Source organism: Mustela lutreola, chromosome 1 (assembly GCF_030435805.1).
Source record: "Mustela lutreola isolate mMusLut2 chromosome 1, mMusLut2.pri, whole genome shotgun sequence".
NCBI classification, from domain to species: domain Eukaryota; kingdom Metazoa; phylum Chordata; class Mammalia; order Carnivora; family Mustelidae; genus Mustela; species Mustela lutreola.
In genome coordinates this window covers 229,905,911-230,013,818 of record NC_081290.1, presented here as the reverse complement: position 1 = coordinate 230,013,818, position 107,908 = coordinate 229,905,911, and the positions used below count along the sequence as shown (strand labels likewise).

Here is a 107,908-nt window from a genome sequence, read left to right as displayed (position 1 = left end):
GAAACCCAGTTAAAGGTGAATTTCAGATGAACAACAAACAATGTTTCAATATAAATGTATCTGGTGTGGGGCACCTGGGTGGCTCAGTCATTAAGCATCTGCCTGCAGCTCAGATCATGATCCCAGGTCCTCGAATCTAGACCCACATTGGGCTCCCTGCTCATCCAGGAGTCTGCTTCTCCCTCTCCCTCTGCCACTCCCCTTGCTTGTGTTCCCTCTCTCGCTGTGTCTCTCTGTCAAATGAACAAATAAATCTTTAAAATAAAAAAATAAAAATAAAAAATAAATGTCTGGTGCAATCATTGCAATAAAAATCTTTCATGGTTTATTTGAAATTCACCTTTAAGCAGGAGTCCTGTGTTTTAACTGCCAGCCCCACGAGGTAGGTCCCCTTGTCTCCTCCACCGCTTGGGGCTCCTGGGAGATGACTTGTCAAACTAGCTTTCATCAGAAGCCCCTGGAGGGCTGGTTAAAACAGATTTCTAGGCCCCACCCCTAGGGTTTCTGATTCTTAGGTCTGGGGTGGAGTCCAAGAATTTGCATTCCCCCCCCCCCTTTTTAAAGTATGCTTTATGCCCCACATAGGGTTTGAACTCAAGACCCTGATATCAAGAGTCACATGCTCCACGGAGTGAGCCAGTCAGGTGCCCCAGAATTTTCATTTCTAACAACTTCCAATGTGATGCTGGTGCTGTGGTCCTGAGGCCATATTCTTCTTCCTATTTTTTTTTAAAGGTTTTATTTGTTTATTAGAGAGACACAGAGAGAGCAAGAGCAGCAGGGGGAGGGGCAGAGGCAGAGGAAGAAGCAGACTTCCCGATGGGCTAGCCGCTGGGCTGGATCCCGGGATCCCAGGATCCCAGGATCCCAAGATCATCCCGAGATCATGATGTGAGCCCAAGGCAGACGCCCAACAGACTGAACCACCCAAGCGCCCCCTGGCGGCACATTTCGAAAACCACTGTTCTAGGAGCCAGTCCATTAACCTCGTGAGGTACATAAATAGGACACAGAAAAGCGCAGTGATCCAAAAGGGCCACCAGAGGGCAGAAGTGCCCACTAGTCAGGCCTCAGGCCTCCCGCTCTCTGGAGGCGGAGCTTTTACAGCTTTGTTGAACACTTGCTCCATGCCTGACCCTGTCCAGAGCCCTTGCTAGGACAAAAACATGGGTCAGATTCAGTGCCTACCTTTGAGGAGCTTAGGGTCTGGAGAAGGAGACAGAATTGGTGCTGAGATGGTGGGAAGCACGGAGTGGAATGGGGAGGTTATGGGAGCCCAGAGGAAACTGGGGGTAGTCAGGGCAGGCTTCCTGGAGGAGCTTGTCTCCTGAACCATGAGTAGAAGTCACCCAGGTCGGGAGAAGAGAAGGAAGGGCTTCTGGGCTTAGGAACCCACAAATGGAAGGGCACACTGGCTGGAAGATATTTGGTGTGCTCACCGGATAGTGCAGGAGCAGGGAAGAGAATTTGTGGGTGAATACCTAGTGAGTCTGGCAGCTACGTAGCTGGTTTCAGGGAGCTTCTGGAGGGTTTTAACTAGGTATGCTAGCGTCACCCCCTGAAATGGTGTGGAGCAGGGGTTAGAAGTAGAGAGACTGGTGAGGAAGCTGGTGCAATGGTCCAGGGAAGAGGTGATCAGATGAAGCAAGAATGGCAACAGTCCCTCATTCATTCATCCATCCATTCATTCATTCAATACATTTATGGAAGAACTTCTCTGAGCCAAGCCCTGGGCTTGGTGCTGGGCCTTGGTGTGTTCAAAACAGAGAGTGTCTGGCCTTCTCAGAGCTTCCGTTCTAACAGGAAAGACCACCATCCAACAGCCAGTGGCCCAGGGAGGCAGCTGTGGTCCCTGTGGGACAGTACGAGGGATGCTAAGGAAACCAACTGTACAGGCAGAGGTAGGGGGTGGGAGGTATATCCTAGGAGAGCCCCTGACCTAGAGATCACAGATGCCTCATTCAGCCAGACCCTGGAGCCCGCCCTGCCACAGTCCAGAGCTAACAGTGTGGCCATTGAAGGCCGCTGCCTCTGCTAGAGGCCTAGCCTTTCCTGCCCCCCTCCTCCCTTAGCCACACAACCCTGGCCTTCAGCAGGGAAGAAAAAGCAGAATTATGTGCAAGTACCAGGGGCTGGGCCTACTCCTTGACCAGAATCAGTGTAGCCTCCAGCTCTAGGTGGCTGCCCAGGCAGGCCCCTTCTTCAAATACCCAGGGTTCTCAGCATGTGAATGGCTGGCCAGCAAGAAGTCGGGGGATGGAGGAGATGACCGTAAGTGCCCAGGGACTGCTCCATAGGGGTTGTCCTGGATGCTTAGGGTTCCTGGAGCACAACACACTCGTCTGCAGAGGTGGGACTGACCTCATGGATCAAGTTGACTAAAATCAAGCAAATTGGAACAAGACTTTCTAGAAGGGTGGCCTTCTTGCTATTCTGAGAACATGCCTAGCCTTGAAGCCTTTGCACACACAGTTCCCTCTGCTTGGAGGGCTTGCTGCCCTCTCCTCGAAGGCCTTCACAGGGTTGGCCTCTGTGTTAGGCAGAACAATGGTCCCCCAAAGATGTCTGGGTCCTAATTTTGGATATGTTCATTTACATGGTAAGGGTGAGTCGATTACAGATCTTAGATAGGGAGATTACCCTGGTGGGCCAACACAACCACATGGGTCCCTGTAGGAGGGAGGTGGGCGTTCAAGTCAGAGAAAGAGGTGTGATAACACAACAGGAAGCAGAGAGAGGGGGAGATAGAATGCTGCTGCGCTGTTGCCTTTGCAGAGGGAGAAAGAAGAATGGAGGGACAGAGGGACAGAGGGTCTAAGGCATGAGGGGGAGGGGAGAGGGTCCTAAGCATCCGTGTGGGAGCAGACACAAAACTTTCAGCACAAAACTGGACCATGTACTTTCCCATTTACAGGGCAACGTTTTTTTCTTTTGTCCCTCAGAACAACCTGGAAGAGGGGCTGTTGAAAGGAACCCTTGTTCTCATTTCCCAGAGAGGGCACTAAGGCTCTGGACAGCGATTGCAAGACAGGGAGACCTCCAGGTGTCTCTCTTGCAAGGACTCTGTGGCTCACCAGCCTCCCCCCCAAGCCCCCAGCCTTGCTAAAACTCCTCACAGGCTGGTTCTGCTAGCCGGCTTCTGACCACTGCCCTTCGGCTCCCTCTACCCCAGCTGCCCTTCCTCAACTTCTAGTCAGAGTGGGACTGGGGGAGGCCAGGAGGCACTCAGCTGGCTGCTGCAAATTCAAAGGGGCATCAGAGGAGCGGTGGGTGGCTCAGTTGTTGAGCTTCTGCCTTCAGCCCAGGTCATGATCCCAGGGTCCTGAGAATCGAGCCTCACATCGAGCTCCGCCTGCTTGTATTCCCTCTCTCACTGTTTCTCTCTGCCAAATAAATAAAGAAAATCTTTCAAAAAATAAATAAATAAAAATAAAAGGAGCATCAAAAACTTCAGTAATCAAGAGAAAAAACATTTGCAATATTAATAACAATTTTTGTAAAAAAAAAAAATCAAAGTTAATGCAAAAAGAAATGTTTATTTTTTCCTCTTTGGGCTCAGGCTCCAATATAGCTGGACACAGGACTGTTTTACTCTTCTTGCCCAGGACGGGTTACATGATGTGTGGGGCCCCTTCCTCAAAAATTGTTTGGAATTTCATGATGGCAACAGAAGAACAGTGTGGGGACCCTGGAGACTACACGGGTTGTATGCCCATGAAGTTGGGTTGGTTCTGGCTTTATTTAAAATTTTGATATTTTGTTCATCATGGATTTTTGTGTGTGTGTTGATTTTGATTTTTGAAAATATTACTTACCTTGATTACTGTGGGTTTGGGTGTTGTCATCAGTTGTGCACCTGAGGTGATTACCTCGCTTTCCTCACCCTCCCAAGCCTTCTGAGCTTACTGTGAGTGCCTTCTCAACCCCAGGCAGTCTCCTCCGGGAAGTCTTCCTTGCCCTTTATTGCTGCATGGGGCTAGGTACTTTTGGGTTCTAATACCCACTCCCTGTTTCCCTCTGTCATATCTCTGAGCATCCCATGTGAGGCTCATTGCTTAAGGACAGAAAGTGTCCTTAAGATTTGGGCAACTCTGAGTTCCGGTCATCAGTGATGTCAGCCAGCCTCAGCCTCCTGATGCCCTCAGGTACGACCCAAGTTGTTAGAGTTGACAAAACTCCAGACAGCAGGGAAACCTGGCTTCAAATCCAGGCTCTATCATTCTTGGACTGTTTGAGGCTCAGTTTCCCCATCTGTAAAGTGGGAATTAAAAAGGCCTACCTTACAGCGGGGTTATGGGACTTAACAGAGAAGGCACACAGTAGGCATCATAAATAACATTTCCTTTTCCTCTGTGCCTGGTGTGGGGACTCAGACTAGTCAGCTCTGCTCCTGATGAACCCCCTTCCCGCTCCAGCCCGCAGTCTCCAAGTCCTTTTCCATAACTGTCTGTCCCAGCTAAAGAGATGGCGAAACAGGCTCAGAGGGACGAGGGATTTGCCCGAAGTCACGTACAGAATCAGAGGCTGAACACAGTTGGAAACCCAAGACCCGATGCTCAGACTGGGCTCCGCAGGTGCGCAGCTCCTCCCCTCCTCCTCTTCCCCCTCCTCTCCCTTCTCCCCTCCCCCTTCCCCTCCTCCCTATCTGGCCTCAAAAACGCTGAGCTGGAGAGGGACGGCGGAGCTGGCGCCTCGTTCGCGGCACCTCCCCCAGCCAGCACCCCCACGCACTCGCACCCAGCTGAGGGCTCTGGGTGCTTCCATGAAAGGCGTGTTTCCCTCGTGAGTCATAGCAGACGCACCACAGACAGCCTTGGAGCCTGGCTGGGCTGCAGTCCCAGAGCTCTGGCCTCTCCCCCGGCCCTCCTAAGAGCAGGTCCCCGCTCCCCGCTGGAACCTCTGCGCCGCGGCCTGCACAGCTGCATCCCTTCAGCGGGGCCGGCAACCATAGGTCCACGTTGCATCAGCGCGGCGTGTCTCTGCGCCGGTTCCCGCCCGCCAGCCAATGGGGTCGGGCCGAGTGTACAGATCCCGGCTCGGACGCACCCCACCCGCCATGGAATGGGGCAGCCCGATCCTCCCTTGGCATTCCCAGCGAGGGAGGAGGGGACCAGGGCACGATTTCTCCACTGCATCCTGCAAGGCTTTCTTCCCTCTACCTCCCTCCCCAACCCCCCCCACCCCCACCCCGTCCCCCTTTCAGGGTGGCCCGGCCAGCTCCACTCTGATCCTCCTTCCTGACGGTGGCAGGGGAGCCCCCTCTGCCTGGAGTGGCCCTGTTTCTCCCTGGGCTCAGTTCTTCTCTCGCTCTGGACCGGCCCTCACCTACTTCCCATCCCGTGATGTCGGGTACTCCCAAATCGTCCTCTCCAGCCTGGCCTTCTCTCTTGAGCCCCATAATAATGGATGCTACAGCCTCCCAGATTCTTCAAGCTACAGACAACACCTAACCTCCAGAGTCCGTCTCAGGAAGGGGACCATGGGCAACCCATTCCCCCAGGCTGCAGGCCCCAGAGCCCTCCTTCCTCCTGCTCCTGGCCCCTCCATGCTCAGTCTGCCACCAGGACCCCTCCAGTCCTATGAGTCCTGCCCCGGTGAATGCATTACAGTCCTCGCTTGGGACTGTTGTGACATTCTCCTCCTGGCCTCTGTCACTCTCCACGCAGCAGGCAGAGAACTACTTTAAAAACACCTCTTTCTCTCTCTCAAATAAATGAATAAATAAAATCTTAAAAAAAGAAAAAAAGGGTGTGAGTGCCTGGGTAGCTCAGTTTGTTAAGCACCTGACTCTTGGTTTTGGCTCAGGTCACAATCTCAGGGTCCTGAGATTGAGCCCTGGGGTTCGCTCCTGGCTCAACCAGTCTGTTTGTTCCTCTACTCCTCCCCACATATATATTTTAAATATTTAAAATATTTATTTAAAATAAATAAATATTTAAAACATTTAAATAAATAAATAAATAAATAAATATTTTATTTATTTATTTAAATAAATAAAATCTTTAAAAACACCAACGTGACCTTGTCCATTCCCTGCTAAATTGTCTTCAGGAGGAAGCTCCAAGTTCCCTGTCCCCGAGCTCCTGGGACAACCCTGGCTGGCCATCATCTTCTGCAGCTTTACCCACACATACTCCCAACGCCTCACATAGTGACCTTTGTCGGGACCTTCTCTGCCTGCCTTGGCGGCTTCCCATGAAGTACTATTGGGATCTAGCTCATTTTAGCCTGAGGCCTAAAGCCAGCAGGCTTGGAGTGGTGGGGGTGGAAAATGCCAGGCCTAGCCAGAAGAGCTCCAGCTCCGGCCTTCCACCCTCCCATCCTCCCCAGAGCTGCAGTGAGGGGCCCTGAGCTGACTGGCCATTGGCATGCACTTCCCCGGCCCCCCACTCGGATGTGGTCTACAGGTCCGCCTTGACTTCCCACTGGATGTTTCTTCCCTATTCACTTTACTGATTTTTAGAAACTGACTATAGAAATGATATATGCTATTGAAAATTTTCAGAGAAGCAGAGAGAAGAAAATAGAAATAATGTATATTTTCATCTCCAAAGATAAACAGTATTAAACCATTTAAGAGTATTTTCTTCTGGTCTTTTTCTAGGAGTTTTATACACATTTCTTTATATTTTTTATTAACACATATTTATTGAAAAAAAATAAAACAACTTCAGGGATGTCTGCCCGGCTCAGTCAGTAGAACATGGGATTCTTGGTGTCAGGGTCGTAAGTTCGAGCCCCACATTGGATATGGACATTACTTTAAAAAATAAAATTTTAAAAAATAAAAAAATAAGTAATAAGACAATGTTGAGCAGCAGAAATGTTTTGAAAATTCAGTGGAAATAATCTAGTACCAAGAGTGGACTTCTCGGGGTAACGTGAACATACTTCCACACATCTGTCCCTCTGTACAGAGTTTTCATAAACATGCTGTTTTATAAGCTGCTCTATTTTTTAATCCACCAAATCCTTTGAGCTGTCTTTCTCTGCTTGAGGATTAAAACAGTTTCCCCCCATTATGATGGCTGCCAAGAGTCCATCCCATATGGACACTGTCTCCAATTTTTGGCCCTTACACACAGAGGCTGTAATGAGCATCTTTGTATATGTTCCTAGGCTCATATTTTCAAAAATAATTTCCTTAGGCTAAATTCAAAAAAAGCTGATCCCCCCCCCAAAAGAACAGAAATAATTTAAAAATTTAAAAATGTGTGAATACATAATGCATTTGTATACAGCTGACCCTTGAACAACACAGAGGCTAGGGGTGCTGAACCCCTTCACAGTCAAAAATTCCACATATGGGACGCCTGGGTGGCTCAGTTGGTTGGGCAGCTGCCTTCGGCTCAGGTCATGATCCCAGCGTCCTGGGATCAAGTCCCACATCGGGCTCCTTGCTTGGCAGGGAGCCTGCTTCTCCCTCTGACCCTGCCTGCCACTCTGTCTGCCTGTGCTCGCTCTCGTTCTCTCTCTCTCTGACAAATAAATAAAATAAATAAAATATTTAAAAAAAAATTCCACATATAACTTTGGACTCCCTCAAAACTTAACTATTAATAGCCTATTGTTGATCAGATGCCTTACTGATAACATAAAGTCAGTTAACACATATTTTGGATGTTATTTGTATTATATACTGTATTCTTACCATAAAGTAAGCTAGAGAAAAGAAAATGTTTTTAAGAAAATCATAAGGAGGAGAAATTCACTTACAGTATTGTACAGTATTTATATATTTTAAAAAAATCTGCATATAAGTGGACTCACAAAGTTCAAACCAGAGCTGTTCTGGGTCAGCTCTGGGTCAGTCCAAACATATGTGTCACCCCTCCCTTTCCCCCTTCCCTCCAGTCCTTCCCCTGCAGGGAAGAATGGTACAAGCTTCTCACCCCCCTGCAGGGGATGCTGTGTGGGGGTCTGAAAGACATCATTGTAACTTATACATTCTCCTTCATTTCCCTCTTCCATGTCAGTATCAGGACATAAAGAACTTCCTACTTACTGTTTTTCCCAGCTTCTGGGTATTCCCATTCCCATTCCCTACCAACAGAGGTATTATGCCCAGTTTTTGCTATTAAAGCAAAGTTGCAGGGAATTATTCAGTAACATGTCTTGAAAGCTCCTGGTGCAAAGTGCCTTCTAGAAAGGCTAGGCCCATTTATTCTCCTTGCAGAACACTTCCTCTTATTTAAAATGAAATCTCTCAGATCCTTCTAGATCCTGCTCATACCCCCATGTTACACATGAGGAAACTGACACACAGGGAGGTGCAGTGACTTTCCAAGGTCACTCAATGAGTAGTGGCACCCAGATCTTCTGACTCCCAGGCTGGGTTCTTCCTCCTTGGCTGGGCTGCCATCCTCTGCCTGTGCTTCCCCAGGGCAGTCGCCATGACACTCACAGCCATTTGGGATCCTCATGTGTACGTGCAAGGGCAGGTGTGAGTGAACCAACAGGACAGGGCTCAGAGGACAGAGCAGGAGTGGCCAGGTAGGACTGGACTAGGCAATGAAGAGGAGAGCGGAGTGGGAACTCATCCGGAGTTCTCAAAGTGCTCTCCAATTCTTTGTTTCATCTGTGCTTCTCATTATCTTTGAGATGATCGTTCCTAGGTCAAGGGGGATTGGGGGCGTGGTGGTTCTAGATCATGGGCATGAGGCTAAAATGTAGCAGACCTCCAAGCCAGGACTTTTTGGACTCGTAACACTGGGGAGGCTGCCCTGGGCTGAACCAGATTAGACCTGGGCGGGGGGAAGGCGGGGGGTGGGTGGTCAGGACTCGGGGGTCCCTTTTCTGAGTGTCAGAGATAGACGGTGAAACAGGGAGGGCAGCCCTGTGGCTGAGCTGGGCATCACTATTATGACAGCTGTGGGTGTCACCTGGGGAGAGGAAAAGAGCTGGGTGCTAGTTGACGGGGTGGAAGAGGGAGCAGGGGAAGGGAAAGGCCAGAGTGTATTTAACAAGTATCTACTACCATACCAGCCCTCTTGGCCTGGCCTTGCAGGCAGCTGGAGCCATTTCCATGGGGCTGCCAGAGGAGGCCTAGGAGGAGGAGGCTGGGTGCAGGGAGAGAGCTACCAATCCACCCAAAAGAGAATGTACTCCCCCAGTCCCTAAAGCTGAGTTGTTTTTTGTTTTTGTTTTTTTTAAAGATTTTATTTATTTATTTGACAGACAGAGATCACAAGTAGGCAGAGAGGCAGGCAGAGAGAGAGGAAGGGAAGCAGGCTCCCTGTGGGGCTCCATCTCAGGACCCTGGGATTATGACCTGAGCCAAAGACAGAGGCTTTAACCCACTGAGCCACCCAGGTATCCCTAAAGCTGAGTTTTTAAAAAGAGCATTTTCCCTTGCTCTGACCCTTAGAAGGCAGAACATCTCTGCCTCGGGGCCCCAAGGACCTGCACTTGCAAACTGGCATGCCTGATGCACAGGGATGAGGGGAAGAAGGGGCTTGGACTTTCTCCAAGGGACTGTTGGAAGCCACTGGAGAGCTGGTGCAATGGAGGGAGCCCAGGCTGGGGTCAGGAGCCCTGTCCCTATGCTCTGTACCTAGCTCATTCCATTTCCAGTGGGAATTGTGTCTTAGCCTCATAGTGTTTGGGGCACCCCACCCATGATAGATGCTCAAGAAAGGCCTGCAGATTTTTTAAAAGAAGATTTTTATTTATTTATTTGAGAGAGGGTGAGCAAAAGAGAGAGACCACTCAAGGGGGCCAGGGGGCGGTGGGGAAGAGAAGGAGAAGCAGACTCCCTGCTCATCAGAGGGCAATGTGGGGCTTGATCCCTTAACCCTGAGATCCCGACCTGAGCCAAAGGCAGCCGCTTAACTGACTGAGCCACCCAGGTGGCCCCGACCTGCAGGTTCTGAGGTGAAGGCAGGGTGAACATCCACAAGGAGTGGGGAGTGGGCTGGCAAGGAGTCCCAGCCTCTCATTTTACAAATGGAAACTCAGAGAGGGCAGTGACTTCCTCGGTACTTTACAGCTAGTAAAGGGTAAAGAGATGAGAGTGGGACCCTGACTTCCTGGCGGTGCCCCCTCTCCCACCCTGCCCCCAGTCCATACACAGGGGCTCCCACAAGGCAAGCTTGCTCCGCGGTGCATTGTGTTGCTAGAGAATACTCAGCCACGTGTGTAGGTGGATTGCATGAAGGGGCCACAGCGGGTGGACAGACACATGTGCATCTGCAGTGTCACATGTCTGTGGGCGTGTCTCCTGGGTGTCGCGTCAGGCGTGTGAGTGAAGGCACTGGATGGCCCCTGTGATTTCCCTCCGCAGCAAAGGACTGCGGAGCTGTGGGGGTGAAGTGGGCGGGCTCTTGGAGGAGGAGGGGAGAGTCCCCGTGCCCGCCCAGCCCCAGCCCCACTCAGGCCTCCCACCCTCCTACGTGGCAGCCAGCTTATGGGACAGCCCTTTTGGTGGGAAGGCCCCACACGCCACGGGGAGCATCAGAGATCGCAGAAATTGTGTTTCCCTGACTCATGCTTTGGGCTGCGAGCAAATTCTTGGCTTCCGGGCAGCATCTCAAAGAACTGCATGTGATTGCACAGGCTCCCTGAGGAAGACGGCCCACCGTGGTCTGGTTAGCAGAGCTTTTCTTGGCCCGTTTTAACCCATGTAAAAAGGAGAAAGGGATTAGACTTCTTTCCAATTAGTGTCATATGATTAAAAGTGAGATACTGTTTAGGTGCCCAGCACGACCAGCCAGAGCAAAGTGACCCATAAATGCCATTTCTTTCCCTACCTTCCCTTGGACAAACTGACCTAGTTCAAATCCCTGGGCTGAATACAGCTCGCTCTATGTCCTTAAACATGCCACTGGGCCTCCCTGAGCCTCAGTTTCCTCAGGTTTAAAACAGCAACATTCTGGGGTGTCTGGTGGGTTAGTGGTTAAACATCCAACTCTTGATCTCAGCTCAAGTCTTGATCTCAGGCTCGGGAGTTCAAACCCCACACTGGGCTCCATGCTGGGTGTGGAGTCTACTTGAAAATATGATGGTGACATTCTTACTTAGTCTGAAAATATTAAATAGGGGTATGTTGAGCACTTAAATGATATGTTAGTTTTCGCCCTACGGTTCTAAGGGCAAGGACTGCATTAGTCTAGCCACTGGAGCCAGAGAAAGCTGTTTCTGTAATCCCTGGCCGAATGGGGCCTGCCTATCCGGCTGGATCAATCAGAAGGTGGTTTGGGGGTAAGAGAGCTGGGGATCCCGCGCCTGGACTCTGGCCTAGCTCTACCTCAAATCTGCCAGCCCAGCTCTACCTTGGACCTGCCCTGTGACCTTGGGCAACTTTCCACGCCTCTCAGGGATGGGATGGGGGTGAAGGGCAGGAAGAGCTCCTTCAGGGAGTCAAGGCACTGGAGGGAAATCCAGACCTGAAATGCTGGAGAGCCTCACTGTAATTCAGGCTTTCCTCCCTCCAAAGAGAGTGCTTTTTCCAGAAGGTGCAGCCTGGGAGTGTGGGGGAAGGGCCACAGCCAGGCCTGGGCTGGGCTCAGAGCTAAGAATAATGTGGCAAAGGCTCTCAACATTTTTTTTTGCTGATCTTGGAAATTTAAAGGAGCCTTGGTCTTTCCTCGGGGAGGCGGTGCTTGGAGCCCCACAGACTCAAGCAGCAACTTCCCACCACTTGCTCTCTGACTGCACTTACCAAGTTCCTCTTCTGGGCCTGCGCTGTGCTGGGTACTGGGGACTCCTAATGAGAAGAAGGCCTGGGTCTCCAGTGACACTCAGTGACACTGTAGGGTGATGATACAGAAATAATGCCATAGCGAAGGCTTCTGGCTCAGTTTGAGCTACAGTAGCCATCTACTTCAGACCTAGCCTTCTCCTTAGGTCTCCGCTTCTCTCTCTGTTAACGGAGGGCATTTGTCCTTTCTACTCTGACCTTAGGATTCTAGGTTTATCCAGCAGCAGAGGATTGACCCTTCCCCATTGACCCTTCCCCATCAGAGCCAGCACTGAGAATCATAGCATTCAGCTCACCCTGGAAGTGTTGGTGAGGCCTCAGAGAGTTAAAAAATGGAAGAGTGTGGAGGAAAGGAAGTCTCTTGGGATTTGGACCCACTGGAAACCAAGACCTTTCCTTTATTCCACCAGTTTTGTGGACTCTTAGTTCAGGGACTGATCACCCTGTGAGCACCAAGCTGTGCATGGGGGTGGGGTAGAGGGCAGGGTATGGCCTGTGACCTGGCAGGCTTCCTTGGATAACAAGGACTTACCCTTAAAAGTGTTCCACAGGGGTGCCTGGGTGGCTCAGTGGGTTAAGGCCTCTGCCTTCGGCTTGGGTCATGATCCCGGGGTCCTGGGATTGAGCCCTGCATGGGGGGGGGGGGGGTCCTCTGCTCGGCGGGAGCCTGTTTCCTCCTCTCTCTGCTTGCCTCTTTCCACCTACTTGTGATCTCTGTCTGTCAAACAAATAAATAAAATCTAAAAAAAAAAAAAAAAAGCGTTCCACAGTTGAGGCAGGAAGAGGCACGTAGAAACCAGTACAGCCACTCCAAGGAGATGGACACCACACCGAGGAGGAACAATTTTGTTTAGTAATCGAACCTATCCTAAGAAAGGTTAGCTGCGTCTGTGGGGCTTGAACTCCCTGTTCTAGGAGAGGCTGTGCACTTGCCTTTGGGATACCGCAGAAGCTCCTGCCAGGGGCCACATACAGGAACCCATGACCTCTGAGATGCCTTGCGGCTCTGAGATCCTACTCCTTTTCTTCTCTGACTCTGAGAGTTAACACTCTCAGACTCTGACTCTGAGAGTTAACACTCTAAGATTCTCTAGATGGATTCAAAGATTTTATGGGGACTCAAGTAAGATATTACCTTCTATGATGGTCACTTGTCCTCTATGAGGTCACAAGTCCTCTCTGATTCTTTGACCCTGACTCAAAGAGTCTGAAGCTCTTGGAACCTAAGATTTCCCACAGTCCTTTTCCTCAAGCTCTGAGCAGCAGCGCCTAACCCAGACTTTGTAGTTAGTCACCACCGGAAAGGGAAAGGGCCCTTCCCCCACCCCTGCTGCTGGGGACCCAGATGATTCACCTCAGCGGCTGAGATTCATTGGCTCCCCAAGATCCAAGGATGCACCTGGAACACAGAAGACACTCAGCCCAGCTGAATGATTGGTTGAACGAATGAATGAATGAAGTGTCTCTCTGTCCTGTCTCTCTGCCCTGCCCTGTCCTCTCTATACTGGGCTCATCTGTTAGCCATCATTGCACTCCTGAGAGGTAGTGGGATGTCCTAAATAATCTTCTGCGGAGTTCCCTACTAACGTGCGCATTACCAGCTCACACTGTACATCCTTGACCACAGGGCTTTATCCTGTTCTCAGATGCGGCTTCAGCACCTAGCACAGACCTGAATACCTAGCTTAGCTCAGGGCTCAAGGGACTATCAGTTGTGGGAGGGGTGGGGTGAGAGGGTTTGATAATGAGCCCTGGAGCCCTGGGAGGGGGCAGGGATAACCGAGGAGAGCGGGAGACAGACAGGGAAGCGAGGGGCGGGGGCGTTAGGCAAGGAATGACAGCCGCACATTTCACAGCCAAAGAAGGAACTTGGCCCAGAAAAGGCAAGTAACTTGCTTAGAATCATACAACGTATTCCTTAGTGGACAGTCAAGGAGGTTCTCCTTCCTGTGCACTTGTCTAGACCCGGCCAAACCACGACGTTCACGGAGTCTCCGCCTCTGTCAGAACTTCCCAGAGTTAGGGTCAGGTATTGGGCCCGTTAGGATCCCTTTTGGGCAGGGCGGTCGCTGAGGTCGAGCTGTTCAGGATAAGCTGCGGATGGAGAAAGATAACGGTCTCTCATTTCTGACCACCTCCTCTAAGACAAAGGCGGGGGACCCTGATTGAGGAGGGTTGTATCTGGGGACCTAATTAAGTTTCCGTTCTAAAACGGGGGAGTGGATCGCCTCGGGGCAGAGCCCCTGCCAGGGAAAGGGCTGCCGGAAGGGTGTGTGACGGGGGTGAGCTGGCATGTGGGGAGGAGGGAGCGCCTCTCCTGGGAGCTGGACCCAGGAGCTCAGTGTCCCATCCAGCTCAGCGATTCGAACGACTGCCCTCCCCCCGCTCCCCATCTCCAGGACCTCGAAAGTCCGGAGTCTCCGCCGAACCAGAGGTCACCCGCACCCTGTGCAGGTCGTGCAGGTCTCAGCGCCCAGCCTCTCTGCGGGGGTTCCTCGAGCCCCGCCCGGTGTGGGGGGCAGTAGGACCCAGGGGCCGGGTGAAAGCCCGCAGAGGGAGGGGCGGGAGCCGGGGCGGTCTGGGGGAGGTCTTTGGCTTTTTGTGGCGGAGCCGGGGCGCCCTCCGGAAGCTTTTCCAACTTTCCAGAAGTTTCTCGGGACGGGCGGGAGGAGGGGAACGCCATATATAGACCTGGGGAGCCGGGAGCGGCGGAGAGTGGAATCGGTCCGCGGCTCGAGTGGGTCTCTAGTCCGGGGCCAGCCCGCCCGGCCCAGGTGAGGGCGGGGGGCCGGCGAGCATGCAGCCGGCGCCTTGGGGGGGGGGGGTGCTCCGGAGAGTGAGAGGGGGTGGGAGGCCCTCGGGGAGGGGTTGGGGGCCAACGCAGAGCCCCCGAACTGGAGGCCCTGGCACCCTGGGAGCTGCTGGAGCGTTTGGGATCCGGAGCCCGGGGGTAGATGGTGATGGCCGAGTGAGCCTGTAGGGGTAGGGCGGGGCGGGGAGTCGGAGCAAAGTGAGGCTGGGGCAAAGTGAGGAGTTCTACAGAAGTATGGGGCAGGGGTTGCGATGGCAGAGAGGAAACAGTGGGCCTGGGAGCCAGGATGCTGGTACTCGCCTCTGTGCGGGAACCAGAAGGGAGAAGATGGGGTCTGGGGCCCTTTCCAGCTGGGGTAGGAGGCCAAGCCAGCTTTACGGTTAATGGTGCCTCCACCTCCGGGGCTGAGGCCCAGGGGTCATTAGGGGTGGGTGGACCAGCTCCTGACGGGCTTGTTGGGGGTGGAGGGGGGCCTCCTGAAGGTTGGAAAGGAGGTGAAATAGTCTAGGCTCTTCTCAGGGGGGTGTGTGTGTGTCTTGGGTTCCCCACAGTTTGTGAGGGGTCACCAAAGGTTGCTCCTTTTCTGATCTGCAGCCTGCATCGGTAGATTTGGCACCTAAAGAAAGAACTTGACCAGCACCTTCTCCCCCACCTCCTTCCAGAACGGGGTGGGGGGAGGAAACAGCTGGGTCCCTATTCCCCCACCCAGGAGGGAAAGGTTAGCTGACTAGAAGGCACTCTTAACTCTGTCCACCTCCTGGTTCTGGGGGTAACTGCAGGGTTAAGGGTACTACTTCCAGAGGCCAGGGTTCCCTGCCCCCAGCCCAGGGACATTCCTGAGGTGGCTGGAGTGGAGAAAGAATGAAACCACTTTCAGTAGGGCCAGGAGGCCCGGCCCCTCCTCTTCCCGTTTCCGTCCAGCATGTCCCTCTGGGCTATAGGGCCCGGATGGAGGCCGGAGGAAAATTAGGGGGCCTTGGTTCCCTGGAAGTCTCTGGCTGGTACCACACCCTCCTGTCCTCAGATGGTTCATCTGCCCATCCCCCCTTCCTGAGGCCTCCGGATCTGATCCACTCCTTTTGTCTCTGGTCGCTGGGATTCCCAGAAGAATTTTTTTTTAACTCGCTGTGTAACAGGATACCACATCCTGGCTTCCTCAGGGGGCTCTGTGGGTGCTTCTGGGAGGAAGGAGCCCTGAGCTAGGAGGCCTGACCCCCACTGATCCTGTGGGACCTGGGGTGCCTCCCTGCCCCCTTTCTGGCCTCAGTTGCTCCCACTGCCCAGTGAGGTGGACAGCCTCCAAGGTCCCTGTGGATCTGGGACTGGGTTAAACCTTTTTTTGTGCTGCGGGAGAGTCCCATTTTGGGGCTTAGGCCTTACAGGGCCCTCCGTCACCAGCACCCACCCCAGCTCTGCCCTATCCCACCCTCCTCATTCTTCTGTTTTCTTTCAGAATGAAAAAGGCAGGCATTGACCTCCCTCTGAGGCAGTTTCAAGGTACTTTAGACTCCCTCAATTGTTTGAGATCCTCTCTTGTGGACCCCCTGAAAATTTGCTACCCTTCCCCTCTTAGAGAAGCCCGGAATCCAGTCTCAGCCGAGTCTGGCTATGGGTACAGCCCTTGGCTCCTGTCCTTTGTGGGACTGTAAATTGTCTAACCATGGCCTCGGGCCTGGGATTTCTCTGTGGCAACGTGGGCTGGGCTCCTGGGCTGCGGGAAGCTGGCTTGCTTGCCATGACTTGTCTTCCTCTGCCGTGACTGCTGCTGGATTAACAAGGCAGCCCTCTACACAGCCACGGATCTCCCTGCAGAGCCAGATGTGCCTACTCATAGCCAAGGCCAGGGAGCCCCTGGAGCACCCCTTGGGTCCTGAACCTAGGCCTCCTGCTTCCCAAGCTGGAAGCCCCCCTCTGCTGGCGGATGCAGATAATTCCGTTTCCAGCCTGCCACGTCACCTAGAGCCAGAGTGGGAGCAGGAGCAGGAGCAGGAGCGCAGCTCTGTGGCTGCCTGAGGAATCCCAAACTAGTCATTTGGCGCTTTCTTGGAAGGCCCCTCCCAGTCCTTTGAGGTCCTAGTTGGCTGTGGGTGGGGGCTGTCAAGATGGTGTCTGCCACGTGGCGGAGCTGTGAGCTGGGCTCCTTGACTTTCTTCTAATGAGTTGCTCGTGGCCTCTGCCCAGGTTCTGTGCTCTGGCATCACAGCTGTATGAACTAGTGTTGGCTTTTTTATAGAGTGGCCATATGTTTGTTGTCTTGGTATAATCATCAGTAGTGCTTCATTTCATTTTCTTAGGTGTCCTTGTTTGTGCAATAATCCTATGGTCATTCTGCTTTTGAGGCTCCAGGCTTGGTGGGGAAGGAGCTAGGGCTGGGAGGAAGGCGGCCTGGGCCCTGGGATAGATGATCTCCCCAGTCTGGACTCTCGGTAGGGTACAGGTCTCTCTGTGCCTTGCCTCCCTCCACCCCATCCCTCTCCCATGCATTTTTTGCTTTCCCTTTACACCGTACCTTCAAAGAGCTGGCAGCTGGACCTGCCCTGGTTCATAGGGTAGCTATAGTGTGGAGTCTTCCCAGAAACCCGGGGCTCCTACAGACAGGCCTGCAGGATCTGTCCTGAGGGTCCTGAGGGTCTTCCACCAGGATTCCGAATTTGCACTTTCCGGACAGCCACCAGATGGGATCTGCCAGAGCAGTGGGGTCCCAGCCTCCACTAGAGTTCTTCCTACCCTTCCCTTTGCCCTGTCATCTCTTCTGTCCTGCATGAAAGTAGGGGGGATGTATCCCATGTAGAGAGACTGTCCTGGTTGGAGGCCCCAGAGAGGCGAGTGAGGCTGGTTTTAGGGGCCACTGCTACCACTGTGGTTTGAGAGGGGTCTTGCCCACCCTGAAGCCATAGAGCAGAGGGCCTGGGTAGCAGTGACTGTCAGATGGGAAGGCAGAATGGAACCTGAGGTAGACCCAGCTTCCTGCAAACACACATCTGGCCAGCCTCTGGTGAAGGGGAGGGGGTGTCATTGCTCCACTGAGCTGTGACCTACCCCTCCTCCAGTATCCTTCCTCTCAGGAAACCTACCTCGCACTCAGCTTGTGCCTAGGCCTTCACGCCAGGGACCATGGAGAGCTGGGCAGTCCTGTTCCTGCTAGGACACAGGCCTTGGGCATGGAGACCTAGACCCCGACAGCGTGGAAAATGGGGACCAGGGCTGAGCAAGGAGGTGACATGCAAGGGCACCGTGGGGCGAGAGAGTGGAGCATCTGGGCTTCCCCACTTAATGAGTGAGCTAACCAGTGACTCATTAACATCCCAGGGCAGAAGGAAAGGCATGGGGGGAGGAGCAGGCCTTCGTCTGTCCCAACAGGACATCCTTTGCCCAGGCACCTGTGTTTCATGCAGACCCTCAGTCGATCTGCCACTTTTTGCCACTGGGAGAAGGGCCCTGGGGTGGTGTGAGATCAGAGCTAATCTTTATGCAAACTGAGGACCCTGAGTCTGGCCGAGTGGCCCTGGTTTCTGTTCATTCAGGAATAGCTGAGGCCTATTGTATGCTAGGCGCTGGAGATACACAGGGAAACCAGACTGGCCAGATTTCCTGTCTTCCTGGAGGTCACAGTCTAGTTAGGCATGGAGGTAGTGCATAATGAATGCCTAAGACTGAGTGTTGTCAGTACAGCCTTAGAAATCAATTGGGAGGAGGTGGTGGCTTGCTAGAAACGCTGTTTTGGATGAGGAGCTCAGAGAGTGGGCCTCAGAGAGTGGGCCGAGTAAGACCTCAGATCTGGGCAGCTCTGAGTTAGGGCTGGTTTCCTCAGAACTTGGGGCTTTCTTGCTCCCATCTGCAGGGGACTTGGTGGCTGCCTGAAAGCTGGGGATGGTCATCAGGGAGGAATACCCTGGGTTTCAGGCCCACCCTCTCTGCAGCCCTCACAGGTCCTTCGTGGTGCATACCATCCGCCTCCCAGCCATGCGCTTCCTCCTGCTTACCAGCACTTGCTGCCTCCTGGCCATGGCCCTGGCCGCCGAGGTGAAGAAGCCGGCAGCCCCAGGCACGGCAGAGAAGCTGAGCCCCAAAGCGGCCACACTGGCTGAGCGCAGTGCCGGCCTGGCCTTCAGCCTGTACCAGGCCATGGCCAAGGACCAGGCGGTGGAGAACATCCTGCTGTCGCCTGTGGTGGTGGCCTCGTCCCTGGGGCTCGTGTCGCTGGGGGGCAAGGCTGCCACGGCGTCCCAGGCCAAGGCGGTGCTGAGTGCAGAGCAGCTGCGTGATGAGGAGGTGCACGCGGGCCTGGGCGAGCTGCTGCGAGCCTTCAGCAACAGCACGGCGCGCAACGTGACCTGGAAGCTGGGCAGCCGCCTGTATGGGCCCAGCTCGGTGAGCTTCGCGGAGGACTTCGTGCGCAGCAGCAAGCAGCACTACAACTGCGAGCACTCCAAGATCAACTTCCGCGACAAGCGCAGCGCCCTGCAGTCCATCAATGAGTGGGCTGCGCAGACTACCGATGGCAAGCTGCCTGAGGTCACCAAGGACGTGGAGCGGACTGATGGCGCGCTGCTGGTCAACGCCATGTTCTTCAAGCGTGAGTCTGGGCAGGGGTGGTGGCTGCAGCTCTGCAGGGGCCGCCTAAATGCCTGACAGGTGCCAAGTGGAGGGCGGAGGTGGGTAGTGGCTGAGCTGGGGGTCCTCCTCCGGAAGGTATTCTCCATCATATGGAAACAGCCAGGCCCTGACTGTAGAGACCCATAGCTTCTGGCAGTGTCCTAGGGCCAGCACCCCAGTCCCCCAAAGTGGGGGAAGCATGTACTCCAGGGTGTGGGTGCTCAGAGGGGAACGGGACTGCTGCTGAGCCCCAAAGACTGGAACGAAGGCGTGTTTCCCAAGCCGGGGCCTGTTTCTGACCCTGTTCTGCCTCCCACTACAGCGCACTGGGACGAGAAGTTCCACCACAAGATGGTGGACAACCGAGGCTTCATGGTGACCCGCTCGTATACTGTTGGGGTTACGATGATGCACCGCACAGGTGGGTGCCTGGTCAAGTAGGGGGCCCAGCTGGGGGTGTGAGGGTGCCTGAGGCCTGGCCCGCCCAGCGGCCTCCCTGCTGTTCCCTCAGGACTCTACAACTACTACGACGACGAGAAGGAGAAGCTGCAGATGGTGGAGATGCCCCTGGCCCACAAGCTGTCCAGCCTCCTCATCCTCATGCCGCACCACGTGGAGCCCCTGGAGCGCCTGGAGAAGCTTCTGACCAAGGAGCAGCTGAAGATCTGGATGGGGAAGATGCAGAAGAAAGCTGTTGCCATCTCCTTGCCCAAGGGGGTGGTAGAGGTGACCCATGACCTGCAGGTGAGGGGTGGCTCCGCTTGGGGGCTGCAGGGCCTGCAGGAGAGGGGTGCTTGGGGTGCCCATTTGTCTGCTCAGCAGGGCTGTCCTGAGCCTCTGGATGCCCAGGCAGGACTGGGCGCTGCTGGGGAAGGAGGCACAGAACCTGTCCTTGGGAACTTGATGATGATCTCAGTAGCTAAATATAATGGGGCGCCTGCTGTATACAGAGTACTTTATATATATTAAACTTTTCATGCTCAAAACAGCTTCATCAGGTAGGGCTATTAAGCTCCTTACAAATGAGGAATTGGAGGCTCAGGAAGGTTAAACAGCTTCTCCAGAGTCACACAGATGGTGGCTTAGGCGGCTGGTGCCAGGCCGTGCCCTCAGAGAGTCTGAGGTGCCCCCAGTGACGGCCTGTTCAAGCCCACCTCAGACGCAGCAGTAAGACTAACAATGGCTGCGAGCTGTGTGGCACTAGCCATGACCGGAACCCAAAGCCACGTCCTCAACAGTCTTTTCCCCTTGTGACCACCCTGGGTGGTGGCCCATGGCTCCGAGAGAAGCCGGGACTCGCTGAGGTCACATTGGCTAGTCAGTGGTGGAGCTGTAGTTAGTTCTCAATGTGAAAACTCAGAGTGGCCTTGTCTGTCCAGAGAGACTTCTTTATGTACTCAAAAGAGGAAGCTTTTATCTCATTCCTGCCTTGGATGCCAGAAAGGGTTCCTTGGCAAGCTTCTCCCTCACAGGATTGATTCAGAGTCACTGCTGATGCAGTGGACAGAAAGCTTGAGACAAAATGGGGCACTTGTGAGACTGTACTGTGGATTGAGCTGCACTTTCCAGACACGGGCCATCCCTGTGTCCTGAGCCTGTCCTAGGCCCTTCCCAGCTCCTCCTGTAGTCACTGCTACCTGACTCTATTGTCCCCCTTTCTCTCATGTGTCTTCTTAGCATCCTGAGTGGACACACCTGTCCAGCGGGTACACAGAGTTGGGAAATGGGAAGGGTGTAACTTGTATAGGGTCACTGGGACTGGAATCGCTGGCTGGGCCTGGAACACCTGCCTCAGGACTCCTGACCCTCAGGACCCCAGGTCAGGTGCCCATTTGGTCCTGCCAGCGAAGTGGGCTGTTCCAAGGCTGCCAGGGACTCAGATGGCAGCCCTCCATGGCTGTGATTTCCTCGCTGAGAGCCAGGGAGGATGTGGGACCGGGGCCCTGCTCTGGGAGAGCTCTGAGTCGGGGGCCAGAGACAGGCCCAGGCACTGAAACAGAGCGAGGCTGGGGTGCTGAGTCGCAGGGAGGCAGGGCTGCAGTTTCGGGGAGAGGGAGGGCTTCCTGGAAGATGGGGTGGTGAAAGCTCCTTACCGGGCTGCGTATCGGCCATTGAGACACCGTTGTGGGCGCTGATGGTTCAGTGAGGCTCTTGGAAAGGGAGACGGCTGGAACCTGCTAGGGGGTGAGGCTACAGTGCAAACACAGTTCACGTGTGAAAGAGCTTGTACTTGGCTTCCAGGGCCTCTGCAGAGCCATGGAAGGTGTGTGTGTTGGGGGTTGGGGTGTGCATGTTTGTGGGGCTGTGTTTTCTTTCTATGGAAATATATTAAAAATAGAACAGCATAATGAGCTCTCCTGTATCCATCATCCTGCTTCAACCCTCATTAACTCATAACCAATAAGGATTCACCCAAACACACCCATTCCTCCCTGGTCAGATTATTTTGAAGCAAGTCCCAGGCATCTGTCACTCTGGACAGGCTTTAACTCCCAGGGTTAGCTATCCTTAGATTAGTCTTCCTCATGTTTGAGTGTGCCAAGAGTTACCTAGACATTTTATTGAAGGTTCCTGGGTCCAGCCCTGGAGACTGTGAGATAGTGGCTATGGAAGGGAGTGGGTCAGGAAATGTATGTTTCCTATAAGCTCCTGGGTGCTGCCCACAGTGGCGTCCACAACCCCTGCTTTGAGAAGCACTGATCCGGATTGCTTGGCAGGACCAGGGATAAATTCTTCCCTTTTCCCAACCTCAGTTTCCTCATCTTCGAAGTGGTGATTAGAAGGTTTTGGAGGGTTGTCATGAGAGTGATGAGGCCATGGTTCAGAGGGCCCATGTCATGACCAGCACACAGAAAAGGACCAGGAGGGGAACAGACAGCATAGGAGGTGATGGGTGGTATGGGCGGAGGGTGAGGGTCTAGGAGCCTTGCCCAATGTGACCTCACCTGGTACCTCCCTTCTCCCACAGAAACACCTGGCTGGACTGGGTCTGACTGAGGCCATTGACAAGAACAAGGCAGACCTGTCACGCATGTCAGGCAAGAAGGACCTGTACCTGGCCAGCGTGTTCCACGCTACCGCCTTCGAGTGGGACACAGAGGGCAACCCCTTTGACCAGGACATCTATGGGCGTGAGGAGCTGCGCAGTCCCAAGCTCTTCTACGCTGACCACCCCTTCATCTTCCTGGTTCGAGACACCCAGACCGGCTCCCTGCTGTTCATTGGGCGCCTGGTCCGGCCCAAAGGTGACAAGATGCGAGATGAGCTGTAGGGCCCCAGGGATGGCAGGAGGTAGCCCAAGGCTCCTGAGACACATGGGTGCTATGGGGGGTAGCTGAGGTACCGACCTTGGATGTGCCATGGGGTGGGGGTGGGAAAACAGAGCAGGTTTCCTGGGTGTCTAAGCAGATCTTCCCAGGCAGAATTGACTGTCTGGATGTGGGCCCCCAGATACCATGATGCTGAGCCCGGACACCCCACATTCTGTGGGCCCTGGGGCAGTTGGCGTGTCCTGCCTTCAGCATCCTGGGATTAAGCCTGCCTCAATCAGTGTTCATATTTATAGCCAAGTGCTTTCTCATCTGTGAGACGGAATCGAGCTAGGGGGCTTCAGCCCAGCCCTGTGGAATGGGGACCCTCTTTTCCTGACCCTACCATCACCTCAGCCCTCTCTCCAGCTCTATTCCAGTCCACTCCCAATTCCCCTCTAAAATAATGAGGTGCTGCAGCCCTGGGATAAGCACCCCCATGATGGCCCTGGCCCCAGAGAGAGGGCTCAGGAACCTGCTCATGGTGGGGGGCACTCATGGGCAGACTCTGATCAGGCATCATGGGGATGAACTTTTTTTTTTCTCCTTTTGTAGATGTTCAAAGGTGGGGAGGGCAGGGGGGAAATGAGCCTTTGTTGTTGTCAAACCAAGAATTTATTTGTACAATTTCTTTTTCAATAAAACTTTTCCAGTGAAATTTTGTTGGAGGTTGGAGGGTGATTGGATTTGAGATTCCCAGGTCATTCTTCCCAGAGGACAAGGGCTCCTTCTGTGGAGCTAGGGCCCATCTCAGGCCCTGAAATGCCAGCAGATAACCGCAGGGCCGGTGCACCCTGACTGGGGAAATTGTCTTGCCTCTGGCTTTACTGGAGAGGTGGCTGCGGGGCAGGAATGGTAGTGCTGGAGCCCAGGGCGTTCCAGACTTGAACACTTGATATAATTTTATCCAAACCTCTTAGCAGCTTAGATAGGTAGGAATTACCCCTGTGTTAGTGGTGGGATGACTGAGGCTGAAGGAGATAACCTGCAGAGACCCCCAGCACAGCCAGGGGGCTGAGCTGGAATTGCTTCTAGTACTTTGGCTAGCTCCCGCTCCGTGCCACCTAGGAAGGGCAAGAGGGGACCTGGCCAGATTCTAAAGGTGTGTAGCCTGCTTACGGTCTATGTATGTCGTCCCGCTTATTCCCCACAATAGCCCAGTTAGGCGGGAGTGATCATCCTAATGATCATCCTAACCCTACAAGCACAGCTCAGGGATGCGCAGAGACTAGACAAGGACTCCAGGACCCAGAGTTCAGCCTGCAGCAGCTCCCTCACCAGCTGGGAGCTTGCAGGAAAGGAAATCAGGCCTTCGGATGGGGGAGCGGCAACCCCCTGACACAAAGGGGGCCCTGAGGCCATTTGTTGCCATCTGGGCACATCCCGGGGGGTGGTGAGAAGTCTGTGCTCCCGCCTCACAGTGAAGAGTGGAGTTGCTGGCATGGAGGGTGGCAGGTAGGTGGCAGAGGGGGACAGGTCAAGGGCAGGCTGGGGCCGAATGCCAGGACAGTGCCTCCAGTGGCCCATCCAGGCCCTGTGTGAGCTTTCCAACGGAGGCCATTGGAGGGAGGTCCTGTCATTCTCACCATGCTGGTTGTTAAAGTCGCCGAGAGAGGACTGCTCAATTGTGAGGGTCTTGAGTGTTGGGCAGGTGTGGGGAGATGGGGATTAACTTTCTCCTGAGTGTGGACTATGGGTCTGGCCCTGCTGTGGGTGATCTCATTAATTCTACAGAGTTTCCCTAAGGGGTAGCCACTACTGTCCCATGTTACAGATGAGAAGACTGGCTCAGAGAGGTGAAGTGGCCAGCCCAAGGCCACCCAGCAGGTCAACGACAAGGCCTGGCCTCTATGGAAACACAAGCCTCCTGGTTGTGGAGGAGAAAAGTGGTGGACAGGCATGACTTCCACACTCCACAGTCACCAACAGGATTCCCTGAACCCCAAGGATCCCTGTGATCCTACACCTATGGAAGAGGAAACAGACCCCAGCTGAGACCTCCTTGAGAGCAGGCCCTGGTCTGCCTGTGTCCTGCCGCATCCTAGACCTTGCACAAGGCCTGGTACAGGGGAGGTGACTAACAGATGCTCACTCAAAGGACGTGGCCCAGCAGATGCCCTGGTGCTTGGCGGCTGAGGCATCAGAGCCTGACAGATCTGACCTGTGGTCCTGCGACCTGGCTTTTCCCTGGCACGGTGGCCTCAGGATTCTGAGAGGAGGAAGTCAGGAGCTAAGGCCCTGGGGCCTGGCCTCATATCACCTCCTTCACATTCTGTCAGTCAAAGCAAGTCGTAAGGTGCCCAGATCCCAGGGGTGAGGCACACGTTCCACCTCTTGACTACAGGAGCAGTAAAAGCTGGGTGTGCTTGCAGGCTACCTGCCAGAGGCAGGCGTTCTCATGGCCCACTCACTCCCCTTGTCTCCAGTCCCACGGCTGGAGTTCCATGCTCACCTGCCTCTGGGGGCTGGCCCTGGAGTCAAGTCTAGAAGGAGGACGTGTGCACACCCAAAGCATTGCAGGACTTTGCTAATTCCCATTAGCACAAAATCTGGAAAACATAGGTGGGAACGTTTTCTGTGGGTGCTAGTCCATGGAGGCAGAAATATCATTTCATCAGCCTAAATTAACTAATTAATCAATCGATTAATTCCATTCATACTTAACCAACTGAGCCACCCAGGCATTCCTGATTTTATTTGTAATATAGGATACATTTACCTGAGGTCCTAGATTCAGTGTTCCAGTTTGGGCAATGAGGGCTGGTTTTCATTGTTGACTTAGCTTGTTGGCTGAACCCCAGATTTAATTGGGACCTGTGCTTTATTGATGCTGAAACGCCAGGAATTTCTTGCTTTAAAATAGAGGAAGGGGCACCTGGGTGGCTCAGTGGGTTAAGCCTCTGCCTTTGGCTCAGGTCATGATTTCAGGGTTCTGGGATCGAGTGCCGCATCAGGCTCTCTGCTCAGCAGGGATTCTGCTTCCCCTCTCTCTCTGCCTGCTGCCCTGCCTACTTGTGATCTCTCTCTCTGTCAAATAAATAAATAAATAAAATCTTAAAAAAAAAAAATAGAGGAAGGAACCCAAAGACTAAGGGAGGGAGGAAAGCTGAGGTGGGTTTACCAGGTGTGACCCACTCACATAGCCCCTAGCCAAGCTCCACACTCCTGAGTTCCTATTACGGAGCCTGTAGGAAACTCCCTTCAGCAAGATGCTAGGAACTATGTTAGCAAGGGGAGTGTCTTTAAACACGATGTGCTGCTTGTTCTCTGGAAGCTAAGGATGCTGGCGGAGCATGCTGCCACAGAAAGGGGCTCCATGATTTCAGTGGAAATGTCGGGGCCCCGGGGAGCAGAGCACACGCAGCAGCACTTGGCCTTCTGGAACATCAGAAGTCAGGCAGTGATCGGAAGGGTCTAACTTACCCTAATTTACGTATCTTCAGCAGAGGTTAATTGTTCAGAGGCCAAATAGGACCAAAGGGACCAAACAGGCTGTTTCTAAGTCCTTCATCTGTAGAACAGAAGCAACAAAACAGTAAACAGACAGACACTTACCTTTCGGGCTATGGGAGCCTGACTGGAGCCACTATGAGAGAGAGCTTCAGTTCTCCCCAACCACCAAATCTTTCCCGGGCCATTTGCCAGAGAACTGTGCTCTGTGAAGGGAAAATAGCCTTTTCAGGGGTGAGCAGACGTTGAGTCTATGTAATGCTAATCTCTGAGGACACAGAGAAGCACTGTGCAGGGGCTCAAGTGGACCGAGCGGTCACTGGAGTTTAGACCCAAGTCCAGGCTCACGGCACCCAGTGAGACGCTGGACCTGTCCTGGAATTATTCTCTTAGTTTCAGGGTTAACAATAGAAATTTATAGGTGGGGGGCGCCTGGGTGGCTCATTGGTTAAAGCCTCTGCCTTTGGCTCAGATCATGATCTCGGGGTCCTGGGATTGAGCCCTGCATCGGGCTCTCTGCTCAGCAGGGAGCCTGCTTCCTCCTCTCTCTCTGCCTGCTTCTCTGCCTACTTGTGATCTCTGTTGAATAAATAAATAAAATCTTAAAAAAAAAAAAAAGAAATTTATAGGTGGAATTCACGCATGACTCTCCAGGCCTATGAATAAGGGCCATTCTCCTAGAAAAGGGACGAGTGAAAACTCCTGGAATGTCTGTTTCCTTCTCACCAATCAATAGCTTGAAACAATGGTTCGACTCCAGGAGAATCACAGAAATTTGTGCCGTCATCAAAGACTCCAAAGTGGCAGGGATGGTGTCTGTACTGTGTCCTTTAACTTGCCGGCATGGTCTGTGCAGAAGGCATGGGGCTCAGAGAGTGACAGGGAGCCATCAGTGGCTTGCTCAGATGAGGATTCCAGTTGTAGCTGCTATTCGAGGTGTGGATTTTATGTGCGTGTGTTTGTGTGAGCAAATGTACATATTTTTTGTCACTTGATGTGAAACTTTCTGAAGCTAATTTTTTTCTCTTCCTCTATGGAGAACACCAGAAGCAGTCTTCTTTCTCTTGGCAGAGACAGCAGGATAGCTCTCTCCTCTCATCTTGAAACCCATCGAGTTGCTGGTTCTCAGCTATGATTTAATCTTTGGGGATTTTGATTGTCCTCCCAAATGACAGGATAGCATCCTTGCCTGCTCCATCGACTATAGCATGTTCCTAGGACTTGGAGAGTAGAAAGTAGCAGGTGCTTCAGATGCACTGATGAGGCACAGATGTGCTGAGAATGGGAGATAAATCCCATAAGAACATAAATCCTGCCCCCCGAGTGAAGTTTCTGGGTGTTCTGTGGTCAGGGTTAGTGTTAACAACTCTCCATAGAAACAGAATTAGTAGAAGATACAGACATATGTGATACAGATATAGATATAAATGTCTGTAGATAGATATAGATATAAAGAGATTTACTGTAAGGAATTGGTTCACATAATTTTGGAGCTGAGAAGCCCCAAGGTCAGCAGTTGGCAAGCCAGAGATCTAGGAGAGTCAATGATAATAGTTCCAGTCCAAGTTCGAAGGCCTGAGAAGCAAGTGAGTAGACGGTGTAAATTCTAGTCTGAAGGCAGAAGACCAATGTCTTCGCTTGAAGACAATCAGGCAGAGAGCACATTCTCCCTTACTCAGCCTTTTGTGCTAAGCCAGCCTTCAACGGATTAGGTGAGGCCCACCTGCCCTGGGGAGAAAGTCTGCTTTGCTCAGGCCACAGATTGAATTGTTAATCTCATCCTTCACAGACACACACCCAGAAAAATGCACTACCAAGTCACCTGGCACCCTGTGACCTAGTCAAGTGGACACATAAAATTAACCATCATATCCCGCGAAGGGAAAGAAAGAAAGTACCCTTGTTGGGCTTCTGTGTGTGTGGGAGGCAATCTCTACCACGATTTGGTGAGCCGCTCTGAGTTTACTGAGTTGCCTGTAAGCTGCTTCCAGAGCAGGAGAAGACTTCTGGGTGGTCCAGGCGGAAGGGAAGGCAGCTCTTCCAGGAGCTTCGATGACCCCAAAGGGATTCTGGTTATCTGCGGCCAATGAGGGTGGTGTTTGATCCCTGATAGAAGAACCGTCTAGGATTTAGGAGCAAATCCAGGCTCTCCTTGGTGAGCAATTTTCTTCCTTTCGAGAAAGAGCTCTTGGCTTGTTGCTGGGCCTACCTGAGAATGGTCCCAATGGGTGGGAGGCCAGGTAATTATTTATTACCAATAAAGTAATTGATGACTGTCATCCACAGTCATCGCTTTTCTCAGAATACTTGAGGTGTGTGGGCTCAGGGATCGCTCTCTGGGGTGTCAGTCAGCATCAGGGTGAAAATATACTCTGTTTCTCTCCCTTTTCCTCCTTCATTTCCTAGAATCAGGCTCCTGTTTCTTCCACTCCAGAGATTCTGTGCCAAGCTCGCCAGTGATCTCTTTACTGCAAGTGCAATGGGAATTAAAAAAAAATCATTTTGAAATAGGAAAAATTTTAAGCATACATGAAAGTTGAGAAAACAGTATAATGAACTTCATCACAAAACTTCAACATGTACTGACTTCTTACCCATTTGGTTCAGTGGACACTTCTTAACCCATATGGGAGGGAAGCACTCATGGTCTCAGATCCTGTAGGCCCCTTCTCCCCTGATGCTTTCCTGGAGGCGACATTCTTTTCTAATTTTCCTCTGACCTCTCTGCTGCTTGGCAGGCTCCCCTCAGGGGCTCCTTCCTCTCCTGTCCCTTAAATGCTGGTGTTTCCCAAGGCTCTGTCTTAGACCCTCCTCCTCTCACTTTCCACACTCTGCCTGAGTAAACACACCCTCTCTTGTGGCCTCACATATCTTTCCAGGGCTGGGGAGACCCAAATTTCAATGAGGTCCCCATCTCTGCCTTTATTCCAGAGCCCCGTCCAAGGCTGAGACCCCTACATCCAGGATTCTCCTAGACACCCCTCCCCAACTGTCCCACAGGTGTCTCCCATTCAACATGTACCAAACGGAGTCCACCCTCCTGCCCCAGTCTGCGGTCAGTTGCCTGGATTCCTGGATATCCACTCAACACACACTGGATGTGTAAGAAAAAGTGGAAGATTTGGAATCAGCAAAGAAATCGCTGCTATAAAAAAAAAAAAAAAAAAAAAAAAGGGACAATAACAAGTGTTGACAAGACTGTGGAGGAATTGGAGCTCTCCTCCATTGCTGGTGGGAGTGTGAGATGCCCCCCAAGAATTAGGTCTAAGCCCGTTGAGGATGTTAAAGTGGCCTGCTTGAGGAGGAGAGGGGGTTCAAGTGTAGGTGTTTGGGGGCATCTGGGTGGCTCAGTCAGTGAAGTGTCTGCTTTGGCTCAGGTCATTGGGTCTCAAGGTTCTGGGATTGAGCCTCACATTGGGCACCGGGCTCAACAGGGAGTCTGCTTCTCCCTCTGCCTCTGTCCCTCCCCTCCTTGTGTGTGCAGGCAGGCATGCTCTCTCTCTCTCAAATTAAAAAAAAAAAAAAAAAAGTGTAGGTTCTTTGATGGGTGAGGAGGTAGAGTGGCCTGACTTGGGGAAGGAGGTGGGTGTGTGTACAAAGGGCAGGGAGCTGGCGAGCTGGATCGTGGGGCCTCTGGGGGATGGGTTACAGGGGTCCCGGGAGAAATGGCATAAATACCACTCAGTTTAGGCAGGCTTTGGGAGCTCCCAGCCAAGCATGGTATTGGGGCCTGGGGCCACCAGTGTCTGCCTGGCTGAGGCTGGGAGTAGCTGCAGCGGTAACCAGTGTGTCTTCCTCTCTGGATGGCCTGAGCCGCCTGGGTTTGTGACTGGCCCCAGGGAGGGGGGCAGCCTCCTGGTAACTGACTAATAAGAGTAGAGGTTCTGCCAACCCTGGCAGTGAGAGGAGGGGACTCCAACTAGATTTCGTTTGATTTATCAGAGTAAAGAAAAGCACATTTCTTGTGCCCTGAGTACTGTGACGTAATTCCCATGCAGAATTACAAATTGGGATAATTGTGAGGTATAAAGGGGATGGCCAGAAAGAAAGAGGACAGATTCCCTATTTACTTAGCAGGTAGAGTGGGCATGTCGTAGTGTTGGATTAGAAGTGGAGGGCTGGAAATTGGTGCAAAAACAAAAAACAAAACAAAACCCCCAAACAAAACAAACCCGCGAACATTTCCAGGTTTCTGAGAACTGGGTCCCTCAGGGTTCATTCCCCATCCTTTTCCTCTAGATGGCCCATGCTGCCCGAGACAAAGACTACCAAAGGTACCGCCCCAGTGCCCCCCGCCCCCTGTGGCCTACCGTGGATCCACACGCATCGTGTCCTTGTCCCCCACTGTGTGGTAAGGTGTCTCCACTGCGTTGCCAGCAGGCAGACAACACACTGGGGCAGGATCCCTGGTAGGAAAGTTCCAGCCAGGTTCAGGGGCCCTTGAACTGAGTTTGGGCATCTTTGGACCCGAGTCTCGGATGTGGGCTCAGACGCAGGCCGACCTGGGCTTGGCACTGGCCTGGAACGGGAGCCTCCCCTTGCAGAGAGCTCCCCAACCTGTCCCATCCCTCCTGGCCTCCTCAGTGGGCGCCCAAACCCTTTGGTGGTGCTCTGTGTCTGTGCCTGTGGAGGGTTAGGCAGAGGGTCCTTTCACCGGCATCTGGGCTTGACCTGGGAGGGAGGAGGACGGGTGGAGGTGCCAGGTGCCGGGGAGCGGGCCAGGACATGGCTGCAGCTGAGAAGGATCAGGCCGGGAATGGAGTCTGCTTCTGAGAGTTCATTATCCTGCCTCTTCCGGCCCCAGCCCTGGACAGGAGGCCTTGGCCCTCACCTCCTTCACTGGGCCCTCTTCCTATGCAGTGGAGAGCTGGTCTATGGGGCCTAGGCCGGCAGCTCAGCCCTGGGCTGGAGGCTTCCCCCCAGCCCAGCCTGCACGATCTCTAATAGTTGTTGGGAGGGCTTTACAAGTGTGGAAACTGAGGTGGTTGGCACGGGGCTGGAGCCCAGGTCAGCCTGCTCCCCAGCTGAAGCTGCTTAACCAGCCGCCACAGCTGGGTCCTCATCTGCCCTCTCTCAGCCCTTGACTCTGGGCATTAAGGCCTGGCACCGAAGGTCCCTGGTTTCTTCTTACAGCTTGGGGCCAGCCTTCTCAGCTTTCTTTGTGCATTTCTTGTCCTACCTTTTAAAAGTCTCCAGAGCTTTGAACTGGGCCCACTTCTCTTTCGTTGGGACCCTGTCACTGGGAAAGCTTTAACCTCCCGCACGTGGAGCTGACTCCCAGAGAGCCCCCCCCAACCTGCCCCCCCCCTCCCGACCTCCTGGACGCCTGCCCCTGGAGGTTCCACGTCTCTGAGATGGCCCCATCACTGGCCTGGCCCATGGGGGTGTGTGAGTTACAGGACTGGGTGTGTGGGTCAGAGGGAGAACTGAAAGGAGGAAGGTTTCCACGCACAACACTCCTTTCACATCAGTGTGGCCTTTCTCTTCTGCAGGGCCCTGACTCTAAGAACTAGTATGGCAGCAAGCTCTGTGTGGGGCCAGGAAAAAACCTGTGTGTGTGTGAGAGAGAGAGAGAAAGAGAGAGAGAGAGAGGAGAGAGGTTTCTGGGAGCAGAAAACCCTGGTGCTGTTGGGAGTGGGCCGAGGAGGCTGTCTTGGGCCAACTGCTCAAAAAACTATTTGGAAGTCATCAGTACTTTCTGTGATGGTTTCTCTCTTAACAACCCAGCCGAGCTCCTTTAAAAGGAACCCCTTTAGAAAGAGACCTTTAAAGGGGGTTAGTGTCCATAATGGGTCTTAAAGGCCCTAAAGGGATAGGAGTGCTCCTTGGGAGCTGGTTTTAGTGGCTTTTGGTGGGGGCAACAGTGGAGTTTCCCCCACTATCTTTGGGCTGTCTTGGCCCCTACAGTGGTGTCTTCACAGGACCCATCTCTGACCAAGGTGGAGCTTTGGCCCTAGATGTGCCCCGGTGTTCTTCCCCAGTCTGCCTCCCTCCCTCAGGACCTCAGATTCTTCCTGGACCTGGTTTTTTGCCACAGAGCCCTGCCATACCCCTTGGTTAAGCTCTCATGCAAATCGGGTTCCTTTCACTTAAGGACTTCCAGAAAGGGCTTACCTTGTACCCACACCACATGAGACCCCAGGCTGTCTGTACTCCATGGCCTCTTTCTCCCAGAAGCCTTCCTGGCTCCCCCCACCAAGAATTCCCTCTTCACTGTCCTCTCAAAACCACGCCTCTAGTTGTGTCCTTGGGCCTCATCCCACACCACCTTTTATTCTCATGAGACTGAGACTTCTTTACCCCTGTGACTTTAATGCCCAACACCGAGCAAGACAAAGTGGATGTTAAGCAAAAGTCCGTTGTGTGTGTAAATGAATGAGGGACCTCAGGATTGTTCTGGAAGCCTTAGCTGGGTTGTCCTGGACATTGAATGGGGATTAGCAGACGCTAAGTTCTACCCTCATGAGTGTCCTGGGACTCCCGATCAGAGGCCTCTGGGGGTGCCTGGGCGGCTCAGCCAGTTAAGTGTCTGTGTTTGGCTCAGGTTATGATCCCAGGGTCCTGAAATTGAGACCCACATCGGGCTCCCTGCTCAGCAGGGAGGCTCTTCTCTTTCTCCCTCTGCCTGCTGCTCCCCCTGCTCATGCGCGCTCTCTCTCTCTCTCTCTCTCTCTCTCTCTCTCGCTGTCAAATAAAATCTTTAAAGAAACAAAGAAAAAAAGAAACATGACCTCTGGGGGCGCCTGGGTGGCTCAGTGGGTTTAGATTTAAGTCTCTGCCTTCAACTCAGGTCATGATCTCAGGGTCCTGAGATCGAGGCCCGCATCGGGCTCTCTCTGCTCAGCGGGGAGCCTGCTTCCTCCTCTCTCTCTGCCTGCCTCTCTGCCAACTTGTGATCTCTGTCTGTCAAATAAATAAATAAATAAATAAATCTTAAAAAAGAAAGAAAGAAAGATGACCTCTGGATGAGCTTTAGGACTGAACCCTTGGCTAACAACTGTCATCCAGAATTACCCTGGGCCAGCTGGGTCCCTGTTCCTCTTTCCTTTTTAGGCTTCAACTCTGACCAATCTAGGACTCAGCCTACTGTGGTTTGGAACCTGTTCCTCAGCTTTCATGGGACCCAACCTGTGAAATGATAGAAAATATTGGTCTCTGTCCCTGGTTCCTGGCAGAGTTCCTAAAACTCTTCCTAGGTGATAGGAACCTCCTAGGTGATAAGACTTTCTTTTGCTGTAACAAGGCAACTCTTGGTGGTCTCCTGGATAGCTTCAGGATGGGTGCTGGGCACTAGAAAGACCAAGCCATGGTTAGAAGCTTGGAACTTTCAGCCCTACCCCTATCCTCTGGAAAGCGGACAGGGTCTGGATATTGGGTTAATAATGTGTCGTGTCTACATGATGAAGCCTTCCAAAACCCCCACTCCCCAAAATATGGGGTTTGAAGAACTTCTGGGTTGCTGGAGGTACTGAGAGGGTGGTGTGCCTGGTGAGGGCTTCATGCACCTTCCCCATGCCTTACTCAATACACATCTTCCGTCTGGATGTACATCTGTATCCTTTATCCTTTAATGGTAAACCAGTACACCTAAGTAAGTGTTACCCTGAGTTCTATGCGACATTCTAGCAAATTATGGAACCCAGGTAAGGGGTTGTGGAAATCCCAACTTATAGCCCACAGTCAGAAGTATAAGTAATAACCTGGGACTTGCCATTGGCATCTGAAATGTGGGTATGGGGACAGTGTTGTGGGACCTAGCCCTCAAAACCTGGGGGTCTGGAACCAGATAAATGATGTCAGAAGTGAGTCAAATGGCAGGACACCAGCTGGTGTCAGATGATTGTTCCACATGTGGTGTCAGAAAGGAAGTGCTGTGGGAGTGTGAGAGTGAAGAAGAAACATGGATTTGTCCTGTCCCACATCCTCGTGATGGGGTCCCCTCCCCAATCTCCTAGCTTCTCTCACCCCTTCCCATCTTATGCTGTCTACTCGCAGGAGCTGGGATTTCTCAGAGTCCTGCATGCCCAATTTTAAATGTTCATGGTGTATGTGAGCACATGTTTGTGTGTGCACATGTACACACACACACACACACACACTCAAGGAGAGCCCAAGAGAAACACTGCTGAGCCAGAGGGAGAAGTTTTATTAGATTCCAGCAAGACTATATGGTACATGTTTCATGCAGATTAAATATGTGTCTTCGCCGCCCCTGGGAGGGAGCACTTCCACGGCCAGCTCCTTCCTTGGCATGTCAAGGGGTGAGTGTCAGGGGGAACTCTCAATATATTCTGCGTGGGGGACGGTTGGGATCATGACTGGGGGTGGAGGTGAGACAGTGGGCAGCTGGTGGCCCCTGGGACCTTGAGTCTTCAGAGGCTCGGGAACCACAGGACCTTGGTCTTTGGCTGGTGGTGGCATCAGAAGGTCTTGGTCTTTCAGAGGCACCGGAATTATAGGAACTTGACTCTTCACAGGCTCAGGGACCCCAGGACCTTGATTCTTTGGAGGCTCTGGGACCACGGGACCTTGATCCTTGACTGGTGCTGGGACCACAGGACCTTGATTCTTTGTCTGTCCTGCAAGCACAGGCTCGAGATCCTTCGGAAGCTCTGGGACTGCTCCGCCTTGATCCTTGACTGGCTCCGGCAACACTAGAGCTTGGTTCTTCACAGGCCCAGAGGGCATGGGACCTTCATTCTTTACAGGTGCTCTGACTGTAGCACTTTGACCCTTCAGCTGCTCTGAAACGGTAGGACCTTGATCCTTGACAGGTGCTGGGACGGTGGGACCTTGAGCCACAGACTCAGGGACCATGGAGCTTTGATCCTTGACAGATGCCAGTACCATGGGACTTTGCTCCTTAACTGTTCCTGGAACCATAGGACTTTGATTCTTTGGAGGCACGGGGACCAAGGAAGCTTGGTCCTTCACTGGCGCTGAGATCACAGAACCTTCATTCTTTAAAGGCTTGGGGGCCACATGATCTTGATCCTTAACTGGTATGGGGACCATGGGACCCACATCCTTCAGAGGTGCCAAGACCACAGGAGCTTGACCCTTCAGAGGCTCTGGGGCCGTGGGGCCTTGATCCTTCGGACGCTCTTGGATCACAGGACCTTGATCTTTCAGAGGCCCTGGGCCCGCAGGACTTTGATCCTTGTCTGGCTCTGTGGCTGTAGGACCTCGATTCTTACGTGAATCACTGGCGAGTTCGACCTGGCTCCTGCGGGGGTAGAGAGAGGTAGTTACTGTGAGGGCCCAAGCTCAGGCCAAGGAGTAGGCAGAGCACAGATTGCCTGATAAGTCTTGGCCTAGTGGAGCCTGGGGAGGGCAGCTCTTGCTGGAGAGCTGAGAGGAAAATCTGGTTTGCATGTTCTTAGAACAGAACATGGGGAGGAGTGAGGGGTAGGCTCAGGAATCAGTCATTCAATGTGCTTGCCAATTGATTATAACCTGCGCGTGGCACAGAGGGTGGTCCCCAGGTGACAAGGGCAGTACCAGAGCTGGACTCAGAGTCCTCCTGTGGGCTGGGTGTCGCAGCAGCCCATCTACCCCACTGTCCACCCAGGCTGCTCCTCCTGCCTCCGTGGTAGCTGGGCCCTCCTGCAAGCCTGTCTGCTCAGATGGCCCCATAGGCCAGCGCACTGTCTTCTCAGGGCCTTCCAAGGCTCTGTCCCCTCCCCAGATCCCTTGCTAAGGGTAACTGTGGAGAGGAACAATAAAGAGGTCAGGGGAATGTCCCTCTGAGCACTGTCCCTGCCAGGGGGAAAGTATTTTATCATGAACATTGTTTAGAATCGCTTTCATAAGGTGATAAAAAAAAAAAAAAGCAGACTGGCTTTCGATAGGTTTTATCAGTGCATTTAAATTCTCTATCTACATTGTGCCTCATTGTTGCCCACGCCATTGCCATTGCCCCCACCTTGGGCAGGTGACTGGCTGGGGCTCCCCATTGAGGCAGTGAGGAGGCCCTGCTCCCCTTGCTCTGTCCCTGCTTCTGGCTCCCTCCACCATCCCTGGGCCCTTGCCCTCACTTACTCCAAGGCTCTGCTACCGAGTCCAAGCCTCCCACCAGGATTCACTGCAGACCCCCACCTCATCCTTGGCCTGTCCACAGAGAATAGGTGACATCACTGACACCAAGGGCAAACCTTGCCACATTCAGAGCCCACCAGTCTAGCTGAGAATACACACTCATTCCTGCAGGCCAGGCTGAAATTCGCCACTCAGGAACGGCCACTCAGCCGGTGTCACCGACCCTCATACACCTCCAGCACAGTCCACTTTCCAGATTGCTTCTTCTCAGAGCCCATTTCAGCACCCCAGTCACCCCATGAAGCCACATGGATGTTATCACCCTCACTTTTCAGATGAAGAAACTGAGGTCCCGAGAGAGGAAGTGGGGTGGAAAGTGAGGGACCTGCATGGACTCTAGAGTCTGGGTCTTTCCACTCCCGGGGCCTGCGCTCTGTCCCCTTGCGTTGCTCACTGGCAGGACACGGACTCAGCGTCCCTGGCTGGCATGAAACGGGGAACAGCCCCACAACATGGGCAAAATGCACTTCCCTGCATGTTGGAGGCCGGGGCTCCCGTGCCATGCCCCACGTCTGTTCAATGGGCCTCTCGGCCACCTGGGGGCTAACCCCGAATTTGCTTGGATGAATAACTCTAGCTTGCTTTCGCTAGGAACCTGTTTCCTTAGTAAGTATCCTTCCTTATTCATGGGAAGGTTTAGAATGAAGATAGAAATGATAAAATCAAATCTATAATATTACCCTTTTTAGGGATTAAGTTAAGGAAAAGTCTGTGTAGATTTATTTTTGAAAATACTTGTGATGTTTAAAATAATTTGGCATATCAGAATGTCTAAGAGATGAGCTTTGTGATTCCAATATAAAATGCATATTGGGGGTACCTGGGTGGCTCAGTGGGTTAAGCCTCTGCCTTCGGCTCAGGTCATGATCTCAGAGTCTTGGGATCGAGCCCCGCATCGGGCTTTCTGCTCAGCAAGAAGCCTGCTTACCCCCTGTCTCTTCCTGCCTCTCTGCCTACTTGTGATCTCTCTCTCTGTCAAATAAATAAATAAAATCTTTTTAAAAATGTATAATGGAATAATTAATTCAAATTTGTGATTTTTAAGTTGAAAGGTATTAGACAATTTTATAAATTTTGAAAACAACAATGGAACTTTTATGATAACCTAATAATTATATTTTTAAGCTTACTTTATTGTAAATTACTAATAATTTAAGTTATTTAGCAGAACTGAATTACTTAGGTTTTAAAATCCTCCTTAAAGGAGATTGTTGAATTTTATTAGATTTTAAAGTGTTACTTTTATAAATTAAACATTCATTTTTAAAAACCAAAGCAGCTGGGGCGTCTGGGTGGCTCAGTGGATTAAAGCTTCTGCCTTCAGCTCAGGTCATGATCCCAGAGTCCTGGGATCGCCCCCGCCATCCCATCGGGCTCTCTGCTCAGCAGGGAACCTGCTTCCCTTCCTCTCTCTCTGCCTGCCTTTCTGCCTACTTGTGATCTCTGTCTTTCAAATAAATAAATAAAATCTTAAAAACAAAACAAAACACAAAAAACCAAAGCAGCTTTGGGGCACCTGACTGGCTCAGTTGGTGGAGTGTGTGACTCTTGATCTCAGGGTTGTGAGTTCGAGCCTCACACTGGGTGTAGAGATTACTTAAAATAAAATCTTAAAAACAAACCAAAAACACACACAAAAAAACAACCCAAAGCAGCCTCAGCTGGTTTTCCTATGAACAGACCCACCCTCAAAGGCAACATAAAACTCACATTGACCCTGACTGGCCATCACTTGGTTCCACGGTGCTCTGCCAGTCTCCCCATCTGTAAAAACGCCCCATCATGCCCAGTAAGGCTGGCAGAAGCCACATGCACAGTGCCTTCTGTGTGAGGGAGATGAAGCCGGGTGCTGAGTGGAGATGGGCTGCATTCAGCCCCACTCAGCCCACGGGCCAGCTGTCCTTGGGCATGGCCTAACCCGCACAACCACATCTGCGGCCCCCAGCCAGCTGCGGATTGTCTCCTTCCTGCCCGCGTACCTGCCCGTAAACTAGAATAACCCTTTGGGTTTATCTTGGCTTCTGTGCTGTGTATTGCCGGCCAGATCTCGGGCCATTACTCAACTACTATAGACCTCAGTTTCCCCCGCTGTGAAATGGGGAGAATAATACAAATGCAGGAACTGTTACAACAGAGGATCGGATGATCCTGTTGGACAGGGATATGAAATCACGATTCTTGACATTTACAGATTACAACACACGGTGACCTCCATTCCCATTAGATGCAGTGACAGCTTCCCAGATGCTCACATACTCCTTACTGCAGCCCACCCCAGACCCTCACGGCAGCCCCTGATGAAGGCAGGGAGAGGGGCGGCCAGCGCTGCACACTCACCCTAGGCTGCTACCCTCTGTCTAGCCCCTGCTGCTTTATCCACCCCCAGTACTTTATTGCTTTGCTCCTGCTGCCTGGATGGCCCCTTTCACCCACTTTGCTCTGCCTATCCTTGGCAGTTCCGCTTGCTCAGACCCCATCATCTCCTCACAAGGTCCTGGTGGCATCTTCCCAAATGAGCTTTTCCTCACTGTACCACTTTACAGTCTCTCCCACACTCACATGTGCCTCCATTAATGTAACTGCCCCGCTCCAGCCCGGTTTGACCATGAGCCCATCTTCCCCCCGGCCTGCAACCCCAGGGCCCAGCACAGTGCTGGCAACAAAGAAGATCAAATGGAAAGAGTTACAGATCATCGTTGCTGAGACCTGCTTCATCATCTATCCCATGGTCCCGGGCAGAACCCCAGGGTCCTCCCTTCTGTCTCCCTCTTCCTTAAAATCTTCACACTATCCATCAGGAACCACCCATTCCAGCTCCTAACACTTCTCTCTGGAATATTCCCACGTCTTTCCCTTCCTCCCTGCCACCTCCCAAGCTGTGCCATCATCTCCGTGGACCCCTGTCACAGCCTCTCACTGGTAGCCTCTTCTATCCAATCCATTCTTCAAACAGAAATCAGAATGACCTTTCCAAAAAGCACCCTCTTCCTTCCCTGCTTACAACTCTTCAAGGCTTTCTGCACTCAGAATAAAGAGTAAAGCCTGTTGCATGGTCCCACGTAGCTGACCAGCCTGCTCCCACCGCCTTCCCGGCTCTAGGTCCCCTCCAGCCTCTCAGGACTTTGCTCTCTTCCTCAGTATGTCCTGCTTCTTTCCATTTCTGGCTTTGCACATGCTGTTGTCTCCTGGAACATTCTCTTGCTCCCTCTTGCCTTGGTTAATGTGTACTCATCTTCCATCTCTCAGCCCAGTGGAGCACTTTCCCAGGGAAGACTTCCCTGACCCCACTGATGAAACCCGGTCACCTGCTGCACGCTCTCCTAGTCCCTGACCCTCCCCTACCCCTTAACACAGCTCATTACTTGCATTCTTCTGGATTAATGTTTTCCCTACAGGACTGAAGCATTCAGAGGGCAGGACCAAGCTGCCTTTGCCTATCACTGTATTGTCTGTACCTAAAACAAAGGGAAGGACCCAAGTAAGTACTTGTTGAGTGAATGAATAAATGAAATGAGACCTTTCTGTGCCAGGCTTTGTCCTATTTGCAAAATTTAATGTTCCAAGTTCACATGAGACATCCTAAGTCTTAGGAACTTAATTTTCTGCCCTTCTTCCTGTTACTATGGAGACAGGCAATGCCTCCTGGGTACACACACACTGGCCTTGGATGCAATTTTATCAGAGTCTGGAAGCAGGATTATTGAGCCCTGCCCAAGACTATCTGGAGAAAGGGCCTCCTTCCCTCCAGCTGGTTCCTACCCTTGCACACAATTCTAATTCCATCATCCACCCCTGTGGTTGTTTTCTTTCTTTTTCCCTTTAGACTATCTCCTGATGCACCATCAAAGCAGCCCAGAGCTGGGGCAGTGGTCCTGTAGGAGCGCCCTGTTCAGAAATCACGGACTTATGTCCGCGTCCATGAGTCCCCTTCCTCCACAGCTTGGAAAAGTCCTGGGGAAGAAAGAAACACTTATTGCCTGAGCAGGAACCATGTGCCAGGCTCAGGGCCAGGTGCTTTAACAAAGATCATTTCTTAGAATGTAAAGAGCAGGGGCGCCTGGGTGGCTCAGTGGGTTAAGGCCTCTGCTTTCAGCTTGGGTCATGATCTCAGGGTTCTGGGATCGAGCCCCGCATCGGGCTCACTGCTCAGCTGGGAGCCTGCTTCCTCCTCTCTCTCTGCCTGCCTCTATGCCTACTTGTGATCTCTGTCAAATAAATAAATAAATAAAATCTTTAAAAAAAAAAAAAAGTATGTAAAGAGCAGCCTGTTTGGGGAGAAAGGGCACGGCCTGGGCTAGGGGCCAGAAGAGCTGGGTTTGAATGCTGACCCAACACCTTTCTAGCCCGTGCGATGTCATGACGGGCATGCCAGTCTCTGTACCTCAGTACCCATCATCTATACAATGGGGATTGCAGTGCTCACCATTTAGGGAGGATTAGTGTCTGTGAACACTCATGGCATGATCCTGGAATACGGGTGATGGTTCGCAGATGTTAGTTCCAAAAAGGGACTGTGATCTACTCCAGTTGTGTTACTCTGCAGATAGGAGACTGACCCAGAGTGGGCAGGTGATTCTCCAATAATCACACAGCCAATGGCTAGCAGGTCCAGGACGAAAACACGGGCCTCTCAACCAATGTCTTAGTGGGAGGGAGGCGATGGAGCAAACTCACTTGAAGCAAAGATATGCAGGAGGGGCTGAGTCAGGACCCAGGCCGACTGCCCCTCAGGGGCTCTGGCAGAAGGTTAGGGAGACGGTGGACTGGCTTTAACTCTCCTCCTGTCTGTTCCCATAAGCTTGGCACTGTGCTAGGGGCACAGGAGTAAATGACCCTGGGGCCTGTAAGGAGACCCCGTGCAGAGCTGGGGACGGACCCGTAAACACACTGTGCCCACTGTAAAGCCAGCATCCCAGCAGCCCCGGCCCGAAGCCTTCATCAGCCTGTGTCTCTTAACCAGAGAGGCGCAAAGGTCCCTTTGCTAGGGAAGTCCTCCCTCCCTGCTCTATGAAAGCACAACCCCTCCTGAGCCAAATCAAAGGTGACCAGGGCTTGAAGGACAGACCCGAGTCATCAAACCCGGTTTCTGTGGGCTCCAGTCCTTCCCATTCCTGCCCCATCCCGGTCCCTCGGGTGTTGCCCTTTCAGAGGCAGCTGTGCTGCCTGCTCCTGGCCAGCCTTGCGGATATCTGGAAGGAGGAGCTGTTGTGTCCCCCTTCCTGGATTCCCTGGGCAGCAGACACCTGACCACAGCTCAGATGTTTGGTTTCCAGAGTCCTCACTGTCCCGACTGCTCTCCTCACAACGCATCTAGGTTGGCTCCCCACCCCTTGGCCAGTGTCACCCCCAGAGCTGACGGTGAGGTCTGCAGGCATCTCACAGCACCTCTGGAGTTGGCAGCTCTGTCCCTTGAGCTCTGGGCTTCTTCTCAGCCACGTCGGCGCTGCTGCCCATCACCACTCCCCAGCCGTCTGTAATCCCCTCTCCTCCTCAGCAAGTAGAGATTTAGTTCCAGACCCCCTTCATCCGTGAAACCCTCCACCTACAGCGGTCAGTCCTCCTTCTCCTGTGTTCCCACAGAGCTCTCCAGACGGGGGCGAGACCGCGGTCTGCCTCACCTATCCCTCCCTCCCTCTCTCCTCCCCTCCTTCCTTCCATGAAAATTTAGCAAGTGCCTACTATGTGCTGAGTCACTGAACAGAGCGGAGAAGCAGAGAGCTCTGGCATGGGGTGGGGACGCAGTAGGAGAGAGACGTTGTAAACATAACTCACACAAGATCCAACTCCAGCAGCCGCCGTTACCTGACGCACAGATCCTGTCCTCTTTTAAACTTTGTTTGCCCCTTTGTGTCCTTCCAAATGTAACCTTTCCTGATGAGGCACACTGTATTCTCACAGCAGCTGTGTGGGCCAGGCAGGTGGGAAGGGTGCTGGGGTCTCACCCAAACCCCCAATTTTCCAGCTGCAGGTGGAAATGAGGCTCAGAAAGGGGAAGCGAGTGGCCTAAGTTCACAGAGCGAGTTTGTGGCGATATCAAAACTTGAACCAGGGAGAACGGACTTCCGTTAAGCTCTTTGCTCTCTACCACCATATCCCTGGGGGATGGGACCTCAACTAGAGAGATTCCAAATTCCTCCGCAGAGGTCTGGACCGGGTCCGCCTTGAGATGACCCTGACTTGTTCTGCCTGGTACAGGAGGCTGGTGCCACTGACCTCTGCAGGTCCCCAGCTCTAAGATCCCAACTGCATCTCCTGAAAAACTTGCCCCTCTGGGGGTCAGGCCCCCAGCAACCAGGCCCCCTTCACTTCGGCCCTTCCTGCATTCGCTACACGACGACGCCCCTAGGCTTCCCACCTGGTATTCAGCAGACCCTGCAAAGAAGACAGTCCCAGACATCAGCAGCATCCTGGTCTGAGAGCACCCACTACGCCCATACCTGTAAGCCCTGTACAGCTGCTGCTTGGTCTGCCAGCCTACAGCCTCCCTCATCCAGAGTGCACCCAGATGTGGCACATCAGCACAGGGGAAATAGCTGGGACCACAGCTAGGAAAAATGCGGCCACCACAAGGCTTCATTCTGGTGGGAGCGGGGGGTTGTGGGGCAGAAGGTGGGTAGGGGTACTGACTGTGCGGATCAAACAGCAACAAACCTTCACCTGACTCATTTCCCACAGATGAGAAGAGTACATAGAGTCCTCGAAGGATTTGGAGCAGGGACAGGACAGGACGAAGAGGCCACTGTTTTAGGAGGAGGGACAACTTCTTTACAATGGAAATCCTAGAGGTGATCCCTCTTTGCAGGAAAAAGAGTGGGTTTCTACTGACCCAAATTTGGATTCAAATCCTGGCCCACTTCTTACAAGTTGTGTGACTTTGCCATTTAATCACTAAGTCTTGATTTCCTTATCTGTAAAGACCTCTAAACTCTCCAGCCTTATGTGAGGGTTTAGTGAGGATGAGGGCGCCAAGGTCAGATAAATGCTCTCTCCCTTCCCCAGGGCCGGGCCAGCTCTGCATTTTACCAGCATGCAACCACAGACCAGGGCAGATTCCTGGCTCCAGCCACCACTCCAGGCTCCCTGCAGCAGACGTGTTCTTGTGAAGCACCGAGAGAGGGGCACACTAGGTTTTCTGCCCTGTGTTGTCGCTGTTTTCCCTTTTGCTGTTAAAATAGCTTTTCTAGATAGAACCTGCTAAGAAAAACTAAATAGACTCCCCGTTGTATAATAAGAATTTCCAAAACGTAGTCTTTGGTTGTTTTAACGCCAAGAAGGCAAAGGCAAAGGCAGCGTGGACTGTCTCAATGGCCTGCCAAAGAGCTGATAATCCAGCTAATGACCCTTTTAAGAAAAAAAAAAATGTGAAGTGCTGAACTAAGGCAACCAGACAGTAGAGGCTCAGTTCTGGTCTAGCTCTGTGCTCCTGGGAACTTGCAAATCAATTTTGGTCCTTTCTTCCTACCCCACCTAAAGCGAAGGGTGGGATCTTGAGCAATTAATCAAAATTAGTTTCATGTGTCCAGACGGGCTCGGTTAAAACAAAAGTGTAATTGCGGAAATGGAATCTGAACCTGGTGATTACAGGGTGTGCATGGAGAGAGAGGAGGGGCCGGAGAAGGGCTGCGGGAGGGAGGGCAGCAAGACCCAGCACTGGGTGGGCTCCGTCTCAGGCTGTGTGACAGAGGGAGTGGATTTAACCACATGTGGTTCCAGCCACCACTCTGTGGCAACCTGGGGTGGGTCAGCAGGGAGGTCAGCAAAACCATCCACAGAATAAACTGTTGACAAGGGCGTTTCACTTTGCAGTTGATGTTGGGTTTTCCCACGGACCCTCATTGGGCCCTTGTAACAGAGAGCCCTGTGGATCAGAAGTGGTATCTCTGGCCATTAGAGTCCTTAGCAGCTGCTGTCCTAAACTCTAGAATCAAAAGATTCAAATAATACTACTTCCCTATGTCCCTTGCTGACCTAACTCCTACTTTCTGGATTTGGGAACCAAACAGATTGGGAGAGTGATAGATACTTGTATTACTGTTATCTCTTTAGGGGTCAGAAAGATTAAGAGACTCAGCCAAGGTCACACAGCTAGTGAAGAGTAGAGCTTGGATTTAAAACCAGGCCTGTTGGCTCTAATTCCCCTGCCTTCTACCCAAGAGATATCCCCTGGGGGATGTCTCTCTGCCATCATGAAGTTAGGTGATCTGCACTGGGCAAGGGGTGGGATTAGCCAACCTCATAAGATTACCCTATAACGAAGAGTCTATGATTTTTTGAAGTCAGGCCCCCTTTGAAAAAAGTGGCTACGCAAAGAACAGGGGCAGGCTGGCCATTGTAGAACCAGCCGTTGGCTGTTCTGTGATCTGTGCCGTGCCCTCTCTTGAAACCACCCCTTTCCCATGCGCAGAGACAGTTACTAGTTAGTAGGCAGAATAAAGCTTTGCCGTGGCGCCGTGGTGAACATGGAGGCAGATGGCGAATATCGTCACTCATTCGCTCACTCTTTATTCATTCAACAGACGATTAAGCAGACATTCTCCCAGGTAGACATTGGACCAGCCACTAGGGCTATAAAGGTGAACAGAGGATCCGGTCCTGGTCCCTGGGGGAGCACAGTCTAGCGGGGGGACACGCACACGAGCAGGTGGCACAGTCTATGTGATGAGTTTTGTGATGAAGACACACACAGGGAACATCTTACCCAGCCTGGGAGGTGCGGGAAGGGCTTCCCGGAGTGGTCGCCTGAGCAGAGTCTCGAAGGATGAGTTAGCCAGGTGGAGAAGCAGGAGGAGGGCATTCGGAGCAGGTGGGGCGGCGTGGGGAAAGGCATGGAGGTGAGAAGCAGCATGGTGTGCTGGGGGAACAAGAAGCTTCTGTGGGCCACAAGGAGCCCACGGATGGTTGAAGGCAGGGGGTGACATGGTCAGATTTGCATGTTCTAAAGATCCCTCTGGCAGCTTAAACCAGTAGCAGTGGCAGGAATTTATTTACCGTGGCATCTGAGGCTCCCTCGGCCCCGGATAAGATGTCTGGGTTGGGATAGTTACACATAATGTCAGGTTAATGAGTGATTGGGGACCATTTATATGAGGACAAGGGACAGAGAGTTGAGCTCAGTTCTACTGTTTGAAGTAAAAAGTGCAAAATGGTGGTCTCTGATCCAGTGCCTCAGGAAATGGACGCCAGCTTTTTCTTGGTATCTCCAGTCCCAAATAGATTCCTTATGAATGAAGAATCTGTTGGATCCTTCTGGGTTCAATAACCACGCATTTTAGCTACCCAGTCAGTTAATCTAGTACCCAAAGGAGAAAGCCTGTATATTTGGCTGAGACCGTTGAGTCAGGATGTTCGAGCCAGTTGTGTGTGGAGACCTGATCAAATTCTTAGTTCCCCCCCATTTGTATTTGGAGCCCATGATTTAAAGAAGATCCTGGGTAAACCTACTGGTGGGCCTGCTGTTGGCTGACCAGACTGTGGCCCGGTGAGTTGTGGGTGTAGTTTTAGTTAAGAGCTTGTCTGAAGCCTGACTCACCTCAGGCCAACCCCGGCCTTCCTCACATGAGGGAGGGAAGCATTACGGGCTGCCTAGCAGAAGACCCAGGCTCCAGGCAGGTTCCCTCCCGTCAGAGCTTCCCTTCTCTGTCTGTTCCCTGGGGCACCCACCCACTCCACGTGGGAGGGCTCAATGGAATGGCACAGAAGAAATGCTTTGTGGGCAGTCAATAAATGTAAACTGTTAAAATGTTATTGCTTAGGTTTGTGGACTCAAGGTGACTCAATAGCTAGAATTCTTTAAAAGCCTTCTTCTCAGAGTGTTTGCCTCAGTCAGACTCAGGTTGTCTGAGGTGACCTAAAGTGAACTATGAGAAAGATTGTAAACATGGGCATTTCAAGCAGTGTGAAGGAAAGGAGGGAGGCCTGCAATGACCTGTATTTAGTGGCCATTGTGGGTGACCTATAGCCAGCATGTCATTTCACCCTCGGTCTTCTCCTCTGAGGTGAGGGTCAGTGTCTCCATCTTCAGAGGAGGACAGCAAGGCTGACAGCACTTAGGAATGACACAGGTTTGCACAGCTGGCAGCAGTGCCGTCCAGGAACATTGTAAACACCTTGTAGGCTGCCAGTGCTAACCGGTTCTCATGATAATGCATGTGACGGTGCTGGCTCTGTTATTACAGATAGTCTGGGATGGTCTAGTGTTCTGAGCATCTGGGCAGCAGAGGGTGGTGCGATGGAGGAGGTTTGGGAATGTGCCTGCTTCTGTAAGAGGGGAGGCTAAGAAAGGTTTCATTCCAGTCCTTCGAGACAGTTGCCTCTCCTCTCTCAGTGGGCTCAGGTGAGCCTGGGGTAGGGTCCCCGCCTTAACTGTAGATGGTTCACAGGCTACATGCTGACAGAAACTTCTATACCTGTGGTCTTGAAAATGTAAGCTGCTTTAAGACATTTTCGCAGTAAAAGGATCTTGAAACCACAATGACACAGTAAGGGGGGTTTTTAGCCTTTGTGAAGTGGGACTTAACACTCCCCAAATCTAGGAGAAAAAGGTTATAAATTTTTTAAACCCTAGCAGAAAACAAAAACAAAAACAAACCAAACCAGGGAATGAATTCATAAGAACATGCAAACTGTAAGGAAGAATGATAATATGCTTATAACTAATTTAACCATAATGACCTATTTTAAAACTTGAGGGCTGGTTTTAATTTTGTTAGCTGTTTGGGGAGGCGACACTGGTAATGAGTTATAGATCTGCCTCCTGGGCTTGGGGCAGCATTGGTTAGCGTGGAGACACTGCGGCTCAGGGTGAGGCCTGAGGGCTGGTCACACAGATGAAGCTGGCAAGGCTCTCTCCCCACCTTCCTGCCTCCTCCCTTGCCGGGGCCTTGCCCCCGCTCGGAGTACATCTCACCTTCTCTTATCATCAGTGTTCTCATATATGAGTATTTCTGTGGGTCTTTTCCCTTCTCTGTCTCTGTTGCTACCTCTTTGTTTTTTTCCTGTCTTTTTACTTCTCTCCATCCGTGGTTTTGATCAAAACAACTTTTGGAGCACCTGGGTGGCTCAGTGGGTTAAGCCCCTGCCTTCAGCTCAGGTCATGATCTCAGGGTTCTGGGATCGAGCCCTGCATCGGGCTCTCTGCTCAGCAGGGAGACTGCTTCCTTCTCTCTTTCTGCCTGCCTCTCTGCTTACTTGTGATCTCTATCTGTCAAATAAATATATAAAATCTTAAAAAAAAAACAAACAATTTTTAAGTGGTCACGCAAGAGTTGAATAATAGACCCTTATGTATTTGCAGAATTTTGTGTTCTCTGCCTTATACAAAAACAGGCAGGTGGGTGGAATGTTTCCTATTCATCTGGAAAACAAATATAGAGTGGGTTTTCATATATACGATCCTTGATTGATTCCCACCATTGCTTCTCCCCCAAACCCAGAAACTGGGGACCAGCAGTAGAATAAAAGTCCCAGCCTAGAGCTCCTAGCCTAAAGCAAGAGAGGACCTGTGGTTGTTGCCTGATATGTAGGTAAGGGCAAGAAGCATGATGGCAGGGAGCATGCGAAGGTCGGGGGGGTGGAGAGTGAAATCTGGGTGTATGGAATGGAGATCCCAGTTAGTAACCACCCACTCACATGGTACGACTTTCCATGATGGTCTCTGCCACTTTTTGGCCCTTGCCTTGACCCTCCCTGAGTGAACTGCTCCCTCAGGACCTGAGCTCACCTGGTGTCGGACCCCTCCACACCTTTGCTCTTGCAGCTCCTTCTGTCTGGCACGCCTGGGCCACCCCAGACTCTGGTCACCTGGTCATCACCTGCTCATCCATTGAAGTTCTCCCTGATCCATGGAACCAGCTAGAACAGGCTCCTCCTTCATGACCCACAGTGACCAGAGGTGAGGTCTCAGTCCTCCTGGTTCCCTAGTGCCCAGAACGGTGCCTGGCACATAATAGGTATTCAATCAACACATGTTAGTAAAAGGAAGAAAAATCCCATTCCAAAAGTCTATCCTCTCTTATCTCCCAGGTTAGCAGAAGGTTATCCAAGCGGTTAAACCTGGCCCTAGCTCTGATGTTCCCTACCAGGTTTGCTCTCCTGCTTGAAGGCCTGCCCCACATGCCATGCACACCCATAACCCACCCACTCTCCAAGGTTCCCTCCCAGTGCAGCCTTCTGACTCCCCACCCCAGTAGGAAGAGACCTGTCCTTCATATGAGCAAGCAGCTACCTGGTCTGTTGTTACCTTACTCAAACCTCTCTTACGGCTGTTTCCACTCCCCTGTGTTAGGCACACACAAGGCTTTCCCGCTAATCCACACAGTGAGCCAGCCCCAGAGGGTGGAGCCTTCCCTGTGACCAGATTCAATGAGTTAGTTAAGGCACGTCTGCCATCCCTTGGGAGGAGAAAAACCAGAACCGCCAGTCCTGCAGGGTGATGGGGAAGGGGGTGGAGACTCGGGGCCCAGCCTCCCAGTGTGGCGACTACGCAGTGCTGGGCGTAGGCAGTCACTTGTCCCCAGCAACATGGGATCAAAACGTTACACTACCTTGTAGGCCAGTGGGTCTCTCGGTCCATCTTCGCCTTTCCCAACACTTAGCTCTGACTGCTTGCAATTAGAATCTGAGAGGCAATCTAAAAGAGTCAAGCTGCATTAGGGAGAACCCTAGAAAAACTGCAGGGCATAGCCCGTCTCGTGGGGGGTGGTTCAAATGGCAAAGGTTGGTTCCTTCACCTACTGAGCTGGGCCTTACTGAGGAAATAAGATCAAGAAAGTGGTGTTCGTCTTTAGCATTTATTTATACTTGGAAAAAAAACTGTTTGTTTGTTTGTTTCCGAACAAGCACAGACCACAAGCACGTCACAATCAATTGGCTATACATGAATATTTGTTGTCATTTTCTTACTAACAGCAGGAATAGTTAGGAATAGCACCAAGAGAGGTGTGCGCTACACATTACATAGACAATCTGTGGTATGCAACAAAACCCAGGCCACAAAATCGTAATTAGACACTTCCTGTCTGCCTTGGAGAGGCAAAGAGAGAACGGACCGGTTGGAAGCACCAGCAAGTAACAAAAAACTGGGGGACCCAACGCACAGCCTTAGGGGTTATTTTTGCAGGCAAGCAAAGCAGACACTAGGAAAGCTTCAGGCCTTGCTCTCTTGCCAGGGGAACTCAGGGATCCGTAGGAAGATATAAAAAAATGGACAGCCAGGCATTGGAAGCTTGGTCATCTTCAGAAAGGCAAAACGGAAACACTGTTTGTGAAACCATGATCAGTTTCAATCAGCATGTTTGAGATGCAGAATGAGACTGGCTGAGTTTTATTTGTAAACAGTTGAAATCAAAGGAGGTTTCTTGCCATGAAATGACACATTCAAGAGTCAAAGTGAACTACAAGTAAGAATTTTCCCAGTTGCAGGAGTTAAAAAGATGGGGCGGCTGAAGGGTTGAAAAGACATTATACAGGATCATGTCTCAAGCTGCAGGCGGGGCAGAGTTGGAAATTCAGTCCCTGGAGCTGCAAGGTGGGTGGGAAACCATAGTTTGGGTGAACAAACTTGAATCAAACATAGAGATCAAGTCGTATGGATCCTTCTGGTTGTGCTGTTGGGGACACAGGTATATGTAAAGTGCCCTGCACATCTCGCACGGTGTCTGGCACACAGGCATTCAGGACATGAATGTGGAACGAATGTTCCCCTGTGGATCGTGCACTTTGATTTTACTTGATCTGCAGAACATACATGATTGTTCTACGGAGAAATCCAAACTGCGGTTAACATCAACACACCTGACCGATGCCGGGCCTCGATACAACAAACGTCCATTGGTAATTGTCTGGGTAAAGTTAAGCTCGTGTTGATAGAGCTCTCTGGTTAACATTAAGATTAGCCATCGAATAGCTACAATCAGTACTGGGAGCTATCCTGGTCATTTCCAGACAGGCATCCCAAACTGGGATGCTCGAACACTGAAACTCACTCATATTTTCTACCTTCTTCCAAGCTTCTTCTCAGCAGCATGCCCTGAGATAGAAAGGAAGATGACAGTGAGCCTGGCCAAGAGCCTTATTTCTAGGCTCTTAACAGATGTTGCCCACAAAGCACACGCTCAGTGAATTTGCAGAAGACTTCTCTGTCAGCCCCAGGTGACCGACAAAATGGTGTCAACAGAGACTTTGCTGCTTGAATGGTCAGAACAGGAGAGGACTGGGGGAGGCCCTGCTTCCTACACACCACAGGGACCAAAAGGGAGTGCCGCGGTGAGGAGCCTGGGACCCCGCTCACCGCTGCTGTCCTTCCACAGCAGGGGCGTGGCACCGTCCACAGCCCAGCCGTGTCACGGTGCCGGCAACAGAAAGGGCTTCAAGGACAGGGCAACAAAGCAAACTGAGCAATGTACACGCCACAAGGTTTGCAAATGTAATTTTTCTGGTAGGTATCTTGGGTTCCCTTGTGAGCACTGGGGGTCTTTGCACAACTCTCTAATGCCTACAACACAACTCTAGCACAACTAAGGTGCCACTTGCCGCCCCCAGGGGGCGTTGGCCACACAGACACGCGAAACACAATACAGAGAGCTGCTTTTACTCATCAGTGAGGTCAGAAACGCTTGCTAATCACTTAGTAAGGAACTCTCCTAATCTTCAGCTAAGTCACAGACATTTCCACTAACCTGAAATTCAGCGTCCTCTGCCCTCCCTGAGGAACAGAGCAAGCACGCGGGAAGGGAGGGTGAACACCGCCACACTTGCCATGACGTCGACTTCCCACCTTGTGTTTCTCAGAAGCGAGGAAGCCACATTCTAAGTCCACTACCCCTGGCCCCTGAACTTTCCTCCTCAGTCATCTGTGGCCAGCTGCTCTGCCAAACCGCTGGCACTGGATTGGCTGAGGGCACACAGAGGAGAACAATCTCCTCATGCCGGTGGATCTCTCCATGATGTCTAGAACGTACCTAAAACACCAAACCTTCTTACCCTGGCCTGCTTTTAATCATCAATGGCCTATCTATTACTTGGCATACAATTTCAAGCCCACTGATAGGAAACTAAACGTAGTCACACGTTTCTAACAGAAAAGTCTATGAAAAAAATGACTTAACGGACACAATTCATCCTATGGACATTAAGGCCGAGGTTTTTTGCTTTTAAAATATTTCCACAAATGCCATCTACCGCTGAAGCCCCAAAGCGAGCTTCTCTAGCACATGATAACCTTCTGAATTTTGGAAAAGGACACATTTACCTACAGTTCAGAGCGGATCACTGACACAGACTTTGGAGGAGAAGAGGAGGAGGGCACCCTATGGGCATTCCCGAGCGTACCGGGAGACTTCCAGTTGCTGGGAATGGCCTCTGCGTGCCAAGGCCTGCCTCCCTCCCTCAGCAGCCAGCGAGCAGTCTCACCTGCTGTGGGAGGCACAACCAGGGAGCAACGCTTCCCGGGGTTCCTGGTGTTCCAGGGGCCCCGCGGCATGGACCCCTGTGCCGTGCTTAGCCTGGCAAGGTCTCGATTTGGAGAGGAGGCATGCCGCTTGGGCTTGGAGACGGCATTCCTCCATCAAAAGAAACCAAACCGAAGAGCTCCTGGAACACTCAGGACCAAGGCAGATGAGAAACCTCTAAGCAATTTTGTGGCCTTTTTTGTTGGTTGGTTTAAAAAAAAAAAAAAAAAAAAAAAAGGAAAAGAAGAATAAAAGGAAAGTGCAGTGAAATTTACTCTTTAGCCTCAGCCAGTTTATTGTTCATCTCTTTACTTTGCTCCTTGTCTTCGGGTTGGGTGGCAGTGGGGACCTCTGTGCTCTTTTTCTTGGAGGCCCGGCCTGACACCACCTGCTTGTCTTTGGCCTTCCTCGGGGGCTTATGGCTCGCTGAGGTCTTTTTTGGTTTGGAACTCTGAATGCTAGGTTTCTCCACCTGCTCGGAGAGACAGACAGACAGACCGCAAATACAGAAACACAGAAAGGGAGGGAGTGGGCGAGAGAAGTTAGAGAGAAGACATGATTAGCTCGACAATAACCGTCATGATGACACCTGATGGTGTCTGAAGTATTTTCAGTGACTCAGGTCATCTGGCTTTGGAACCGGATGGTCAGGGGTTTTGGCCACAGGCTCACTGGCCACAGGGGCTCCCCGGCCTGGTGGCTGTCACCACAGAACGACCGTGGTGGTAGATGGTATGGCTGTTTTGCCGATACCTGCTGCCCCTCCCCATGGGAAGATTGTACCTCATTACTCTGTTCAATTCGGGCAGGCCTAGGATTTGCTTTAGTCAATGAAATGTGAGCAGAAGGGATGGGGTCACCTCCAGAGGAAACTGGAGGGCCAACCGGTACTTCCCCCTGCTCTCTTCTCTCGGCCACGAGAGAGGCTCTCTGTCACCCGAGGGCCACACTGTAGAGGCGGCGAGGAGTAGGGCTGCCAGCCCCCCCACATGGTGGACAGTTATTAATGAGAAATAAACCTTTGTTGGTAGAAGATGCAAAGATTCGGGGGCGGTATCACCACTGACCGTATAAACTGGCCTTTCCTGTTTCTGTCTCCGGGAAGGTGAGCTCGTGTGGAGAAATGGGCCAGGCAGTCTCACCTCAGAGAGGCCTTCACACTGCCCTCCATCCAGGCTTCCTCTCCTGCTGGCTCCCAGGATTCTCTTCCCCAGAGCAGCCCATCCACTCCCCCCAAACCCTCACCTCTAACTCTGCCCTCTTACTCCCAGGAAACGGCCTGGCCCTCTCTCTCCCAAGAACTCTGGGGTCACTGTGTATGGTCCCTCGATATGCCCTCCATCTCTGGGTTCACCTTCCCCAAACTTCCCTCCTTCCTTCTCTTGAGTCTTCTTTTGTGCAAAGCGGAATATGGCCAGAGATGCTGTGGGCCTCCCAGGCTAAGACATTCACTCAGGGAGCTCCAGGGCTTTTCAGTCACCTCTGACCTGTACCTCCTGGTTTGCCCAGGAATGAGGGCTTTCACGGAACACAGAACTCTCAGTGCTCCAAGTGGAGGAGTCCAGTCAAGCTGACTTAGTTCCCACTTTACCTAGAATTTAGTCCAGGGCCAAACAGGAAACTATTTCAGTGCAAGACTTTCAGACAAAAGCAGAGGAAAGGCTCTCACGCTTTTCCTGCTTTTATAGATAAAAGGGATATTTGCACAACCCCATGTGGCTTGACTTCACAGAATCAGCCTTGGCATTTATGATTCCTGCTTCCAGCTGAGTCTCCAACTCGGTTCTCCCCCTCACAAGTGTGTACTGGGATACAAATAAGGCAAAGTACTGTTATTAATGGAAATCCCTGAATCCACTGAAAGTTACTTAGAAATGTAAATCATTAACAAACTGTCTATTACAGTAACAAATTACCCGGAATACATCTTGCAGCTGATGAGACAGGTGCTCTGAGCTGATGGTGCCTAGTGTTTATGGAGGAAAAGGATAAAAAGGAGTAAGGAGTTGTCCATGGATTGGAGCCGAGGATGCTGGCAGGGGCAGGGTGGGAGGAAGCCAGCGAGACACCTCCAATGGCTAGCACTTCAGGGGCAAAAGCGGCTGTTTTAAGAAGGAGGGACTGAGGGCTCAGGTGGGGTTTTCTGCCACTTTTTTGGAGGGTGGTTTTAAAATCTAGAAGCCAGTTCTCTGAAAACCGGCCAGTCCTCAAGCAGTTTTATTTTAGGCACTGTTCCTTTTAAACATTTCTTTGAATTTAGCCAAGGTTCCTGTTCCCTGGTCTCTGTGCTACCAAAAAGAGGAGGAATTTCCCAGGAGCCCTTGGGGTGGGGCCAGGTGGGCAGTAGCCCCGCCCTCACACCTCGCTGCCCTTAAGCCCTTGTATCTAGGTTGTGCTGAGGGGTTCCCCACAATATCTAGCTCACCTTTGGGGGTTCCTTGAAAGGTTCGCTGTAGAGGCTGCGTATTCTTCTGCGATCAATGACCTTATTGTCCGCTGGTGTGGGCTTGTTGGCTTCCCCTTTGAACTGGGCACTGTAGCTGGTCTCGTGAGCCATCTTATCATCTGGAGGCTTGTACTGGGGCCTGGCTTTTATCGGTTTCACAGGCTTGATATCCGTCCATGCTCTGAATTCGTTTCTGTGAATCAAAGAAAGCATAAGCGATATGAAGCACTATCTGGTGGGACACAGTGGTTCTCGAACAGGGCTACAAGCACAGCAAAGCTCTCAGCGGGGCTCACTGCTGATGGAGGAGCGGCTCAGCAGTGAACTTCCCTGTCTCCTCATGGGGAAGCGCGTGGTTTCCTTCCTGCTGCATGGGTGCAGGCTGCGGCAGTAGCCCTTGTAGGAAGACAGGCTGCCAGCTACAACTGTGTGATCATAGAGAGGCAATTCTAATCTCTGGACCTTGTTTTTGCACTATCTTAGATGAGGCTGAAAACACTCAATCCACTCCATCATGCCTGGATTCAACCTCTAGGACTGAATGCCTGGCACGTGGGAGGTCAAGAGTGTGAGAATGAGACGTGTTAGAAGGTGTGTCTGGAGCCTTCATGCCACAGCCAAGGACCAAGGCCCCTCCCCCACCTTGTCATGCTGAGACCCTTTGTACTCAAGGGTCTGCTAGCAGAGGGCTTGCTTCCTATGTTGCCAGAAATTTAACAGTCTTAATCCCTGTAGATGAAAACACTCATGAGATGTCTAAATGCTTCCAGATACAAACAAGCAAAATGTACCAAACACAGGTGGAGTCACTGTTAGGATGGGTATTTCGGTGAGTACACGCAGGACAGTCTTCGCGTGCTCTGGTGTGAATGGCTATCGGGCCTGACCCTTTAATGACCACCATCTGCTGCTCTTTCCTGAGTCAGTGTGTCCATGTTCTTATCGTGGCTCCTAACCAGCTGTTTCTGATCTGTTACAGGGCTGGAGACTAGATGGGGACAATGTCTGAAGCAGGGTCGAGTACATGCGGCTGCTTATAGAGGCCATGCGGTCCATCCTGTTCGTTGAGTGCATGACATCCGACGGATCTGTTCCCACTGGGAGCCATGAGAAGCTGTGTTGTGGGAAAGGAAGAGGTAGGATGTGCGTAAGTGCGGCTAGGTTCTTCCAGCGCTCTCGTCACCCTCACCGATGAGGCCCTCCTTCGGGGCTCAGAGACGAGGGGCACAAACAGGAGGGATGACGGAAAGAGCTGAGGCTGTGAGAGTCCTGCAGTCCCAGCCCCACTTCTAACGAGCTGTGGGGCAGGCCCCTCCCTTCTCTGAGTCGGTCAAAAAAAGACTCAGACCAGACAATGTCTTTATCCTATGACCTTTTAGCTCAGAGGGTCTCTGAGTCGGTCAAGCTGGTTTGGTTAACACAGAGCCCCTTGTTGGTCATTTGACCTCCTGAGGGGAATTGGCTCATTTGTGAGGAGAGAGATCACAGTTTCTTAAGAGACTGTCCTCCCCACCACCCAAGCATCAGACTCACCTTTCCAGTGCATCTTGGACCCTCACCTAGGGACCCTACTGACTCAAATACAACATCCCTAGAACCAAAGCATCTTGTCTCCCCCTCCAAATTGTCTTCATTCCCTCATCATTCAATTTATTTCATTCATTCATTTGCAACACATTTCCTGAGTGCCTAGGGTCTCTCTGGCAGGATGCTGAGCTCTGTGGAGCCAAACTCAGTAAGAGAAGCCCTGGGCGCAAGAGGGAATGAGATTTGTCCAGGATGGTAAGAAAAGAGCCATGAAAGAGGGGGGGAGTGGGGAACACAGCCTATGCCAGCCTGGGAGGGAGTCGGAGATGTGGCTTCTGGAGTGGAGTCAGAGATGGGATGGGGAGCTGGCAAGGGTTCCAGGCAGAGTGAGGGGTACCCGAAGAGGCAGCTGAGACATGGCCCTTTGCACGCAGTTTGGGTGGTTGGGCTGAAGCTTGTGGGGAAGAGCACAGGAGGCTGGACAGATCGTGAGGTCCTGCCAGCCATGCTGAGGGGATGGTCTGGACTGTATCGAGGAGCTGCCAGATGGTTCCAAGCCAAAGAAGAATATGGCAGATTAGTTTGGGGAGAGAGAACTTTGGCAGCAGTGTGAATGGCGCATATACGGGGAGAGGTGAGTCAGGAGGCCAGGCAGGAGACTGTGCAGTGTGCCGGGAGGAAGACAGAGGCCTGAACCAGGACAGTGGCAATTGGGACTGAGAGTGGCTCCAAGTCAAGAGGGAAGTGGGCAGGACTTGAAAGTGGCTGAGTCGAGGGACGCCAGGGTCAAAAGGGAATCTGGAGAGATTCAGGATTTGGGTTTGTGGATGTCAGCGCTACCCACTGAGTTGGGGAAACTGGGAGGAGAAGGGGACTTGGAGGGTTGAGACCCTCCAATTCTGTTAATGGCCCCCATCTGCTCTAGCCTCAAGGCTGCATTATATCTTTTCCTGTGCTCTCTTCCACTGTTTTACACTTCCGTGGGTTCACCCAGCTACTTCGACCTGACTTCTGAGCCATTCTGGGCTGGACTGGGTCACACTGGGCACTGTGGCCACCATGACCCCCCCCAAGTCTCCAGGCTCCCCCTCCTTCCTCCCACCCTTTAGGACCCGAGTATTGCCAAAGCCCCTTATACGTGGCTTATTGGTAACGACTTGGTTACTGCATATATGAGGTCAGAACCCTGAGTTTTTTGCTCCTACTTCTGCCTGCTTCCAGAATCAGGATTGACACAGGTCTACACTGGCCTGAGAGCTGTTTCTGGATCATCTCTCCCAGGCCAGCCTCTGCAGCTTTCCTGCATCTCTGGCCTGGCCTCTGGGCTGGCAGGCATTTCACAGTGAGCATTATCCGTGGGTTAATTGTCCTCGGACAATTGTCCTCGTGGGATCAGTCTGGTGACCCTGATCTTAAACAACTGATCTTCATATGAAGCCATGTAGTGAGTTCCATGATAAGGCCACTGCAATTAGGACAGACAGTTCAGCTGAAACCCAAATTCTGCTACTTAGAACTTTCTTCAAACTCGCCATAAAACCTTCCCCAGCCACAAGCCGTAACTAAGCATCTGTCACACAAGTAGAATCAGCTACCATTTGTTACCCACCTTTTATAAGCTGGAGGGTTGTTTTGGGTTTGCTTTGGTATATTATCTGTAATCCTTACAACAACTTTGAGAGACGGTCATATTGTATCTCTCTTACAAAAGAAGGTAACCCAGGCTCAGAGGGGTTAGGTGGCTTACATAGGCCAAAGAGCTGGCAAAGAAGCAGGACTGATCTATGAGCCTGGGTCTGTGAGGCCCCATGGCCCACATCCTTCCACTACACTTCTCCCATGTGTCGACACTGCAGTGTGTTTGGCCTGTTCTCTCACTGGAGGGGCCTGTGCGGCTCAGGCCTGCTGAGTGCAATGCCGTGGAGGGTTTGGTGACACAGCTGCACGAGATGACCCCTGAGCTCCTCCAGCCCTGAGATGCTTCTCCCAGAACAGCATGGGCCACGCTCTCAGCTCAGTCATGACCACAGCCTCTTGCCACCAGCCCAGGGTCCCCTGTACACATGGACTCCCCTTTCCGTGCAGCTGGATTTCAGCTCGATGGTTCATTCCTTTAATCATTTGACATTTACCAAACACCAGCCATGGGTGGGGCATGTGTCCTACAGGGCATGTGACCCAGTGGCCGAGGTGGCTACAGTTTAGTAGGTCAGAATCTGTCTGTGTGTGGTCCTAAGCAAATGGGACAGAGGGACAGAGGGAAAAGGATGCTTAATTTTCAAGGGGGCACTAAAAGATGGAGACAGAGAAGTGGACAAAGGGAATTCAGGCAGCACTCTGAGTCCCTGAGGCAGGCTCAGAGAGCAGGTGAGCGCTCAGGGTGTGGAGGATGGTGTCCTTGGAAGGATGTCCAGGTGACCAGGCTAGGTGGGAGCTGGGGCCAGGCTTACAGGGCCTGGAATGCTTTGTTTACATGCTTGCAGTTGGCCTGGGGAGCTGCTGAACGTTTCTGAGCGAAGCAGCACTGTTCCTCCATTAATGTCCTCCTCTCAGACTGCCCCACTTTTCTTTAATCTTCAAGGCCCAGCTTGGGGCTCTCCTCTTCCAGGACTCCCTCCTGGATTTCTCAGCCCAAAGTTTCCTCTCTCTTGCCTCCTGGATACTTTACTACCTTGTCCAACTTTGTGGTGACCCATGCAGTTGTACATTGCTCTTTATTTTATGAGTTCACTTTACCTCTCCTGAGGGATGAGATACATAACAGAAAATTCCAGATGGAACCCGACTTTTTAGTCCAACCTCATCTGCAAGGCTGTGAAGGGATATCCTTTAACTTACCCTATGTCAAACTGCGGGTTAGGGGCAGAGCTGGGTGAGAAACCCCCTGGTGTCTACGTGCTGTGCCAGGCCCTGGCCCTCACCCAGGCCCCCACTGAGAACCGTGTTCCATATCTTTCTCACATTCTCCATGGGACTTCAGGGCTTGGCATTGAGTGACTATTTCATGGAATTAGCTCTTATTTGATCTCCTTTCTGGTCTTTTCTTCTTGTAGGAAAGAGTTGTCCATACTAAAGCAAGCATCTGGTGTCTCCCAAGCTTTCGTAAAATCCACCCTCCCTAGATTGACAGGAGGCTGCCCAGAGCCCCCAGTGAGTGAAGCCACTATGGTGGCAAAGGGTTGGGGACAGGAAGGAAGCCCTGACAATCAGGGGGCAGGTAAGGAAAGGAAGAGTTTGCTAACACTTCCCAATGCCCACTTCCTTTAGGCTGAGCTCTCTGTGCATCCAGCCTTAGTTTACCTTTTCATCATCCCTGTGAGGTTGCTGTTATTAGCCCCACGTTATATATGAGGAACCTGAGTACAGACAGGTGAAGAGCTCGCCAAGCCAGTAAGCCGTTATTGGACGTGAGTCTGTCTGGCTCAAAGCCCATGCCCCTTCTGCCATCCCACACTTGGGGGTGGATGTGTAACCCGCCACAAGCTCATGGCAGCTTCAGCTCCGGGCAGCAATCACAAGACAGCACTTCCCTTCAGCCATTCTGGGTGCCCCAGTGAGACTGTGAGCATATGGGAGGGTCCCACATCTACTGGCTGCTGCCCCTGGCATCCCAGAGAGGCTCCCCATGCCATGGCTCCTCCTGTATCATGATCCAGGGAAGCCATGGGCTGCATTGCCATGGGCCCATGATCCCCTCCACAGCAAATCATTCCAGGCTCGATGCAGTTCTTCTCTCCTGCACAATCCCTGCAGGGACAGAGCAGGGTTTGGGATTATGATGACCCTCTGTGGCTGGGTAAACTACACGGGGAAGTAGGCTCAACCAGTATGTTCAGGTCTGGGTTTAACAGACTCCTCTAATGGCTCCTGTGTGCTGGAAAATCTGTGGAGAAAAGCTTGGGCCAGCCTCCAAGCTCCCATCAAGGAACAGCAGAGACAGGCCCAGGGTAAGTCACCTCACAGAGACCTGGTAGACAAGATGTTCCTAGACTGTTCCCACGGGGCCTTTAGATAGGTGCATTCTTGCATTCTGAGAAGCTGCTAAAGCAGTTTGCTGACCAGGCAAAGATTTTAAAGGAGGCAACAAACACCCTACTTTTGCCTCCTCCTGTCCAGTCCCCCTGTGCCATCTCACTTCAGCCCTCGAGACCTCCTCTCCCTGGACCGTGGCCTCAGAACCTCAGCATCAGAGTCCCAGGCTCTCCCTCCTCCCTCTGATTCATCGGCACAGGCTCCAGGAGAGATTGTCCTCCAGCTCCGCCATGAGCACACTACTTCCCTGCTAAACCCTGAGGCAGATCCCAGTCACTACAGGACCAGCTGTGCTCCAAGCCAAGGCCCCCTCCAGTTTGCTCACGCTGTGGCTCCTCAGGACGACGTGCACGGCCCTGTGACTCAGCCCGCAGTTATCCTTCTGGCCTTACTTCGTCCTCACCAGCCACCCCGTCGTCACTCAGTGAGCACCTGCTCGGTGCCAGGTGCAGCACAAAGCTCCTTAAACGAATTACGAGCCCGAGCCCGAGCCACAGCTACCACGGCTGACTTTGCCAGTGACATCACCACGGCCCCTCCCCACACACCTGCCGCACTGCCCCTCCTCCGAACTTTCGCCCTTGCCGTTCCCATGCCCAGCATCCTCTTCCCTCCATACCCCCTGGCTTTTGCGTGGAGCTTGTTCTCTGACCTTATCCCTCCGCAGCACTCACTGAGCATGTTACGGCAGGTGGCCTGGGTAGGTCTCTCTCTTCCCTCCCAGAGGTGCCATCGTCGAGGATCAGGACGGTCTCTCTGCATCTGTGTGATGCTGGCGGAGCCTGGGCCAGCAATTCAAAACGCAGCCTCCCCCTCTCTCTGCTGAAGGATTGGCTGCCCCAGAAGTCCTGGCTGCCCCAGCTGGGCGAGGGCATGAGGGGGCCGTCCAAGAGTCTCTTGGCTTCGGGCATCTGTGTCACTTCTCACCATATCCACAGATTCTTGCACACTCCTCTCTCAGGTGGGACTCCTGCTTGCTTCCTTGCGGAGCACTCACACTGAGGACAGAAAGTGGCCACGACAGGAGGACTCACACACACGCCCCCACGGAGAGGCCTGTGCGCAAGGAACTGCAGTGTCGTGCTGAAGGGCACGTGAATGGGCCATCTTAGAGGTTGAGCCTCAGGCCCCCGCAAGGATTCAGATGATGCTGGGAGAGTGCCTAGAACCATTCTAGAAGCCATTCCTTGGTTTCTGACCCTTAGAAACTGTAGGAGATAGTAAACATTGGTCGGGGCAGACACTTAAACCACTGAGCCACTCAGGAACCCCCCGCCCCCCGCAGTGCTTGTATTTCTGACCACTGCAGTCAACATTCCGGTGCTAAGAGAGGGCAAAATCTGGGCTGCAGCTTCCGATGCCAGGTTTATTTCTGAATGCATTTCACATTAGACTTGAACAAAGTAGCATTCAGTGAATGCCTGATTAATTGAATCTCCAATACTGAATGTCCACCATACACAGACGTTCGCTTAAGGACCTGCCCCACTTACACACATTTTCTTGCAGTGATTCAAGGGGAAATACTGAAAGAGCAATTATGGGGGGAGGGGGAGACTGAAGACAGGCAGGGAGCCAGTTGATTGATGAAGCCCGGCTCCAGGAGAGGGAGGGGGGCAGGCATCAGAAGAATGGCGAGAGAGTTTGGCCTTGGAGAGAAAGCGTTGCCAAAGAAGAGAATAGAGGCTGCTCTTTCATTTCTAATTTGAAAAGGCCTAGCATTTACAAGAAATGATGAGATAGAATTACACAAGGAATAATTCTACTGCTGGGGAGAATATCTACATGTGTTAATTGGTGCAAATCACTTCTCCACAAAAGTAGGGACTCAATAATGGATTACTGCCAGCCGTGATAGAATATAAATTCCATGTCTCTGCCCATAAGGCCCAGATTTATTACATATCTAAGTTCTTGGGAAATAAAATTCTCTCCTCATCCTCTTGACAACAAAATTTCCAACAACATTCTTCCACTGTTTTATGATGGAAGAAAATCGTGCTGTTAAGTCTTAATGGTCTAAAATCTTCCTACGGATTCTCATAGGTAATTTACATTGTCATGGAAACATTAAGTTTCTGTTCAAAAATCTTGCCTACGTTTGTTATATTAAAGTGTTCTCGAAGAAGGGAAGCAGGCTCTTTCATGAAATCTGTTGGAAACAAGCCAGTGAACGCTGTCGGTTGCCAAGCTATTGTCAGGAGCCTGTTCAAGGAAGTAGGATGTGGAGATTAAAAAGAAAAAAAAAAACACCTGAGCCTAGAGGGGTGCAGGGGCTTAGAGCGGCTTTTCTCTCTTTGGAGGGGAACGAAAGATTGTTTCTTCCTGGTAGAAATGACTGGGTCGGGAGAGGAGCTTTATGGGCTATGCCTGTGTATTTGCTTGCTTGCGTCTTTCAGCTTCTTTTGTGTGAGAGGGAGAAAGGGGATCTGATGGAGAATACCAATGCTGTAAGCATTTAGGACCACAGTTCTTGGCCATTAACATCCAGTAAACACATGCACAACACATATATAATAGTTTTCTAAAATGCAGAAGGCATGTACTTGAGCAAATCAACGTCTGTATATAAAGAAAAGTTTGAAGCACATCTAATGTGAACAGAGAACGAGTGGAAAAGAATCCGCCCTTTCCTTTACATGGAAAGATCCACTATGGGTAGCAGTTGGCAATGACAAAATCAGGGCTTCAGTTTCTTCATTAGGTAAATGAAGATTCTGTGGGTAACTGCTAAGTCCTGTCCCAGGCTGCATGAGGCTCACAAGCCCAATGCAGGGAGCCTCATGGGAAATAGCGTTTCACACAGAGAAAGCTCATGTGCACAACATGTATAGAATAATGAGGACAAAGAGTTAAAAATAAAATTGCTCAATTAGGGGGTGCCTGGGTGGCTCAGTGGGTTAAGCCTCTGCCTTCGGCTCAGGTCATTGATCCCAGGATCCTGAGATTGAGCCCTGCACTGAGCTCTCTGCTAGGCAGGGAGCCTGCTTCCCGCCCACCTCCACCACTTGACATTTCTCTCTGTCAAATAAATAAATAAAATCTTTAAAAAAATAAAAATAAATAAAATTCCTCAATTAGGAGTCAGTGTGATTCTACACAAATTAATTGATGTTGCCATATTTACTAGGCACTATGCTAAGAACTGTATGGAAGAAAAAAGTGCAAAATAGGAAAGCTATAGTTGTCAGGTAGAGGATAAGAATGAGGGAGTGTGGTGGTTAAAATAAGTACACATACAAACACACCTCAGGTAGAAAAAAATAAGAACTAGAGGAGAGCTTATAGGAAAATCACAAATCCCTCTTTACTCTGTCCTGCTCCCCACTTCCCCATTAGTAGCTGGGCGTTTTAGTCATGGGAGTCCTGGGGTGGTTTTGCCAATAGACCACAGAGTTATCCGGCTGAGGTTGAAAATAGAAGGCTGCATTCTTCTGGGTAGTTGGGTCCCAAAGCTTTGCATCCATTAGTTGCAGAAAGATGGTTCCTTAGGAAACAGAAACACCGAGAGTATATCCCCTGAAAGTGCTGCCTTCTTCTGGGGGCGGACCTAGGATTCTGGGAGGATACTCCGATGAGGTGAGCTCCACACAGTTCCAAGGATGTTGCATGATACATTTAGAGAAATGTTCAATAAGCTTAAGTTTCCTCATTCTTTGTTTGGTGCCCAGGAAGTACTTAGTAAATATCTTTTTTGCAAATCAAGCTGGTGCCGAAGAAAATGGCATTTTGTATCTTATTGAGACCCATGCTAATTTATTCTTTAAAATGTAATTCAGTTATGCGGGAATACTAGGAGAACTTCATGTCAATATATCTGGATGAAACAGACAAATTCTTAGAAAGATGCAAATTACAAAACTGACTAAAAAATAGAAAAACTGAATAAGTACATATCAAGTAAAGAAATTGAATTAGTAATTTAAAATCTTTCCCCAAAGAAAAACCAGCCCCAGATGGTTTCTCTCGTGAGTTACATTAAACATTAAGGAAAAAATAAATACCAATCCTAACAACCTCTTTTAGAAAAGAGAACATTTCCCAACTCATTTTAAGATGGGTAATATCAGATATTTTTCTGATACCAAGCCAGTCAAAGTCCTTACAAGAAAACTACAGGCCAGTATTTCTCATGAATATAAATATTAAAACTCTTAAAAAAGAGGAGTAAATCAAATCTAGCAACATATGGAAAGGTTTATAAGCCATGAACAAGTGAGATTTATCTCAGGAATGCAAGGTTGGTTTACCACCCTAAAATCAGTTAATATAATATAACATTTTCATAGAATAAAGGTCAGAAACCACAGATCATCTTAATAGACATAGAAAAAATATTTGCCAAAATCAAACACTTTTCCATGATTAAAAAAAAAAACAAACAAAAACCCTCAGCAAAGCAGGAACAGAAGGGATGTTCATCAACCTAATAGCATCTACAAAAACCCTACAACTAACATCATACTCAATGGTGAGAGACTAAATGATTTTCTCCCAAAATTAGGAACAAGGCAAAGATGTCCACTGTCATCACTTCTATTCAACATTGTACTGTAGGTCATAGTCAGTATAATAAAGCAAGAAAAAAAAATTAAAGGCACACAGATTAGAAGAGAAGAAGTAAAACTGTCATTATTTACATAAATATGATCTTGCACTTAGAAAATCCTCAAGAACCTACAAAAAGTACTAGAACAAATGAATGAGTTTAGCACGGTTGCTGGATACTCAATATATAAAAATGAATTATATTTCTATAGACTAGTAACAGACATTGGAAAAAGAAAAAAAATTTAAATCCATTCATCAGAAAGAGTAAAATACTTAGGAACAAGTTCAACAAAAGATGTGCAATGCCTATAACTGAAACCTACATAACACTGCTGGGAGAAATTGAAGACCTAAATAAAGACATACACCATGTCCCTAAATTGGAAGAGTCAATATTGTTAGGACAGCAGTTCTAGAAATTGATCTATGAGTTCAAAGCAATCCTTATCAAAATCCCAAGAGGACTTCTGTAGACAATGACAAGCTGATCTTAAAACTTACACGGAAATGTAAGAGATCTAGAATTGCCAACACAATTTTGAGAAAGAGAAACAAAGTCTGAAGATTTACTCTACCTGATTTCAAAAGTTATTATAAAGCTACAGTGCATGAAGATAGACACATTCATCTAAGAACAAAAGAGATTTTTGCATATAGTTAGTGCATTGTAGCTGGCTTTTCTTGGGGTACAGAGCTGATTAAATTTGTTAAATCTTCTGTAATTTGGTGAGCTGATTGATTATTCAACTACTGGTAGCTTGAAATCAGCCATGTGAAAATATCAGGAAGTTGGCCAACACTACAAATCAGGCCCCTCCTTTTTTCCAGAGAGCTAGTTAAACATTTACCATCATACCACTGCTCACATATGTGGTTTATTTATTTTTGAAAAAATGTGCTAAGGTAATTCAGTAGGGAAAACCATAAGTGTTTCCAGCAAATGTGTTGGGAAAAGTGGATATCCATGTGAAAAGAAAACGAATCTCAACCATTATCTTACACCATACACACAATTGTAATTAGAAATGGACTAGAGACCTAAATGTTAATCCTAAAACCATGTAACTTATAAGACACAGAGGAAAATCTTTGTGACCTTGGAGTAGGCAAAGATTTCTTAGATCTGACAAAAAACCCCAAAACAATAAAAGAGAAAAATGATAAATTTAAGTTCATCAAAATTAAACTGTTTACTCTTCAAAAGACACCATTCAAACAAGGTAAAGACAAGCATAGTCTGAGAAAAATATTTGCAAAACATCTGTAAAGGATTTGCATTCAGAATATATAAAGATCTCTTAAAACTCAATGATAAGACAAAGAACCCAATTTAAAAATGGGAAAAATGTTAATAGACTGTTTACAAAAGAAGACCTACAATGGCAAATAAGCACATGAAAAAATTGCAGGAAATACAAATTAAAACCACAGTAAGATCCCACTACATACAAAAGAAGACCTACAATGGCAAATAAGCACATGAAAAAATTGCAGGAAATACAAATTAAAACCACAGTAAGATCCCACTACATACTTGAGAAAATGGCTAAAATAAAGCACATTGATTTTGCTTGATGTTATAAAAAATGTGGAGCAATCAATCTCTTCTACATTGCTGATGGGAATGTAAAACAATACAGCTACTTTGGGGGGGGAATTTTTTTTTATGTTAACCATACACTTACCATATGACCCAGCAATTCTACTCCTAAATACCAAAAAGAAATGAAAATACACACCCACAAATGACTTGTATGTTACTAACTGAATGTTAGTAACAGCATTATTCATGGGAGCCAAAGAGCTGGAAAGAACTCAAATGTTCATGAACTAATGAATGAATAGACAAAATGGGTAAATCCCTTGAACGGATGATACTCAGCAGCAAAAAGGAATGAACCAATATGGAGGAATCTCGGGAACATCATGCTAAATCAAAGAGGCCAGACAGAGAACATTGCCTATTATATGATGCCATTTACATAAAATTTCTAGAAAAGGCAAACTGTAGAAACAGGAAGATCAGGAGCTGTCTAGGCCTAGGTCAGGAGGATGGGTTGATTGAAAATGAACACAAGGGATGGCAGCATTCTAAAACCCTTTAAGGGATGGCTTTACCACTGTATTCCTTTATCAAATCTTATCCAACTGTGCACTTAAAAGGGGTGAACTGTATCTTATGTGAATTATATCTCAGTAAAGCTGTTAAAAAATCCAGCTGGAACATCTTCCCTGACCCCCCTCCTCTTGCAGGGAGGTGATCCTGGCCTGATTCGATGCCCTGGGACTTCCCTGTACCAGCTTCTTTGTCTGATTTCCCACATCGTGCTCCTGGCTATTTGTTTGCAAGCCCATCTGTGAGGCCTGGGAGGGCCAAGGTGGCTTCGAAGCAGAGTTGCAAAGAATTACTATCTTTTGTTCTTGATTCCATATCCTTATATATATGATTCCATAACCTTACGGAACCTTATAACCTTCCCTATGATACAATCATAGAAATACTTGTAATCCTACCCTGCATGTTTATTTCTTCCATTTAAATCTTTAGGCCTCTGGAAATATATTACTATTTTTGTGTGGGCTGCTCAAGTGCGAAAGGCAGCACTGCAGCCTCCGCTGGCAAGGGTGTGGGGAAAGTGCAGCCTGACTCAACCCAGCAGGACACCTCTGTGCCTCCCCAACCCCTGTCCCTGGGATCTGATACATCATCAGTCCTCACTGCATATTTATTGACTATGTGAATTAAGGAGTGAAGCCTTTAAAACTGTTATCCTTTGATCTAGCAATGCCATTTCTAGAAACTTGTCATAAGGAAATAACTGGAAAAGAAAACATTTTTTCATGTATTACAAACTCTTGTTTAATTATCATGTGTGAAGGCTGCAAACTATTCCTTTGTTTGGAAATACAAATTCACTCTAAGTCTGCCAATGCTGGGGCACGACCAAACCTCAGAAATTATTAAGTAATGGTGAGCATAAAAATATTAAGTAGGTGATCCCCATGATGCCATTTTTGGTGCATTTAATGTCATGCTTGTTTTGTGTTGCTAATGATTCACTGGAAGTGACACCATTAAATTCTGCTTTGGGCTGCCTAAGCGTCCTCTCAGCTGAGGTAGCCGGAGCTCTGGGGGCACAGCAGGGGGAGTGCAGCGGGGCAGCAAGAGGGTAGGCAGTCTGGTAAGGGGAATTACAGACTTCATTTACCCAGGTACAACTAAATGCTCTTGGCTTCGGTGCCTCTCTTTCCACAATGCAATTTTTTTCCCCCAGCAAGTCTTTCAGCAACCTGTGAACTCTAAAGAAATAACAGACATACTCAGAGGCATCAGAGGCATCAGAGTCAGAGAAAAATGTGAGACTTTTCTTCAGGCCATGAAATCTGGAGGCGTTTTTGTCAAAAATGGGACCTAGGGGCGCCTGAGTGGCTCAGTGGTTTAAGCCTCTGCCTTTGGCTCAGGTCATGATCTCAGGTCCTGGGATTGAGTCCCACATCAGGCTCTCTGCTCAGTGGGGAGCCTGCTTCCCCTTCTCTCTCTGCCTGCCTCTCTGCCTACTTACGATCTCTCTCTGCCAAATAAATAAATAAAATCTTTTTTTTTAAGATTTTATTTATTTATCAGAGAGAGGAGGGGGAGAGAGCGAGCACAGGCAGACAGAATGGCAGGCAGAGGCAGAGGGAGAAGAAGCAGGCTCCCTGCTGAGCAAGGAACCCGATGTGGGACTCGATCCCAGGACGCTGGGATCATGACCTGAGCCGAAGGCAGCTGCTTAACCAACTGAGCCACCCAGGCGTCCCAAATAAATAAAATCTTAAAAAAAAAAAAAAAAAAACAAACAAACAAACAAACAAAAAAAACAGGACCTAGAATTTCTTCGTGAAGCTGCAGTGTCATGACACTCAGTCTTGTTAGTCACTTGCTGGGGCCAGCAACCAGGGGGGCAGTACATTTGGTATGGCACCTTTGAAGGCCAGCTGTGGGACGCCTGGGGGGCTCAGTCAGTTCAGTGCCTGACTCTTGGTTTCAGCTGAGGTATGATGTCAGGATCGTGAGATCAAGCCGGCGTCAAGCTACATGCTCAGAACGGTCTGCTTGGAGTTTCTCTCTCCCTCTGCCCCTCCCCCACCTCTCACGTAAATTGTTCTTTAAAAAAACCCATAGAGGCCAGTTGCTAAGGGGCAACAGGAAAGCCAGGGCTGCATGATTTCCTATCTCATCTCTACGCCACAGGTGGGAGGCACTTACACATATTTGCTCTCTAATCTTCAGGGTGGCCCCAGAAGGCTGGAGTCTCCCAAGTCCCAGATCAGTGCAGGAATTTACATGGGGTGTCTCAGTCACTCAGGTCAAGATTTGAACCCAGGTCTGTTCAACTCCACAATTCGACCTCTTTAAGCTGCCCCGTGAAAGCTTGAAACACTTTCATTAGTCGTGTCTTTGCATGGGCCTGTCCTCACCTTGAATTTTGTCTTTCCACTTTCTGCTGGGGAAACAACTACTTCAAAATGCAGCTCAGATAGAGGCAAAGAAGGCAGTAGAGAGAACAGGTTAAAGACACAATCTAGGGCACCTGGGTGACTCAGTGGGTTAAGCCGCTGCCTTCGGCTCAGGTCATGATCTCAGGGTCCTGGGATTGAGTCCCGCATCGGGCTCTCTGCTCAGCAGGAAGCCTGCTTCCCTCTCTCTCTCTCTGCCTGCCTCTCCATCTACTTGTGATCTCTCTCTGTCAAATAAATAAATAAAATCTTTAAAAAAAAAATCTTTAAAGACACAATCTAGCATAATCTGCGGGGCCATCAGGAAAAGGTGTGCGTTCCTGAGAAAGGCAAGCATCGCACTGTGCTTTAGGTTCCTGAGGCTCCCGGCTTGGGCCCACTGGTCAGCAAACATACTGAACACGACATCTTTCGTGCAACAGGGCTTCAAACTGATCTTTTAACCATGTCTTCATGTCTCTGAGCCTCTGCCAGGTGCTCTGTTTACTAAGCATTCATGAAGCACCTCTGAGTATCGTTCCCTTTAAGGAACTTCCAGCTTAGCGCTGAGATGTGCTCTGGGAGTTCAAGGTTCCCAAGAGAATCTGAGGGGGTTTGATAAGATAAACAGAATATTTCATAGAAGAGGAGGCACTAAAATTCCTGTCAGTATCCCGACTCTGAGCTTTCCAGGGCTATGCAGAGGAAGATCATACCCACAAACTCTTGATCGCAAACTCAGCACTTGGACTTGCCTTGGTGGCCCTCCTGTCCCAGACAGCCTGGATTGGCAAGTTCTGGCCAGTGAGCTTGAGAGCTTTCAGCCAGGGGGAACACATTCCTTCAAAACCCCTGGTCCTTCGGAGAAGCAGTGACTATTTCATGGAACCCTTCTTCACATCAGTGCCCTGGCACTCTTTGTCATTGTGCAGGTCACTGGGCTGGCATCCGGTGACTGGAAAGCCAGTGACGGAGAAGGGAGAGCAGAAAAGGGATGTGTCAGGGCCTCCAAATGTGCCAGATGCCCCACAAAAACATGCTGTCACATGTCATCCCCACAGAAGTGCTCTAAGGCATTTTTCCAGATGAGAAAACCAAGGCCCAGAGAGGCGAATGATTTGCTCAAGGGCACACAGCTGCTATATGGAAGGGCCAGAAATCAAATTCCAGAGTGAATGACTAACTAAAGATCTGACATTTTCCTATTGTCTTATGTTAATCTGTTTCTGTATACAAAGCAAATGAAAAATTTAAAAATGACTTTTATGTAACTATTAGTGTAAAATGTAAAGCCTAACATAATGTGCAGATTGGGCAACCAGAAGGGAGGCTGTGTTGGGAGAAGTGATTAAAGGACCTCTGCTGCTTCTGTATCTGGAGGGTCAAGGCCAGACTCCTCAACCAGACCTTGGTTCTGGCCCTGCTGTGGCCCACCTCTGCAGGCCTGCTGCCTCCCACTTGCAACCCCTGAGCTGCTCAGCCACGTGCCTGCACTGGTCTTCACTAGTCTGTGCTCATATTCTTCCCTCTTGCCAGAATGCTCTCCTAGGCTCTTTGCTTGACCACCCCCCATCCCTGCCTCACAATACTGTGAAGCCATCACTGATCTCCAGACAGGTTTAGGACTTCTGCCAGCTCCCAAAGTGTGTCCTTCCCCATCTCAACCACGTCTGGAAGATGCTTATATTCTCCTCTGGGCTAGAGGTCCCGAGGGTAGGATCAGTAGGCCAGGGCCCTGCCCAGGGTCCGGCACAGAGCAGGCATTCAGAAAAGGCGGGCTGAATGAACAGAATTGTGTGAGAATCAAAGCAGCAACACTGGAAATGCACCCCAAGACGTCCTCACCTCATTTTACCGCCAAGGATTACATAAAGGGCAGTGGAGGCAAGCCAGGTGGGATTGGGTCAAGTACAGGAATTCAGACTTGACTCTGGAGGTGGCCGGAGCCACTCAAGTGGTGGAGTGAAGAGATGATGTGGACTGGGAGGCACTTGGGTTGGGTGATTCAGGCCCCCTGGGGACCATGAAAGTCTGGGGATAGGGAGAGACTGGAGGCTTCAGAGTCACATATGTTCTGTTTAATGATGATGTATTAGAACTTACTGTCAACTCTGCTGACAAATGATTTAATTCAATGGCTGAGCATCTGCAGCAGTATAAGATGATCACTGTTTACTAAAGGCCTACAGTGTGCAAGGAGCTTTGTCCCCCTGATGTGACTGCATCCGCAGCACTACCCTTTGGGATGGGCACTATTACTTTGCAGTTTATGGGTGAGGAAACCAAGGTCAGAGAGGCGGAGTTACTAGCTGAGGCCTGAGAAAGGGTGAGCCAGGCACCATGTGAGCACATGTGGGTAAAGGACAAGGAGCCCACCGGCTAGTGAGGGCCAGAAGAGAAAGAAATGGATTGGATTCCTGTAGTATGAGCAGTGCTAGAGCAGAGAGCAGCACATGGGGCTGGAAAGGCCCACAGCCTGGCCCCAACCACCATGGGGTTTCATGGTGAAAGGTGACAGAAGAAACACAGCCCGAGTTGGAGACAGGCGCACTGTCCTATCGCTTAGGTTTTCTCTTTTTGAAGCAAAACCAGACTAGGCAAAACCTAGGAAGAAATGACTGGAAGCGGAAGGACAAATATGCAGAGCTGCGTCACATGAGACACAAAAATCATCTTCAGGCTTGTCGTCACCTAACAGAGGCTCCTGCGTGTGACTTCCCAGCAATGGGGATTAGCCCCATCCTTCTGCCTCGGGAAACTCTGGGGCCACTGGGAGAGTCTCAGGGATCCTGAGAGACCAAGGGATGACAATCCAGCCGCAGATGGCTCTGCACAAGCCCACCACTTAATTAGATTGCTGTGAGAGACCGTGTAAAGAGATAAATGAATTTGGGAGGACGGGGTTACAGGAGGGGGGTTACAGGAGGGCGGGCACCAGGTGTGCCCAGTGTAGGAAAGCCAGCATCAAAGGGGGTTAGGGACTGAGACATCTCCAAACAGCCACCACTGTGCCAGGGGAGCGGTCACTGTGTCCTGTGCGTGTGTGCATGCGCGGGCTCTGGCCCAGCAGGGAAGGGGCGGGGCGTTGCTAACAAAAGGACCTGTAATTCCGCTTTAAGATTCATCTTGATAATGGTGATGGCAGTGAAAACTGCGGACATTACGGAGAACCTTGCCAGTGCCAGCAACTGAGGGAAGTAAGTTTAGGCACTATCTCATTTAATCACCACAGAGGCCTCTTCAGGTCGGGGGTTATTACCCTTCTCACTTTACCGATGAGGAAATTGGAGCTGAGGGTAGTTAAGTGTCCTGACCTTGGACAGCAGTAAGTGGAGATGCTGAGGTTAGACAAGAATAATACAGTTAGCAGTCGTGTCCCTGGACTGAGGGGGGAACTCAGCTGAGGCAAGGAGACAGTACCGCATTGGAAATTAGGGCATGCTGTTTGTTAAAGGGCAGAATTTCCAGAGCAAAGGCTGAGAAAGGTACAGGGACAGGGCACTGGTGAGAACTCTGTGTGCCACGAAGGGGTTGCTTTCCCTCCAACTGAAGTCAAGAGAGAGGCTCAAGGACACCTGGATCTTGGGGGATACAGTAGTGACTCTCCAGAGAAGTCTGAAGGTCAGAGATGGCTGGCTGGTCTGTCCAGAAGCAGAGAGAGGGAGAAAGGGCTTCATTGGGGGTGCCTTGAGCTGTCTGTGGTTAGGGCAAAGAACACAGGAGGCAGTTCCTGGGGCCAGATGGGTTCAAGAGGACTACCTCAAGGTGTCTCAGCAGAAACATGTCTCAGCAGAAAGAAATTGGAGGGACTGTGGGATGCCTAGGGTGTAGGAAGGAGTGTGGGACCTGCTAGAGGGATTCCCTTTTATCCCTCTCCTGGAGGGAGAAGTCTACAGTGATGAGTGGGGTCTCTAGAGAACCCAGCAAAGCACCTCCAAAACACTAGTAGGAAAGCCTACTAGTCCGGAGAGCACCAATCACTGCGACCACACTAGTCCCCAAAGAACACTTCTGTTGCTTTGCTTCCTGCTCTTCACCCCTGAACCCCAAAGTTGGGCAGGTTGAATAGGGGGCAAGAAATAGGACAAGTGAAGTAGAAGCCCCACCATGGGCTTCTCCTCTAAAGCAGGCTAGGGCTGCATGAGGGAAAAAGGTAGTAACTTTAAACAGGCTAACATCTTGACTATCACATGGGATGGACATTTTCATGACAGAGGACTTTTATTTACTGAAATTTGCTGTACAAGTTATACAACTAGCCCAAATTTTCAAGCAAGGGTAGCAAAAGAACTTGTCCCACAGAATAAATAGAAAAGGATAGTGGGAAGCAGAATTAAAGGTACCTTATAATTATGTCCTAAGAATTGCTTTTGTTCAATGTAAAAGTTATATTTCAATGTATGGAAACTTACTATATACCAAAAGGTCTAATATTGATTTATATGCTTGATCTAATTTAATCTTAAGCCAACCAACCCTTCAAGATGGAAGTTATTCCTATTTTAGAGATTAGAATGTTGAGGCTCAGAGAGGTAAAGTGACCTTTTTAAAGTCATAGAGCTGGCAAGTGGGAATACAGTGCCCAAACTCACAAGGACTCCAAGTCTGGATCTTTCCACCATGTCTTTGCTTGGGACTCTAGCAGGTCAGCCTATGCTGAACAAAGCGGTTCCTAGGAAGGGATTTTGTTTTATTTTGTTTTGCATCCTCAAATCACAAGTACATTTCTCCTGAATCAATTCTGTTCTCAGGTGTGTAATAAAGATTCCACTAGAAAAGATAAAAAGCTTTGCTTTAAACACGGACACAAAAAATATACATATTTTTTTGAGACCAAAGAGATTGGAAAGCAGTTTATTCCATAGCTGCCATTATGTGACTGTTTGTCAGAGGATTAACATAAACTACAGTGGTCATAACTAAATACACCAATGAAAGGGGCTAGATTGAGATATGAATTCAAGTTTGGAAGACATGGCTGGAGATACACTGGCGGGGGCAATGGTGGGGGAGCACATAGACAGGACAGTGGGAAAATACTGGGAGGGAAGTTCAGCTGAGTGGCAGAAAATGGGCAGAGGAAAAAAAATCAGTCAGTGAGAGTAAATCTTGTTGACATCAGAACAAAAGTCCCAATTCTTGCTCCTAAGATATATATTTAATTGTTTTATCATCTGTTAATACATTCTTTCTTATTAAGTAGGCTCTGTGCCCAGCATGGAGCCTGCCGCAGGGCCTGAACTCATGACCTTAAGATCAAGACTTGGGCTGAGATCAAGAGGCAGACACAGCCAACTGAGCCACCCAGGAGTCCCTGTTAATACATTTAAAAAATCCACAGCAATGAGATAGCTAGATCAAGGAAAAGACCTACCTTAGAGGAGAATGCTTGACAAAAACACTCCATGTGATTTCACATCTGTGTGTGTGCATGTGTGCATGTGCTGCGTAATTACAACCACTACAAGAATCACCATTATCAATGTCTTCACCGTGCTCTGTTTCAGCCCTCTCCCTGAAATCCGCCTGCCAGTCAGAGAACCAGCAGGTGACTTGGGCTTAAACACAGCCTACTTTCACTGTGGAGCCCCATGTCTTTGGTTTGGGGATCAGAGAAATACTGGCCTTCTATAATGAGTTGCGAAGTGCTCTCTCCTCTTCTATCTTTTGGAAAAGTTTGTGAAGGCTTGGCATTAATTCTTCTCTGACTGTTTGGTAGGATTCACCCACTTCTTTGTGTTTGTAGTGCGCTGTACCTAGTGCACAGCTGAGCATGCATGAGGATGTTGAGTAGAACTGAATCTGTCTCTTTAATTTTGTATCTTACCTAATTTATTATGTTTTATCTAATTAGTTCCAAGAAGCTACTTGATAATATTACAGAGTATTACAAAAGTCCAGACAGGAGGCCAAATTTCAGACTTTATATACCAGGACCTGAATTTTAGAGTTGTGACCTACTAGTCGGTCCTAAAAATAAGTTCCCTCAAATTCCTCTGGGTAAAACTCGCTCAAGTGATGCTGAATTCTAGCTTCCCACTCATATCCTTCCTAAATCCACTGTTCAGTAAAAGAGTCCATAACTATATTTTAAATACAAAATGCTTAACTTAGAAAGGCTTCAGAAAAAGGCAGCGAGGGATTTGAAGTGATTCATTAATGACAAGGATCTATTGCTTTTTAAGAACACCTGTTCTCAGACTTGGAGGACCAAACACCATGAGAGCATTTCTTTCCTAGTAACAAAAATTTGAACTGTTCCTACCCCTGAGGCGAAGCCCTGGGAACTGTATGTGAAATAGTCTCGTAGGGTGATTCCTATATAGTTGCTCAGAGGTCAACTCTGGTGACCCTGTGGTGAAAGGCCATGACTCGAGGAGCTAGTGTCTGCAAAGGGCCCGGCACAGCACCTGGCTGGAGGCGGCAGGCCCACCGTGCTGGCGCGACTAGCATAATCTGACTTGCTTTGGGGAGGGTTTCCTGTGGTGAGATGTCATTGTCCACAGGCCTGTGGCCCATCCCTAGCTACTTTTGGTCACTCTTCCACAATCTCCACTACTCTCAGCAATAACAAAGCATGGCCCGCCAGCAGGAGCTGGGGTTTGGAGCCCCAAATATGCCCTTTACCAGCTGGGTGACTCTAACGAGGTCCCCTGCCCTGTGTAAGACTCCATTTCCTTACCTGTAAACCAGGGATGCTGTAACCTACCTTGCTATGGTACTGTGATGATTTAACGAAATACTGTAGGAGATTTTTCTTTGGAAAAAAAATTTTTTTTTTTTTTTTTTTTTTTTTTACTTGAGTTTAGTTGCCACAGCAGACTACCTTCATTTCAGATGCACAGTGGAGTGACCCAGCTTCTTCGTCCATGATGCCGAGTGCACCACAAGTGTGGCAAGTATCTGGCCCAGTATAACACCCTTACAGTGCCACTGGCTACACTCCTTGTCCCATGCCCTTCCTTCCCAGGACTTCTCATTCCCCAGCTGGAAGCTTGGATCTCCCATCCCCATCACCCCTGCTACCCATCTCCCTGCCCTAGAAGTAATTTTCTTTTTTTTTTAAAGATTTTATTTATTTATTTGACAGAGATCACAAGTAGGCAGAGAGGCAGGCAGAGAGAGTAGGAAGCAGGCTCCCTGCTGAGCAGAGAGCCTGAGGACATGGAGCTTGATCCCACAACCCCAGGATTATGACCTGAGCCGAAGGCAGAGGCTTCAACCCACTGAGCCACCCAGTCACCCCTAGAAGTATTTTTCTTAATGGATTTCTGCCCTTTGCCCAACCCCCTGCCCCCACCCCTCCTTTGCATGGGCTCATTTAACACGGGGCCAGCAGGCCACAGACACACCTTCGCAGCTGTGGGAACGGATGGCTGCCAGGCACTCTGAGTTCACAAAATGCAGACAAGGGGAAAGGGGGGAAGGGGCACAAAGGCCGGTGACTAGAAGATTATGCAGGCTGGAGGATCAGATCCAGCCTCTGTCATTGCTCGCTTTGGAGCCCCAGCCTCAACATGAGACCAGGGAAATTCTGCTGAAAGGGAACATACTTATATCCTCAGGGGCTCTGCTATATTTAGGGGGGACAGGAAGGAATACCAAGGTCAGATCTAAGAGGAGATCAATGAAAAGTGATCATTTCTGCTGTCGCAGGAGACAGGCACTAGCTATCCGGTTGTGTAACTCAGCGGGCATAGTATAATTCGATCCCACAGATTGCCCCGGCAAAGGCATTTCTGGTGTATTTTGTTGCAGTGGACGCCAAAGTGCGTGGGTGAGCAGATCTCTCGCCATGGTGGAATTACCCCTTGGGCACCATATAGACATTTTGTACTTCAAATCCATTGGTTTAATCAACAGATAATCTAAGATCATGAGACAGTCTTCTTTGACTCTTTTTACATCTATTTCCTACTAGGGCTCTGGGAATAAAAGGACTAGTTCTGTCACCTTGGGAGCAAGTTACTTTACCTCACTGAGCTTTCTTATTTAATTCTCTCTTCAACCCTATTAATTCCATTCTATTTCCAGGAAAATGAGGTATAGGGGGTGCACTACCCAATGTCACCTGGCTAGTGAGTGGTAGACCTGAGCACAGGCAGGCTTTCTCTGTGTTCTCATCCACTGCAACTTTGAGGGCTTGCCCAAAGACACCAGGTTAGGAGGCCAACATCTCCTCCCTTTCAGATGTTCTTCTGGGTCCTTCCTTGTCCAAGCATCTGTGATCATAATTTGCCAGAGGGAAGATTCAATGTGTAATATTTTGTAATTCTTGTGCAAAAGTTTATAAAGAAATACCTTTCAAAAACAGTCACAAGTAAACAGGCTCATGAATTTTATATGCTCCCTGATTCTTGGATGTAAGTCAACATATCTATCCCTTTTCCCTTCCCTTTTCACTGAATAAATACCCTTCAGTTACCATTATTTATGTTTTGTATGACTTTCTATTCTATTGTTTTCTGTCTACTACTCAAAGCAGATATAGGGACTTTAGGGGTGTACATTAAAAAAAATTCAGATAAAGAGTAGGGCTGCTCTGGGCTAGGAAAGAGTGGGAAGAGAGTGGGAAGAAGGACCCAGAACCAACCTAGAGAGTTAAGACTTGGGTGATGTCGTGGACACTACAGTCCCTGTCTATTGCTTCAGCCAGCCAGCCAGCCAACAATCCCTAGGGCCTAGAATTTTAAAGCTGGTAGACATTCCAGAAATAATTTAATCCAGTATGTTAATTTTATAGATTGGGAAAATAGACAGAGGGCCAGGAACTCCATCATATTCCATAGCAAACTAGAGGCAGGGCTAGAACCAGCACTCTCAGGCCTCTCATTTTCTAGTCTGATTTTTGTTTTGTTTTGTTTGCAGCAGGATAGTCTGCTAATATACATTGTCATTAAAAACAGCAATTGATAATACCTACACAAAACCCAATAGCTTGGGAACATACCTTTACATAAGCATTTCATTTGCATTATCATTTACATGGCATTAGAAATTATTCCATTGTGTTCTTCAAATTTCTTGATGCTTGTTCATAAATCCCCCATCCCATGGGACACGTGAAGGCTTTCCAACAAGTCCATCTGACTATTAGTTCTTTATGTTAATCCTCATATAACTTGCAATTAAACCTCTCTGCTTTGGCACATGCTCTGGCCGTATTTATGAGTTTCCATCAGTAGTTATTGAGGGCTCACTGGATGATGCTCAGTAACTCGCTGCTTCATTTAGTCCACATATATTACCTGAGGTGCCATTGAGAGGGGATTGGGATAGAACGGAAGGCAGAATAGACAAAATCCCTGCTGCCTTGGAGAGTAGTGACTTACAGTCCAGTGACGGAGGATGGACACTAAACCAATAAGTCGTTCCATAATATGCCAGGTGGCAGGAAGTTCTATCAAGATTAGTAAAGGTGACAGAGAGTCACGTGTGCTTGTATGTATGTATATGTGTGCTGTGTTATCTAGGGTCAAGGGCAGCCTCTCTGATGAACTGATGTGTGCGCAGAGACCTGAAGGAAGTGAGCCTGTGGGCTTCTGGTGAAGGAGTCCTCCTCCGGGCGGAATGCTAAGACCCTGAACAAGAGGTATGTGTGAGGACAAAGGCCAACTGTCACTGGATTGGAGCTGACAAAAAGGAGGGGAGGAGGAGTGGGAGATAAGACTGGAGGAGCAAGGGTGGGTGGGGTAGGGCACTGCACCTCAGAGTGAGAGATCTGATTTCGTTTTATGTGAGAAGCAGAGCCCCTGGAAGATTTGGGCACTCATCTCATGCTGAGGGGCATGATTTGCTTTTCGTTTTGGAGGTTAAGAATGAGGAGGACGAGGACACAGGCAGAGCAGTTAGGAGGCTATCTGAATGATCCAGATGAAGGATGACAATGGAATGGGCTATAGTAGCTGTGTCAGTGCCACCAGATCAGGTGAAAGAGACTCCAAGTAAAGAGGATATTCGAATAATGCCATAGGAAGTATGTCAAAAGTGCTAAGGGCAAATAAATGAGGAGGTTTATTCTACCTATGGGAGAGAGGGCAGGAATGTAGAGGAGGCCACGAGTTGAGTCTTGATGATCAAGAATTCACCAGAGATGGTATCCACAGCTTTTCATGGACCAAAGGGTGAAAGCAAATTCCACAAAGACCCCAAGGGATGGTTGTGGTCAGAGAGTAGGGGATATTTGGGGGGTCAGTGGAGCCTGACGGGGGGCATGAATGAGGAGTCATGTGACACTGAGGAGCCCTGACCCCCATTGCTCCAGTCCTCATGCTGAGAGCTGGGCCAGGGAGGCCCAAGCTGGACAAAGGCTCTGCCCAGGGGGCTTCTGAGCTGGTTTCCATAGAAGCGACTGTGCAGCGCTGTGCCAGAGACCATGGCTGGGACACTAGTCCCTTTGTCAGGGCACGTGTCTTTTCCTGTTTTTAGGACACCCTCCCCCACGTTTCTCCCTCTCCTCCAGGGACAGAGTAGTGGCGGGGCCCGTGAAGCTAGTGGTCAGGGTCTCTGCTGCTGCTCCTCTGCCCTGGAATGTTCTGAATGCCTTCACTCACTTAGGATCTGGCTCTTTAGAGGAACATGGATTAAGAGATATGCTGACACTTTCCAAAATATTGGGCAGGAAAAGTTCTCCCTTTTCTTTTAATGAGGTTTAAGGGCCATTAAAACTGTATTTGTCATTTGTAATCTTGTAGCTATGAAGAGATGCCCTCTTATTACTCTCTCACTGAGCTTTCTTACACCAGATTACTAATGAGGTAATTACCCACAAAATAATTACTGCATAATTACGGGGGGAGTGGGAAGGAAAATGTGGAGCAAAATCAGCAGCCACAACTTGGGTTGTTATGTCAGAGATCTGATAAGAATTATCTCCCTGAGGGGTGCCTGAGTGGCTCAGTGGGTTAAAGCCTTTGCCTTCAGCTCAGGTCGTGATCCCAGGGTCCTGGGATGGAGCCCCGCATCAGGCCCTCAGCTCAGCGGGGAGCCTGCTTCCTCCTCTCTCTCTGCCTGCCTCTCTGCCTACTTGTGATCTCTGTCAAATAAGTAAATAAATAATCTTTAAAAAACAAAAAAACAAAAAAACAAAAAAAAGAATTATCTCCCCGAAAGTCAGCAAAGTGAAAGTTTTTGGGGCTCATAAAATGAGAGATGTATCATCACGGTTTTATAAAAGGAATTAGTGAGAAGCATGCCTTTTGACCCTGCCCTGGGGACCCAGCATCTTCTCAGAGGCAGTCTTGGCCAGGAAAGCATGGTGACTCTGCAGTCAGTCGGGGTCCATGGAAGGCCCAGCCTCCCCTTCCTTCGCGTGAAGCCTGGTGCAAGGGCCTGATTCTGCCTGAGCAGAAAGATGGGAAAGATGCTCCTCCCAGGTCTTGCGAGAGGACTGAAGACTTCCCTGGCTCTGGCGAGTGCGCTCACGAAGTGGTACACTCCTCTCTGACCACTTTCAGTCACGATCGGTTCCTACAGCATCTGTCTGCCAAAAACCCAATTAGGCGAGGCTGGAGGGCTTAGCAATTATTCAATAATTCTTACCCATCTATTTTCCCTTGAAAGTGCCAAAAATCTTTTGGTTAGTCTGTCAGTTCATATTTTTAGAAATGGGAGGTAAAAACAGAAACCCATGCGGATAAACATGGAATTTGAAATGGCACAGCTGCATCGGAGGCCAGGCTGTGCGGGGAGCCTGGCACAGTCTGCACTCATCCTGGGGCCCGTGGGAACATCTGGAACATCCAGCACTGAGAGCAGCTGGCCACAGCCTGTGTCTGAGAGCCGCAGGAGGCAGGGCTTCGGGGGCTGTCTCTTTGTTATGCGTTTAACATGGAGCTGGGCAGATAGATGCTCCACAAGGCAGGCCACTCAGACATAATTCTTGTCTAAGGAGCTGATACGTATGAGAGATGGTGGTGGGTGAAAGCTCTCGTTTGTGATAAATACACGGAACCCTCTTTACACATTCTAGATTCTAGAATGTGCCTAGCATTGTTTTCTCTAGGCTGGTCTCCAAATTCAGTATTCCTAAGGATCACCTCAGGTGGGAGTGAGGGGCTTGTTAAAATGTGGCCTCCTGGGCCTCACCCTCACAGTCTGACTCTGGGTCTCAGGAAGCTGAGCTTTAAGCAAACACCTCAGGTGGGAGTGAGGGGCTTGTTAAAATGTGGCCTCCTGGGCCTCACCCTCACAGTCTGACTCTGGGTCTCAGGAAGCTGAGCTTTAAGCAAACACCACGGTTCTCACAGAGGTCCATGGACAGCGCACAGCAAGAGAAACACTGAAGTATTTACTTGACCTGCATAACAACTTTGGGATAGAAACAGAAGAGACATTATTCAGGGGGTTTAAATAATTGGCTCAGGGTGGACCAAGTGGCTGAGTGGTAGGAGCTTGGACATAACCCCTCAACCTCCCCACGCCATCCTGCTGAAAAGCCATCTCTTCCATTAAGCCTTTGTCCAAATAAGTATTCTTGAAATAATCTCTTCCTCTTAACACCCAAAGTGTGCTTCTTTTTAGTTACTCACAGTCTTCCACTTAATACAATGCTACAATTAAGCACCTGTCCTACCTCTGTATTAAGCATGTCTTCTTATTTTGGTGTTTTGGCATCTGGGGAAGCTGCTCCCCACGGTCACTCCAGGCTAGCCATTCCTAGAGGCAGTAAACATGCCTTCTGTATGCATACCCAACCCTCCATTGCCCAGACCCCAGACACTGCCTCTATTGGGTTCTCACACTTGGACTACACTCCTCCTGCCCTAATCATCCCAGGGCTAGGCACCAGAAAACTAAGGACAGCCCCTGTGCCCCAGAGGCCACTAAAATTATTCAAACAAGCCAGTCCTTCACCTCCTTAGCCTGCTTCCCCTGTCTGACCCACTTCTTCCTGGGAAAACCACCATGAAGTCTCTTGCCCGTGTTTCCCCTTCCTCCTTCTGCCTCCTGACCAACCCTGGGGCTTCCCCATGTGGCCTGGCATGTATGGTGTCTGCCATCCCCTCCTCTCGAGAGCAGACGATCCTTTCAATGGCAGTCATTTCTCTCAATCTGGTGCCTTGCCACGCCCGAATAAAAATAAAACCTGCATGTTGAAAGCAGTCTCTCATACTCAACTAGAAGTGACCTGAGGACAAATGCTTTCTCTCAGAACAACTATTAGATTAATTCACTGTAGTGTTCACTTTGGGTGTTCAAAAAATATTCGTTAAATTAATTTTAAAAGTCAAGTTTAGCTGAAGCCTTCTATCAGTGATTTTGTTCACTTTGGGGGTTAGAATTTGTAGTCCATTTTTAAGTTGCTCCCAAACTTCTGTTGTTTCTCTCAAGCCAAGTGTCAAAGCAAATGGCAGATCGTGTGGAATGCTGGGTTATCACAGGCTCCCTTCAGTCATGGAAGGGAAGCATTTACTGACACTGAGAGAAACAAGGAGCAGTTCCAGCCTTCTCGTTTGCCATGAAAACAGACAATCCTGACTCACAGATAAACACTTCAGAGGACAGAAACATTTAAAAGGGCAGGTTGTGGTCTGCTCATGAGCACCCAGACATGGGCTTCAGAGCAGGAAATGGAAGAATCTAAATCTTTCTGGACTCCTGGCCCCATGCTCCCTTCTGTCTCACCAAGAGACCCACAGCTCCACCGTTCTGTTTTGCTTGTCCACATATTTCACATCCCAGCCCACAGACCACTGACTCGTAGATAAATACTTAAGAGGACAGAAATCTTTAAAAGCGTGGAAACACATGGAGCAATTTCAAATCTTATTGCTGTTTTCAGAAGTATCTAAGCAAAATAATTCCTCATTCTTCTCTCCCTATTGGGAGGGTTTTTTCCCCCCTTTATGCACAGGCTTTATCAAGCTGGCTCAAATACATAAGAAATAATCAATTCAAAAACTAAAATGGCACTGCTAGCTAAGATGGTGCCACAGCATCCACTTAGGAATATTCATTTTGGATTAGTTTCTCATTTTGGCCTCAGCCTCGGTTTTTAACCAGGCAAATCTGGGATGTGAATGTAGGGTGGCATCTCACTCCAAATCCCATGTTTTTTTTTTTTTTTTTTTTTTTTCTCAAAGCTAAATTACTCAGAAGAACTTTTTGGAAAGTCAAATACAGAACCAGAAATGCATGATTTTAACTTTATGAAAATATGAAGAGAGGAAAAGAGGAACTAATACTCAAATTACAGCATCTGTATATGAGCAGTGGGATTTGAGGCAACTGACACTGTCGGTTTTTATTTGTTTACAAATTGTACTAAAAAACCAAAACAAAACAAAACTAAGCTTCCTAATAAAAGAGGGAGGCAAGGAAGAAGAAGGGAAGGAGGGAAGGAGGGGGAGAGAGAAATACTACTCTTCAGGCTGCCTCATGCCTCAAGTGACCCTCCCGGGCACAGCTGTGCCAGCTAGAGTTGTCTGCTGGTTTCCTCTGGGCGCTGAGCCTCGGGGCTGGCTGTGCTCAGGCCCCACCCTTGCTCTCACAGCTGACCACCTCCCACTCCGCTGAACACACACAAGTCTATCACTTTCAGTTCCACTTGATTTCCACTCTCCCCTCTGGCTGGTGGCCATGGAGTCCTCTTGGCACCCTCCCTGCTAGTTCCCATGGATACCCCCGATTCCCAGACAGGCGGCTGCTCCGAGCAGATGGTCGTTGGCACTGGGCGGGGAACAGGCTGAGAGGACATCTGAGTTATCTAGTACCTGGCATCCTTCTACTCACCCCCACCCCAACATGCGTGCACACACACACACACACACACACACACCCTTTTTCCTAGCTCTTGCTTGCTCCTAGCCTTGACAAGGAACTCACGACATTTCAAGTGTAACAAATACTATAACACCAACTGCTAGCATTTATTGAGCACCTACATCTGGCAGACAATGACCTACAAAGTGCTTTGCATAGAAAGGGAAGGAAATAATTTATCAGGACAGTTGAAAGAGTTCGATTTTTCTGACTCAAGTCAAACATGATTATGTGGGCCAAGTCTTTTGGGGCTAAGTGTGGACTGTTGATGTGCATGAGGATGACTCTGAAACATGATGAAATTTCCAGTTCTGGGCCCAACCTTAGAAATTCAGATCCAGAAGGCCTGGCAGGACCCAGGAGTCTGTGATGGGGCTGAGGAATCTGCACCTTCAATAGGTACTACATGTGATTCCAGGGCAGGTGGTCTAGGCCACGTGAAAGAAAGCCTGCCCTAGCTCAGGGATTCTCCGACTGTAGGTCGGAGGTCTGGTTAAAATGCACTATGACTCAGTAGATCTGGGGTAACATCTGAGATTCTGTATACCCAATTAGCTCCCAAGAAGGGCCGATGGTACAGGTCCATGGACCACACTTTGAGTAATAAGAACATAGATGATCAGCCTCCCGGAGCCTAGTTCACATCACAATGACCTGCCAAAAGCCCAATCAGGTAAGCCAAAGGACATTGCAATTATGTAATAGTTTGGTTCAGAGAGAGTGAAGCACACTGACCCCACTTTCTGCCCGTGCAATCCAGAAAGAGGACTACATCCAACACCCCTACCGGTTCAGGAGTCCTTGACCCTGTGTCAACAGTGCTCAGATTTCCAGTCACAGCCCTGCCATTCCCTGGCAGGAAGGCTATACCCGGGCCTCCCTGTTTTCTGTACTTGGTTTCGTTTCTCACATCTCAAGCCTTTGCACATGCTGTTCTGGGTTTCTGGAATGCACTTCCCCTTTCACCACGTGACCTCCACTCCCGGGCACCTTCCTGACCACGCTGGCACTATGCATGCCCTGCTTCCGGCCTTGGCCCTCTCCAAACCTCTCCCCTCCCAGGTGCCAGACAGGTCTCCTGAGAATGCAGATCCAAACACTCATTCTCTCTCGTTTAACATCTTTCAGTGGTTCCCTGGAGTTTCAGGATAAGGAGTCCACAAGACCCTTCATGAATGAGCTCTGCCCTCCTTCTCTGGCCTTTCCCTACTTTCCACCCATGTTCCTCAGAAGCCCTGGGATCTACCTTCCCTCATACTGTTCCATGTGCCTGAGATGCTGCCCTCCAGTTTACACAGCAGAGTTCTACTCAATCCTCAGAACCCTGCTCAAACATCAGTCTTTCAGAAGATTTCTCTGTCCTTCCGATTTCCATATCTATTTTAGATGTTGGTAGGGTGCTGGAGCCAGCTCATGCTATCTTGAGAGAGCCATGTATTAAATTTTCTGAGCCAGCTGTTAAGCACAGCCAGTATAAATAAATGTAATTATATAAATATAAATTAACCTACTGTATCAAAGGAAAAGGTAACAAATGCTCAAAATATCACTTTCTAATTATTTTGCTCCATGTCACCATCATCCATGCTCTTGAGATAACTTAGGTCTATTGTACACACTGATGGGAACGTTGTGTACTGGTGGCTTCTGTGGAGCTGTTCCAGCTCCATGGCTGGGAGCGGAAGTCAGCAAATGGGCAAACCAGGATTGGGTTTATTGGTTTCTTGGCTGCTCAGACTTAAAAATTGATGGAATACAATGTTAACAGTGCAGATTAAACGTAAGAGTGTGTCATCTCTGTAAGCTGTTACGTTGTAGGCAGCACAAAAAAAATGGAGGAAATATTTTTCCAGTACTCACAATGCTTAACAGAGGAAGCGAAAAGCTCACAGCGTTCGCTAATGAGTGCGGCTGTGACGCGTCTTCAGGCACCCTCATTGCTTCCCTTTCACCTTCTCCTCACCACAAACAAAAATACCAGCCAACATTTATGTCAGAACCACACTCATTTGCCAATAATTTGAGTGACTTCTTTGTTCCATCCAGGAACGGATGGATGAATGAGTGAAAAGCAGCTCCTCCCCTAGGAGGATTCGATATACTAACAGCTTATATTTTCAACACCCTGGAAAACCAGAATTCTTAACTATAAGAATGACTCTACAACTATAAACTTTGAGGGACTCTGAAGTCCCTCCAAAGAACCCTTCACTGTTCCGTGCTTTTGTCCCAGCTTGTTCTGGAAGTGTGGAGCATCAGTACCCAGGCCCTTGTCTCCCAGTTTCTCACTGGTGGTCTTGGGAAATACTCCTTCCAGCCTCTAGTTTCCAATGGCGTCCAAACCATTATGATAATAGGGGCAGTGTGATCTAGGGGGAGGGGGGAACAGGTTTTAGGTGGCCTATTCAGGGGTGTAAATTATGCCTTCAGTTATTAGCGGTGCAACACTGGAAAAGGTATCCAACCTCTCTGAGCCTCAGATTACAGCACCTACAGGACAGAGCTGGGAAGATGAGATAGGATGTACAGAAAGTTGATGCTATTATTTCTACTGCCACGATGGCCACGGCTGCCAATAATACTTAGGATCCTTTTATTATGTGCTGAGTACTAATCCAAGCAGTTTACATTATAGTCCATTCTTCATAGGCAACAACATGGCCAGAAGATAGTGGAGAGATATTTTTAAAGTGCTAAGAGAAAACTAATGTCTATCCAGAATTCTTCCCTCAGCAAGCTATCACTAAAGTATGAGGGTGAGAAAAAAGTATTTCAGACAAAGGGCAGACTTCCAGAAATCAAGAGTGGGATTCAAAAACCAGTGGTGAGCAAAATATTACTGAAAACAGAGGCAAATCTAAGTAAGCAGTGGACATAACAATCTTATTACTAATTGTTTCTAAATTAGAGGATTTGTAAATCAAAGCTGAGCTAAACTATAAGACAAGAACATGCAAGCTGAAGGGGCGATCAGAGGTCAAGTCTGACCAACTTGAAATTGTAAGTCAAACCTACAGATTAAAAAAGATGGATGGATAGACACTAAAAAACCAACCACCCAACAAAAAACTGGAAATAGAATGCACAACTTCTACACAGAAGGGAAAGAGAAAATTTAATCAATTCAGTAAAAGGCTGAAGTGAATCAAAGAAGGAACAAAGGGAAATCATGGTAAATAGAAAATCCAAGAAATTTCTCAAAAGAGATTTTTAGAATTAACAAGAGAATTCATCAAGTTTACAGGCACCAGTTAAACATACAGGAATCAATATCATTCCTATACATCACCAACAACCAATTAGGAAAGGTAACTAAAAAAAAAAAAAAAAAAAACCTCACTTATAATAGCCACAGAATTTAGAAAACGTCTAGGAAAAAGCATAGAAAAAAGACCTTTTGAAGGATATAAAACAAGACCTCAGTTAATGGAATGATGTATCTTGTTTATACACAGAAAGAATCAATATTACACAGATGTCAATTTTCAGATTAACTTGTAATTTTAACCCGTCTTCAAAATCTCAATAGTATTTTTTGTAGTAGTTGAAAACAAAGTCCAAAATAAATATGGGAGGGTAAATGTCTAAGTAAGACCAAGGCAATTCTAAAAAAGAAGAACCAAGAGAGAGACTTGCCCTGTGAAAAATCAAAACACATCATAGGGCCATCATAATTAGGTTAAGTGTAGTATTTGTTAGGAATAGACAAATAGGTCAATGCGACAAAGCAGAGAACCCAGAAACGGACACACACAAGTGATAGGACTTGCTATCAGAGAGAGGGGACCTTTTAAGTCAGTGGGAACAAAGGGGCTGTTAAACGAATGAATTTGGGATTTTTGCCTTTCCACATAGAAGCACATGGAAATATATTCTTATCTCACACTCACACCATTCAAAATTCGTTCCAGATGTACCATGAACCTGAATGTAAAATAAAACCTTGAAACTATCAGAAGAAAGTATAAAAGACTGTGTCTATCACTTTGCCAGTGAAGTCTTTCTGAAATTAGGAAAAAAATGCACAAACCACACAGGCAAGGACTGAACACAGTGAATACACTGAAATGAAGAATTTCCATGTGACAAAGACCCTGGAAATGGAGGCAAAAGCCAAGTCACAGAAAAGAAGATGACTTGTCAGTGTCAGTGTAGGTCAGTTAAAATGAGATCACACCTTAGGGACTACAGGCATGGGGTGTGAACATGCAGTCCACAGAAGAGAAAATGGAGATTTTGATAAACACATAGAAAGTTTCTGAGCTTCGCTGAAAAGCGGGGAAATAGGAATTAAACAATGACCATTTTCTCACTATAAAATTGGCAAAATTTTAAATGGTGATATTATAAGAAAAAAGGATACTTTTTACATGATTCGTTGAAGTATAAATGAGTCCAGCCAGTAAAAAGAGCAATTTACCGATATCTAGCAAAATGCATATAACCTAGATCCAAGTGAAGAGATTCACTTCTCTTACATATTTTCACAGAGACATGTATAAGGATACTCACTGTAGCACCATTTTTGATAGTTAAAAATTAAGAAAACCTAATATAAATAAAGTAAGATAAATAACATGTGATACACTCAATGCTAGCAGGTTTTACAGCCATTAAAAGGAAGGAACTATAAATAAGTGGGTGCTTATGGCTGCTTGTTCGTATTTCATCATATATGATGTTGGGTGAAAAAAATGAAATCACAGAATGATACACAGTGTTAGCTGTCATCTAAATAAACACAGGGGCACCTGGCTGGCTCAGTTGGTAGAGCATGTGACTAGGGTCTTGAGGTTATGAACTGGAGGCCCACACTGGGTACAGAGATTATTACAAAAATTAATACCTAAGAAAAAAACTTGTTAAAAAGTCATCAAATACTATATAAAAAATAAATTAACACATACACACATATGTAATTTCTTCTGTAGTTTATAGATAAAGAGATATGCACCCCAAAGTCATGAGCGGTAGCCTCCTGGGGTAGAGGGAAGGGTGGAATGCGTCTGGGTCAGGTGGGCCAAGAGGTCTTTATTATGAAAGAAAAACATGCTTTGACACAAACAAAACTGGAAGTAAATATAATAAAAAGTTAATTTTAAAAATTCTGGGTAGTGACAATATGGGTGCTGCACTCTTCTTTGTAGTGTACTTTTTTTAATTTCTAAGGGAAAAAAAGAGAAAGTTCTTCAAAGACTTCTCAGACAATGTAGCATCAGATATTTAGGAGGGAATGAGAGCAGTATCAAATGGATGAAACCAAATCCTTGGCCATGATCTGACTCTTCAATGTCATCAGTTTCCCGTCGCAGTCGTGCTCTTCTCCTTGGCCCTGTGCTTTCTCCAGCAAGTTTCAGGACAGGGCGCTTTGGCATCATGCCCTCGGGTGATTAAGGGGATCCTGGAATGTGGTTCCTAGCCGGGAAGGCCTGCAGAGGGGACTGGGCCAACCCATTACTGACAGACCAGGAAATGAAGCCAGAAGGATGGGTTCCAGCCAGGCCCACAGGAAGCCAGGCAGGCATCGAGGCTCACCTTCACCCCCCAGGCTTCAGCTCCAGCACCACCTCCTCAGACAACAGCTCCAATGCCTGGTCTAGGTTAGGCCTGTCAGGTCCCATCAAATGCTTTCCTAGCACTTTGTGCTTTCCCTGGCCCAAATTCATCACAATTATATTTAGTAACCAGCAGCTGGAATGCATGCTTAATACTGCATCTCTCATTCTCCTGCTCACTCCATGGTGAACGGCCTCTACCTTGTTCAGAGCTGTCATCCAACTTAGTTCAGAGCCTGTCCCTCAGGGACTCATCTGTCTAAACTGGAGTGCAGTCAGATTCCATGCTTCCTTTTGAGTGCTAATATTTAAAATGTTGACCGTGAGGACCTAATGATTCATAAAACAGGTACACATCCATGCAACCTACGACATGTATAACATTGCACCATGTTCTTGAGGAGGAAATTCAGGCTCTGAGACTTGAAATGACTTCACCAGGGTTACATCAGCAGTAAATGGGAAGGCTGGGCTTTGAGCTGAGGTTTCTCTGATGCCAGGTCTTTTGGTTGATCCTCTGCACCATGGCGATCAGATCAGTAGCTGGGATTATTAATTTTCCTTCTGTTCTTCACTTTTTCTTGTATATTCTTCCCTATTCTATCACCCCCACCCCTAAAGACCTTGCTTAGTTGAAAGCATCCATGCTTCTGCTGCTGCATCATCTCCTCCTGCCCCTTCCTCCCTTTAGCATCGCCATCACCATTATCACCTTCATCATCATGCTTCTCCCTACTACTGAAGTAGGAACAGACACAGACTGAATCAGGAAGTGCCAAACTGTGGACTCCGCAGTCATCTCCTCAGAGCTGAGCTGAGCGTCTTATTCATAGGAAGTACTCAACAAATAGGAACTGGGTTGAATTGATTTATTAACAAAGTAACACTTTTTCCCCAACTTCTTCCATCTAGATAGAGAGAAGGTAGCATTTATAACGTATCACCTTCCGAGAAATGTAGTTTGGGTTGGGACTATTATGATGTGCTAAATAAAAGGCTCCCCAGAGAATGGTGCGAAAAGATTAGATTCTTAGCAGCTGGAATCACCAAGACTCTCTCCAGTTCCCAGCCAGCCCTTGGAGAAGGGCCGGAACAGAACTTCTTTGAGCTGTCACCACAGTCCTCTCATGGTAGAGGTCTCTTCTGTGTTTCTCATAGGGGTTTCAATCTAGGCAAGAGGATTTGTCCTCAGGCACCTTTTTATAGCACGTCATCCTTATCTATATTTTTTTAAAAGCCTTGTTCCAGCTCTCGGGAGAAGCCCACATGAAATGGTCATAGCAGCCAGACACTGATACTCTTCCACAACGGCGACTCCCGTACCTTGTGTCCATGGTTGCTGTGAGGGATGGGCTGCTGACCCATTACACATGAAGACAAAAAGACTCTCTCTCACACACGTCAGTGGCCTGTTGCTCTTCAGTTGTAAGGAAACAAGAGAATGCCTTTGCCACTTGGGAAGAATAAGCGATTTGCTTAATCAGAAACAGTCAAACCAAGTATTCTCAGGCACTGTGGTCAGGTTATTCGACACTTAAATAGTCTGAAACTTGATAGCATGGTGTTCTGTCCTCAACAATACAGATCAGAGGGCGTCTGGGTGGCTCAGTCAGTTAAGCCACTCCTGATTTCAGCTCAGGTCATGATCTCAGGGTCCTGGGGTCAAGCCCCAGGTCACATGGGGCTCCATGCTCAGCAGGGAGTCTGCTTGAGGATTCTCTCCCTCTCTGTCTGCCCCTCCCCCTTCTTCCCCTTCTTGCATGCTCTCTCTCAAACAAATAGATCCTTTTTTTTTTTTTAAGATTTTATTTATTTATTTGACAGAGAGAGATCATAGGTAGGCAGAGAGGAAGGCGGAGAGAGAGAGGAGGAAGCAGGCTCCCTGCTGAGCAGAGAGCCCAATGCAGGGCTCAACCCTAGGACCCTGAGATCATGACCTCAGCCAAAGTCAGACGCTTAACCCACTGAGCCACCCAGGCATCCCTCAAATAAATAGATATTAAACAAATAATAATACAGATCAGAGATTGGCAAACTGGTCCATGAGCAAAATCTGTTTAGCTATGAGCTAAGAATGACTTCTGGAGATAAATATTTGTAATCAAAATGATGAAGGGGAATACTAATTTTGAATCTCATTTCAGCAAATGTTATTCCCCTAAGAAAAGCCATTCTTCTCATTGGTAGACCTATATTATAAAATATTGTATTCAGTTCTTATTATCATATTTTGAATTTCAACATTAAAACTTTGGGAGATTTGTTTTCTCTTCTTATATAAGGGCTGGCTGAACCTAAAATATGTATTATCTATCCCTTTATAGAAAGTTTACCAATCACTGCTCTAGACCTTTCCAGACTCATCTCCTGCTATGTCACTCCTCACACTTGGAACACTTGTCATATCTGAATGTCCGTGATTCTCCACAATGCATAGTTAGCTCTCCAGGCTCCAGCTCTCCCTTCTACCTGGAATGTGCCACCTCATGCCTGCCTGATTATTTTGCCTATGGAAATGGGACTGATGCTTCAAGATCAAGCTCAGACGCTACCCTCCCTTCTGAAGTCTTCCCCGAATCTCCAGGTCAGACTCAAAAATAGTCACAGAAAATCTTTTATTTAAGCATTTCATGGTTCTCTTTCCAGAAATTCAGAATCTGTGCACCCAGAAGGGCAAAATTGCCTCTTTCTATTAGCTGAGTGGTACTCAACCCCACTTGGGATAATGATGATGAGAATAGCTGTCTTTTACTGAGTGCTTACTATTGGCTAGGTACTACGCTAAATAGTACTACGCTAAATACATCAGTATTCACTTGCTCAATTATTATCTATTAAGCATCTCCTAAATACCACGTAGTGAACTTGGTGCTGGAAGTACAATGGTAAATAGGACAGGTGAGGGGGGCACCTGGATGGCTTAGTTGGTTAAGCATCTGCCTTTGGCTCAGGTCATGATCCCAGGATCCTGGGATCAAGCCCCATATCAAGCCCCATGGTCGGCTCCCTTCTCCCTCTACCCTTCCCCCGTTCATGTGCTCGCATTCTTTCTCTCTCTCCCAAATAAATAAATAAAATCTTAAAAAAAATAAAAGACAGGCAAGAGAGTCACAAGTCACAAACTTAATGGAATATTTGGTCTTTCAGTGACTTTGCAAGATAGATATTATTGATTCTATTTTACCACTGAGGAAGCAAAATCAGACAAGAGAGGTTAAATAACTTGCCCAAAGTCAGGTAGTTTACAAGTGGTGAGCAGAATTTGAACACAAGTCCCAAGATAAAGCTAGATATCTGAGAGGAGCTGAAATTACTAGTAAGTATTGTACTCTTAAGTGGCCTTCTTTGTTCTTAGCTCATTGTTAAAGACCTGCAGGAAGGAATATAAAAATCTGAACCTCTTGCCTTCCCAATGAAACTAATTCCACACTTTTGACACACTGCATAGGTACACCTCCTTCAGAAAATGGTCCCTGATTCAGACTGAGGCAGACTCCCTCCACCCTTTCCTCTGTATCTCCACAGTATCTTCTCCATATTTCTACTATTGCACATACTACTAATACTATAATTTTCTCATTGTTTCTCTCGCTAGAGCTCTTTTTAGGACAGGGATATGTGCAATTCATTTCTATATCCCCATGTCCTAGCATAGTGTCTGCTACACGACCTGACAGAGGTTTGCTGAGTGAATAACTAAAAGACTTTCATTGGTTACTGACCCTAGTCTGTTCTTTCAATGATAGCAATAAATGTGGCCAGCACTTAGTGTGATGGGCATGCACTGGGGAAAGTGTTATCTCCCCCCGATCTTCCTCTCTGAAGTCACTACTGTGCAATTATCTCCATTTTACTTATGAGAGAACAAAAGACTTTTTCAAGGTCACAGAGATTTTTAAGTTACAGAGAAATGACTCGAGCCTAGTTTTAATGGTCAGGAAATCCCTAACAGGACACCAGTACACCTCCCAGGACTCATCCCACCATCCCATCCACGAATCTTCCAACAAAATTAACCAGCCCTTGTTGTGGCCCTAGGGATCTCTGGCCCCTGATTTGAACCTTCAGCAGGCCCTGCCTGGTGCTTTGGATGCTTGTATCCATGTTACCTGCGTCACAAGATGGCAAGCTCCTGTGAGCGGGGATCATGAGCTCTGCACCTTAAATCCTCAGAGCCCATAGCCCCAGCTTTTGCATGCTCTGAAGATGCTGCATTGAACTCAGAATAAAAATAATATTAAGCCCACTGCATTATTATTATTATGCTATTATGATCAAATAAATCCAGCCTAATTCCCTGCTTTTACAGTATAAGCCTCTTTCACAATGGAATAAAAACCCTGAAGGATGGGAGAGATTTAGAGAAGATGAGAGAAGAGCAGGAGGGAAAACTGGAAGCAAAATCCAGCCACAGTTACACACAGGGCTGGTCAAGGCCCAGGTCAGACTGTGATTTGGCTGGCTCACCTTCTGGGCCCCCCATGATTGCAATGTACAACCAGCACTGAGAACCCCCAGGAAAAAGAATCAGGTGAGTGTGGGGAACAGTGAGCAAAAATGCTGGGAACAACCAGACAGGTCAGATCCTGAAAAGCCTCGACTGCAGCCCGAGGTGCTAGTTCTTACTCTGGATGGGAAGGAAATCTGCGGAGAGTTCAAGATAAGGAGGAGTGAGACAGGCAACCCTTTCCCACTGCAAAAACAAGTTGGTGAAGGAGGACAGCCTGGGCTTAGGAGAGTGGGAGCCAAAAAGACACACGAAGTCACTGCACGAAACAGACAGTGACCACAGGGAGCAGCACCGTGGAGGAGGCAGGAGGCAGTGTTTCAAGGAGGTACTTATGGTGTATTTTGTGGCTGGGGGCCTGAGCCCAATTTTCCCACCAAAAGAGGTTACGCCAGGCTGAGTGCTGCAGAAGCGTCTTCAGTCATTTGGGAGAAAATATACACTGGCAATGGGCTATGCTGGTCCAGCAAGGCTAGGGAAGGGTACTATGATGCTTTACATACAAGTGGGGTAGCTCCTGTGGGAACACAGAGGCTGGAGGTAGGGGAGGTGGGAAATGGGAACAGAGCTGGGGCCTGTGCTCTCACTCCACATAGACACCAACAGCCCATCCTCATCCCCCACTGACTCTTCTTCTGCCCAACCCTATGTCAGTGCTGGTTGGGCCCTGCCCCCAGTGGTCTCTTCTTCCCGCCCTCTTTATGCCCCACCCACTCTGATGCCTGTGGGTTTGATCCTCACTGACAGCTCCAGGTCCAGATCTTTTCTGTTCTGCTTTTTCTCTTGAGCATCCATCCTCGATCTCCATTTACTTAGCTTGTATTTATTTTGAAATTTTTGGTTGAAGTATAACATACATAGGATAAAGTCCATAAACCTTAATTGTTTGCATGTCTAAATCCACATAATCGCCACCCAGATCAACACATAGAACAATTCCAGTATCTCAGTAGGTTCTCTTGTGCTCCTTCTCAACTAGTTACCTGCCCCATCCCAGAGAGCACCACTATTCTGACTTCCACCACTGTCAATTCCTTTGGCCTGTTTTTGAAATCCATATAAATGGGATTGTTCAGTAAGTGTCTTGTATCTCTTCCTTTCATTCGTCACCACGGCTGTGGGATATATCCATATTATAAAGTATTACAGTAATTTTACTTTTCATACAACAGTGGTTCTCACCAGGGGCAATTTTTCCCCATGCAGGGGTCTTCTGGCAATGCCTGGACACATTTCTGATGCTCACGGCTTAGCAAGGGTGAGGGTGCAGTGGGGAGTGCTACGGCATGGGGTGGAGAGAGGCCAGGGATGCCATAAGGCAGAGGACAGCTCCTCACAACAAAGAATTATCCAGTTCAAAGTGTCAGAAGTGCTAAGATTGAGAAACTGTGTATTAGTTTCCTACAGGTGCTGAAATGAATTGCCGCAAGTTGAATGGCTTAAAACAATGCAAATGTATTATCTTCTAGTTGTAAGTTAAAAATGTAATGGATCTCACTGGAAAAAAAATCAAGGTGTCACCAGAAGCAAGGTTTTCCTCCTGAAGGCTCCAGGAGAGAAGCCATTTCCTTGTCTTTTCCAGTTTCTTAGAACCTGCCTGCGTTCCTTGGCTCATGTCCCCCTTTTCCATCTTTGAAGCCTGCAATGTATGGCCAAGTCTTTATCATACTGCCTCACTGTGACATTGACTCTTTCACTTGTAAAGATCTCTGTGATTACACCGGGCCCATAATTCAGGATACTCCCCCACCTCAAGATGCTTAATGTAATGACAGCTGTAAAGTCCCTTTTGCTCTGTAACATAGCATATTCCCACGTTCCAGGAATTAGGATGTGGACATACTTGAGTGGGGGGTTGAGGAAGGCATTATTCTCCCGGCCACATCCTGCCATGTGAGAACCCACTATATGAATATGCCACAACTTGTCCCATTGTTGATGGACATTTGCGTTGTTTTTTTCTTTTTAGCTATTATTATTAAAGCTGCTATATACATTCTTGTACAACTCTTTTGTCCTCATTTCTTTTGGGTGTACATTCATGAGGACAGTTCCTGGGTCTTAGAGTAAAACATATGTTTACCTTGAGTAGATAATGTTGAAGAGTTTTATAGGATTGTACCAGTTTACACGCTAACCAGCAGGGCGGATTTCTATTTTCACTTTCTACTGGACATCTCCATGTCAACCTTGGAAAAAGACACCTCAAATCCAACTGGTTCATAATGGTGTTATCTACTCAGTGAATGACTGTTTCCCCAGACATCCAAAGTATGAGATCTGGGCAATGTCCTAGCCTCCTCTCTTTGCCTTTGGACCTGCTTTTCTTTGGCCAAAACATTATTGCATCCAACAGTGTCAGTGCTTTGTTGCCTTCTTTCCTTGCTGGAGGTTGTTACCATCTCTGCCCCAGACTACAGCTCCATGCCCCCCAATCATCCCTCCACCACCATCAAAGTCACCTTTTCCCAAATCCCAAAACCTAATCCTGCTCTTCTCTTTGCTTATAGGACAAAGGAACTGGCCCAGCCTCCCCACCTAGTCTTCACTATTCTATTGTCATCCCATGAGACCTCTAATTGCTGCCGGCACAGAACTGCTTACAATTTCTCTTCTCATCCATTTACTCAAATTGACCCCTTCCCCACAATGTCCCCCTCTTTGAAGATCCCCTGCCAGTCCCTTCTCTCCTGAACCCTTTCTCCAACAACCCTCAGATCAAGCAGACTTAACCTCTCTCTCCTCTGTGCCCCACCAGACCCTGCAAAGAGTTTTTATTAGGGTACTTTTCAGCACACTTGTCTCTGCTTATACACAGAAGCCTTTCAAGAGCGAGGACAGCTTTGTCATCCTAGGAATGAGCCTGATACAGAGTAGACACTAATCATGTTTCCTGGACTGAAACTGAGTTGAGATAATACATGTTAATATGACATGGAGGACATGGCGTGTATTGAGAAACAGCATTAAGCCAAGTCTGTGTGTTCGAGTCTAAAAGCTTCAGGGCAGACAAGAGGCCCTGAGGTCCTAAGCCCCAACAGGGAAGTACTAGTACCATTCCTGCAGGGCTACTGTAAATGTTGTAGGAGAAAATGCATCTAAGATTTGTAGCAGTCTGCCAGGCACATAGTAGGCACTCAATTAGCTACTATTATTAACTCTAATAGTGAAAACTAGGACTTTTAGTGAACATCCAGAGAATTTTTAGTTTGTTGGCTGAGGCCCATCTTGCAGTTTTCTTCATTCAGCAGAGAATTAGAAGCTCGCAGTTCTACATTTATACAACTGACATAATTTGTAAAGCCAGAGCTGCACTGATTATAAAGATAGCTCTTTAATCTTAGTGGACATTTACTGGAGTATTTTAGTTTTGTGTCTGGGAAATTGAGTGATTCTTGGTGATTGTAGATTTAGAACTATCACTGGCTTGACTTTTTTTTTTTTTAATTCATATATGCAGTAAGTACCTTTTGTCTCCCCCTCCCCCCAAGATAGCAACCAATAATTGCCCATTTCTTATCTCCTTTCCTCTTTGTGGGTTAGTCTTGGTCAACATTATATCTCTAAGAGTTAACTGCACAAGGTCAACCAATGATCTAGAAAAATGCTTTGCACACAGTAATTCCTCAGTAAAAAATTCCAAAGAGGCATAAGGCATTGCTGAGTTAGGCACTCCACGTGGTTTCTGTGCTATGTCTCTGTTCTGATTTACCCCTCTGATCACTCCTTCTTTGTCTTTTTCATGGCTATTACTTCTGCTGTCAAAACCCCCCAAATACTTGTATCCCTCAGAGCTCCATTCTCTAATGGCTAATTTTCTCTACTCCCTCATAGGGGAGGATATAAATATATGTATAAACATTTAAAATAAAAAATAGCAAACCAAATTCAACACTACAAACTGTATTTTTATACAAGTAAGGTTTATCTCAGGAATGCAAAGATGGTTCAATATCAAAATAATCTAATAACAGATTCAAAAAGAAAAACCATTTGATCATCTCAGTTGATGCAGGAAAAGCAGTCAACAAAATTCAATACCCATCCACATTTTTAGAAACCCTTAGTAAATTTGGATAAAGAGAAGTTTCTTAATCTGATATGATGCTATCTCATAGAAACACAGAGCAAACCTCAAACCTGATAAAACTTAAGAAGTTTTTAAAACATAAGCAGCATTTCCACATCCTAAGACAAAGATGCCTATTATCACCTACTATCAAAACTACATCCTATGTCCTCACCACTGCAGCAGTACACACACACACAAAAGATATATAAATATTGGAAAGGAAGACAATAAATTGGTATTTGCTAAAAACATACATTATCTCCACAGACAGCCCAAGGGAGTCTGCAGACAAAACTAATTAGAGAGCACGATAAAGTTCCTCAATACAAGATCAACATCCAAAAATTAACACATATGAGCAATAAACCATTAGAAAATGTAACAAAATCTACTCCTCACAATAGGAAAATAATTGGAAATATCGTAGACAAAAAGAAAAGGTGGTAGTGTGGCATTAACTCAAAATAATGGAATAGAACAGATATCCCAGAAATATATCTAAACATATGTGACCCTTATGCAATAGAGGAGATTCATGGAGATATTAATGAGGAAAAGTTGCACTTTGGGGGTAAATGGGTTTCCATAAGACAAAAAAGAAAACTGGATTCCCTACTTTATTCCATACATAAGGTTAAAATCCAGTTATATTACTAAAGATTTAAATATAGAACAATAAAACTTAAAAATGTGTGTGCAGGGGCGCCTGGGTGGCTCAGTGGGTTAAGCCTCGGCCTTCAGCTCAGGTCATGATCTTAGGGTCCTAGGATCGAGCCCCACATCCAGCTCTCTGTTCAGTGGGGAGCCTGCTTCCTCTCTCTGGCTGCCTATCTAACTGGTTGTGATCTCTGTCAAATAAAAAAACTTTAAAAAAAATGTGTGTGCATTTGTGTGTGTGTGTGTGTGAGAGAGAGAGAGAGAGAGAAAGAGACTCTGCAGAAAATTACAAAATGTAAGTGAAGGACATTAAAGACTTAAATAAATGGCAACCAACACTGCTTTTGTGTATGAGAAAACTCAATACCTCAAGGAAAGCCAATTTCTCCAAGCAGTATTTTCCATCAAAATTATCTAGACTGCATGTTAAAATGTAGTTTCTTAGGCTCTACTTTAAACCTACTGAATCGGTATGCCTGAGGATGAGGCCCAAGAATCTGTATCTTAGAAAACTAGCCAGATGATTCTTGGGTGTACTGAGTTTTGAGAACCCTTGACTTAGGGAAGTAGGTCATAACCTGAATTGCACATGAGAGCCACCTGGGACTGTTTCTGAAATATTCAGATGCTCAGGCCACACCCCAGACCAATTAAATCAGAATTTCTGGGCAAGGCCATCAGCATTTTTTTTTTTTTTTTTTATTTGACAGAGAGAGATCACAAGCAGGCAGACAGGCAGGCAGAGAGAGAGAGAGGAGGAGAGGAGGAAGCAGGCTCCCCGCTGAGCAGAGAGCCCGATGCGGGACTCGATCCCAGGACCCCGAGATCAGGACCTGAGCCGAAGGCAGCGGCTTAACCCACTGAGCCACCCAGGCGCCCCGGCCATCAGCATTTTTAAAGCTCTCCAATGATTCCAAATGGTAGTCAAGGTTGAGGGTCATTGGCCTGGGTGAAGGTACAAGAGATCTGTAAGGTTTGCTGCCCGTCCTCGTTTGAACATCTACTTCTAGGGCTAACCTAGTAGAGAATGGACTTTATCTAGATTAAGGCAGCCATAACATCCTTACATAAAGGTTATAAGTTATTCATCTGGTATCCTCAGCATCCTGTCTGATACACAGCAGGGGCTTTGTGGTCATTTTCTGAAATAAATCCAGCTAAATAAAACTGAATGAAATGAATCAATGTGTAGGTGAACAAAATTTTCATCAAATTCTAAAAATTTACTGGATTCTGCAAACCTATATGGCACCTGGGCGCAATGTTACACTGTGAGATGTATAGAGATGAACAAAGTACAGCCCTCTCTCCCAGTGTTTGTGATCTGGTGGCGGAGGCAGATACAGACAACAGTATCTTATAATCAAGCAGACAATGGGAGTGCACAGAATATAGAAAGGGAATGCAAGAAAGATTGGCTCTGAATGGCAGCACCTGGGAGATATCCTTAAAGATTCAGTATCTGAGACTGGCCTTGCAGTTATCTCTGAGACTTGCCCAGGAAGAAATTAGGGAAGTGGGAAGTTGCTCCAGAAGCAAAGGGCAGTTCTGCCAGCAGAAGCCACGTCAGACGGGCCTTTCTCTAACCTTCATGGAAGACTATAGGGCAGATAAGAAAGGCGCCTTTTCTTTCCAATTTCCTTGTTACTGCTCTCATTTGTCAAATATTTTGCCTCTGATTTATTTATTCTACCTCCTGGTGCCTCAGCTGATTTCTTTCAGGAGAAGTCTCTCATTAGCATTTCTATGGGGAACACCTGCCACCCCATCTATCCCTATTAACTGATGGCTGGGGCAATGGGACTGAGAGGAGAATTTTAATCCCCTTCTCGTGACTCATCTCTTTTCTAATTGAGAATGCTAGGTCTAAAGTCACAAGTGGCTGCCTGGCAAAATCCATCTTTAAGGTTCAAAGTGGTAACAGAGACATGCTTCTCAATATTACAACATCATTATGTAAAATGAGTGTACTAAAAATTAATCAACTTCATGATTGTGAATAATGAAAGATACCCATGATAGCACTTAATGCAAAAATCCCAGGCTAGTGCAGATAAGTTACGAATTAGATGAACTGTTGATTTAGGAAGGTTTCTCAAAATCATCGTGTCAAAGGATGTTTGGTATTTTCTGTATATCGTAAGAGAATACTGTATATCGTAAGAGAAAAACCAATGAGTATGTATATGTCTCTGCAAGCTGACTGTATATTTTACATTATATGCCAATATGTTACGCTGATGGATTGTGTGTACTTTTCTCTATTTAAGCCAACTGCTCACATTGATGTCATGTGACAGATGTCACTTGGAAAGCCCATGAGATGAACCAGTCACCATAGTCTAAGCCACCATGATTTATGTAGAGTGGCAGAAGAAAAGCGTTTTGTAAATCAAATTATCTTTGAAATGGAACCCAACCTGGCTTTTAATAGGGCAATGTTAAAACTCATCTATGCCAGTCGTGGGCATACTTAGATTCAGGAGGTATTTGGAATCATAGCAAGGAAAAGAACATGAGACAATAGGGAAGGAAAACCAATGTTCCAGATAAGCCTACAATTTCCATACATTTTTTTTCTTTATGGGATATTTGATTAATTGTCTTATTTCTTCATGTCTACTTTTACCCGAAGTGCATTTCCCTATTGGTTGGATTTTCTTCTGAAACAGAAAACAACGTTAAATTTCACACCAACTTGGTCATGCACTTAAATTGTCCATTAAGGAAACTGACGTCTCTTAGCAACACTCATTCTCTTAATACTTCCAAACCCTTCTGATTAAATAGCAAAATGGAACCGCTGGCCCCAAAGTCACATGCATAATTAAATTTTACAGAAGACCCAAATGAGAAAAAAAAGAATTCTTTTGAGGTGCTCAGAGATTTTTTTTTTTTTTTTGACAGGTTGGTGGAGTTCTGATTCTGATAGCCACTAAAAATAATCATTTTCACGAGCTGCAAAAGCAGAGCCTTCCCCCATTCAATCCTATCACTTGCAGTATGAGTATAATCCTAATTGTAAAGCCTGACATGCTTACTATACAGTGAAGGTGGGATTTGGGGAGAAGAGGCCATATGGAACAAAGGTGCAAGCCAATATACCTGGAGTGGGTTGTATCTGAAGGGTAGGTCATCCCCTGACTGTCTAGCCCATTTTTCATGGACAAAGCAAATCCTATTGACTTGGAAATATAAACCGAGTTGGATCACCAAAGGAGATTTGAGAATTTGGAATCTGTCTTGATTGGCATTGACTCTCTGGAGGTGGGAAGGGGTAGTTTCCTTCATGGTGGGTGATAAGGTTCCACTTGCCACCAGGTACTACTACCCAGGAGTAGGAGCAGGGAGTGGGGGTAGGAAGATGAGGAGGACAGATCAGAAATCTGTGATGATGCTGGGCGAATCTTAGGGTTTTTTGGGAATGAAGTGGGGCCTGCCTTGGAAACAAGCAGAATCACAAAACTACACCTTGGTTTTGTTTTTTATGCCCACTGTTTATTTGCTTCCTTCTTTTCTTTTTGGTTCTCCCTTGGCAGTAGAACAAAGATATGGTGCAAATTCTACTTCTGATGGCTCTGAACCAAGGAAAAGGATCTTGCCCAACCCAAAGTCATAAAAAAAGTAGTACACTCCTCTGGGACCACTGTGGTTGTTCTAACAATAAACCAAGAGAGAAATGCCAAGTGGGGTGGGGAGGTGGGGAGATGGAGTCAGAGCCGAATATTAGCTGCCCCTTCTCATTGAAAAATGCTTTCTAGACTTAAAACCTGGGAGAGAGAGGAATTTTGTCTTTAAAAAGAGGATATCTATCTCCGCTAAGCTTCCCTCAGCATATGAGGGAGTGGTTGGTACATTCACTGGAGAAAGACATCAGTCTGGTATAAGGCTACATACAGGGTCTTGGCAAAAAACACTAACTCTGCAGTCCTCCCAACCACAGTCTTCTGCAGGAAGGAGGCAACTGGCTGTGGCATTGATGAAGGACCCCATAAGCCACATTTTTAATAAATGCTCAATTTTTCATCTTGCACATCTGTTTCCCCAGAGACCCTAAAGCCTAATGTTACATGCTCAGAGTCAAATGAGATCTCTTAGTGCTTGATCTGGGTGGAAACATAAGGGGAGGATGGAGAGCTAAGCATTCAGAAAAACATATTGGAGGCACACGGTGAGAAAGCAAGTTGGAAGGGCTGAGGCTGCAGCACAGAGAGAATTCTAGAAGGATGGAGAGAGGGAGAGGCAAGGGAAGAGGGAGGGAGAAAGAAAGAGAAAATGGATATGTGCTTTCTTGAAGGCATTCATTTAGAGGGAATTTAAATGTGCTAAAGAGGAGGGTCTTAGTGGTAATGGAATGAGCAACACAACTGGAAAACATAAAGAGAAGGGAGAAAGGAAATGCTTCAATAGGGGAGAAGGCTGGAGGTATCTAGGAAGTGGAAATCAGAATAATGAGGGATCATGCACAAGATTGTAATGGCACTAAGACATTCTCATCACCTACTGTGTGCCAGGCTTAATTCTCCCTGGCCGTCTCATGTAATCCTCACAATGTCTCGTGCCGTGCCAGGCATATAGTGCTGGTGCTCAAAAATAAGTTAAATGTTAATATTTAATTAATAAATGAACAAGCAAGTCTAAGAGAATAATCTATGATCAACCGCGTCTTACACCTAAGAACCTAAGGCCCAGAAAGGTTAAGAAACGTGCTCCGTGTGACACAGCTACTGAGAGGAGGAAGGAATCCGACGCCAAACCTGATGGCATAAGGAGGAAGGTGAGCAGTAAGAGCCCCGCGGGGAATCAAGAAAAGGGTGTGGTGTTTGGGTGTCTCCCAGGGACTGAGGGAGGGAGGGAAGAATGAGAGGCGGAGGGAACTGGGCTAGGGAGGAGGGGATTGGCCACTGAGAAAGTATTCTTCTTCTAGGAGGACGGGGCTCTGTGGGGGAGCGCCAAGTTGATCTAGGCAACAGCGTAGCCGGCAGCGAGGGGCTGATGCCGCTGAAGTGGGTGGGGCGGAATGGCACCGCCTGTGAAGAAACTGCCAAGGGTCTCGGTCCAGCAAGCGGGGATCCAAGGTGGGGCGGGGATGCGGGGAAAGATGCCCCGGTGGTAAAGGGAAAGACCTGGGCAGGCGGGGACGGATAGTACTAACAGCCTTCCCCTAAGAAAGAGCTGAAAGAAGTCAGCCTTGGCAGGGTGTCTGAGCTGCGGCCGAGGAGAGGGTGTGGTCTGGCGGGGGAGGGGCTGCACTTGAGGTCCGCGGTGCGGAGAAGGAACCCCCCCACCACCAACCCCCTACCCCAGGGCAGCCTCCGCAAAAGGGTAAGGGTGACCCGCCCCGTCGCCTGAGCGGCGGCCCGCGTCTCACCTGTAGGAGCTGCCCGCCGCGCTCGCCACCTCCTCGCGGATTTGCCTGTTGAGGGCGTCCGCCGCTGCCCGCCCTTTGCCAGCTTCCGGGCCCGCGGCCTGGACCGGGGCCTGGGCGGCGGGCAGCGACGTCTGCTCCGGCGCCTGCCCCTCGGCGCGACGCAGCATCCAGGCGGGCCCAGGCTTCCTGCGCGTGTCGCGCTCGTCCGCCCCCGAGGGCTTTCCGGCGGCGGGGCCACCTGCTCCGCCAGGGGTCGCCTCCAGCTCTGGGGCTTCCGCGGCGGCCTGCGCGGGCCAGCGCTCCTGGCTCTGCGGCCGGCGCTTGGAGGCCCCGAGTATCGGCACCGAAGCCTGGGAGGACGCGGGGATCTGCACGGGCTTGGGGATCCACGGGTGGTCCCCGCGGCGCGGCAGCGGCCAGGCGCGGAAGTCTTTCTGGTACTGGGTCTCGCGCTCGAAGGGCGCGTCGGAAGGCTGGTACTCGCTGCGCGGCCGGCAGCTCGGCTCTGGCCGCTGCACCTTCCAGGCGCGGTAGTCCTGACGCATCACCGAGTCCGCGGGGCCTGCGCTGGAGGTGGAGCCGGAGCTCGGGACCGCGCCGGGCCCGCTCCGGCCGGCCGCAGCCGCCGCCTCGCGTTCCCCGCTAGGCCCGGGTGCCGGCCCCGTTGCCCGGGCAACTGCATCCAACTCGCCCTGGGCCGGCTGCGTCTCTATGGCGACCGCCCTAGCCGAGGGGGGCGCGTGCGCCGGCTGCGCCTGCTGCTGCTGCGGCGGCGGCGGCTGCGGCGGGGCGCTCGGGGCCTCGGTGGCCTCCGAGTACTTGGTGAAAACCAGCGGCACGGCGATGTCCGCCTTGTCCAGCTGGTTCCAGAAGCGGGCAATGCAGCAGGCCCGCGTGATGCACGGCCACGCCATGATGCTAGCTGCAAAGCTGGCCTTCCCTCTTTCTTTTTGTGGCTCTAAAGCAAGTCTCTAATCTTACTTCAGTCCCTCGGCCCTCGACCAGTCTGGTTCCCACTGTTTTTTCCCTTGGTGGCCTGAGCTACCTCGCTCTCCTCCCTCAGAGAGCACCCAGGAAGGTCAAGCTATCACTGAGATAAAGTCCGTAAAGTCCCCCCGATTACCGGCAGCAAACGCCTCCGGGAGCCGCCTGTAAAGGTCTTGGGAGCGCAGTCTGCTGCGGGCACCGATGGGTGAGCTACCCGGCGTCCCGGAGTCCCCGGGCGAGGGCGTCTGGGTCGCGCCCCTCCCTGCTGCTGCGGCGGCGCGCAGACCCCGGCCAAGAGAGGCGACGCGAGACGAGGTGGCTGAGGGCTTAAGCCATGGCGTAGAGGAAGGACCGAGCAGGGTGGCCTCAGGGGCCACGGACGAGGCTCTATTCTCCCTCCCCGATGCGTCCCGTTTCAGCCGGCCACCTAGCAGATCTTGGAGGTGATTCACCTCCAGCGGAGACCGAGCATTGCTGCAGCAGCTGCTCCCGAGGATGCCGCAGCCACTGCCGCTGCTGTCTCTGCTGCAGGGAAGCGGCCCCACCCTTATCTACTGCTCGGCGACTGAGGGAAAAAATCCAGGGAAGGCGCTGAGAGAAAGCGCTCTGCAGAAAAAAATCACCTGCTGTCGTCAGCGCGCGCTGCCGGGAGCTCGCTTGGTTCTTTCCCCTCCCCCCTGAGCTCTGGCAGCTCCTCCCTCCTCGGCTCCTAGGCAACAGCAGAATCTGGGGCCTGTGTGGCTTCAAGTCCCAGGCTGGTGACGACTGGCTGTCCTTACGCTGGTCGCTTCTCCGCCGGGAGCCTCAGGCTCCTCTTTTGTAAAATGGGGCCAGTCTTGGAGGAGGGGGGATTCAATTTTTAAAATATGAAGGATATCCCTAGTGAAATGTCTGTCCCAGAATAGACGCTTTAAAAAAAAGAAAGCTGGTGTTACTGGCCAGTTGCTGGTGGCGGAATTTGAACTCAGTTTGGCTGGTTCCTGATTCAAGCACCAGTCACTCATGCATAAACCTTGTTCAGATGTGTAGGGATGTGAGAGTTCCCAGGCTGGTGGGGCCCTGGCTGTTTCTTTATTAGGGGACCTTTGGGGAAAGGGTGTCTTAGAGCCTCCCAAGAACTACCAAGTCCCTATTCAGCCCAGAGGCCATACTGGGGAGAGCCAGGAAAAAGAAAATTTTTGGAATGGCCTTAAGTGTGGAGTTTGGGGGGGATGGAAAGGAGACAAGGAAATCGTGTCCTAGGACAGGGTCGTGCCTGATTCACAGGGACTTACTGGCATGTTCCTGACCCCTGACTTTTGCTCTTCCTCTACCTAGGACGCACAGTAGACTTCGGAGTTCAACAGGCTTGATTTGGTTTCTGACACACTGTGTCACTTGGGCAAGTTGGGTCATCCCTGGACCTCAGTAGCCTCTTTTGTAGAATGGAGGAAATCAGAGCTGTCTCAAAGTCGTTTTGTGAAGAGAGTTCAGGACTCAGAGCAGAAGCTTTGAGTCAAATGAAGTCCACAGTGATTCAAATTCTGGCTTTTACATTCCTTAGCTGTATGGCCATGGACATGTCACTGCACCTTTCTGATCTTTTATCTGTGAACAGGAGTACCAATTCTGAATTTGCAGGGTTGAGAATTAAAATGAGGTAATGCACTAAAAATGCTTATCACCACACCTGGTGTATAGCAATAACTCGATGAATGTTAGCTATTAGTATTCAAAGGACGCACCCAGGAAAGCCTAGGTGGAGCTTTCCAAGCAGGCCGGCCACTTGAACACCTTCTTCAGGAAGACCTCTTGTTTCTCCTACTACCTTTTGGTCTCTCCTTGATATCCCTCTGTTTACATTTCCTTCATTGTTCTCTACTCCTTATCCCTAGCAACATTCACTAGCCTTCAGCTCTGTTTCTTTCCAAGACAGGCAGAGTTTTCAGCATCAAGTAAGCTGGGGGCATTGGTGTTTCTAGGGAAGAAAGTCATTTATGTGTTTAGATTAGGAACTGCAAAACACCACTGTGTTTTGGGTTTTTTTTTTTTTTTAAACCTTGGAGTCTAACAGGATGAGAAGACAACTCTGATTAATCACTTATCTGTTGAACTTCCTCCTATTTGGGTCTTCGTCTTTTATGATTTGATTTGAGTTCCATAAATAAAATGATGCCTGGCACTGTTTTCCAGTCATTAGGAGATACATTTCTATAAACAACATAATCTGGTCTGACCCTCGATTCTTTAGAACTCCGTGGGATTTGGCTGATGTCTTTCCAATAATGACTTTCAGGGCAACTAGAAATTGGAGGGGAGAACTGAGAGTTCATTGAGACTTTCCCTTTTTTTCGTTTAGCAAGTCTCATCTGCTGATGCTCACTCTGTGCCCTGGGCACTGTGGAACCCAAATGAATTCTAGCTCTGTGGGACCCCTCAGTTAGAGGGGTGTGTTATGGACAATTGGAAGACAGACAGATAATTAGCAAACAGTATGGTCAGCATAACAGGTTCTTTTGCAAGGTGCTGAATGAATGACTAAGGAGAGATGAGTAGAAGCTCTCCTATCAGAAGTGTAAGTAAGAGCGTTCCAGGCAACTTCCTTATCAATATCACCTTCCATATTCATTCATTTGGATTTCTAAAGCACATTCAGTGATATATCCTTCTCGAACCATCCAATGGCCCAAGAGATAAGTCTAATGGTTCTATGTTACCGTGGCTTGCTCAGCATCCATTCTGATGACAGCAGCATCTCATTATTTAACTTTTGGGACCACTGCTTTCTTACTTTCAGTTCATAGGGTTTGGATGGGATTAACCCTACTTAGCCCACCTTCCAAAGCTGACTATGTGACCCACACCTGTTACCAGGGCACTATGTCCCCCTCGCCAAAGTGACTAGCTGATCCACACTGGGGCCATCAGGGGGACATCCTAGACTTTAGCCAGAACTAATTGTAAGGAGGCACTCTCTTTTTTACTGGAATTGCTAAAATGAGAGACCACGAGAATAGAGTTGTTAGTGATCATCTCTGCCATCACTGGGAGTGGGGGGTAGGGGGAGCTCCCTGCCCAAGGTGGAAGCAAACACAGCGAAAATCAGAAGAGGACACAGGATTCTGATAATGTCTATGAAGACAGCAGTTTTTTTCCTGAAGCCCATTCTCACCTTCTTCCCTTTTAAAACAGAAGCCTCCAAGTTGTGGTTGGGTTCTCGGTCACCCAGCAAGAGACTGTGCAGCAAAGAGCTATTGTACAACGTCCAGGTCACTTCCTTAAAGGAATTTGCTTGTATTCAATTTCATCTTTCTCCCTCCCCAAAGGGTAGAACATGGGTGGTTAAAATGACTATGACTAGGTGGCTAAGAACATTCCGGTGCCAGGATTTAACCCTGGGTAGGGCAGGGTAGCAGAACAAGATGGAATAAACCTATCTTGGGAGACCTAATAGGATGCAGCTGCTTAACAGCCTCAGGCCATGTGATTGTGTGAGAAAGGAAGAGTACTTCTCTCTAATTTGAATCATTGCTTTGAAGATCTCTGTTTTCATTTATTAGTCATTTGAGCATTT

The 107,908-nt window shown here is 48.9% G+C and overlaps 2 protein-coding genes across 4 annotated transcripts; one reads left to right on the top strand and one right to left on the bottom strand.

Annotated features, from left to right (window-relative positions):
- Positions 1–13,622: 13,622 nt before the first annotated feature.
- SERPINH1 (serpin family H member 1) lies at positions 13,623–23,072 on the top strand. 3 transcript variants are annotated; one of them, XM_059188687.1, is made up of 6 exons: positions 14,302–14,472; positions 15,964–16,007; positions 18,431–19,086; positions 19,429–19,527; positions 19,618–19,850; positions 22,075–23,072. In XM_059188687.1, exons 3-6 carry the CDS (start codon positions 18,474–18,476, stop codon positions 22,375–22,377), a joined length of 1,248 nt encoding a protein of 415 aa, XP_059044670.1. In that variant the 5' UTR covers positions 14,302–14,472; positions 15,964–16,007; positions 18,431–18,473; the 3' UTR covers positions 22,378–23,072. The 3 variants fall into 3 exon arrangements, with proteins under 3 accessions (XP_059044678.1, XP_059044670.1, XP_059044662.1); XM_059188695.1 differs by lacking the exons at positions 14,302–14,472; positions 15,964–16,007 and adding an exon at positions 13,623–13,727; XM_059188679.1 differs by lacking the exon at positions 15,964–16,007 and having other exon boundaries at positions 14,303–14,472.
- A 10,918-nt stretch (positions 23,073–33,990) lies between these two features.
- Positions 33,991–105,026, bottom strand: MAP6 (microtubule associated protein 6). The gene is made up of 4 exons (XM_059188668.1): positions 103,369–105,026; positions 53,834–54,047; positions 51,684–51,880; positions 33,991–35,090 (listed from the first exon to the last, which is right to left on the bottom strand). The coding sequence occupies exons 1-4, from the start codon at positions 104,280–104,282 to the stop codon at positions 34,133–34,135; spliced, it is 2,283 nt and encodes a 760-aa protein (XP_059044651.1). The 5' UTR covers positions 104,283–105,026; the 3' UTR covers positions 33,991–34,132.
- Positions 105,027–107,908: the final 2,882 nt, after the last annotated feature.

Excerpts from the sequence above, each read along its gene's own strand:
- MAP6 (XM_059188668.1), bottom strand. The coding sequence starts at position 104,282 with ATGGCGTGGCCGTGCATCACGCGGGCCTGCTGCATTGCCCGCTTCTGG. Across the intron at positions 51,881-53,833 it reads CTTTCAAGGAACCCCCAAAG|GTGGAGAAACCTAGCATTCA; the intron begins GTGAGCTAGATA and ends CTCTCCGAGCAG. Across the intron at positions 35,091-51,683 it reads AAACTGGCTGAGGCTAAAGA|GAGCCAGGTCGAACTCGCCA; the intron begins GTAAATTTCACT and ends CTACCCCCGCAG.
- SERPINH1 (XM_059188695.1), top strand. The coding sequence starts at position 18,474 with ATGCGCTTCCTCCTGCTTACCAGCACTTGCTGCCTCCTGGCCATGGCC. Across the intron at positions 19,087-19,428 it reads CAACGCCATGTTCTTCAAGC|CGCACTGGGACGAGAAGTTC; the intron begins GTGAGTCTGGGC and ends CTCCCACTACAG. Across the intron at positions 19,528-19,617 it reads TACGATGATGCACCGCACAG|GACTCTACAACTACTACGAC; the intron begins GTGGGTGCCTGG and ends CTGTTCCCTCAG.